This window comes from Pygocentrus nattereri, chromosome 28, assembly GCF_015220715.1.
Source record: "Pygocentrus nattereri isolate fPygNat1 chromosome 28, fPygNat1.pri, whole genome shotgun sequence".
NCBI classification, from domain to species: domain Eukaryota; kingdom Metazoa; phylum Chordata; class Actinopteri; order Characiformes; family Serrasalmidae; genus Pygocentrus; species Pygocentrus nattereri.
The window spans coordinates 22,041,789-22,182,300 of record NC_051238.1 but is presented as its reverse complement, the minus strand read 5'-3'; the positions used below and the strand labels follow the sequence as shown (position 1 = coordinate 22,182,300).

The 140,512-nt window shown below is 40.4% G+C and overlaps 7 protein-coding genes, 1 long non-coding RNA gene and 1 pseudogene across 10 annotated transcripts; 5 read left to right on the top strand and 4 right to left on the bottom strand.

Annotated features, from left to right (window-relative positions):
• Positions 1 to 2,178: 2,178 nt before the first annotated feature.
• On the bottom strand, positions 2,179 to 6,614 carry LOC108430332 (isotocin-neurophysin IT 1-like). Its single transcript, XM_017702761.2, has 4 exons — positions 6,489 to 6,614; positions 6,239 to 6,360; positions 4,522 to 4,726; positions 2,179 to 2,534 (listed from the first exon to the last, which is right to left on the bottom strand). Exons 2-4 carry the CDS (start codon positions 6,356 to 6,358, stop codon positions 2,398 to 2,400), a joined length of 462 nt encoding a protein of 153 aa, XP_017558250.1. The 5' UTR covers positions 6,359 to 6,360; positions 6,489 to 6,614; the 3' UTR covers positions 2,179 to 2,397.
• Positions 6,615 to 9,118: 2,504 nt separating this feature from the next.
• Positions 9,119 to 15,645, top strand: znf366 (zinc finger protein 366). 2 transcript variants are annotated; one of them, XM_017702763.2, is made up of 5 exons: positions 9,119 to 9,218; positions 10,976 to 12,174; positions 12,435 to 12,626; positions 13,703 to 13,877; positions 14,814 to 15,645. In XM_017702763.2, the coding sequence occupies exons 2-5, from the start codon at positions 11,116 to 11,118 to the stop codon at positions 15,260 to 15,262; spliced, it is 1,875 nt and encodes a 624-aa protein (XP_017558252.1). In that variant the 5' UTR covers positions 9,119 to 9,218; positions 10,976 to 11,115; the 3' UTR covers positions 15,263 to 15,645. The 2 variants fall into 2 exon arrangements, with proteins under 2 accessions (XP_017558252.1, XP_017558253.1); XM_017702764.2 differs by lacking the exon at positions 9,119 to 9,218 and adding an exon at positions 9,267 to 9,375.
• LOC108430335 lies at positions 10,359 to 11,334 on the bottom strand. The gene is made up of 2 exons (XR_001858076.2): positions 11,221 to 11,334; positions 10,359 to 11,004 (listed from the first exon to the last, which is right to left on the bottom strand). It is a non-coding gene; the product is annotated as an uncharacterized LOC108430335 (long non-coding RNA).
• Positions 15,646 to 22,183: 6,538 nt separating the features above from the next.
• mrps27 (mitochondrial ribosomal protein S27) lies at positions 22,184 to 31,541 on the top strand. Its single transcript, XM_017702724.2, has 11 exons — positions 22,184 to 22,339; positions 22,700 to 22,777; positions 24,969 to 25,039; positions 25,853 to 25,911; positions 26,004 to 26,118; positions 26,260 to 26,338; positions 26,481 to 26,596; positions 28,023 to 28,125; positions 28,427 to 28,569; positions 29,004 to 29,159; positions 31,124 to 31,541. The coding sequence occupies exons 1-11, from the start codon at positions 22,264 to 22,266 to the stop codon at positions 31,361 to 31,363; spliced, it is 1,236 nt and encodes a 411-aa protein (XP_017558213.2). The 5' UTR covers positions 22,184 to 22,263; the 3' UTR covers positions 31,364 to 31,541.
• Positions 31,542 to 39,874: 8,333 nt separating this feature from the next.
• On the top strand, positions 39,875 to 44,121 carry ptger4a (prostaglandin E receptor 4 (subtype EP4) a). Its single transcript, XM_017702725.2, has 2 exons — positions 39,875 to 40,876; positions 43,164 to 44,121. The coding sequence occupies exons 1-2, from the start codon at positions 40,103 to 40,105 to the stop codon at positions 43,734 to 43,736; spliced, it is 1,347 nt and encodes a 448-aa protein (XP_017558214.1). The 5' UTR covers positions 39,875 to 40,102; the 3' UTR covers positions 43,737 to 44,121.
• Positions 44,122 to 53,042: 8,921 nt separating this feature from the next.
• On the top strand, positions 53,043 to 88,507 carry loxhd1b (lipoxygenase homology domains 1b). The gene is made up of 41 exons (XM_037535635.1): positions 53,043 to 53,745; positions 54,239 to 54,353; positions 56,329 to 56,409; positions 56,525 to 56,709; positions 56,837 to 56,935; positions 57,757 to 57,905; positions 58,744 to 58,867; positions 59,811 to 60,061; positions 60,291 to 60,426; positions 60,558 to 60,718; positions 60,828 to 60,914; positions 61,003 to 61,138; positions 61,960 to 62,114; positions 62,197 to 62,357; positions 62,458 to 62,534; positions 64,586 to 64,782; positions 64,886 to 65,078; positions 65,177 to 65,337; positions 67,035 to 67,356; positions 69,073 to 69,224; positions 71,842 to 71,975; positions 72,056 to 72,201; positions 72,926 to 73,030; positions 73,128 to 73,256; positions 73,810 to 73,974; positions 74,610 to 74,791; positions 74,938 to 75,054; positions 75,419 to 75,581; positions 77,073 to 77,227; positions 77,688 to 77,897; positions 78,006 to 78,132; positions 79,146 to 79,354; positions 79,668 to 79,853; positions 80,060 to 80,187; positions 82,123 to 82,240; positions 82,466 to 82,643; positions 85,685 to 85,870; positions 86,173 to 86,343; positions 86,501 to 86,639; positions 86,887 to 87,039; positions 87,858 to 88,507. Exons 1-41 carry the CDS (start codon positions 53,043 to 53,045, stop codon positions 88,336 to 88,338), a joined length of 7,227 nt encoding a protein of 2,408 aa, XP_037391532.1. The 3' UTR covers positions 88,339 to 88,507.
• Positions 88,508 to 88,620: 113 nt separating this feature from the next.
• rnf165b (ring finger protein 165b) lies at positions 88,621 to 108,230 on the bottom strand. 2 transcript variants are annotated; one of them, XM_017702765.2, is made up of 8 exons: positions 107,926 to 108,230; positions 101,553 to 101,862; positions 98,783 to 98,917; positions 97,901 to 98,030; positions 97,494 to 97,598; positions 97,123 to 97,218; positions 95,219 to 95,322; positions 88,621 to 93,107 (listed from the first exon to the last, which is right to left on the bottom strand). In XM_017702765.2, the coding sequence occupies exons 1-8, from the start codon at positions 107,984 to 107,986 to the stop codon at positions 92,990 to 92,992; spliced, it is 1,059 nt and encodes a 352-aa protein (XP_017558254.1). In that variant the 5' UTR covers positions 107,987 to 108,230; the 3' UTR covers positions 88,621 to 92,989. The 2 variants fall into 2 exon arrangements, with proteins under 2 accessions (XP_017558254.1, XP_037391703.1); XM_037535806.1 differs by having other exon boundaries at positions 98,783 to 98,914; positions 107,926 to 108,228.
• Positions 108,231 to 121,897: 13,667 nt separating this feature from the next.
• Positions 121,898 to 138,294, top strand: ppp2r2aa (protein phosphatase 2, regulatory subunit B, alpha a). The gene is made up of 10 exons (XM_017702766.2): positions 121,898 to 122,171; positions 125,647 to 125,721; positions 128,187 to 128,284; positions 130,437 to 130,602; positions 131,031 to 131,143; positions 131,660 to 131,837; positions 132,003 to 132,167; positions 132,347 to 132,516; positions 133,634 to 133,725; positions 136,680 to 138,294. Exons 1-10 carry the CDS (start codon positions 122,165 to 122,167, stop codon positions 136,957 to 136,959), a joined length of 1,344 nt encoding a protein of 447 aa, XP_017558255.1. The 5' UTR covers positions 121,898 to 122,164; the 3' UTR covers positions 136,960 to 138,294.
• On the bottom strand, positions 126,302 to 126,470 carry LOC119262751 (annotated as a pseudogene).
• Positions 138,295 to 140,512: the final 2,218 nt, after the last annotated feature.

The following is a 140,512-nucleotide window of genomic DNA, read 5'->3' as shown; positions in this document are numbered from 1 at the left end:
AAATTGCTGCAGATTAAGTGCATCAGGAAACCATTTTGATTTATAAATGTAAATAAGTCCACTCATCTCCAAATTATCGATTTGTTTTGTTCTCTGTGTTGCTGTGTGATCAACAGTCTGTGAGTCAGTCTTCAGTGTTAAAGGTCGGTGAATTAGCAGTTATGCTTTAACTCCAGTTCTGCTGTGGAGCTGCAGCAGCTCTGCATCTGTGAGATCATTCAGGCCTGATTCTCAACCCAAACAGAGCCACAGGCACTGATGAGGATTTTGAGGCTAAAGTGTTGCTGAAGTTTATTAAAGACTCCACCACCCAAACAGTACCTGCTCTGAGGGTCCATGGGGGTATTCAGCACTGAAGAATGAGGTTAAAGGGGGTAACAAAGTATCAGAGAAACAGATGGAGTATAGTCTGTAACTGTAGGACTACAAAGTGCACCAATGAATGATTGACTTTGCCATTAGCCTAAATTTTTGCTGGATATTACGCCTTTGGGTGTGTAAGTTGGATTGTTGGTTACACTTTTAGTTGATCTTCTTGTATATTTGCAGCTTTTCAATCACGTGCTTCTTTCTGGCACAGGATTAAATGCAGTGTCTTGTTCACACTATCAGTTGGGCTTGTTTGGTGTGTCGGGTGGAGGTTCACAAACATTCTCACAATTGCGCTTTGAAAGTAGCTAAAAAGTAGCACACTACTTTTCAAAAAGTAGCTACTACTCTTTCTGGAAAAGTAGCTAAATTGTACCTAGCTACAAATTTTGAGAAAGCAGCTACAAAGTAGCTAACTAGTACTTTTTCAGTAGCGATCCCAACCCTGACACAGTATGGACACAGTATGTCATTGATGCACTGCTCTTGTGAAACATCACAAGCTATTGGACTGTTAATGGCACCCCCTTGTGGAGAATCTTCAACCTGCTAAATGTGAAAGAGTGAACGATGAGTATACGTGAATGTGTGAGTGAGTGTGAAAATGAATGAGTGCATTAGCGAGTGACTGAGTTTGTGAGGGAGTGAGTGCATGAGTGGGTGAATGAATCAAAGCGAGAGTGCATAACTGAGTGAGTAAGAGTGCAAGAGTAAGTGAGTGAGCAAGCGCGGGAGTTAAAAGCCAGGTCAAAGATCGAAAAAGTGCTTCAAAAAAGATCTGAATAGGTTTCTTGTGTTTGTGTAGGTATGGAGCTCTAAGGAACATTACCAGGATCCTTATCTTCTAGTTCTGTATGCTTTTAAGCTTTCTCAGCTCTGTGATGAAACAGTAAATAGTCACAACAAAAAATATCCCCGCCAAAAGATGCCAAAGATATATACATATAAGAAGCATTCAGAAACGCGGTCAGCTACCTTCTGAAGGTCTTTGGAAACCTATATTATTAGCAGCTGGTAGAAATACATTGCAACCAGGCATCTCCATCAACAATAGAGTATTTCACTGAGGGAATTCGTATACCAACAGTTGCTATATCAACGTCAGTAGTAATTACTGTTAGGCCAAGGCCATGAATCTGTGCTCCTTCATACTGATGTTTGTGCTCATTTGGACTCTGGACTATTATCTGCTGTTCCATAGCCTTATCAGAAACAAGACATAGATGGACAGGTTTAGCTTCAGCTATTGGCTGATTGGCTAGTAGAGCAAAAAAAACCTGCTGAGAGAGTCCCTTGCTGTCTTCAGACGCAAAGTAAAGACTAGTCTCGTCGATAAGCATTTAAAAGAGCTCTAATTTTGCAAAAGTCTGCAATCACTGTGTATTGTGTGTGTATCTCGATATCAACACTGACTCCTGTTTCAGGCAGTGTCTTAGCTCAGGGCTATATTTGGACACTAGTGTAAGGATAGACAAGAAAGCACTTCTGTAAGCCACTCTGGATAAGAGTGTTTGCTAAAAGCTGTAAATGTAAATGAGAAATGTTTCTGAAATGCCTCTAAAAACGAATCCATGTCACTGCCTACCTTTAGGATTAATTGCACGACTCAACACAAGAAGAACAAGAGATAACATTCGATAGTGTTCAGCAGATTAAGCATGAAAGGGCCGACTTCATCAATTAGATTGTGGTTCTGACGTGTACAACCTGCTTATTGTTTTACAACCACGAGATCAAAATGACATCATATCAACGCGAGTAGAAACAAGGATAAAACCAGATACTGTGGACACAAAAATGACAATATGACTCCTTCGCTACATTTATTGTCGACACATATTCCGAGAGCAAGCTAGCAGTCAGTGCCTTAAGGTTTAGGATACATTTTATGTATAAATGTTTGTACATAAAATACATCCCAGCTACATTTGATACAAAGTCATTTCAAAGGGGGAGTGCATTATATTGTCTACCAGTGCTCCAGTAATACAAAGACCACACCAATCAGATCCAGTGTTCCTCATAGGCTCACTGGTGGTTTCTGCTGGCTGGGTGCTGTCTGGCCAGGTGCAGGAGCTTCATCAGCACTTCTCCTCCAAGACCCTCATTACTCTCTGAATCAGCTTCATCTTCAGTCATACACAACTGATCAGCGCTACAACCCTCTGTGGAACAATATTAGAAGAGACACAATAATTTTCACCATGTTTTGATTTTTGTACACGTAAACGTCTTTAAAGAGGTATTTCGGTGAAAACTAAATGCCTTTTTTTACACCTTATGTACGTCTTATGTAAAGGGTACCTACATAGGGGCTTCATAACACATACATACGTAAGCACTGACTAACATATTTTTAAAGCAATGTATGAGCATTTATGAACAGGTCATGTGAGTAACCAGGATATTTCATGAAGTAAATGGCATATGTGACCTTAAACTAAAGTGATGGGCATATGGCGCAGTTAAAACACTGTTATGCAGCATCATAACCAAGTAATGGAACTTAATAGCCAGAGGCCTGGTTCGAAGTCTGTTAATGATTTTTTATGAGTTAAAGTGCAAAAGTATTGAATTGCTGCAGACATGAACAGCTAACTCTGTTCTTCATGTCTGCGACCACACAAGCCTCCTTAACAGAACGTGTTCATCACAATATCTTAAAACAATAATTCTTATTAGAACTCCTCTAACTCCAAGTTAGAAACTCTAGTACATTTATAAACAAGAAATGTACTTTTGTGCTCAATTAAGAATGCGAAAGGATTTTGCTGGAGTAATATTACACTAAAGGTATTTCTAATTTCTCTTGAGGGCAGGTGTTTTATATGGGAATGTCTATATTTATGCAAGAAAATAAATATGAAAATGATCACTTAAAATATGACTGATATACCGCAAGTTGTTCTTAACTAGGCCTCTAAATTAAAAGTTCCATTGCTGGGGAGTGGTGCTTCATAACTTTGTTATAAACATAACAAGTCTGTGGCACTTTAGTTTAAAGCCTCTTATATGCCTACAATGTCATTTACTTCTTAAAAGATAATGTCAGCTGTGATAATGGCACAAGCTGTTCATAAATGCTCAAGCACTGATTTATATAAACGTTGTGTTTATTCGTGTGTTTTGAAGTCCCTGTTTAAGCAGCATTCTGATAAAGTGTTATCTAATTTCCCCCCTTTCTCCAAATATAATCAGACAAGACATGGTTTAGAAAAGTGGTTGGTTAGTGTAGTGGTTAACACCTCTGCCTTCTACGCTGTAGACTGGGGTTCAATCCCCGACCAGGGCAAGCACCCTACACTTTACCAATAAGGGTCCTTGGGCAAGACTCCTAACACCACCTTGGCCTACATGTGTAAAATGATCAAATTGTAAGTCGCTCTGGATAAGAGCGTCAGCCAAATGCCGTAAATGTAAATGTAGAAAAGAGCTTCCACAGGTTTGCGCTGAAGACTAATGATGCCAACAACTGCAGGCCTACATCCTCGCAACACTGCTTCAAATCTCACTGAGTTGTTGCCAAGTTATGTGTTACGTATGTGTAACTTGGCAACATGTGTATGTGTAATTCTGCAACTTCCCCCTGGGATCAATAAAGGAATCTGAATCTGAATGAATGTGGTTATGTGTACTGTGACGCAACTGCTATGTTTACCTACACTCTTAAGAAAGACGATGGCTCAAGGGTTCTTTGCATTATGAAATTCTTCTGTTAAAAGCTTGACATCGTATCAATAGAACCTTTTTAGGAGCTATATAGAACCATTTTCAAAAACGTTCTACCTAGAACTATATACAACTCATTCTCCATCAATCTGAAGAACAATTTCACCATCCATAGAACCATTTGAGCATGCAATTGGTTCTCTGAGTGTTCAAGGTCATGCATAAAACTACGGTCTTCACTAAAGAGCCCTTGAAGAACCATCTTTTTTTAAGAGTGTAGGTAAACATAGCAGGTGTGTCACAGCACATTCAGAAACTCCAGCCTATAAAACAGTGCTTCAAGTGATCACTGGACAACTCACACATTTTGTACAAGCATATCAATGTGCTTGACGAATCAGAGCACAGTTTCTAAGAAGTTGTAAAATGAAATTGTCCTTATCTCAGTGACTAACACGGCTAAGTGTACAAACTCACACTGACCTGTGTTGCAGCAGATTCCCGGTGCAGCGCAGCGGCCTCCCTCAGATCCACACACTCTTCCTCCGCTCTCACACGGGCTGGGTAGGTAGTTCTCCTCCATGCAGCCCGCTGCCTCTGGAGAGCCCACATAGCAGCCCAGTCCAGCAGCGCAGCAAATACTGGGGCCAAAGCAGCGGCCCCTGTCTCCAGGACCACACGCCATGCACTGCAGGAGAAAGAAGATGTTACACCAAAGGATCACACTGAATAAAGAAAGGCACTTAATTTATTCGCAGGAGTAACACACATAACATTACAGGCACTTGGCAGACGCTCTTATCCAGAGCGACTTACAATTTGATCATTTTACACAGGAAGACCAAGGTGGTGTTAGGAGTCTTGCCCAAGGACTTATTATAACATCAACACAATTGTTGAACAATTTAAATCATCTCTTTTTTAGTGTAGATGTATTTTAAAAACAAGACAAAGAAACAGATTCACAGATGATAAACGGGGTCAAATGGTCATGTAAATGGATGCTAGAAGGGAACTATGCTAATAAACGTATGTATAAATATAAGAATTAGGATATGTTGTTTTATGTGTTGTTGCTGAGGTCTAAGATACTAGTTTAGTCAGTAGTTCCAAGCAGTTCAGCTGCAAAAGCGTGTGACATTTCAAGTAACATTTTTAAACAGCAATTTTAATCATGTTCTTCCCTCATTTAGGAAGGACGGCGAGAAATGAAGACATGCACTGCAATACACAACAGGAAAAATATTTAATTCACTTTTAATACTCAGTGATTGTAGAAGCCAATAGTTACAGAAAATGTTATTATATTTTATAAAAAATAAACAGCTTCTTTGGAACAAAGGCATGGATGTCCAACATTTGGTTCTCTAAAGAATCTTTTCTTTTTAACAAGGAATTCCACCAATTTTTCACATTTACTGCCTAATTAAACAGTTACGATATGAAGAAAGTCATTTAAAGTAGCTTGATGTGAAATGCTTTGCTCTAGAGATACTTACCATGTCACAGTTGTTCACTGTGGAACCAGATGTCCACAGTCTACAAAGCCTCTAAAAGCTCCCTCACAGAAAGTTACTGTATGAAATGGATATAAATGCACTGCATGGTGTCTGATTAATTGTTTTATAATAGTTTGGACATAAATGTTTGGCTTAAAATATTTTTAATACATTAAAGGTGAAGTGGTACATACATGGTGTAAGACAAAGTAGTTTCCAAAGAAAAGGTACTTGATCAGATTTACTATTGCTTTACCACTACTTTACATATGTAATGCTATTTTATCATCATTACATATAAAAACTCAGAAGGCATGTTTACTAGTCAGACAGTAAGATAAATGGCTATATTTGTGTTGAGTACACTGTGATCCCTGGTTCCTATCACCTCCACTGTAAAGCAAGACAAGTCAGTAAGTTTATCTATAATGAACCATTTCACACCAAACCTCTGAAACACTGATCTGATCTCAGTGATCAAATTATGTAAACATTTTGAGAAAAAAAGGAACCTTCAGGTTCTTCTTCAGGTAAAGGTTCCATACCAGTTAATGTTGTTTCTCTTTTTTTTCTGATAACTCTACATCCAAACCAAGAACCATCTAGGAACCTGTATTTTAAGACTGAAAGCTCTTCAGATCTTCATGTGTTGTTCTGATGGTACCACACTCACACATTTAAGGTGAGATATGTTATCATACCTTGCGGGATGGTGTGTCCATTAGCGATCTCTTGCCACCTATTGGGCAGTTGGAGATATAGCAGGCAGAGGCGATAGAAAGAAGGCACAGCAGAGAGACGTACAGTGTGTTCCCAGACATAGCTGCAGGAATAAGAGGAAAGATGTTATATCAAATGGCAACAATATGTTATCGTCCTACACTTAAACTGAAGAATGAAAACATAATGCATCAAATTTGATGACACCGCCAGGCAGACTGAGTTACTTACTGCTTGATGAGGTTCTGATGCTGGCAGTTGAGCAAAGGGAGAAAACGCGAAGATGTTTTAGGAGTTGAGAGCCAAAGATGGCCTTTTTATACTCACCTGATGAGCGAAGCGAGTGCCACGGCTTCACCTCTACCGCTTAAGTCTAATGACTCAACCTTAATCAGTCCAGTTAATGATAGCATCTGATTAGGTCAATGATTCTGTAGCCACTCGGCCTAAGGTCTTGGAAAGGGTCACTACAGACCTGCGTGCGTGATCGTGCATCTGTCACCAGAGTGGAACAGAGAGAAGATGAGAGAAGAACAGTTAGTCAAACGAAAAACAGCTTTCGTGCATTTACACACTTCCTTTGCCCTTTTTGCGTTATGCACCAAAATGAACTGCTGGCTATTTTCATCTCTGTGCATGAGGCTTGAGGAGGCAGATGGTCATCAAAGATCAACACAGTCACTGTGATCATCGTTTTCATTTATGTTCAGGGCTGTTTTAAGGAATATTTGGGGGCCCAAAACATCTTAAATCATATATCATATGATATCATATGACATCATACTTTGGGGGCAACCACATTTGGCAAGCAAGAATGAAGAAGAATGAACTTCATCCATGTTGATCAGGAAAAATGTAATACAAACTATTGTAAATACAATAACACAATGTTTAGTGGAAACAGAATCAAACAACTACACTGAAATGTGAAAATGGCAAACACAAATACAACAACATTACAATCTAAGATTGAGTGGCAGTTTTAGTGTTTATGATCTTTTGGAAACAAAGTTATAATGGGCTTATAAAACATTTGACAATAAGAAGAACGACAAAAGATACAAACAATATTAAATACATATGAATGCCTGAAAATTTCAGCACCTCTTGAAGTTCAGGGCCCAAAGCAACTGCTCATGGTAAGAAACAGCCCTATTTGCAGTTGAAATGTGGGTGCACTTGCAAATTGTTATTAACGTTTTCACCTATTAAGTTAACATGTCTTATATATGCACATGAACTAACTTAAAACGTGTATATTTTTACCTATTAAACCCCGTCACAAGCAACACGAACACACGTGTACATGCTTTTTCCATTTCTCCAGTGTCAAATTGAAATGACCCGCAGTTGGGTCAGCAGGTTAACTGTTGTAATAAGCCTTATAACATGAAGTGATGATCATCTTGGTAATTGGTCTTCAGCCAACAATGACATTTGCTCAATTAACGTCTTCCGGCTTAATAACATACCAAGTTAAAAGGGGGTATTTTTGTACTTTAGGCTGACTTAAGATCACATTTTCCCAGATATGAGCTCACATGTATAGAGGGAAATTGCTCTCTACCAACACTGTATTACAGAATAGAAGCTTGCAGTTTACCTTTAGTACTTTGTTTCTTTCACATGGCCTCCAGCATCAGGTTTTGCTTACCCTCCATGTGTTGAATCTACTGATCTATTCATCACACATTGATGTTGTACTGAAAAAGATATCTAAACAAGTGAACTCATCTTAAATGTAGTCAATATACAGTCATATGAAAAAGTTTGAAGACCCTCAGTCAGATGACATATTTTGTTATTTTTTGAGTGAAAATACATTAAAACACCCTCTACAGAGAATATATTCATATATGACATTTTCTGCACATTTGAATGCAATTTATTTTTTTTCTGAGTTTAATATAACTAGACAAAACATATAACAAACACAATATAAAATATACAATATTAAAAAACATTTTTTTGTCAATATGTTAAATTCAGAAGTGTAAAAAGTGTTTTATGAAAGTTTTATGAACATTATAAGATTATTTCATCATATTTCTAGACATTGTTTACTCACTTTGTCATTTTATCTAGTGAAATTCTATTTTATTCTTTTGGCAGATACTTTTGCCTGTTAAGCTGTAAAGTGTCAGGCAATAGAATAAAACAATTTTACTAGATGAAGCAACTTAAAACAAGTAAAAATGTCCAGGCGTTAGTCTTATGATATTCTAACAACACTCAAAAAATGTCTTATTGAAATTTGAAATATTGACTAGATTTAAGATGTTGTCATTTCCAGAGATCTTTTTTTTGCTAATTCGCCCTGCGATGGATTGGCAACCTGTCCAGGGTGTATCCTGCCTTCCGCCTGATGACCGCTGGAATAGGCTCCAGCTCCCCCCTGTGACCCTGAGGGAGAAGCGGCTTAGAAAATGTGTGTATTTTTTGCAGCCTACAGCAAAAAGTCACATATTACATGCTAATATTGCACTAAAGACAAAGAGAAACTTTCACCAAGGTGTATTCGGTGAAACTCTGAAAGTTTCCCCACTTCCATCCAAACAGGCAAAGCTGAAAGAGGAATTGGGCATGAACACGGTCTACGAGTGGTTCTTCCTTTTAGAGGCCAATGCCTGCTCTAAAGCTTGTCCCCATGAAACTCCACTACTAAATCTATACATCTTTACATTCAGCCTTTCACAATGAATACATTTAGCTTTTTTTTCTTATCCACACAACTGCACAAGTTTGAAGAGGAATGGAGATGTCTATCTAGTGTTTCCTTATTTTTCGGCAGGAAGGCACAGGCTTGTTGACTTCCTCTCCCCTCCCTTCCTTCCTTCTCTCCGAAGGTACTCATCTGAAAAATGGGAACAAAGTGATTGTTCCTGTTCTCTTTCTTAAGTCACTTCAAATGCTGTCTGCTGGGCTGGAGGCTCATTGTCCAGAGTGCAGGGCAAGCGTCAGGTAAGTGCCCGGGGGCCGCTAGCTCCATGCTAACACACACTCACATGCTGGGCAGGGGCAGGGTAGTCTCTAATCAAGGGCACTGAGCGAGGAGGAGCCTCTCTTTATTATCTGAATACATCAGGGACAGGGAGCCGGGCAGACTGTGGCCACTGAAGTGAGTAGTGTTTTTACAGGTGCCGGTTAGGGCTGACCGAGGTGGTCGCGTCTTCAACAATCACTGTCTTGCAACTGTCTTATCTCACTGATTGTTTCTGTCTTGCTAAGATGTTGCAGGGTGAGCATTTCTGCAAGGTCTAGAACTCTCATTGCTAAGTTTGACAGTGTTTGTTGGTTATGCAGTCTGTACGCATGATAAGAATTTATGCTCTCATGGAACATGTGCAAACGTTTTACAGATGCCAGTGTAGCCATTTATTTATGGGCAGTAAGTATTTTTTTGTTCAACAAACACTAACATTAGAATAAATGCTAAATAAAATTCTGATTTTATGTGTCTTGGCTCATCAGTTCCAAAGCTCTCCTCTCGCACATCTAGCATTTACAGTTACCACCCAACAGCTGCTTCAGAATATGAATCCTTCTATAAATGAAATCAAGTGCTGCTGATGAAATATTACAAGTCCATGAAAAAGTTAGAGGGCAGTAAGAAGTAAGGAATCAAACTTTGTTCTGATTAGACTATCAACGTCTTACTGTATTTACATTTATTTGTATGTATTCTAATGTTATATGGTGTTTTTTACCGGCATAAACACCTACTGCCCAGATAAACAGATCTAAATCGTCTTCTTGCCTGCCTAAGACTTCTTTGCAAACTATATTTTTTATGATTTACTAAATTTGACAAAGTTTGTCTTTGTACTTTCATTTTAGTATAACATCTAATATTTTGTGCTCTTTTTGTCAGGCACTCAATGTTATGCATTAAAATTGGGTGCAATTCATGTGACGTTAAAACGACAAATATATTTAGCATTTTCACAATGTCATTAAAAAAACCTAATGCTCCATTACCACTCTAACAATTTCTGTTATCATTTTCATAATAAGCACAAACTTATGCAACGAATGGAATCTGTGGCTGGAATATTCTTCATATGCTTCAAATTTTCTGCTGAGCTGAGCCCATTTTTAAAAAAAAAAACTATCTTTAGTATTAATGTCATTCAACCAAGTAGAAAAGAGCTGTTCAAGGTGATACTTCCTTTATTATCTGATGAGGTTTGGGGGAAATTCTCACCTTAACAGTAGCAATACTGACAGACACATGAAAAACCCAAACAATTAACATGTGGTGAAAGAAGAACTGCTTAAGTTCCTGTGTTTCTTTTTTTGTTCAGTCTTCCTCATTCACTTTCCCGCTGTTTAGCAAGGTCAGCTGCAGGCAAACAATGACATACTGCTGGTCACTGGCACCTATCAAACAGTTTCGCATTTCACCTGAAAAAAAGATGATAAAGTATTGTCATGTAGGACAAGAGAGAAAAGAGAAGTGCTCGCAGTACCGAAGTGAAAGACAAGTCCGGTAAAGCTACATGAAGAAGCGAAAAATGAGAGGGAGAGAGGTTTGTCTATGTGAGTGCACTTCCCGTTTAAGCATGGATGATGAGTACTGATCCTTTCTTTCTTCTGTCTGGAGAACTTGAGAAAGTAATGTGGTATTCTGCTCTATTGTCGTAGACTGAACTCCAGGCATATTAGCAGGAAAGTGTCTGTGTCTTCCTGAAATAAGTCGTTGTTGTTTGTATCCCCAGGCAAGTGATGGACAAATCCACAATTAATGCTGAAAGAAAGAACCCACAAGACAAAAATTTGAGGACTTGTTCTGACCCATAACCACAACCTTTCCTCCCTGAGAGGTTTTTAAATCAGCAATCCCAAACACGCTTTCAAAATGGACCCCAACGACTACAAACCCAAGAGGACAGATGATTCCAGAACTGTTGACCTCTCCCATCTTCCCTATCCAATTGTTCAACCCATCCCATCCCGCCCTCACCTGCACAAGTACATCCCAGAGATGATCGATCTAAACAGGCTTCAGTTCCATCGCGTCCTGGGCAGATATGATACTGTGCACGTCAAGCAGGAGACGATCAAGCCCATGCCAGTATGGCCACCCTCCCCACTTTTACTGCACCCTCCGCCTCCTCCCCCTCCATACTTCCCACCTCTCCATCCGAGCTTGGTACCTTTCCCTTTCGCCATGCCCGGCCCAGTCATGCATCTTTCTCCCAATCACTTCTACCAGAGTGAGGCACTGAGATATCGCAGAAGGAGCCAAGAGGGCTCCAAAGCTTCTTCTGCTGAGAAGTTGGGCCTGAACGTCCACGTGGACGACAGCTACTATGTGGATGTGGGGGGTGACCAGAAGCGCTGGAAGTGCCGGATGTGCGAGAAGTCCTATACCTCCAAGTATAATCTGGTGACACACATCCTGGGCCACAGTGGCATCAAGCCGCATGGCTGTGGCCTCTGTGGCAAGCTCTTCAAGCAGCTGAGCCACCTGCACACACACATGCTGACTCACCAGGGAGCCCGGCCCCACAAATGCCAGGTGTGCCACAAGGCCTTCACCCAGACCAGCCACCTAAAGCGGCACATGATGCAGCACAGCGACGTCAAGCCCTACAGCTGTGGCATCTGTGGCCGGGGCTTTGCCTATCCCAGCGAGCTGCGGGCCCATGAGCTCAAGCACGAGAGGGGCCAGGAGAACGTTTGCGTGGAGTGCGGTTTGGACTTCCCTACGCTGGCCCAGCTGAAACGGCATCTAACAGCACACCGGGGCCCAGTCCAGTATGACTGTAGTGAGTGTGGGAAGACCTTCCAGTACCCCAGCCAGCTGCAGAACCACATGATGAAGCATAAGGACATCCGGCCATACATCTGCAGTGAATGTGGCATGGAGTTTGTCCAGTCGCACCATCTCAAGCAGCACACCCTCACCCACAAGGTAAGGTGGAAGATAAGGCTGAGTACAATTTTCATTTAGTGGTAGTTGCAGAGTACGGCAAACATATGTGATACCATTGGTCCCGGAGTATCCCCAGCTTGCACTTGTTAACAGGTTCCTAGCTTTAGCATCTGATGCAACAAATCAACTGAAAGTGATACCATGGGAAAGACACTAAATTGGGCAGGAATGCCTCTGGACCAGGGTTCAAAACAACTGTATTAAGCCGTGTACTGACTAGACATCTTCATGCCTTTCAGGGAGTGAAGGAGCACAAGTGTCGCATCTGTGGACGTGAGTTCACCCTTCTGGCCAACATGAAACGCCACGTTCTGATCCACACCAACATCCGAGCCTACCAGTGCCACCTGTGCTACAAAAGCTTTGTGCAGAAGCAGACGCTCAAGGCTCACATGATCGTCCACTCTGACATCAAGCCATACAAATGCAAGGTGCACTGCCAACGTGATTTACATTACAATAACCCAGCCTAAATCTAAGTGGGGAATTATTATGCAAAGCTGATTCTTGTTACTTGGGGAATGAGGAGAATTTGAAAAGGCTCAGGTCAGATAAATGTTCTTTCCAAACCAGGCTGGATCAGGACAGGTTTCAGATGAGTAGTCAGCACTATGAACAGTGTAATTTAATACCACCACGTAAGTGTTGAGAATCGGATCAACTTCAGTTTTGATCTGATTCTTATCATCTCGAGTCTTAATTCAATCATTTGAAAACAAATGGACATGCACATGTACTGTACTTTGTACGTGTACTGTATTTACAGAGCTGCACGATTCTAGAGAGATATGTCCTAAAACACACAAAGACGTTTTTTGGGGTGCCTGTTGTTTTGAAATTGCTTGTGACCTTGGGCTGAGATGGGCGGCTTGAAGCGATGACCAGATAGCTGCGTTTTTTGGCAGCCGCGCGTCTCTTCGTCCATAGGAAGGATATTGCCGCGCAAACTGCCCCTGTAACAATGGCTCTCTCGTCCCCCGAGAAAAGGCCTGCAAATAGATTTCATCTCGCTTTCTCTTGTGCTTGGGAGCACTTCCTGTTTTCTCACGGTCCTTTTGGACAGTTTACAGTCCCTCTCTCCTCCTGAAGGAAAGGCCCACCCTAATAAAAAAAAAAGAATGCAGAGGAAGGACAGCGCAGGAGTGCCCTTCCCAGCCAGCCTCTGGCTCTGTCTGCTGGCCTCTTCCTCTTGTTTCTCGGCTCACTCATTCATGATTACTCTCACCTCTGAGCGCGTTCAGCAGCAGCTAAATTTATGGCAGTGTTTTCTCTGCATTTCCTTGAAAGTGATTTAAGTGTGGAATGCGAGCAAAGGGGACAGCAGTGCTAAATTTGAGGTTCCTTCATAGCTCTCGCCTAAAAAAACCTATACAGCCTTAAACCTACAAACATACACAGAAGAAGCAGAATTGAATGTTTTTGCTATTATGTTTTATGTAGCGTACATGTCACCCTTGTCTATTAGTGTTGATTTGATGTAGCCTGAATTGTTCTGTTCTCTTTTCAGCTGTGTGGAAAGGAGTTCAACAGAATGCATAATCTGATGGGCCACATGCACTTGCACTCTGACAGCAAACCATTCAAGTGCCTGTACTGCCCGAGCAAGTTCACTCTGAAAGGGAATCTGACCCGACACATGAAGGTCAAACACGGCATCATGGATCGAGGCCTAGACGCCCGAGGTATGAAGCATCACCAGCCAACACTGAGTTTAAAGTGATAGTTTGACAAACAGTCAAATTATATGCATTAGCTTACATGGTTTCTGACACTGTATTATACTGTCACCATGCTGTGATCTATAAAAAGGGCTGATGTATGTAGCATAGCTCAGAACACTATCTTGTCCATTTCTGTAAATATCAGTATGTTTGGGGGCTAATGTAGCTGGCAAATGGAAATGGAAGCTAGCAATCAATTCAGCATGGTACAAACTGCAATCATCGTTTAATCATCAAACGCTTTTCTCAATTGAGTTGCTCAGTAATCTCACAAAGGCTTGCTTATGTGGTTTGAGACAAGTGACTTGATGATGTAAACAAGCCATTTGTACGATGCTAAATTGATAGCTATAAGGTACCATTACTTGCCTACATTAGCCTTGTAGCTATAGTGCAAAACTGCTCTATTCCATTTCAATGTTTATTCAACCAATAAAATAAAAAATAATAAAACTTTAAACGTGAATAAAACAATAAATAAAGAACAATAAAACAGAAATGTAAGGTCAGCTTTGGATTATACTGCACGGTATTCCAAGTTGCAAGTGCATAGTGAATAAAACTGGATATGCCAAGCTCATTAAAAATAACTAGGATTTTTTTGCTAAGCACCACTATTTAAATTTAGCATGTGAGTAATAAACGGTGGCAGTGAGGGTCACCCAAATAAACAAAAATCCAATGTCTATCACGTCACACAGATGAAGAGGGCCGTCCAACCAGCATAATGCACACAGTGATGAGTGTTACAGTTGCCTCTCATAATGTTCAAATGCTAAACTTAAAGGGGAAAATTGCCTAAATTAGATTTTTAGCTGAACAACCTTCTTAAAACCTTTAAGAATAATCAAATGAAGCCCTTGCTGATGTGTTTCCTCTGTTCTCTTATGGCTAAAGTATTCAGGCGGCGGGGGCGCTTGTGCCTGTCAGCACCCTTGCGACTCCTGTCCCGCTTCAGCCAGGACGAGCCCTTCGACCTGTCCCAGAAGACCCGGCCTCAGCTGCGCCTCTCTCAGTCTGACGGTGAGAGCGTGAGGGGGGGCAGCTCCAGCCGGGAGGAGGACGAGGATAGTCTGTACAGGATGAGCCAGTACAGCCCTGACCGTTACCAGCCTGAGCTGGGGGGAGCCCTGGAGGCCAGAGAGGCAGACGACGAAGATGAGGAGGAGGAGGAGGACATGACGGTCCATGTCGATGAAGAGGATAACAGTAACGAGAAGCAGTTCTATGTGCGCAAGGAGGAGTTCCAGTGCATACGTTACAGCCACAGTCAGCAAGGCTCACTTTCAGATGGAGAGCTTTACACTGCCAGATCGTACCGGCACAGAGAATTAAGCTGTGAATGATTCTGCTCAACTTCTTGTAAACCGTCTCATGGGGAAAAAATATAAATATATAAATAAATGCAAAAATTCTGTGAAATAGATTTTGGTTTTCAGCGGTATTGTAGCATAAACAAATGTGCTAATAAAACTGTATATTTTTTAAAAGAAATTAATATAAATTTCTTCAATTGTTTACTCAATACATAATCTCTAACAATGTGCATGCATGACTCAGCCTACTGTACATTTTGAGAGGAGGTGATTTAGTTTTGATAGAGAATGTGATTACAGATCAATGTTTTTATTTCTTGTACTGACAGCGTGATAACAGTTTAATATTTGTCTTTTTCTTGGTTTTTTTTCAATGCTTGAGAAATAACATGTAAATAAATGGCATAACAGTTTGTCTTGTGATTTTATTTTTCTGTGAAATCCTGATCTGTATTTATAAAATAATAAATGTGTTTTTAATACATTACGAATGTTTGTGTGGCTATTTTGTTCACTTTTGTGACCTATCCCATTTGTGCAAATGCATGATACAACAAAAAGGCCTTCCCGCCTGCCTTATAAACCATCGACGTATCAAACTTCTAATGTATTTTTATACTGCTAAATTAAGGACAGTTTTACTCTGAACGAATGTGTTTGTGAATTTATCTTACAGGAAACAGAACAGTGTTGACCAAAATTCAGACACAACTTCCATTTCACAATCAAGCTGAGGTGCACAATTTAGTAAGCCTCAATAGAAGTGACAAATATACAGTATTTCACAAAAATGAGTGCACCCCTCACATTTCTCCAAATATTTGATTCTATCTTTTCATGGGACGACACTACAGAACAGAAACTCGGATATAACTTTAAGTAGTCAGTGTGCAGCTTGTATAGCAGTGCAGATTTGCTGTCCTATGAAAAGAACTCAACACACAGCCATTCATATCTAAATACCTGGCAACACAAGTGAATACACCTTACAATAAACATGTCCAAATTGTGCTCAATTGTGCCCAATTGTGTCGTCCCTGCCCCCCACACCTCGGTGTCATGTGACTTGTTAGAGTTATAAGGTTCCAGGTGTGAATGGGGAGGAGGGCTGTTAAATTTGGTGTTTTGGGTACAATTCACTCATACTGGCCACTGGATACTCAACATGGCACCTCATAGCAAAGCCCGCAAACAGTTTACTGAAGACAAGCAGTCCAAGAACATGGATTACTGGAACCATGTCCTGTGGTCTGACGTGACAAAGATAAACTTATTTGGCTCAGATGGTGTCCAGCATGTGTGGCGGCGCCCTGGTAAGGAGTACCAAGACAACTGTCTCTTGCCTACAGTCAAGCAAGGTGGTGGTAGCATCATGGTCTAGGGCAGCATGAGTGCTGCCAGCACTGGGAAGCTGCAGTTTATTGAGGGAAACATAAGTTCCAACATGTACTGTGACGTTCTGAAGCAGAGCACGATCCTCTCCCTTCGGAAGCTGCGCTGCATGGCAGTTTTCCAACACGATAACGACCCCAAACACACCTCCAAGATGACAACTGCCTTGCTGAAGGTAAAGGTGATGGACTGGCTAAATATGTCTCAGACCTAAACCCAACCGAGCACCTGTGGGGCATCCTCAAGCGGAAGGAGGAGGAGCACAAGGTGTCCAGCAGCAACCTGTGCAGCTCTGGTGAATTCCATGCCCAGGAGGGTTAAAGCAGTGCTAGATAATAATGGTGGTCACACAAAATATTGACACTTTGAGCACTTTTGATATGTTTTGACATGAGCAATTTGGACATGTTCACTGTGAGGTGGACTCACTTGCCAGCTATTTAGACATTAATGGCTGTGTGTTGAGTTCTTCTCAGAGGACAGTAAATCTGCTCTGCTATACAAGCTGCACACTGACTACTTTAAGTTATATCCATGTTTCATTGTTTCATTTCTATAGTGTTATTAATTAAAGTTATAATAAAATATTTGAAGAAATGTGAGGGGTGTATGCACTTTTGTGACATACTGTATGCTATTCAAGTTCAATTTGATTTGGGCTATTTTGAGCACATTCATCTAGAATATTAAAAAAAGATGAAAGGATTCTTTCTCAGTCTGAATCTTTATGCATCCGGCTAGTACTCTTCTTTGAAAAGGACTGAATTTCCCGGCAAAGGAAAGGAAGTAGAGGAGAATACTGCATACAACCTGATCAAACGAGCCTTGTCTGGACTCTGTGGGGGTTCCAGGCCAAATGCCCCCACCTTCATTTTTATACTATGATGTATTTGTCATTGTTTATGACTACTGATGCTTTTTTTGGCAAAAAGAAAAAAACCTCAGTGTTTCTTGACAATATATGTTAGCAATCACAGCTTAAGTCACCATTCATTTCATTGGGCTAAATAAAAATCTATGGTGATTTAATATGAAATGACAAATTATTTTTAAAAATCTCACTTTTTTATATTAATGAGAATGAGAATGTGTCTTTCTCAGCTACAAAGCTGAGAAAAGCTACAGTATTTGATCTCACCATTTATTGGCTCCACGTTCACTAACAGTTACTGATTGATACATCTTAAAGGTATATTTCAGAGTATTTTAATCTAATCTCCACATACACTATACAGCCAAAAGTATGTGGACACATGGCTTTTGCACCTATGAGAGCTTGCTGAACATCCCACTCCAAAACCATGAGCATTATTATGTAGTTGGCCCCCCTTGTTGCAGTTTTACCGGCCTCCACTTTTCAGGTGAGGCTTTTCACAAGGTATTGCTGTGTGTCTGGGGAATTTGTGCCCATTCAGTCAAAAATGTGTGAGTTCAGGCACTTAAACGTGGACAAGACAGCTTGGCTTGCAGTACATCCTAAAAGTATTCAGTAGGGTAGAAGTCAGGCCACTATAGTTCCATAACACCAAACTCATAAAAACATGTCTTAATGGACCTCGCTTTGTGTACAGAGATACAGTCATGCTGGAACAGGAAAGGGCCTTCCTCAAACGGTCACAACAAAGTTAGACATATAATTGTCTGAAATGTCTTTGTACACTGTAGCATTAACATAAGCCTTCACTTGAAGGCCCAAACCCTGAAAAATAGGCCCCGACCATTATCCCTCCTCTACCAAACTTTACTGTTGACATTATGCATTAAAATAGGTAGTGTTCTCTTACCATTCACAAAACCTAGATTTGTCTATCACACTGCCAGATAGTGAAGCATGATTCATCACTCCAGAGAACACATTTTCACTGCTCCAGAGGCTAGCGGCTTTACACCCCTGCAACCAATGCTTGACATTGCATGCAACTGCTTGCCCATAGAAACCCATTTCATGAAGCTCCCGAAACCAAGCTCTTGTGCCGATGTTGCTTGCAGGGGCAGTTTGGAACTCAATTTGGTAGTAAGTGACGCGACAGAGGATTGAACAGAGGTGATTTTTTTTACGTGTTATTTACTTTAGCACTTGCCGTGCCTGCTCTGTGAGTTTGCATGGTTTACCTCTATGTGGCTAAGCTGTTGTTGCTCTGAGAAGCTTTCATTTCACAATAGTACTTACAGTTGACCGGGGCAGATCTAGCAGGGCAGGATTTTAATGAACTGACATGTGGCAAAGGCAGTATCCTCGAAAAATGTTTTAAACTGTTTAAATTGTTTAAATTGACTTAAAAATGTTTTTTAAAAGATCTTCAGTATGAAGCATTCTACTGCCAATGTTTGTCTATGGAGAGTGCATGGCTATGTGCACAATTTTATACACCTGTCAGTTACAACAGAAGTCAATGGGCAGGTGCTTCAGCAGGTTTTCTGCTCTTCTACTAAATACAAAGAACTACATTAATGATTGTCTGTATAATCGCCTGTATACTAGAGATATGACAGGAAGAGATCAGGTTAAAATTCTGGAGTATTCCTTTAAGATTGCTAGCTGAATAAAAAGCTTACAGTCAGTGTTCCAGACAGGGGTAAAGGGAAATTACACAAATTTTCCAAAATTTCAGCATAATTCAGCTGTTGAGAAATAATGTTATTCAAAGTGGTTTGATGTGAAATGGTTAATTGGAAAGAAAAGGGATCGAGATGCCAACAACATAAATATAACTATATAAATATATCTGTTATTTTTACTATACAAACCACCAGCTTTCTGTGCTTTTATATGTATATACAAAAATATATGTTAATAATGGTAACATAATAGTTTTCTTTTGGGTGTTTTTTTTTTCATTATAACGACCCGTACGTATCTCTCCAACATGAGTGGATTTGAAAAATATGTTTTAGACCAAAAGCTTATCTTAAAACTATTGCAAAATGTCTCAGGCATCAGGAAATGTAATAATAACCATCTTATGGGAGATAGCTTTCATATGCATTCATTTGGAGTCTGGTTCTTATTACAGCTGTGAACATTTCTGACTCAAAGCTTCTCTAGATTGATGTATTTCATCCCCAATTTCACATTTACATCTAAACATTTAATCAGACAATCTCCTTTAAACCTAGTCCAGGACCATAGAGCACTATGAATAGATTCCTAGCGAAAGGAAAATATAGTCCAGCACTTAGGCTTAAAGAAATCGAGCACTAGAGTTTTTTCTACCACTTTTTCAAGAGATTATCTCACAAGCTTTGTTCAGTGACATCTTAAGCCTCCCAAATCAAAAGTGTACTTTTTGTGTCTGTCTGAGTTTCAATCCGTGCACCTCTCTGGGTGTTGGTCCTGATGAAACTATGAACACGAAGAGGAAGTTCTCATATCCTCATCCTCTCTTCTCTTCACCTCAGTGTTTCAATCCCAAGACCAATGGGAAGCACGCAGTGGTGCAGAATCAGGTACTGCGACTGCGGTCTGCTGAAGTGAAACCTCTGGATGAGTCAGGACAAAGGAGAGTCTGTAACATAACTGACCTGTTGATGAGAAAGGTGCACCGTGGTGAAAAATATGACCACTGTTTCTTTTTCTCCTACAGGTTCCACTTCTGCTATATACAGGACGGAGTGTACAGCGGAGGCTGCACAGATTTGCAAAAGACATGAAATAGTGACAATGGCATATTATTGAATGTTCTTACGGCGCAGATACTGTGCTCTGCATGACTGAGGCCTGTAAGGGCTCTGAGACGAGGATGTTTTTAAAGACAGTTGATTCTAGTCTCATAATTTCGATACACAGACCCTTCCGCCCACTCAGTTAAAGTAAATTGTTACGGTTCCTTTCCTTTCTGCCATTTGTAGAATCAATTTGTTCTACGAAAAGGATGTTTTGGCCAAATGTCAGCACACACCGTCATCAGAACCCTTCAAACCCTTTTGTCTTCGTCCTGACTCACTGTATTTCCTGCATTACTGCAACTACAGAATTTAATTCAGACAACTATAACATTTCTTTTGGCTGGTGAGGCACAAACATGTAGTTTTTTTTCCCGTCAAACAAAACAGAAAACTTTTTTTTAACAAAACACCTCAACAATTATGGATAGACAGCACACTCTCAGAAAAGAAGGCACGAAACTGTCACCCCTCTTGTCCCTAAAGGGCACATCTCAGCACCTTTAGTCAGGGATCATAATTAAATAATCCATTTAAATGATATTTTCAAAGTTGGATTGACTTTTTACTTTATTGGTCTGTTTTAAAACACTAAGTTATGTCTAATATGTACTTATCACCTTGGAAAAACTTATTTAAGGTTCACAGCTGAACCTTAAAACCACTGTTGGACCTTTGAGGGTCCATTTACATTGTTTGTACCTTAATGAATGAAAAATGTACCTGCACAGAACCTTCTAACAGAATACCTCATTGCATTAGGAAACAAAAAGTCAAACCAAAAGTGGCATGTATTTTAAACAGCCTATTTCAAGACCATCCTTCCTTTTGTTTCTTTCGAACGGTGGCTGGTAGAGGTGGGTGAAAAGGAAAAAAGGGAATATTGCGATACTTCGAAATTTTCATGACACACAATATGTCACAATATTTATTTTTTCAGACATCTGATCTGTTGGAACTGAGAAAAAAGAACCGGTAGTGCAACATTTTAAAGAGTACTCTCAGAAAATGTGAATACAATGGTATTCTTTCACTATTTCACATATTGTGTTGCACTAAATCCAGTTAAAGAGGACTAATTTTTATTATTTCTTTATAATAAAACGTACAGTTGGTCGTTCTACAAGTAGTGATGACAGCGTGATATGCTCAGAAAAGCATATTGCATTGCACAGTACATAATTTATCATAATAATGCTATTTATTGACATATTGCTCTGGCCCAGGGGCTGGAGTGTTTGAGATTGTTATCGTTTTCGCTGTATCTTTTCAGTCTTCTGCTCCTAAAATAGCTCCAAATGTTGACGCTATGCTTGCCACCACCACGTCAGTATCACTGCAGCGCTGAGAATGATTCACCACCCAAATAGGTCATGGCTACAACTTAGTAAAGCGTGATCTTAATGTGTGGCCCCGACAGTAAGCCTTATCTCATTCTCACGCTTGGCCATGACAATCATCTCATTCCCACACCTTACTAAGTCGTGGCCACACATTAGGCCAGGAGCACTATTTTTATTTATACAGGAGGTCATCATCAGGGCTCCGTATACCTGCTCTGTGGTGGTCCAATGGGGGTCCTGATCATTGAAGAACGGGGTAACAAAGTATCAGAGGAGCAGATGGACTACAGTCTGTAGCTGTAGAACTACAAAGTGCACCTATAGAGTAAGTGGAGCTGATAAGATGGACAATGAGTGTAGAAACAAAGAGGTGGCCGTGAGGTTTTGGAAGCGTGCTAATGGCACCCCCTACTGGCAGCCGTTAGTGTTACACCTTTAGACTAAACTGGAAAGAAAAAACAAATGGAAAGTCCTTTTAAATGGCACAAAAAAATGACCTGAGATTACTAGTGCCTCGTTACCTGGTGTGGTCACAGACTCCATATTATGGTGAAAGATGAGACGAGCACAGAGAAGCTGCCGTGGTTTCATGCTGCCACCCCCCCACGCAGTGGGGAATGGTAGGACCCAAGCATGGCGGCTTCCATACTGCAGCGCTTTCTCCTGCCTGTCAGGACTGCGACCAAATGTGCAGCCTCGACCTTTACTGGTGGGTTTTACTCGATTGTCTTATTCATTGTATTAGGATAGCGGTTGATACTGTCCTGTTGGACTGCGCCCATTCTCTCTGGGTCCGTCAGACAGCAGAGCGTTCTCTGGGAGCCGAGCTGGCTAACCTGCTGTGCTGTAAGGTTATTAGACAACCGAGCGAGACACTTAACGCCATCAGGTGAAAGAACGAGTTATGAAAGTCTCTGAACGCTTAATTAAGTTCATTTTAGCCTGTTGGTCCACAAATCAGTCTTTTGTCTGTTATCAGTACACTTGCACGTGTCCATAGTCAAAGCATGGGCATGTCCAGTGACTTGTGTCTATGGAGCTCCATCAGACCCATTATGTCATGTTTCAGCCAGAAGATGCCTACTTTCAGCAGCATACACAAACCCCAAAGTGTGGGAACAAAGAGAAGGCGATCCCCAAAGCCTGGGTAAGTGGCCTTTCAGGTTTCAAAGCGTTAATTGACACCAACCAATCACAAGATTAAAACCACCTTCTTGTTTTTACAATTGTCCATGTCATCATTACCATATACACTCACCAGCCACTTCATTAGGTACCTTGCTAGTAAAACGCTGGACCCCCTTTTGCCTTCAGAACTGTCTTAATTCTTCATGGCACACTTTCAACAAGGTGTTGGAAACGTTCCTCAGAGATTTTGTTTGGTTATTTGAGTTGCTGTTGCCTTTCTATCATCTGGAACCAGTCTGCCCATTCTCCTCTGACCTCTCACATCAACAAGGCATTTTCGGCAACACAACTGACCGCTCACTGGATATTTCCTCTTTTTCGGACCGTTCTCTGTAAACCCTAGAGATGGTTGTGTGTGAAAATCCCAGTAGATCAGCAGTTTCTGAAATACTCAGACCAGCCCGTCTGGCACCAACAACCACGCCACGTTCAAAGCCACTTAAACTTCAGCAAGTTGCCTTGACCACCTCTACATGCCTAAATGCATTGAGTTGAGGAGAATGGGCAGACTGGTTCCAGATGATAGAAATGCAGCAGTAACTCAAATAACCAAACAAAATCTCTGAGGAACGTTTCCAACACCTAAGGCAGTTCTGAAGGAAAAAGGGGGCGCAGCCTTTTACTAGCAAGGTGTACCTAATAAAGTGGTCGGTGAGTGTAGGTGCACTTTGTAGTTCGACAATTACAGACGGCAGTCTATCTGTTGCTCTACATACTTTGTTAAACACTGTATCCACTCACTTTCCACTCTGTTAGACAAGGTGTTGGGCCACCTTGTAGATGTAAAGTGAGAGACAGTAGCTGCTCTGTTGCTGCGCAGTTTATGCAAGTCATCCTCTAGTCCTTCTTCAATGTTCACGGGATGCTGCTCACAGGACACTGTTGGCTGGATATTTTTGCTTGGTAGACTATGTAGTCCGGCAGTGACACGCCTTTAGAACTGCTGTGTCTGATCCACTCAGACCAGCGTAACACACGCTAACACACCACCACCACATCAGTATCACTGCAGTGCTGAGAATGATCCACCACCCAAATAATACCTGCTCTGTGGCAGTCCTGTGGGGGTCCTGCCAATTGAAGAGCAGGGTAAAAGGGAGCTAACAAAGTACGCAGAGAAGCAGCCTATAGTTGTAGGATTACAATGTGCACATTTATGGTAAGAGGAGCTGATAAAATGCGCAACAAACATTCATTACTGCAGTAAAACAAAGAGGTGGTTTTTCTGTTATAGGCGATGGGTGTATTATGTGACAGTTTTCAGCAGGGGGCAGTGTTGATTATGCTATCTCTAGCTAATGTTCTGCCTTGTTCTTCTCTGCACTGTCTGAAAAAATGTACTGTACAAGTACATTTTAGTTCTCCAAGGTATAAACAATGTAAATGTACCCTCAAAGGTACTGTATTATCCATTAGGTCCAAGTTCAAATAGTGAGGTTTAAAGGTACATTCTTTTTCTCAGAGGAAAAGTTGATCATTTTTACCTTTTCATAACACATTTTTTTAAAAAATAGAAAAATAAAATAAAAGGCCTGAAGTCACAACAGAGAATGTATTTTAGGGTTCCAGATGATTTTAAAGTTTCATACAGTCAAAATACAGATTTTGGGGGAAAAAAAATGAATTAAAGGTACGTCTTAGTTTTTACTATTAGATTCACTTTTAACATGATGCATAAAGACTGGGTAAAAAAAAAGTCTTAGGGTGTATTAAACTAATTCGATGCAGTCATCCAACTAAAACTATCCAACCGACAGTGGTCCTGTGGTCAGAAACTCATCATTGATGAAGGGCTAAGGGTTGGCAGAACCTATGAAGTTAAACGCCCTGAAAAGACTGTTCAGTGGTCTTTCGATATCGAAGTGAATATCCATGTTTGAGTTTCTGCTGATCTTTTGAATAAAAAAGACAGTCATCCACACCATATTCACGTGTGATGTTGCACAGTAAAAATGTTATTGTTTGCTAGATTTTGGTCTTACAGATTATTGAATTTGATCTTAAATATTATGCAGCAACTGTAGGCATGTCAATAAGGGCACTTTATGATTTAATTGCTGTTCAAGTGGTTCTATATGCAATCCAGTCTGTTGCTCATATTTTGTGTATTTTTCCATTTCTTTCTTTTTTTTTCTTTGCTTTTTTTTCAGCCGAACTGGCTTCTCTAATGGACAGGTCTTATGAGAGAAAGTTTCCAGTCAGCTCCCTCACTATATCTCGGGTGAGAAAGCACCATTATGCACATACATTATAGTTTATCTTGTGTATATTTTATATAATCTGTTTGTCTGCATTTACTGAAAAGCCATAAGATAAAAATCACCTCCTTGTTTCTGCATTCATTGCCCATTTTATCATCGCCACTTTGCACTTGGTAGCTCTACAGCTACTCTGTAGTCCGTGTGTTGCTCTGCATACTTTGTTAGGTCCCTGAGGTGATTAGTTTTTAAAGTCCAGCAGTGACACTACGAATGGTCCATCAACCAGTGTCCTATGCGCAGCATACTGTGACCACTAATGAAGGACGAGAAGAATACAACAGATGAGCTATTGTCTCTGACTTTAAATCTACAAGGTGCACCAACAAGGTAGGTGTGTCAGTAGAGTGGACAGTAAATGGACACTGTGTTTAAAAACTCCAGCAGCACTGCTGTGTCTGATCCACTCGTACCAGCTCAACACACACTAACACACCACCACCATATCGATGTCACTGTAGTGCTGAGAATGATCTACCACTCAAATAGTACCTGTTCTGTGCTGGTCCTCTGTTGGTTCTGACCTTTGAAGAACAGGGTAAAAGAGGGCGACCAAAGTATGCAGAGAAACAGACTATAGTCTTTCATTGTAGAGCTACAAGGTGCTCCTATGACAAGTGGAGCTGATAAGATGGGCAATGAGCGTAGAAACAAGGTTTTAATGTTCTGGCTTTTTCGATATACTTCTTGTCTTTGCAAATTTTAGAAAATTGAGGACATTAAAGTATACATGTCGGCTCCATTGTACTGAGTAACATCTGTGCCTTTTTTTTTAGTTTGTAGACAATATATCCTCAAGTGAGGAAGTTGATCAAGCTGAATACTATCTATATAAGTAAGTGCAACCCACTAGCCTCAACATTCAAAAGATCTGCAGTGTGAAAGGTGGAAAGTAACATAACTGTAAAAATTCACCTCACAACTTAGGTTTCGCCACAGTCCAAACTGCTGGTACCTCCGGGATTGGACAGTCCACAGCTGGTTTAGGCAGTGCCTTAAATATGGAGCCAGAGATAAGGCCCTGTACACTCTCAAGAACAAGGTAGGGTTTTGTAAGAAGACAATATCTACCACGTTTTCCACACAAAACAAAAGTGATCAGTAAACACTGCATTTTTAAGACCAGCGTCTTAGAGGACTGTTACGCCACAAAAGCTGATATTGATTTGATCCCCATGTTTAGGTACAGTTTGGGATGTTCCCAGATGAGTTCACCTTTAATCTTCTGATTGACTCTTATCTAAAAGATGGAGACTACAAGGGTGAGTGCCTTAAGAAGAAAGTGATAACTGGAAACTGATCATTTGAACTCCGTTATTGCTGTCTCATCTGTCTGATAGATGTCTTGCCAATAACAATAACAGTCTGTATAATTGACTGTTTGGACTGTTTTTGTTATCACAGGAGCCTGCTCGGTTGTTGAAGAGGTGATGCTCCAGGAAGCTTTTGACCAGCCCACAACACAGATCTTATCACTTCATGCCCTGGGCAAATACTTGGCAATCAAGCCTGACCTCAGTGTATGTATCCCCAGTGCCATCATCTTAAACTTAGAATATCTGATGGACTTTTGTTGATTTGAGATGAAAAGAACGTGGAATTGTTGCCTGTTAGGAAGCTTCATCTGGAGAACATGTTATGGGAGAGAATTTTCCGTGCATTTGGGAGGGGTCTAGTTTTAGGGCTTTTGTCTTGCAACATGGCTGGGTCCTAGGACTTTTCTAGAACATAATATATTTCAGACTTGGTTATCCTTCAGGAAGTTCTCCTGAAAGAGTACATAATCTACATTAATCTTTTCATTTGCTTCAGTTGATTCATATTGTTTATGTGGTTATTTTAATATTTTCAGCATTACGTCTTACGTTAAAGATGTATTATGTGGGTTTTTTTTTTTTTTTTATCTACAGAAGTAGCTTTGAGTCAAAAACATGCTGAAATGTGGTGGTCCGTGCGCTGCTGCAGGTCACCCTTTTAAGCCTAAAACTATAATCTAGAAGTCAGAGGTGTCAGGTCAGTTTTTTTGGACTATAATACAGATCTTTTTACGTACTAACATCACACACAGAGGCTCAAAAAGAAGGTCTGACTTAATCTTTAGATCTCAAATGTAAAGTTAACATTATACTGATATGATGATAGTAGTAGATAACTCACTTATACCCTCAGCAGACGTGCTCACAGTCTTCATGTTCGCTCAAGAAAAGGGTCTGAAGCACAACTGATGTTACAAAATGTTCTTATGCACTTTGCATGCTATTAAACATCTCTACCAGAGAGGTCTTCAAATCCCTGAATCTTACATAGGGAAGCTTTTTTTCAGGCTGCTTGTGTTACTATGCCTTTAAGAGTGATATGTAAGTAAGTAATCTTTGTTATGATTGGCTAAACAGTGTGTGAAGTGAAATGAGGGACAGCATATTTTTACAACAGTTTCAAAGCCAATAACTTCCAATAACAATCCTTATCTCTTTGATGTGGTCGGCCAGGTTCTTGAACGAGTGGTCATGGTTGTGACTGTTCAAAACAGGCCATTTGTGCAGCTTAGTTTCTGTATCTTGCCAAATACATTTTTAAACTTATATATTTACTATATACTTAGTGGAGTACAGGGGTGTCCAGTCTTACCCGCAAGTGGCCGGTGTGGTTGCAGGTTTTCATTCCAAATATGCAGCTTTGGCACACAGGATCAACTGTGTGAAGACGAGGCCGCTTGATTAAACAAGTAGAGTCAGGTGTGCCCCTGCTTGTTCGGAATGAAAGCCTGCAGCCACACCGACCTTTTGCGGATAATATTGGACACCCCTGACACAGTACATCAAATTTTTTTTAAAAATCTGGTTAAAAAAAAATCAGTTTTCCTTCAAGTCTTAGAGGTTGCTGTCAAAGTAAGGTGTAAAATTTATGTTAATTGCTAAGACCTGGGAAATTATTTTCTATGTGCAGTGGCAGGAGGAGAGGAACATGGGAGCAGCTCTTATGCTGGCTGGACTGAAGCAGGAGAACTCAGCTGGCCTTAGTGCTCAGTTACTAGGTCATGCCCTCATTGGTGTGTACAGTGTGCCAGTAAAAGTAATGCATCTTAAATCTTTAACATCTTTAATACTTGAATGTTTAGTTACAGATATAAAATCCATACATAAAGGACTTTGTAAAAGAGTATAAGGCATATGCAGCTTGCTCACTCTTAAACCATATAACACTTAATGAACACTTACATAACTACATGTAAATATATGAATAAACCACTACAACAACTATTAGATTCATTTAAGCTATTTATTTGCAAGAATTATGTTTTCACTTATGTCATCTTCATTGCAAAACATGATTTATGACTCCTTTCTCAGGTAAGGTGGAGATTGCCAGAGGAATACATGCTGTGTTTCACCAGATGCCCTTAATCTGGACTCCAGGCTACCTTGGCCGATCCCTAGCTGTTATGGAGAGAGTGTGCTCTGATGCCGGAGATTTGAAGCTATCCAAGGAAGTTGTGAGTATTCAGTAAGATAACGCACAACATCGCTCAAATTATGTTTTGACTCAATATGTAATACACTCGCTCGCCTTGCCTGAGGGGATGGTTTTGAGAGAGACCACACGGTGTCCTTTTGAATTATGTCATCACAAACTGAAAATTCCACAGGCGAAGGTCATTTTGAACTCAGGAATTGTGCTCTGATTAGAAAGACAGAATTTAAGAAAGTCAGGAAAGCCATGGAGTTCTGCAGCTGTTTCAGCTTAGGACAAAGACACAAACAAATCTGACCGTATTGAATAGACTAAAGCAATTGTACATTAAAAATCAAATATGCAGTGAATTTGAAGACATTTGTGGCATTTTCACAGCACATTAGCAGGTTTAGTCTAAAATTTGAGGCTGATTATGCACTTATTTTGCCATCTTTGTTTTTCTGTGTTTTTCAGCTCAATTACATGCAGAAAGTACTGCAGGAGCTTTCCTCCACTCCTGCCTCTAAAACAGAAGAAGAGAACAACACAGAAAATGAGGCTGGTGACAGCGTAGATGAGGAATATGAGCTTGAAAGAGCTAAACTACCTCAATACACAGCTAAGTTCAAGGTTGGTCTTTGTGCTGTTTCATGAGGCCTCCCACACCTTCACCAACACGTATTCCAACCAGTCGTTTCATTTAGCGCACCTCTTTTTTCACACTTATTGTCCATTTTATCAGCTCCGCATACAATATAAGTGCACTTTGTAGTTCTACATTTACAGACTGTAGTCCATCTGTTGCTCTACATACTTTGTTGGCCCCCCTTCACCCCATTCCTTAATGGTTAGAAGCCAACAGGGCCACCATAGAACAGGTATTATATGGTTATGGATCATTCTCAGCATTGCAGTGATACTGACGTGGTGATGGTGTGTTAGTGTTTGTTGTCCTGGTTCGAGTGGATCAGACTCAGCAGTGCTGCTGGAGTTTTTAAGCACCTCAGTGTCACTGCTGGACTGAGAACCACCAAGCAAATTAATCCATTTTTGCCTGCCACCAACACACAAAAACATGCATATTGACATCTTGTATATCCATGGATGCTAAACAGGCAAACTGGGATTTGACTCATCACTTTATGGGTTTAGGCCACATATTTAAAAAAAAAAATAAAATTCCAACTCTTCCTAAATGCTTGGACATCTGATGTATCAGGATAAAAAAAAAAACAGAAAGCAAGAACCAATCAAATTCTCCAATTGGGTGGGTGAGAGATTTCCTTATGCGATTTTGTGTTTAGTCTGGGGAATTCTGCTGCACACTTAGAGTAAATATTTTCACTGCAAAGCATGTACTAAAACAATAAGTCATGAGATTGCCACATATTAAAGTGATGTTATTATTGGTTAGGATGTTACTATGTACCTAAAATACCCTTACACGCACTGTGACAAAATCACTGTAACTCATGGCCTCTTGTGGCTTACTGGTTTTATAAAACGGAAAACATGTATGATAAAATACACAATTTTCCCAACAATAACTTATTATTATTCCATCAAGAATGAGTAGCTGAATGTGTAGCTTACCAATAACACTGCAACAATGGCAATTTAGCATTAATACCTTATATTTGTGATTTTCAGTCTTCTATTGGCACCAAGCTAATTGTGTTGTTTCCAATTTCTCATGCTGGAGCTGAATCTCAAATGCTTTCCTACTCCCTATGTACTGCACTATGTAGAATTAATATACTGGTTCCTGCACCAAAACTGTGCATAATGTCTAACAAATAGTCATTTGGGATTCAACCACATGTACACAGTTCCAGATTGTGCATATAGTGTAGTATTTGGGTGTAGAAGCCAGAATTGCTTCTTTCATTGGGCATTATTTAGGGAGTAGGGAGCCATTTAGGGAGATTCAGCCTGGATTTAATGCTAAACCCAGGATCTCACTAAAACAGGCATTTGAGATTGTAGAACTTTCAACTGACACATTCACTTTTTTATATTCCAGTTTGATAGTGACTCATATATTAAGCACTGTGATATAAAATATCAAAGCCTTTGATGTTAATGGAAGAGTTTAGCTAATGGTGGAGGCTGTGAACTATTTTTAGCCAGTTTGCTAGCTGACTAGTTCTACTTAAGAAAATAAGTTGTCAGTCTCATGGTACAAAACCAGCTCCTTACTTGATTGTTGGGCCATGTGAGCAGCATTACAATCAAAGATTAGACCATTAGCTTCACAATGTTTTTTGTGACACAATTATTAGCCTGTCAGATTTTAGGACCAGAACTATTAATTTTAAAATTGTTCATTTAAAATCACCTGGTAACACTTTGTTAGCCCCCCTTTGACCTGATGAAGCTTTACGCTTATGATCATTCTCTCAAGCAACTCCATGAGGACCCACGAGTTGCTTAAGAGCGTATTTTTTCAAGTTAGTGTTGCTTCCAAACTTTTGGCCTGTAGTGCATGTTTTGAATATAAGCATAAGTGACTTGGTCTGATTGTGGTTGAACCAACAAGAAGCTCCCGACCTTCTTACTAGCTCTGTTCAACCACTTTGTTGTCTGGTGGGCAGGAGCTGAGCGAGCAGCTGCAGGCGCAAGGGAAGGTGGACTCTGGCAGCCTGGAGGCTCTCCTGTCCCGCCTGGTGCAGGAGAAGCTGAGGATCAGCGAGGAGTCAGAAGTGGCCCAGTACCAAAAGAGGGTGCAAGAATGGGAGGCTGAGCGGCGGCAGCTGGTCCAGAGAGAGAAGGAGATGAGAGAAAAAGCTCAACAGGAGCGTCTGGCCAGGCAAGCGGCCAGAGCAGCCCGATAACACACCCAACACGGGCAAGGCTACAGGCAGCCGAGAAGTGCTATTGTCTTTTCTGTTTATTGTGTTAGGTTGAGTGGACGGAATTTGAGATCATGTATTCTTTTTTCTCTTTTTTTCCCCCCTCAAACCCTGTAAGTCTGTGCAGTATAAATAAACCACGAACATTTGTCAACTCTCATATTTAGTCTGCGTCCATTCATGCTGTTTATGATATGCCAGAGATTCTGTGAGCTCAGAAACCAAGAGCGAAACAAACAAATTTAGCTTATATTTAGCCCAGGTCATTGTACTGTATGATGTTAAAACTGTTAAAGTTATAACAGAGTAGTGGTTAAGTTGACTTCATTATAGGAGGGAGGAATTAGTGCAGAATGCCTTTGTTTAGTCTTAAGGATTATGCAACACTTTATCTATACATTTCCAAACAAATACAGCGGGGAGTTGCGCTGTAGTTGTTTCCTTTAGTGTTCAGGAGGATTTTATAGAAATGGCGAGATCTTATCTGTCTCACTCCCTTTCTTGCGTATTCATAAGCGCCCACGTGTGCCTGTAGCATCTCATCACACAACACAAAACATATTCTCCTTCTATTCCGTAGTTGTGAATGTAGCCACATTTTTGTGGTTCTTGATAAAGGCAAAAAAAGAATCATTGATTAGCGAGATTGTTTTTAGGGTCTTATCTGCTGAGAGCACAGAATGTGGTCTTGCAGTGGTATTTTCCTTTGTTGCTGCAGGAGGTATTATCAGCTTGCCTTGTTGCAAAGAATGCCAATATGGATAAATATTGAAATGTTTTTTTTTTTGTGTCAAATGGAAATAACAAGGTTTACATGCCTGCTAATGGAAAGTGGTTCCCTATACTGGCATTCCTATTCCTGTGCTAAATATAATGGCAAAAATATCATCTAATATTTTGTGTTGACTTGAACAATATGTGAAGTCACTGACCATTCTTTCTTTATTTAATGTGTTCTAAATAGCCAGTAAATACCACTTACTGGTTTTTCAGGACATGTTTGTGAGATGTATGACATACTCACTGGCCACTTTATTAGGTACAGCTGTTCAATTGCTTGTTAACCCAAATAGCTAATCAGCCAATCACACGGCTGCAACTCAATGCATGTAGAGGTGGTCAAGACAACTTGCTGAAGTGCAGACCGAGCATCAGAACGGGGAAGAAAGGGGATTTAAGGGACTTTGAACGTGGCGTGGTTGTTGGTGTCAGACGGGCTGGTCTGAGTATTTCAGAAACTGCTGATCTACTGGGATTTTCACGCACAACCATCTCTAGGGTTTACAGAGAACGGTCAGAAAAAGAGGAAATATCCAGTGAGCGGTCAGTTGTGTGGACGAAAATGCCTTGTTGATGTGAGAGGTCAGAGGAGAATGGGCAGACTGGTTCCAGATGATAGAAAGGCAACAGGAACTCAAATAACCAAACAAAATCTCTGAGGAACGTTTCCAACACCTTGTTGAAAGTCTGCCACGAAGAATTAAGGCAGTTCTGAAGGCAAAAGTGGGTCCAACCTTTTACTAGCAAGGTACCTAATAAAGTGGCCGGTGAGTGTACATTTACTGCTTTTTGGTGAAACAGTAATCAGCATTAGCTCTTGAGTGAACTAAAGAAGTACAAATTGAGTTTCCAGAGCATTTACCACTTACACCAATCAGCCATGACATTAAAACCTATAAGCTCTACTTAACATATAGGTGCACTTAGCAGTTCAGAGATTACAGACTGTAGTCCATCTGTTGGTCTACACACACTGGTAGCTGCCTTTCACTCTGTTCTTTAATGGTAAGGACGCCAACAGGACCACCACAGATCAGGTATGATTAGGGTGGTGGATCATTCTCAGCACTACAGTAACACTGGTGGCGGTGTGTTAGTGTGTGTTGCGCTGGTATGAGTGGATCAGACACAGCAGTGCTGCTAGAGTTTCTAACCATTTAAGAACAGGGTAAAAAAGGACTAATAAAGTATGCAGAGAAACAGAGGAAACAGTGTATGATTTAATTGTACATACCTGCAAAATACTATGATACCAAAGCTACCAGGCTGTCTTTCTGAGAAGAAAAGGCCATAAAATAAGAACACTACATGTTTGGATAATGTGTGGGTGTTCGGTTTAGTCTTCGATTCAGGGTCTTCGATTTAGATTCCTGGGCACAGTCACTTATTGTCCTTGGCTTATAGGGACTTTTTGCTGGAAAACCATGATGATAAAGTAAAGAAAAAACAGGGAAATTGGCAGTCATGTTTTTAGGAGGAGGAAGAGGAGGAGTGATGGAGGCCAATTAGTGGACTGTTGGAAAGCATTTCCCAAGTAATCAGATTTATCATGTAATGGTCTATCAAATTTGATGTTCTGCATATGCCACAGGAAGTGGTTTCATGTAACATCTCACAATATGTGGGCTTTCTGCAGCTGACAGGTTCTAAATGAATCAGGAACATTATGAGCCTTTTCATCCACTAATCATATTATGATGCAAGGCCAGTGTGTTTTAAACTGATTATCATATTTGGTGTCACTGACATGGTATTTCCAACATGCTATATTTGGCTTTTAAATGCCTGAAACACTTCATTATGCGTATTCCAATGCGTAACATGAGACTTGGTGTAATGCAAGACTATAAGATGAAATATGACAGAAAGACCGTTACTTATTTTTGAAAAACTGTTTTTATTTAATTTCTGGCTTTTTTCTACCATATATCAGTATAAATTTTACAGGGTCTACAGACTCAACAAATGTGCTCATTAGAAAAGATTAATTGCTATGGTGTTTCTTTTCCTACTTCCACTCTTGCTGATCATAAACACTGGAGCGTATTGTCCTGATGGCCAAGAATGTTGAGTCTGGCTGTTAGCTCTGGCCATTTAGAGACCGTTTCCTATTCCTATTCAGTGGTGACTCACTGTCAGATATCCTTCCTAGTCAGAGACTCTGTATAAAGGAATAGCAAATTTCCTCCTTACCCCCAAATGTAATGTGGTGTCTGAAGTGTGCTGTCTGATTTGCACTGGGACATTAGCTTTACAAGACTAATATAGCTGGCAATTATTAGAAGTTTACACTCACTGGCCACTTTATTAGGTACAGTAGTAAAAGGTTCGACCCCCTTTTGCCTTCAGAACTGCCTTAATTCTCCTTGGCACACTTTCAACAAGGTGTTGGAAACGTTCCTCAGAGATTCTGGTTGGTTATTTGAGCTCCTGTTGCCTTTCTATCATCTGGAACCAGTCTGCCCATTCTCCTCTGATCTCTCACATCAACAAGGCATTTTCGTCCAAATCAAATCAAATTTATTTGTAGCGCTTTTTACAACGGATGTTGTCACAAAGCAGCTTTACAGAATTTCAGAAAAGACAAAGTTTTAACAGGACTGTAAGAATGTACAAAACCCCCCCAGTGGGCAAGCCAGGGGCAACAGTGGCAAGGAAAAAGGCAGTCTAAGGCAGGTGGTCTGAAGTGGGTAGCAGTAGGGCTCGGCAGTAGGTCGTCCTTCAGTGTCCGGCTGGACATATGGGTGATTGTATCCTCTGAAAGAAAGCAGGGAGATGGAATTAGTTTTATTCTATCCGTTTGTACATAAACAGGGAATGTAAACATTTACAGAGTGTGGCTAACGACTCTGGCAGATCTGACTATGACAGCTTAGCTAAAAGGAGAGAACCAGAAGGACACACAGACACGGCAGCACTCTGAAACAGTTAGGCATCCCTCCGCTCCACCGTCCACAAACCTGAGTGACCGCGTGCGAGCAGCGGGACGACAGCACCAGCATCTCAGTTTACTATAATTCCCTGTGTCCATGGACCCCTGGATCTGCTGCCTTTATCTAAGGGGGAACATTACCTACCAAAAGCTAAACTGAACAAGTGAGTTTTCAGCCTAGTCTTAAAGATTGAGACTGTGTCTGAGTCCCGAACAGTTTCTGGGAGATCATTCCAGAGTTTGGGGGCTTTATAAGAAAAAGCTCTTCCCCCAGCTGAAACCTTCTGAATTCTGGGGACTATTAATAAACCAGCACTCTGTGATCCGAGTGGTCGTGATGGCTCATAATGAGAAACAAGGTCTTGTAAGTACTCGGGAGCAAGACCATGTAGGGCTTTATAAGTCAATAAAAGGATTTTATAATCAATACGGAATTTAATAGGCAGCCAATGAAGTGATGATAGCACTGGACTAATATGCTCAAATTTTCTAGTTTTAGTGAGGACCCTGGCTGCGGCGTTTTGGACTAGTTGGAGTTTGTTTAAATTCCACACAACTGACAGCTCACTGGATATTTCCTCTTTTTCTGACCGTTCTCTGTAAACCCTAGAGATGGTTGTGGGTGAAAATCCCAGTAGATCAGCAGTTTCTGAAATACTCAGACCAGCCCGTCTGGCACCAACAACCACGCCACGTTCAAAGTCACTTAAATCCCCTTTCTTCCCCGTTCTGATGCTCGGTCTGCACTTCAGCAAGTCGTCTTGACCACCTCTACATGCCTAAATGCATTGAGTTGCCGCCATGTGATTGGCTGATTAGCTATTTGTGTCAACAAGTAATTGAACAGGTGTACCTAATAAAGTGGCCGGTGAGTGTATAAATGGGTTTATGGGGACTTGGCATTTGCGTAATTTTTCTGATGCGGAATTCATTTTTTCTGATGCTGAAAAATGTCTTTCACTTAATAGTCGTTTTGACTAGAAATAAAATAAATAAAAGACTTTTCCACATAAAAAGACATAAAAACGTTTGTTCATTTTTTTCAGCTTATATGTCTGGCGGGTGGCTGAGACTTGGCTATGTAATGATTCTGATGATTCACCCTGTTCTGCCAAGCAGATCTATGCTGTCCATGGGCCACCATTTATTGCTATATGTGTCTGAATGAAAGTGGATTATGGGCCATCACTAAGTTAGATTAAATTTGTTACCTAGGACAGAATGACAGCCACTGATTTGCTTCAATATCTGACTGTCTTTACAATTTGGGATGTCATTTTTTGACATATCCCCATACGTAAGCTAACACTCAGCATATTGCAGGGAAGTTTAAAGGTCAGCACAGCACCTAGCTTTGAAGTGCATTATACACTGATTAATCATAACCTTAAATCCATCTTATTTCTTTAGTCATGGTCCTTTATAACCGGTTCACGTACCGTATAGGCCGTATATAATCTACAATTACACACTGTAGTCCGTCTGTTCGTCTGCGTACTTTGTTATCCCTCTTTCACCCAGTTCTGGCTGTCAGGACCCCTCACAGGACCACCACAGAGCAGGTATTATTTTAATGGTGGATCATTCTCAGCACTGCAGTGACCCCAAAGTGGTGGTGTATTAGTGTGTGATGGTTCGAGTGGATCAGACACAGCGGTGCAGCTGGAGTTTTTAAACACCTCAGTGTCACTGCTGGACTGAGAATAGTCCACCAACCAAAAACATCCAGCCAACAGCGTCCTGTGACCACTGATGAAGTACTAGAAAATGACTTGCATAAACTGGGCAGCAACAGATGAGCAAAGTGGACCATCAAGGTAGGCGTGTCTAATAGAGTGGACAGTGATTGGACACAGTGTTTAAAAACTCCAGCAGCACTGCTGTGCCTGATTCACTTGTAGCAGCGCAACACACACTAACACACCACCACCATGTCAATGCTACTGCAGTGCTGAGAATGACCCACCATCCAAATAAAACCTGCTCTGTAGTGGTCCTGTGAGAGCCCTGACCATTACAGAACAGGGTGAAAGGCAGCTATCAGCATACGCAGAGAATCAGATAAAGTTCATTCTGTAATTGTATCTACCTATTACCTTTGGTCAGTGCAGTTGAAGAGATGGACAGTGAGTGTAGAAACGAGGAGATTAAATGTTATGGCTGATCAGTGTAAACATATTTCCCGTATTATAATCTCAAGGAACATCACAGGATGAAAGGTTGGAATGGGAACGATTATTTTGCGCTCAGCGCAACAGCCAACAAATGTGTCTCCACATGTTGGTAACTATAAAGGCATAATTGTGCCCCAGTCTAGGTAGCTCTTATGTTTATAAATAGAACAGCCTTCGGCGGAACAGAAAAACCAGAATGATAAACTGAAACCTCGCTTACCTTTCATGATGGAGCTTTGCTCGCTGTCAGAAGTGGCATTACCCAAAGCAATATCTCCTTCTGAAAGAGCTGAAAGGGCTGCATAATTGTGGTTTTTGGAGATTTCTGATTTCGTTCCGTATATTCCTACATATTCCTCAGACGTTTATATAACACACCATCTAAACAAGGGTAACTGTCTTTGGCTTTCAGACAATTATCCTTTTAGCTGCGGCAGTTTCAGAACTATACATGCATGCCCCTGTACGGGCAGGTTTATGAAGCCCTTGTCCCCTCTTTACCTTTCTTACATAATTGAGGGTTGACATAACAGGAACACACAAAGCCACACACTCAGCAGTTGCTTTGACGAACATACTTCAGTAATTGAACACTTCACTGGGCGGGCATTCAGGCCTATGCATGCTGCACCATGTCGCACTACTGCGGTATTTTCTTTGGATTTATTTATATCGACTCAATAGCTGTTTTTTTTAAAAGGAGAAGAATGGTTTTGCATTGAATGGTCTGACTGTAAAGAACTTGCTGTCAAGGTTCTTTACACTGGCACTTGCTGGTTCCTTTAGAGAGGCTTGTGTCCTTCGTAGTGGTGCTATTTGTGTCACTCAATTCAAGTTTATCTTGGAGATCTTTGACGTGTCTGTCAAAGCCGCTGCCTTTTCTGAATGCGCATGCACTTAAATCTCCAGAGTCGTCCGAATTCTCCCAGCGCTCTTTTGTGCTCAGTCAACTTAAATGTTTTGTTACTAAGCGAAAATAAGTTAACAGTTCCTCTACGCTGAGCAATGTACAACAACTGAGAACTAGTGCACAGTTTCTATTTATTTGCCATGTTTAGCATATTGGAAAACTGTTTTTCCCCCTAAATATGTTCAATTCAGTAGATAAACTGTAATTGAGCATTAAAATGTGCAGAAGTGTGTTTTTGTAGAGAATGTGAAAATTAACAAAATATTTAGGAGGAGAAGTAAGCGCTCCTTTCCTTATTTAGAAATGAGCTGTTTTAGAAAGGAGTTACTGAGTTGCTATTTAAATAATGACTAACAAAAAAAGGGAGCATAAACAAAAAAAAAACACAGAACAAAAATTCTCAAGTAATGATTTCACCACACTGTAAAAATAAAAATCCTCAAAGAAGTTACCAGGCTGTCCTAAATTTTTGAGTACACTGAACATTAAATATTAAGTCAAAAGAGTTTGTTTTTGTTCATTTACTACTGAAAATTCTATGAATGCAAAATTTGAGCTAACTTTGGAACTTTAAAATAGCACTTTTTTAAAGTGTATACAACCGCAGAGGAATTCTACACATCCAGCATCAGAATATAAAATTAGGTTTGTTGCTCATTTTGAGATATTTTTGTAATCCCTTTGCTAAAGTCTGAAAGTGAGTGGCATGAAAAACAGCGTCGTGTTTTTAAATTAAACACTAAAGAGGACTTAATGCACTCCGACTGATAGATTTGTTTCCTCGCACATTTATCTAAGCACTATTACTTGAGAAAACTTCATATAAAAACTGCAAAAAATACAACTTGCAGTTCCAACTTACATATACTATATCCCAATGCCATACCTCTAATCCCAGCTCATATATCTTATATCCTAGTGTCCCACTTCTAATCCCGGCTCACGCATGCTATATCTCAATGTCCTACCTCTGATCCCAACTTACACATTCTATGTCCCAGTGTTCCACCTGATCCCAACTTATCCTATATCTCAATGTCCTACCTCTGATCCCAACTTACACATTCTATGTCCCAGTGTTCCACCTGATCCCAACTTATCCTATATCTCAATGTCCTACCTCTGATCCCAACTTACACATTCTATGTCCCAGTGTTCCACCTGATCCCAACTTATCCTATATCTCAATGTCCTACCTCTGATCCCAACTCATACATCCTATGTCCCAGTGTTCCACCTGATCCCAACTTATCCTATATCTCAATGTCCCACCTCTGATCCCAACTCACACATCCTATATCCTAATGTCCCACCTCTGACCCTGTCTTGCACATCCTATATCCCAGTGTCCCACCTCTGATCCCAGCTTGCACGTCCTATATCCCAACAACACAGATGTCAAGCCTTCTCCTCTGTAAAAGTGTGAAACAGGTTTTTGAGCCCCCAGTGTAATGGAACAAACTACAGAAGTTCCTCCCCACCCTGGTCATTTAAGCTCATCTGTAGTGCAGCCCTCTGGTCAGTTAATTTAAGTTTTCCCCCATTTAAACTAATCCACTTTCCTCGTGGTCATCCCCGCCCCTCCATCCCTGACTCGACGCATTTGTTTCAATAACGAGTCACGAAAGCAGAGGCGGGGCGAGATTTTCAGCGCGAGTGTCCTGCGCACCCAAAACGACCCCCACAGTCACGACGAGCGGAAGGCTGTATGCTGCCTCAGAGAATAACTTTAGTGTCGTCTCACTATGAGCCCCCCCACCCAGCTCGGTCCCCCCTGCAGGACGTGCTCTTCCTCCGCGCGTAAAAGTTGGAGACGTTTGGCGAACCCGACAGCGCGGCGTGAACGCGCCTGATGGTGCTTCGTTCCCCAGCTTCACGAAGCCAAGCGAACTAAAAGGCCGCCCTGAACTCACATCCACGCCAGAATGAACAGCAACAGCACCGCGGTGCTGCGGCGCATGGAGCCCACCATCCCGGTGGTCATGTTTATCTTCGGCGTGCTGAGCAACGTCATCGCCATCGTGGTGCTGTGCAAGTCTCGGCGCGAGCAGAAGGAGAGCGCCTTCTACACGTTAGTGTGCGGCCTGGCCCTCACTGACCTGTTGGGTACCGTGCTGGCCAGTCCCGTGACCATCGTGACGTACGTGAAGGGCGCGTGGCCGGCCGGGGACGAGCTGTGCCAGTACTTCGGCTTCGTGCTGCTCTTCTTCTCGCTGGCCGGCCTCAGCATCATCTGCGCTATGTCTGTGGAGCGGTACGCGGCCATCAACCACGCGTACTTCTACAACCAGTGCGTGGACCGGCGGCTCGCGGCGCTCACGCTGCTCGCCATCTACGCATCCAACGCGCTCTTCTGCGCGCTGCCCAGCGTGGGCTTCGGCGAGGTGAAGATGCAGTACCCGCAGACGTGGTGCTTCATCGACTGGAGGACGAACGTGAGCAGCCACGCGGCCTTCTCCTACATGTACGCGGGCGTCAGCTCCGTGCTGGTGCTCTGCACCGTCGTCTGCAACGTGCTGGTGTGCGGCGCGCTCGTGGCCATGCACCGCAGACTCGTGCGCAGGACCTCGCTGGGCACGGACCAAGGCAGAGCTGCTGAGCTGGGGGGCAGGAGGAGGCTGGCTGGGGCAGAAATCCAGATGGTCATTCTGCTCATCGCCACTTCTGCCGTGGTGCTCATCTGCTCCATCCCGCTGGTCGTAAGTGTCGAGGCTCATCACAGTTTAAGGCAGTTCTTCAGTGGTTCTCCAGTAAAGGGAATGGTTCTGTTTAGAACTGAGTTCTGTGTAGAACTATTGCACGCTTAAAATGATTCTTTGCAGGTGAAATGGTTCTTCAGATTGATGGAGAAGGTGTTGAAAGTGGTTCACCAAAAAGAGTCAAGCGTTTAACAGTAGCAGAACATTTTTTGGTGCTATAGAGGACCACAGTCAAAACAGTTCTATATAGATCCACATACAACACATTCTAAATCAATCTGAAGAACCATTTCACCAAGCAGAGAACCATTTAAGCATGCCAGTGGATCTTTGAGTGTTCATGCTTCTGAATAGAACCGCTGTGTTTACTGAAGAACTCTTGAAGAACCATCTTTTTAAGAGTGCATAATAATACAAATAATAAAAGAATGTGCAATACAGGAGAAACGCCTACCTTGTACTTAGAGGTGGGTGGGAATGTGCATAGCTCAGTTGGTGAGATGTAAACAGAGGTGTTCAGGGTAGATGTGAAATGGTTCACTGTAAAGAAACTTAGCAACTGGCCTTTCTTTACAGTGGTGGTGAGAGGAACAGGGGTTGTGATGTCTACAACACTAACCAGTGATCCTTAACCTCAAAACTATCATAAAGCAAGGTCTTAGGTGTCAGGCCCCCTTATAGAAAAGTCAGACGAATTTTACATGTGAATAAAACACGTTTTTTCTGCACATTTCACATGTTAAATGTACATTATTGCGAATAAGAGATCATGTGAAATGTGGAAAAACGTGTTTTTGCACACTTCCTATGTGAAATGTATGTGAATTTTCTGTGAGGGCTGTGTATTAGTAACTACTGGCTTTCTGTGAGCCATTAAACAGCCCTCTGTTTATTGCTCTCACCTCCAACAGGGCATTTCACATGAAACCAGTGTAATCAGTGGAACTCCTCTTTAAAGTAAATGGACACTTTATGAGGTTCAGCTGCCTTACAGGTTTACTACATACAGGTTTACTACATAGATGTACAGTTACAGACTGTAGCCTGTCATGCACAGTTTGTCAGCCAGCCACAATTTGTAGCCAGTAATGTGCAGTTTGTCTGCCGAATTTATGATATATTAATCATACATCACTTTCTGACCACAGGATTGCAGTTCAGTAATCAGATATCACTGGGGTGGTGGACAGAACAGCAACAATGACACGATAGTGCCATGGTAGTGCATGTTGCACAAGTGTATCAGGTTTTTACATGTCACTGTTAGGGGGGGAGTAGCCCACCCCCCGAAGCCAGAGTGGTTCTGTTGTTAGAAACTGAACTGACCACTGGTGAAGAGCGAGAAGATGGCTAACACAAACTGCACATAGCAACAGGTGGTCTAACATCAACCACATGTAGAAGTACAAGCAGCAAGCAAAGAACAACTTAGTATAAGAGAGAAAATACTAAAGCTCAAGAATGAGAGTTGAGGAAATATAAGAGCAAAATAAAGTAAATCCCCAAAGAAGGGGAGTGAATTACTACAGTGGAACTGAGGAAAATTGGTACCACATTCCTCACAGATTTACTCCAGAATAAGTGAAAGCAGTGCTATTTGAAAAGTTGGAAAATTTGTCAAATATGAATAGAATTGGACCTTTTCAGTATATTACTAATTACTAGTAATATTAATAATAATAATAATAATAATATATTACTAGTAATACGTTGCTTTGGAGGGCAGAGGGAATCACAGAATTAGATGAGCAACAGAAACACAATCTTGACAATCTGGAAGTGCGTCACAGGGTTCCCATCCTTTCCTGCACTGGAGTTTTTTATGTGGTGCTGATATGACCCTCAAAGGCTCTTATCATAAAATAAAAGTTATTTCAGATGTAAGATGTTTAGATGAGGCACGTAACCGAACATGAGCTGTTCCAGTTGTAGACTTCTTAATGGGTCTAACTGGACTTGGTTAGCAAGGCTTCAGTAGTGCTGCAGAAAATGAGAATAAAAGCTAAGATCAGTGGCCTTTCCAGGGAATAATAATAAGTATGTTGGCACACTCCGGAGAGAGTTGATTAGGTAAAACATGAATGAACAAATGCTGCAAAAATGCTACTAAACTGGGGGAAACTTTTTTCAGCATTTTTTAAAGCTCTTTAAAATCCAAGCCTTTTTACCACCTCAGAAAATAAACCAAACTATTCATGAAATGTTCATAGTTTTTTTCAAACGATGATGGTTTTATTGCACTTCTATCCATGCTGCGCCTACAATTCTTCAATATCTCCCCCCACAGGTACAAGTGTTTGTCAACCAAATGTATAAGGTTCCGGTGGAGAAAAGGTTGGAGAAAAACCCAGATCTTCTGGCCGTCAGGTTTGCTTCAACCAACCCTATATTAGATCCTTGGATCTACATCCTACTGAGGAAAGCAGTGCTCCAGAAACTAATAGAAAACATCAAGTGCCTGTTCTGCAAGATTGGCGCTCGGGGACAGCAGAGACCAGGCAACTTTCACTGTGTGGAGGGCCAGCAAGTGTCCTCAATCATGTCCAGAGAGTCTCCGTCACTTGTGTCTCGTGATCTTAGGGAGGTAACGAGCACCTCCCAGACTCTTCTCTATCTCCCTGAATCCAACGAGATGTACCTAGGCACATGTCATTCAAGCCAGTGTGGCTCCTGCCCTTCTGTAGGACGCTCCTCTAAAGACCTCAGTTCAGAGTCCTCCAACAGGAACAGTCTGAACAGTGAAGCAGCAACGTGCCTGAGCTTTAGCGCCATGAACAATGCTGACCAGGATTCTTCCTCTAAGGAGCAGCCTCTTCAAGTGACTTTAACCATTGTGACCTTCCAGGAGAAAAGCATTTAGTGCCGTAGTCGATGTTTGAGCCAAACTCAAACCAGTTTTCCTCTGACCATGAACACAGTTGATCAGCCAAGACACTTCTGCTTGTTCAGTTTTGCTCTGGAGGTAGGAGGCTGAAGTAGCTAACACGTGATGTTTATACCTGACCATTAAGCACTATGCAAAATGCATTCCTAAATCTTCTCGCACTTGAGTCAAACTCTGTCTTTCTTAAACGCACTCTTAAAAAAGATGGTTCTACAAGGGTTCTTTGGTAAAGAAAATGTTTCTATATAGCACTATGAACACAACATTTGCATGGTTAAAAGGTTATTTGCTTCATGAAATGGTTCTTCATATTGATGACAAATGTGCTGTAGGTGGTTCTTTACAGAAAAGGGGTTCTACATAGCACCAAAAAATGGTTCTGCAAGTCTTATGATGTCAAGCATGTAACAATAGAAGAACCCTATATAGAACACTTTTCAAAATGTTCTATGTAGACCTATCTACAGCACATTGTAACAATAGCAGGACACTTTTTGGTGCTCTATGTAAACCATTTTAAAAAGATTCTGTATATAACCATTAACAGCACATTCTCTGTCAATCTGAGGAACTCTTGTGATGCAAAGAACATTTTAGTCATGCAAATGGTGCTTTTGAGTGTTCATGGTGCTATATAGAACTGTTTTATTAACTAAAGAACCCTTGAAGAACCATCTTTTTTAAGAGTGCAAGGTTAAACAGGCTTGTTTGTGTGATCTCTGGCATGTATAACATAAATTGTAGACGTTATCCTTGTCCACTTCAACACTAACATTCTGCCTTTGTTTCTAATACTCAGTTCCCAGGTCTAGGCTCCGATCCAGCCACTCTGTAAAACTGTTTTGTGACAATTATGAGTGTAAAAAGCTATAAAAATCTATTCAAATAGAAATGAACTCAAGTTGAGTCTAAATAATTTACTTCATGTGGTAACAAGCAACAAGTAACACTTCACAGGAACAAAATTTTTTGATCAGTCCACTTTATTCCATCTCGCAAACACTTTAAATCAACTTCCTTTCTGCTTTTTAAAGTGGATGGTTATCTTCTGACCATTTTAACAGCTAACAGTATGTCATACAGTGTCAGAAATCACAAAAGTCTGTTTGAGCTTAGGCCTCTTTAATAAATAAAAACACAATTTGAGGCAAGTATGATGGTTTACAATTAAGTACACTATTAATGTACTTACAATTAAGTACATTGTGCTAAACTAGAGGCCACAAGCTTCCACTGCTTGCATTATTTAAAAAAAATCAATTCATGATCATGTTAGTCTCAAATGATATCAAATATCAAATGATAGTCTCAAATCTCCGGTGCAAAACTAAAGCAAACTTTAGACACCAAACATGTCTTGGCTGATTGACTGCATTTGCAGTGAGGGGACAAATCTGAAAAATACATTTTTAGCCAAACCATCGCTCTGAAATTCTTAACCCTTAAATGCATGCACTGTAAAACTTTTACATGTAAAAAATTTTGAGTTCATTTTTGAGTTCATTGAATTCCAAATAATAGGGAAACAAATCTAAAACACAAGTTCTTCTGTTAAGTTCAGGTGTCAAGTTCATCAGGCTACTTAATCTTTAGTTAAAAAGTTGCATAATTTCTTCAGTGTTTCCAAAATGCCATAAAAGTGTAAGTATAGAACTACCAAACATGTTGTTGACAGTAACAAAATAATACAATCGTTTTGTTGTATGTTGAAGCTTTTGTTTGTTACTTGTTTGTTAGAAGATTGGGAGTAAATGAGGTCATGGGTTGATAGTGACTCGAGGTATGCATTTAAGGGTTAAGCCCACTTTTGTTTTTCAGAAAATGCTTTTGTACCATTGTGCCACTAATAGTAGCTGTGAAATTTCTTTTTATTCACCTCTGTGTTATGTGAAGTTCTGATCCACGCCACTTGCAGTATCATTAGCCTACAAGGATTTCTTTTAAAGTTCTGCTGTATGATTCAGGGCTGCACCTAAGCTTGTTTGTGGATACGGATGAACTTGTTTATGACTGCATTATAACTTTGTAGAACCTATTTTGCACCTATTTTGCTAGCCTCATAAGAAGCCTAGCAGTAGCATTTCTCAAAGGATATTTAGGAGCGGTCAGGTCAGGTTCATCGAAGGCTACACTAAAAACCTCCCCAAACAAGCCACATATGATATACAGTGAAGATGTTTATTTTTCCAGCAGGGTTCAAACGGGTCACATCACGATCAACAGCAAACCACGCAGGAAATAACCTAGCAGAAAATGTTTTCCTTTAAAAGTTGGAGTGGCAGCTTTTGAGAACGTCCCGCTTCCCAATGAACTGTTATCTTTTCGGGTGAATAAATAAATGTGTTCTGCAATCTGACCTGAATTTGATGTATTTAAGCCTCAACAAGCATTTCGATGGCTGGACAAACAGGCAGCATACCTTCTGAAAATCGAAACGTGAGAAACACAAACCTGAACGCTTCATGAAAGACCAGAGGAGCACATTATGTGCAAATGTGTAAATACATATTGTGGACATTTTTAAATCTGAATTATATTCTACAGTGAAATTTTGCAAACTTATAGGTATACCTCTCGTGAACATTAATAGCACAGTTTTGTCTATCATGGACCAGTCATATTGTATGTTAAAGAAGAATAGAAGTTTATTGTCCAAGGCTGGAAATTTTTCTTTGTGAAACTGTAAAAACATGCGCACTCACACACACACACACACACACACACACACACAGATAAACACAAAAGGCAAGTGAAACAGTAGTTTCCCATTTCATTCAGTCTTGTTCTAACATTGCCAACTTTATTGAACTCTGCCTTCAAAACCATACAACAAATAAAGATTGGCCTACACAAGGGGAAGTGGACAACTGACCTTTTTTGTAGGCTTTTTTGGCCGTCCTACTGTTTTGTATAGCATAGCAGTCAAACTCTGAGCAACCATGAAACCCCAGTGACATGGATTTTAAGTGTAAACTAGCGTAATTAAGCAGCTTAAATGAATCCCATGACATGGCCAGGTTTTGCTAGACCGCTGTCATGGTATTTTAGATGGTCACTAGGGTGTGACCAGGCAGTTGCTAGGTATAATTTAGTATTCCACGTAGTTGCTAGGGTGTCGCTTTTTGGTTTCTATGGTATCTGTGGTGGTTGCTAGGATATTGCTAGGTGATTACCATGGTATCTCATGGTTTCTAGGTGGTTGCTAGTGTACTATGTCTGATATGAGATATATTCAAACTGTTCATTTTATTATTCCTATTGGAAAAATCTGACTTTGAGCGGTTGCTATGCAGACCAAACATTGTGATATGGGGACAAGTTAGTGGACAAATATTCAGCAGAATAAAAAGAACACAAATGAGGGAAAATATAAATATGATAACAATAGTAGTCACCAAAAATCACTGTTACTGAGCAAACATTTAAAATATCTTATATCTGCACCAAATATCAGAATTAGAAAATATTTAAGGTTATATATACAATGAAATATATATTGTCTAAGATGTGTTGAAAGGCTTTAACAACTTTGAAGCACTTATGGAGGTAACAGATAGGAAAACTTGCTCTAAATGTATGTTTATATCTGAACAATATTACCAAAGTTGAACAAATTTAACACTGTATGTAGTCTTAAAGGGGGACACTATATGTAGTTCTGTTTCATTAAAAAAAATCTTTTTTACATAAAGCCCTAGTGACGCACTAAGGTCTGCGAGCCTGTCAGTTCTTATGATTGTACACCCATCAACATTAATATGTGTCATTATTTATTTATTTACATTAAATTGCCCAGAGATTTTGGCCCAAGCTGAGATAACAAGAGAGAATGACACACACACACCGTTGCTGTGATTGAATTTGAGAATGAACAGATGGTGCTACTGATCCTTTCCAGTTGGATAGCCAGTCAGGCTGACTGACACATGCAGAGACACATGATGATATCCAGAGCTTCAGGCGAGGAATCTGTCAACCTCTATGGCCTACTAATTCTAAAGCAAACATTCTTAAGATTCAGGATGCGGACATAACGTTTGGACTTCTGGAACCGTGTTGGCTAAGGCTGGTTCCCATGCTTAAGATACTTTGATCGTTATTTACAAGTGTTATACCAAAGTAAATATGCAGCATTGTACCAAAGCAAACATGAATCCCATTCCTTCCCAGTCCCAAACCTTCTCACCAACTTAGATCAAGCTCAAAAAGTTAAACTACCACAATACTGACTACACCACAATGTACAATTACTACTATTATTAGAGATCAGCGGTAGGTGTACACAGTTTATGTTACACTTTGTTTATTGTTTTGTGCCATTGTAGAAAATCTACTATATATCATTTACAAAAAGCTCATTGAGCAACACAGATGCTGGAGTAATGTTCTCCAAATGGCATTTCTTTTTATGAATAGGAAAGATGCAATGCAAAATCTGCATTGCAAAACAATGAAAGTTGTTCCATAAAAGATCATTTAAAGCTTTTTGACTATAGAAATTCCATCCCCTGCTTCTTTATAACGTTAATTTAGAATCTGTTTAGCACTTGGTGGTACTGTGGATGATGGCTCTGCATCGAGAACTGGAACAGTTGCAGTTCAAATCCCGTTGGGACTTCACGGGATGTTGACTTAATACCGAATGCTTGCAGTCCAGTGTTTCTGCTCTCTGCCTGACCAGTGTTATTTGGGCCCTTGAGCAAAGCACTTAAACCCCAGTTACTCCTTGGGTGCTACATTGTGGTGCACCACCTCCATATCATTGTGTCACTGGGTAAAGGGAATGTTCAATGGCCCCTAATAAAAATTAAGGCCCAAATTGTATGATCCAAATCAACATCAAATGTCTCATATCGTTGTTGTTGGAAGAAAACCTCAAATCTCCAAAATGGTAACTTTACAGGAAAAGGAAAAAAAACCTACTTTACTTTTAATGTAAGTCAGTGGAACCAGACTTCTTTGCAAATCACTGGGAGCTGTTACAAACAGTGTAAAGAGCAACATGCATTTTCAAATTATGTCAAAACCTGACATAATCAAAACCTGAAAATTGTATTGCACTGCTCTGTGTTTAACTCTGTTCCTTTTCTCTGGTTATCAACAGTGACTTTTTTGTCTCTAGCAGTATCTGAGCTCAGGACTGTATTTTTCTCTAACCTATTGGTAACTAGCAAAGATACTGTCTCTAGATAGACAAAGAACTTCTTGTAAGTCACTCTGGATAAGAGCGTCTGCTAAATGCTGTAAATGTAAAATGTAAATATAAAAAATAACAAAAACGGAGATACAAGATTTTCTTCCGACATCAGCAATATGCTTTCTCAGTATTATTGTGTCTATATGTCGAATGGACAGTATCTTATTTTAAATCTACAGTGAAATGTGTTATGTACATAGACTTAATTTACACTAATGAAACAAGAGAAAAATAATTTAATGGAACAGTTAAAATTGACAATGTCTCATTTACCCCAAACAGAGTTGATTGCTCAAGACATATGCAGTGTCTGAAGTTTGTACTGGAGCCAGTGAGTCACCCAGAATCTTGCATGCAAAACTTTGGGCAACCCTGGCCAAATTTCATATGTTTGTTGATTTATGAAGTGAGAAGAAGTAAACTTGCTTCTGCAGCAAACTATTTTTAAAGTGATATAAAATACAGTTCTAAAATGATAATGTTCTTCTGCAAATGTTAATGCACAGTTAGTTTAAATGTATTCATTTAAAACCCTATTAAATTTATTGTGCAAATGTTTAGACACCCTTCATTAACTAATTAGGCCTGGTTAGGAAGAGCAGCAATTGTCATTAGGAATTGTCAGTGACAGTTTCCGAGTGTAATGACTTCTGACTCTTCAACATTATGATAACACACAAAAACCATGGGCTCCTTTAAGCAGCTGGCTGACGATCTGAACTTGAAACTTCAAATAGAAAAAAAAATCAAAAACATAGAAACAAAATAACTGTGCATTAACACTAACACTTACACAGATACAAAATTAACTGTGTAAATAGACTTTTTCCCTGAACCACTGAAGTAACTGCTGGGAGAGGCAAGGGAGGCAATTGCACGTGGGCCCATGGTGCAGGGGAGCCCACAGTGAGTGTGCTCCATAAAATTTTTATTGGGCCCCTCATATAGATGCTATATGCATCCATGACTCACACAAAGATCAAATTTCCTAATAACACACAATATTTCACCATTTAGCATCCAACAACATTACACAGACAGTCCTGACATCCATTAATCTCCCTCATATTCATAATGCATCTCGTCTAGTGTAGAGAGTTGAGAGGAACACCATTAAAAAATAAAGAGTAAAAGAGCAAATTGCTTTGTCATTCTTTGTTAACCGTAAGCAGTTTTTGTATCAGGGCCTATTTATTATTTTTTCTTTTTTCAGATCATTGTTACGCCACAGCGCAGCCATCCCGTTTTCATTTGTGACTGATGTAATGGCTGTCTAGTTTTCCAATCTGAAAAAAAAATGATGGTTTTGATCTCACGCTTTAATGTTGCCTCCAAGTTTTACATTTGCCAACGTCATTGTTATCCCTTGAAATGGTATCAGCTAAATGGATTAAGCCACTTAGCCGCCAAAATAGAACTGGAAAGGTCTGATGACCTGTGTTAGAACATTAGACCTGATTTAATTGGGCAAAACCATTTGATAAATTTGCAGGAAGATGGATTTCTAAATGAATTGTTATAATCTGACAGTGGTCAACCGTTCTGGCGGAGGATGAATGGACAGTCTTTATTGATCTTTTCCTTTTTATAAGGGTTTTATTTCCAAAGAGTCAGTACAGAAACAGAAATAAAAGGGAAACACAGTAATTCCATTCCAGCTTTGGAAGTATAACATGTTTAAAACAGCAAGCCATGCATGCACTGATTAGGTTGCTGTGGTCTTTGAGTCTTAAAGGAAACAAAATGACAAAAGAAAATATAAATAGCTTGTTGTAATAGTGAAAAAAAATGGGATATTACAACATTCTTGCGAAATGAAGCAAATGCAAAATTTCAGTACTGTAATTATTTCCAAGTAACATAAATCCTGGAGTAATTTAAGCATAATGACAAACAACATACATATTGATGCTGCATAATTATATTTCACTATAAGTCTGGAATGATTGTATCCCGTCCTGCTACGGTTTTTTTTCATGGTATCCAGCTGAGCCTCCGTAATTGTTCTCCTGATGCTCAGTGTTTATTTGCAAAGTCTTTTCATTATCATCTTTTATGTGAGGGAGGACATTGCTGTTTAGATTATTATCCTCTTGGATTTGTATAGAAAATAAGCACATGCGACAATGGAAAATGTGTTACCTAACAAGCACGCACACATCTCCTTCAAGCTGAAGATTAGTGCTATCAGTGTTCACGTTAAGTTTGCAGAATGTACATGCTGCTCTTAAGGATACAACATTAATTATGACCTAAGTGAAAGAATTCAGTGCATGAACAACATCTCATGAACACGAACATTGAAGCTTCTGAGTTTCTGTGGTTCAGTTCAGTGACTGCTGACCCAGACTTCTAAGGCTGTGTGTGTCTTTCATTGCTAAAGAAAGCCTAGAAATAATATCTTGCCATTAGTTAAATTATCCCACAGCTTAAAGATAGAGTTCCACCGTTTCTTCAGAGGTTCTGCTTAACTGTGTGATTAAGATGCAACAAAGTCATGAATGGTTTGATACCAAATGCTCCATTTTAGGCAAATTTACCAAGTCAAAATCACTGTGGTGACAGGAAACAGGCATCTGAGTCACATGAAATGGTTGCAGAAATGTTGCCTGATGCCTGAGGTATTGTTTTATGATAGTTTTCAGATAAATATGTCTTGTTTTAAATCCATCTGTGGTGGAGAGGTACATACAGGGTGTTGTAAGGAATAATAGGCCCCAAGGTAACCTTTTTTTTTTTTTAGAAGTACTTATATTTTAAATTTTAAAATGATCAACATTACATACATGTAGTTTCACTGTTTAGGTTGAGTTGGGCTTAAATAAAATTGCTTTGTTTGTGTTGTAAACCCTTTGCAACCCTTTCACATCACAACTTGCCACCACTTCACATCAAACCTTTTCGTATAACTTTCGTACACCTTAATGATTGAATCATGCAGAAATTCAGTGGAATTCTCCATTAAGCTTTAAGCTCTAATTACATTATATTTGTTATTCAGATAATTGATAGTAGAAGCAATTTGCATAGATTTGAGTGCTGTCTTTATTTATCTAAGTGTGCACTCTTTGAAATGGATTACACTGAAGTTTTACAGATTTGTATTAGCGCCTATTAGTCTTTTACAGTAAATGTGCTACATGGTGTGATCCAACATGGTTAATAAGGAAGGTTATGGTCAGATATAATGAATGCACACATTCTTATATACACCATTAGAACCTAAAAATTATGCCAGACCCTTTTTATTAATACAGAAAAGCAGCAGTGCTGAGATGGAGTCCTTGTTTCCTGAACTTTTACTGGTGAATGTCTCCACCATCTGGTGGAATATGAGAATATAACTATTAACTATCAACTATAACTACCACAATACAAACACAGTCTGCTCTAATAAGTTTTTGTTGCGCTTTATTTTGATAGTCTCCAGCAGATTGAGATCTACAGGTGCTCAAATGATTAACCTTCTGGTAAAACCTTTTCTACATCATTAAGGGTTTGGCCTGGGATTAGGTTTTGGATACATGTCAGGTTTAGGTTTAGATTTATTTGTTAGATGTACTAGAATCTCTTACATTCCACTTACAGTTTAGTTAAAAGTGATAGATATTTACTTGCATTTTAGTGAAAAACAAGCTGATAATTTACAAAGCATCTAGAGTGGATTCTCAAAATACACTGTCACCCATTTTCCCCCCAACATCTTCAACTAGAGCTGCAAAAGTAGCCTATTTTTAATGTGTTTGTGATGTCTATAAATGTGCTTGCCCTGTTGATGTGAACATATGTGGTTCTCCCTGCCAATCATTTTGAGGAAACTCCCCTTTAAAAGTAAACACCATCCCTCTCACAGTGAGCGCCTGCATGACTGAGAGGTGGTAAATTTTAATGAGCCCCAGTGACTTTGCTGTTTAGGACAAGGGAAGGCCCTGATGTGACAGCTCTGTTGTACCCAGGGGCCCTTGCGCTGTCTCCAATGACTTGTCCAGCTGGCAGGTCTCCCTAGCATCACAGGTCAGCCTGGGTGTCCTTCACCCGGACACGCAGCCATCAGTTAAAGTTACAAGTTAGTAAATAAATTAAAGATGCCCTCAAAAGGGAAAAAAACGCGACAGGACGACGAAACCGAAGAGGAAGATGCGGACGCAGAGGAGAGGCAATCAAAGTCCAGAAGGAAAGGCAAGAGCGGCGGTACAGATTCTAGAAAGAAGCAGAGCGCAAAGGAGGCTGACACAGACAGTGATGTTCCTGATGTGAAGAAAACCAAGAAAAAGGGTGAATCTGACAAAACCAGCAAACAGAAAAGAAAGAAAGCAAAGAAGAAGGATGAAGTGGAGGACGAGGCGGTGAGCACCAGCGAGGCCACAAGTGAGGATGAACACAACAACAACAGACCAAAAGCCAAGCCAAAGACAAAAAGTACAGAGAAGCTTCCTGATGTTGTTCAAGTGACCGAGGTCAGCACAAAGGGCTCAAAGAAGAAATCGCCTGTGAAAGGCAACCAAGAAGGTGTGATGGGAGCAAAAGACAAGAAGTCCAAAGACGAAGGCAAGAAGCAGAAGAAGGCTGAAAAAGAGGAGCAAGAAGAAGATGATGATTCTCAAAAGAAAAAGAAAGAGAAGAAGGCCAAGAAAGGGTCCACAGATAGTGACGACGAGGGCAAGAAAGGCAAGGGCAAGAAAAAGAAAACAAAAAACGTTGACTATGTCCAGATCTATGAGAATGAGTTAAGGAACTATGAGCCAGAAAAGGTGGAGAACTATGAAGATGAATACCATAAGAAGAAAGGTAATGGAGTCCAACCTCTGCTGTTTTTCTTTAGCTCCTTCACTCAACCCTTCATTCACTCTGGAGTAATTTATCCATTCAAATGTCAGGGCCATGTCATGTATTGGCAATTACAGTGTCTTCTCGATGGTTTCCCTTTCTGATTCTGATTTAGTTCCTTCAAATCGTTTTTTCACAGTTTTCTTTGTCGTTTAGACATATTAGAAATTCTAATTCTTTCAGCCTTGCCATTCGGGTACAGATCATAGACTTGTTCTCATGTTATGCATGATGACACAGTGCTTATCCGCTCTCTTCTACAGCCTCTTTCGGCTGTGCTCTGTGAAAGTGATCTGAACCTGCTTAGCATAGCCATATGCCACTTTCCTATGGAATCTGCTCCTAAATTATTCACATGGGCTCTTCCTGGGACATCCTCCATTTGAAACAGCTGATACTTAACACCAAAAATAACTTTCTCTAAAACTTTCTCTGTCGACACATACTCCCACAGTGTATGAGGTGGTCACCGTCACTGGAGACGTAAGTGGGGCGGGCACAGACGCTAATGTCTTTATCACTCTATTTGGCGAATATGGCATTACTCCCAAGTTGCACCTTGCCAGCAAGTGAGTCCATATATGGTATTGTATTGAAAAGCATAACCATCAATGTTTATCCATAGAGCTGTTCAGACATGACCGTGGCTTAAAGCAATAGTTTAGCTAAATTTTGATATACACAGATTTTCCCCTCACTTCAAATGTAGTTAATATTGGGCTACAAGGCTAATGTACCATGCAATGGACAAGTAATGGGAGTGTATAACCCACCAATGTTATACATTAGCACTGTGCAAACTGGATCTCTAACTGGATCCCCATGCATCCCTTAAGCTGGTGTTAAGGAATTTATAATCAAGGTAAAAAGCGCAAACAAAATTCAGACTGAAGATTTTGAAACGTTGTGACACACTTACGTCTACTTGTATGGAAAACAGTATGTCATACACTGTAAGAAAGGATAATTCGGCAAGTGAAATCAGCTTAGATTTAATCAATATATCGATTTTTCTCATTTTGAAGTTTGAAGAATATTACAAGATTATTTAACTTATGTTTTGTTGTTTTTTTACTTGTCACTTTATCTGGAGAAACTTTTTCGTCTGGCAAACAATGTGGCTTATTTCAGTTTTACATTAAAGAATAAGACGCTTTCTTTAGACAAAATGCCTCAAGGCAAGTTAAATATGTTATAATGTTCTCACAACAATATTGACTAGATGTAAGACGTTTTCACCAGCCAAGATATAATCTTTCTTAATTGTACAAAGTTAGAAGGCATGCAAGTAGGTCTGTGTGAGATTATGTAACAACACCACACTGTTTACATTTACAGCATTTGGCAGACGCTCTTATCCAAAGCGACTTACAATTTGGTCATTTTACACAGGTAGGCGAAGGTGGTGTTAGGAGTCTTGCCCAAGGACTCTTATTGGTATAGTGTAGGGTGATTGCCCAGGTGGGGATTGAACCCCAGTCTACAGCCTGGAAGGCAGAGATGTTAACCACTACACTAACCAATTGCTGTTTGAAGCTAGCACGTGAAAATTTAGGGAAGTGGTTTACAGGATGCTAACTGGTGGGTACAAGCATCCATTATTTGTTTACATTAGCCTTGCAGCACCAATGCGAAACTACTCATGTCTTGGCTGATTGACTACCCTTGTTGCAAGAGGAAAGCTGTGTCAATTAAAACTATTGTTTTAGGTTTGAAATGGTTTTATGTCATTATTAAGACTTGCCAGTGATTTTGACAATAACTGTGTAGCTGCTAAAAAAATTAACACTACCTTTGTTTTTCTCCAACCCTGCAGCACTGACAAGAGGTATTTGCCTGCTACTCATCAACACATAAAACTGGCTTTGTGCTGTGATGTTTATTTCCTGGGCACATGATATTCTAGTTCTGGTTTATTTATGTGACACTGTTTTTCATAAAGAGCAACCATCAGAAAGATTATTCAGATTTCCCTGCTGCCAAGACATTAGGTGTAGGAAAAGTAATACAAGCTTAATTAACAAGTTTGATTATTTAGATTATTCTGCTGAGTATATACATACAATAATTGAAGAAAGATGACTAAAAGCCTCAATCAAAACTTTGTAAAAAGCCAAGGAAATGCCACAAGTAAATGGGCATGATGCATTAACAAGTGCCTCTTGATAAAGGGCTAGAATATTCATGAGCTGTACATTAATATGATGTGTGAATCTAGCTATTTCATCTGATTAGAAATGTATAGTATGGAGCTGGGCTTTCTTTTCTTTAGATTTACAAGAAAATGACTCGACTATTTTTCCCAAATACACATCATTCATGTTTAGAATATACTGTAGAATAGGTTAGAAGGATGTTTTGAGAAGATCAATTATGGATCTACTGAAAACATTTGTACATTTGTGTGTTTTTATTTTCATTATTGTAAAATAGACCCTATTTTTTTTAAATAAGGTCGTACAATAAAAATGATAAAATAGTCCCTTTTCTCTTAAGAGTTCCAAAAACCAGATATTGTCTCAACTTATGTCATTTTGCTTACAGAAATCGTACTGCTTTTGAAAAAGGGAAAACGGACGTCTTCCGTATAAAAACTCACAACATTGGACATTTAAAAAAGATTAGGTATGGTAAAATAAACCTTCATACGGATCAGTTGTTTTGTAAATTCCAGACACGATATGCATCATGAATGTGAGGCCAAATAATTCAAAAAAGAGTTTTTTGTGTTTATTCTAAGGATTGAGCATGATAATACTGGCTTAAATGCTAGCTGGTTCTTGGACCGTGTGGTGGTGACAGACATGAACAGACCTCATCTACGCTTCTACTTTGCCTGCAACAACTGGCTCAGCAAAAAGGAAAGCGATGGGCTTTTTGTGCGGGACCTGCTAGGTTCTTTGGACCCCTCAGATATGCCAAAATGTGTGTTATGCTTACTATAACTGTTACTGCATTTAATATAAATCTAGGAAAGCAGCTCTAATCCTATTTGAAAGCAACTACACTGTATTGTAATCACAATCCTTTTATCTTTTCAATTGTTTTTTAGATAATAAGTATGTTGTGAGTGTATTCACCGCAGATGTCAAGGGCAGCGGTACAGATGCTGATGTGTTCATTAATATCTTTGGAGAAAATGGAGATACAGGTAAGCAGCATGTCCACTACTACTACTACTCATTCAGTCCTCCCTGGATCTCATAGCCTTTTTTGGTATAGTTGCAGGCTGAAATGCCTGATTTTGCAGGAACTTTGTATTTGTGGCAACATTTGCACTTTGTTTATTTAAGGGAGAACACAATAAAACTAGAAACCTGATGATTGGGTGCTTAATATATTTTTCAACTCATTCTGAATGTAGGTTAACTAGTTGCTGATAAAAATAAGGGAGAAACAAATTAAGTAGGCCTTTGAGAAACAAGTACATACAGAGATTGTAACGGGGAGCGAGGAGGCGGACGCATATGCGGAGATAAGCGAGATGGGCAAATCCAAAATCAGGGTAGAGACAGTCCAGGGTCATAGAGCCAGCATGGATAGACCGGGGGGGTTCGGGGGGTCATGACATAAACCAGAATACAACAGAACAAAGCAAACTGAACACAGCATATAACAGTAAAAATCAAACAAAGACCAGCCCTAGACTAATGAAAACACAGGGCTTAAATACAGGAGGGCTAACGATGGCTCACGAGACACAGGTAGATACACAGGTGAGAATAACCAGGGCAGGAGTCACCAAAACAAGGGGCCGGACTAGGAAACCAAAACAAATATTGCAAGGGTTGGTTGAATTTGAGACCATAAACTCCTGTAAGGACTTATTATATCTAAAATAACACGATTAGTACTCCATTCCTGCTTTACACTCAGAACTGCAAAACTGACATAATGGTTTCATAGATCTTTTTGAGTAATTCACAGTAGTTACTGAAAAATAGCCACGCTTTTTTATTATGTTTTCCAAAGGTGAAAGGAGACTAGATAGTGACAAAAACAATTTTGAGAGGGGAACAGAGGACAAGTTCACCATCGAAGCACCAAATCTTGGAAGAATAAGGAAGATCACGATAGGCCACAACAACAAAGGCTCCTCTGCTGGATGGTTTGTTGAAAAGGTGTGAGATCGGTTATTATTTTCATAGGAAAAATGGAGCTAGGGATAATTCAACTGTTGTTTATTGTGTCAAATGATTTCAAACCAATTGTCAGCATGACAATATTGAATTCATTTTATAAGAAAAATCTGCTAGCAGTGTTCCACCTCTTTGGTTTTCCTTCACACATATGTTCTCAAACCTGTTAGAATATTCACAGACTGAAGAATGACACCCACGAATAAGAGTGTCATTACTAGTCATTACCAAACTACAAGCAAGCTTAACATTTGCTTAACAAGCTCTACAACGGACCCCAAACTCCATAATTTAACAAGTATGAACGTGACCAAAAATTGGCAGCTCTAGGAAAGTCACTGCTCCATTAAATAACTCCATGAGATTTTGCCATATCTGGCAAATGATGTGTTTCAGTCTTTGAACGTTGGCCACAGCATCTGTGTCACTCAAAGCGCTTTGGGATGAGGTCATTCTCCCAGGCCGTAGTCACCTAATCTACGTTGAAAGGAAACACCACGCTACTTTAACGGATTGTTTTTCCAATTCATGAGACCCACTACCGGGAGATTCGCACATAGATTGCATACATTAACACCATGTTTTCCAAACATACATCCCATGTTTGTAGGTGACTGTTAGCACAGGTAGTTTACATTCAGACAAACTGTGTTTGAGCTGAAATTAAAGTAGTTGTCTTTTATCTTTCACTAAATTCATTCCTGGCTATGTCTAAATGGTCTGGCCTATAAACAGAACAAGAAATTCTTTATACTCATTACTACTAAAGCTTTTGTTTTGTGCATTTCCATGTCACATTTTTAATCTACTTTCAATTTAGGTGATAGTAGATGACCTAGGAAACAAGGCCATGTATGAGTTCCCTATAAATCGTTGGTTTGCCATAGATGAGGACGATGGAAAGATTCAGAGGGACGTTTTAGTGGGAGGAAGTCAACCCACAGGTGAGTGACCAAGCAAGTTCACAAACGCAGTGAAAATACAAAAAAATGTTGTGGGTTTTCTGTCCGAATGTCAAGTCAGCCTGTTTTGTAAAGGTTTTGTTGAATAATTCTGGAATAAAAGGAATTTTATTCTGGAAATAAAAGAAAATTTAAAAACTACACACTGTTCATTGACAGTAAAGACCTCCAAGTCACTGTTTTAACCCTTCAGTATGGTTTCAGAAATAATCCAAGTCATTTGTATAAAAAAGGTCAGTATCACACAACAGTATTTACTGTAGGGCAGTGTTTTGTAAGGCTACATGACCCCTACAGTATCCCTTCATGACACCTGACACAAACCAACATAAACATTTACATATTTGTCCTAAAGTTTGCATTTGCCAGGTGTCCCTTTTGTCATGACACTTTCTGAGGTGAAATGAGAGACTGTCTGGGTTTGTCACATTGTCAGGCTGGATGAACTAAATTGAGCATTTTCTGTGGCCCTTAGCAAAAGTGAGTTCTATCATTTCGAAGACTTAGGTCACAACAGCATTATGTCACTGTAACAAACACTACCGAGTCAGTCGTTTTAATCTGCTATGTCATTTCACCAAAAAAAGGTTTCATGACACATCCCAATGTCTGCAAAAATCAACTGACATTGTTGTGTGGACTTTAAAACTAACAAAAGCAGCCAATATGAGACACAATACCCTTTGGAATAAGCCTTATAGGTAGGTTTACGTCAACTGTCACGAGAAGCTGATATAAGTATCATGTAGCTCGATGAACACTGGCCTACAGTAAAGACTGATGGTGTTTATCCAGGTTACTCGGTCAAACAGTCATGCTCTGTTTCACACCACACTTTCTTTGTGTTATAGATTTTTTCAGGGGATTGAGACCTGTCTCAAGTTTAAGAGAATCTGATTGCAATGCCTGTAACCCTATCTTGCAGGCATTGTTTACAACATACAGGTGGTGACAGGGAACATCAGGGGAGCTGGTACCAACTCCAAAATCCACATGATCATGCATGGCTCCAAAGGCTTAAAGAACAGTGGAAAGATCTTCTTAGAGGGAGGAAAATTTGAACGCGGGCTCACAGACATCTTTAATATAGAGATCGCGGCTCTCCTGAGCCCTCTCAGTCGTGTCACTATTGGCCATGACAATGGAGGGGTTAATGCAGGGTGGTACTGTGATAAGGTGAGACATTCTGTCTTTCCCTCTTCATGAGAAGGACGATATTTAGTGTGACGAGCTTAATTTTGAAGCTAAATCCATATTAATTCCACTTCTGTTGTTAACAAGAGTTTTTCTCACCAACTAGTGGCTTTGTGTCCTTATTGTCATTGCCTTCATGGTTTCTTATTCCATGGGTCTGATATAGGATTCACTGTGCAGAGCACTAATGATCATGCCTGTTTTGCTTCAGGTAGTAGTCTCCTGCCCCTTCACTGGCATTGAGCAGACCTTTCCTTGTTCAAAGTGGCTGGATGAGCAAGAGGGAGATGGACTGGTTGAGAGAGAGTTGTATGAGATGGTTTCACTGCGACAGAAAAGACAGAAAAGTGAGTAATCTTGATGCTCAAACTTAAATTAAACTATATGCAATAATTTAACCTAGATGGACAGTTCCTCTGAGAGTCTGGTTCATGCCTCACCTGAACTGGGGCTGAGATGATGTTCTCCTGTTCCTCAGAACATCCATGGTCTCTGTGGATATGGACGTCTGATCTTTCCGGAGCAGGCACAGATGCCTCTGTCCTTCTTCAGATCTATGGAGAAAAGGGCAAGTCTGATGAGATGAGGCTGGACAACAAAACAGACAATTTTGAGCAGGGTCAGCTTGATAAGTTCATGGTAATTACAGTGTTTTAGAAGCACAAATCTTTGTCATTTCACAAATAGGAGACACGCATCATTTCTGTTCATTTCCAGCGGTGGATTCAGTTTTTATTAATGCCTCCAGATCGAACTTCCTGATCTTGGAAAGCTGACAAAACTGAGAGTTTGGCATGAGAAGAGACATCCGTTTGCAGGCTGGCATCTAAGCCATGTAAGAAAATGTGGAGTTTATTTTTTGCATTTCTTTTTCATGATTGTGTTTCTGGCATGTGATTAAACATTGGTTTATGTCTCCAAAGGTGACACTGATGAAGACGTTGACAAAGGAGAAATTCAAATTTCCTTGTGAGCGTTGGCTAGATACAAATGAAGATGACAACGAAGTTGTCAGGGAGCTTCCTGCCATGGGGGATCTTATCCAAGAGCCATTGACAGGCAAGATGCCCAAATGTTTTTTAAAGGAGCTACTTTGCAAATGTAGCTGATCAGTCAACTGATCTCAAACATTTATAGATATCAGTATATCCTACAGTATTGGGTACAAACGTCCATTGTTTGTTAAGGTGTTTTCACATGCAGTTTTAACTTTTTAAGTTACTCTAACACAGTTCTGTTAAGGTGAACCTGAATGAGAAAGACCGGTAACCAGACAGGGGAAAACACAGGACTTAAATACATAAGGGTAACGAGGGACAGGTGCAAACACAGGTGGAGACAATCAGGGGTGGGGTCATGAAACGAGGGGGCAGGACTAGAAATCCAAAACAAATGCACATGGAAGATCAAAACAAAGGGGCACATGGAGTAGTGGGAGTAGTCAACCGTGACACATAATTGTATACAAGTGATAAGACACTTATGGCAATGCTTACAGAGGTTTTATTTCTGGTATGAAATTTAACTGAATAGTTTGGAATATTGGAATATTGTACAAGTGAACTGCTTTCACAATCAGACTTCAAAAGGAAACACAAATGAACTGTCCTGAGGCCACCTTGGGAGCTGGTTTGTGGGCCTATACAGAAGGGTCTGCATTTGTTTGACATGCACAGGGAAAAAAATGTCCAAACACCCTCAGTTAAATAGCTCAATTATTTCACTGCCATGAGAACATAAAGTAAGTGCCATTTAGTCAAAAAGCATTTGTGCTACCAATCCAATATTAATATTATATATTATATTAAAAATAATATATAAAAATATTTTAAATATTCTTTTAAAAATTGCGGACAACAAATTTGATTATTGTGTTGCAGTCATAAAGTATCGAGTTACAGTCTACACTGGAACTGTCAGTGGAAGTGGGACCGATGCCTCAGTCTTCCTTTGCCTGATTGGTGATTTAGGAGACTCGGGTGACCGCACCTTAATCAACTGCAAGAACAATGTCAACAAGTTTGAGAAGGGCAATGTAAGTAGCACTATTAATCTGAACATCTGGGAAAGGCTCTGCATTCATACGTTTAAGATTTTGTATCTGTGATCATCCACAGGCTGATGAGTTCATAATTGAAGCCGTGTCCATTGGGCAGGTGCGCAGAGTACGGATTGGCCATGATGGGCGAGGAGGAGGTTGTGGTTGGTTTCTAGATAAAGTGGTAGTCAGGGAGGAAGGGCAGACTGAATCTCAAGCTGTAGAATTCCCATGTAACAGGTCAGTAGTGCATTTTTTGTTATAGCGATATCATTATTTGTAAGGCGTGAAGGAATTTAATTTCAGTTTCTCACAATACAGTCTCCCTTTATCAATTCAGATGGCTTGACCGTAATGAGGACGATGGCCAGATTGTTCGGGAGTTAGTTCCATTGGCTGATGGACAGAGACTCTTTAGTAAGTGTCTGTCCTAGTGCTTCTGTTCCATTCTGTTAAATGTTACATGTTGTTTTTGGCCTGGTTTTATGGCCATGGATGAAGCCTAGTCTATGATCGAATTGTAACAGCAATATTGACTGATCATTGAAAAGCCTTTTAAGTCTAGTATTAAACTTAGTCTGGGCCCAGGAAAACAAATCTCATGCCCTGTTAACATTTGGTGTTAAATCTGTCTCAAGTGATCTTATCATAGGTGGACAGTGAGATGTATGCATACTTATGACTATTTTCTATGTCAGTCTTTTGCATTTAAGGTTGTCCTTCAGCGCTGTCAAACATACATCAAGATGTATTAGCATTAACACCACAAAATGCTATGTGTGTCCCTGCCCACCTTGAAAGGTGGTTTTGATCGTAACGTGTCTCTGAGGCATACACTATATTTCCAAAATTATTCACTCACCCATCCAAATCATTGAATTCAGGTGTTCCAATCATTTCCATGGCCACAGGTGTATAAAGCCGAGCCCCTAGGCCTGCAGACTGCTTCTACAGACATTAGTAAAAGAATGGGTCGCTCTCAGGAGCTCAGGGAATTCCAGCGTGGTACTGGAATTCCCACGTGGTACGTGGTGATTGGACGCCACCTGTGCTACAAATCCAGTCGTGAAATTTCCTCACTACTAAATATTCCACAGTGAACTGTCAGTGGGATTGTCAGTGTCAAAGTGGAAGTGATTGGGAACGACAGCAATTCAGCCACAAAATGGTCGGCCACTTAAAATGACAGAGCAGGGTCAGTGGATGCCGAGGAGCATAGTGCGCAGAGGTCACAAACCTTCTGCAGAGTCAATCACTACAGACCTCCAAACTTCATGTGGCCTTCAAAAGAGCTCAAGAACAGTGTAGAGAGCTTCATGGAATGGGTTTCCATGGCCGAGCAGCTGCATCCAAGTCTTACATCACCAAGTGCAATGCAAAGCGTGGAATGCAGTGGTGTAAAGCGCCGCCACTGGACTCTAGAGCAGTGGAGACGTGTTCTCTGGAGTGACCAATCACGCTTCTCCATCTGGAAATCCAATTGACAAGTCTGGGTTTGGCGGTAGCCAGGAGACGGGTACTTGTCTGACTGCATTGTTGAGTTTGGTGTTGATGAACTTGACTGGCCTGCACAGAGTCCTAACCTCAACCTAATAGAACACCTTTGGGATAAATTAGAGCGGAGACTGTGAGCCAGGCCTTCTTCTTCATCAGCGTCTGACTTCACAAATGCGCTTCTGGAAGGATGGTCAAAAATTCCCATAAACATAGTCCTAACCCTTGTAGAAAGCCTTCCCAGAAGAGTTGAAGCTGTTATAGCTGCAAAGGGTGGGCCAACATCGTATTAAACCCTATGGACTAAGAATGGAATCTCACTCAATGTTATATGCCTGTGAAGGCAGATAAGCGAATACTTTTGGCAATATAGTGTACTTTACAACCTTCACACCTGTACTTAGTATTGTCCAATTATGTTCAGATCATCCATGTTACTGCCAAGTGTTAACTGGGACTTAGGGTCAGCTTACCAGACAAGGATTAAGTCTAGTCCTGGACAATATATTCCTTCTGATGGAGAATCACCACTTAACATGCTGTGTAACCCAGGACTAGGCTTACTCTGTGTCTGGGAAACTGACACTAAGTGGGTAAGTTTAAAATAATATTATGCACTGATCAAAATGATGTAAGGAAGAGTGCCAGGGTCCCTAACTGTCACTAAGGAAGGTGATAATAAATAAACCGATCTAAGTGGTTCTTTAATAGAGTCTCTTTCAAGCACTGCTGTGTTAAATGGGCATGTGGCAGTGGATTACTAATCATAAGAGCAGACATGGACAGTGTGCCAGGGCCTTCCTATGGTACCGATGGTACTGCCTTAGAACTACACTGAAAATAGACATACACTGAGTGAAAATGAAGCAAAAGATTAATAATAGGAAATTTTTACATGGTTTAAGAAATCAAAATGATATTACCATTGCAACAGATGAAATTTGCTTATCAGCTCTGAAAGTTTTGTTTTTCAGATGTCAGCTATCATATCGCAGTGAAGACCGGCAACATCAGCGGTGGCAGCTCCGATTCCAGGGTCTTTGTGAAGCTTTATGGGGAGAAGGGTGACACCAGCAGAATGATGCTGGTCGTCTCTGACAATAACCTGGGGAACTACTTTGAAACAGGGCGGGTGGACATCTTCACCGTTAACACATTAGACATTGGACAAGTGCGTATCTTTTAGTGGCAGTGCGACTGCTTGACAATACCAATATAAGAGCGACCTATTTTTTAATCATTCATTAAACAGTGACTCGTTTTACTGAACCCAGATCAACCGTCTGATGATTGGCCACACTAACGAAGGGATGAGAGCAGGCTGGTTTCTGGACAGTGTGCAAATCATGGTCCCCAACCATGGCAAACACTACATGTTCCCCAGTCATCGCTGGCTCTCTGAAGATGAGGCTGATGGCAAAACCGAAGTGGAGATCTACCCAAGTGAAATACTGGATGTAGAAGAATGTACTCACTTACTTTGTGTAATATGTGATGTCTCTGGACCATGTTGTATTTGTTTATTCTTTAAGAATAACCAGAACTGTGTTACTTGTTTTTCCCAGTAAAAAATTATGAGATTACCGTGGTGACAGGAGATGTTTGGGCTGCAGGAACCAATGCCAATGTTTTCATTCAAATATATGGAGACCAAGGAAAGACAGAATTCATAACTTTGATAAGCAGGTCAAATAGCTTTGAAAGAGGAACTACTGATATATTCAAGGTAAGAACTAATATTTTATGACAGTACTAGCCAGTGATTCCTTTGTACTGTATTTGGCTTTGTTTTACAATTACCTTTAAATATTGTACAATGCTTCTTGATGATGATGATGATGATGAAGCCTTTATTGTCACATAGTCACCAAAGTAACCAGCGGAATTTTGATCAAACCGTCCGAGCACATACAATATGACAAGGGGGGGAGACAAGACAGGAAGACAGGAATAATGGAAAACTACAGAGAAAACGGAATACATTGGGTGAGGGAGGAGACCAACCCTAGGAAACTCCTAAGGAAACTCAGTCTGGGAACAGAGAGAAAAAAACACCTCAGCATTAGCACACAGTTCCACACACAGAGTCCATGACTTGCAACGGAGATGGGGCGGGTGGGTGCAGACAAACCCAGCACAATAAGCGGCCATCCGGATCTGCAACCATTAATCCTGCGCTGATCAACAGACCCGTCATACTATACCGGGGGGGGGGTAAAAGCGGCGAAGGCGTTGGGAAGGGGGAGGGGTAGGAGGGAAGGAGGGAGGGGAGGGGGGGGGTGGGAGAGAAGGGGCCTGAAGAAGGCGCCCTGCTTGGCATCCCAGTCCAGGTGTCTCAGTTCGCAGGGTGGTATGGCGATAACACAGCAAAATTGCCATGGAGACAAACGGATGAGGTCTGAGGTGACAATTGTCTAGGCTAAAGTGACTGAAACAAATGAGCACATACTTAAAAGTGGAGAACTGAAGAGATAATTTAACGTATTGAAAAACTGCAGATTCTATGATCATTGTCCAAAATGACATTAGTGGTGATGGGAATAGAAGCTCTTTCAGTCTGCTTTTGAATTTACTGGGATAAAAATAGTAAAGTACTGATACTAAAGACCCTATTAACAGCAAAGCAAAATATCTTGATATTTCTATAAAATTTAAAGGGGAATGAGGCTCCTGGAGCCTATCCCAGCGGTCATCGGGCAGAAGGCAGGATACACCCTGGACAGGTCAACAGTCCATCAGAGGGCAGACAGACACAATCACTCACACACCCAGGGGCAATGTAGCATGTCCAATTGGCCTGACTGCATGTCTTTGGACTGTGGGAGGAAACCCAGAGAACCCAGAGGAAACCCACGCAGACACGGGGAGAACATGCAAACTCCACACGGCCAGGGAACAGAACCCAGGCCCTCCTCGCTGTGAGGCAACAGCGCTACCCACCACGCCACCGTGCCACCTTTATTCGCAACCATTTCATGCAATAGCTTTCTGTCAGGGAGTTTATAGGTTACATGTTAATGATTCAATCATGCAGTAATTTGGAAAATGGTAGAATTCCCCTTCAATGAATTATGAAAACCAGATCAAACCACAGGATTTTGGTGCTAGCTGCTGCGTACTCAGTGAAACTTTTTTCCTCCCATCTCACTTTGACTGGAGATTGTCTATTTTGTCCATGTTTAGCTTATTTAGTTTATGTGTAGTCAGACTTTGTTCAGTCTATTTTCTCTGCTACAAACCTATTATTCCTAATAACCACTCTACCAGTGCAAATGACTGTAATTACTTTTCACACATACACAGATAATAATAGAAAATGCCATCTATACTGTCTGGATTATTAACCCACTGTGAAATGAATCATTATCCTTTGATAATGAAGTGCAAACCTTGAGATGCTTTTTGCCTTTTTTTTTATAACAGACTGAGGCTAAAGATGTGGGGCAGATCTTCAAGATCCGCATTGGCCACGATGGATCAGGAATTGGCGCTGGGTGGTATTTGGACAAGGTAGACATAAAGTACCTGGTCATGGCCATGGTAAAGAAAGAGAAGAAGGAGGATAAGAAGAAAAACAAGAAGAAGAAAAAGAAGGAGGAAGATGAGGATGAGGAGGGAGGCGATGAAGTGATGCAGGAGGTAGTGAAGACACTTTCCTTCCCCTGCGATCGCTGGCTGGCTGAGGATGAGGAGGATGGGGAACTGGTTGTGGAGCTTCTGCCTGAGGACAGCGAGGAGCTGGAGGGTAAAGAAAAGTATTACAGCCTTTTATTTATCTGTCCAGCCATTTATCCACTTTAGCCCAACTTCCACCTTTTCAATTTTATCTTGTCTTCTCAACAATGTATTAATCAGCAACTACTAATATACCAAACGGACCAAAAAGTAATTTGTTACTGTACTTAAGTAGTTTTTTCATGTATCTGTACTTTACTTAAGTTTTTCCATTCTGGGCGACTTTTTACTTTCACTCCACTGCATTTCATATCTGACTTTTTACTCCACTACATTTTGAGAAATCTGTTGTTCCTTTTCTTTTTTTGTGTAAAAAAACGTAATATGTCAAAACAAAAGAAGCGCAAAGCCAGAGCACCAATCAGGGCACAGCAGTCACTTTGTTCTGAGCTTGTTTTGACCTGTTGGTCATACCGACCCAGTGCAGCACGCGGTTCAACGTCAGCGCAGCAGCGTAAAACTTTGGGAGCACATGCGTCACCTAAATGATGAACTAACCTAACTTTGTGTAAATAGAGCACAATATAGAAATATGTCCACATATGCAGTCGTGACTGGCGCGTTTCTTTTTTTCTGAATTCATACGAACACTTTCATTTTATAGTAAATTAGTTTGGGTTAGTTTGTGTTTATGAACAGACGCCTACAGATCAACACAGTAAAGGAAAACTTATTTGTGATCCTGAGTTTAAAGCCAGTTTTTATTCAACTTGTAACTAATTTACAAAGTAATCTTAAACTGAAACTTTGCTTGTGTGTAAAAAGTGATTTCAGAGCCACTCGGTTCTCCCTGATGGAAACTGTTTACCTTCAGTGTTTTGTGCTTATGATCATTTTAATAGACGTCAGCGTCACTAATTAATGACGCTCTATTAAAAGACTGGTTTACCAAGAGAGACGCTGGAGGACTTTCACCTGAAATGAGTTCATGAAGCCAGTCTTGTTATAAAAATGATAACAGGACATCAGAGCCAGAATTACTCTTTTAGTACTTTTATTTTGATACTTAAGTACATTTGAAGGCAAATACTTTTGTACTTTTATTCAAGTGGAGTTCTAGAGTAAGGACTTCTACTTTTACTGGAGTAATATTTTACCTTGGGTGTCTCTACTTTAACTCAAGTACATGATTTGTGTACTTCGTCCACCTCTGTAACTAAGACTGCTGTTTCAGCGAGATACTTTTCTGAGACAAACATCTGCACGTTGTTAGCAACTAATAGTACTGAATATCGTGAAACGTGTTGGTGTTAACAACAGTTTATAAAATCTCACTTAACTAACCAACTAGGTTAACTCTCTTATAGCAGCTTCACTCAGACTCTGCACAGGAAGACAGAAACACAAACACATTGAGTTCATAAGCTTGGGAGGTGATAAAACAATAAGAAAAGTGTCTTTCTTTGGCGTTTTAGTTATGCAGCATTAGGCCTATTCCAGAATGAACAGTGGCTTAAGCTACTTAAATCATCTTTAGCCTGTTGTCTTATTCAGCTGTGAGAGTATTTCAGTAGGACTATCAGCTGTGTCACACAGCACGACCGTACAGGCGCGAGTGTTGATAACCTTTTAAAGTTTAAAGAACCTCTGCATAATGTGAAGGTTGTGTACCAGTTAAACGTCCACTGGAGCTGAACACCCAAGCCAGAACCCTTTAGGAGACTGTGTTTTTAAGAGTGCAGCCAATTCGTGGAGGCAAATGACTTTTCACTGTTTCCTCTCTAAGAGAACACGTACGAGGTGAGTGTGTTCACGGGGAACATGCTGGGTGCTGGAACAGACGCCCATGTTTACATCAACATCTACGGAGAGAAAGGCGACACTGGGGAGCGCCCCCTGAAGAAATCCAACAATGTCAACAAATTTGAGCGCGGCCAGGTGAGTGGGACTCAGATTACGTGATGCCCTTAATGTTGGCTATAGCTGACTCGGAGATGAGTTGCAATCACTATGAGACTGACCTCTAATCAACAGGAAGAGACCGGGGAACCTGATCAAGTCCCTCCTGTTATTCAAAGTAGATGTTCTGGTATACTCTTACTCATCTGTTAATGTGAGACGATCAATAATTGATGTCACGCATTAAACATGGTCTCTGAATCAGGTCTCTTCCGCACTTCTAATCTGACAGCCATTTGTGAAGTTGTCAAGGCATGCAGACAGCAACATACACTCACTGGCCACTTTATTAGGTACACTGTTCACTTGCTTATTAACCCAAATAGTTAATCAGCCAATCACATGGCTGCAACTCAATGCATTTAGGCATGTAGAGGTGGTCAAGAGAACTTGCTGAAGTGCAGACCGAGCATCAGAATGGGGAAGAAAGGGGATTTAAGTGACTTTGAACGTGGCGTGGTTGTTGGTGCCAGACGGGCTGGTCTGAGTATTTCAGAAACTGCTGATCTACTGGGATTTTCACGCTCAACCATCTCTAGGGTTTACAGAGAACGGTCCGAAAAAGAGGAAACATCCAGTGAGCGGCGGTTGTGTGGACGAAAATGTCTTGTTGGACTGGTTCCAGATGATAGGAAGACAACAGGAACTCAAATAACCAACCAAAATCTCTGAGGAATGTTTCCAACACCTTGTTGAAAGTGATGTTGAAGAATTAAGGCAGTTCTGACGGCAAAAGGGGGTCCAGCCTTTTCCTAGAAAGTACCTAATAAAGTGGCTGGCGAGTGTATGTTGAAAGCAGCGGTTCCTCGAATACCTTAGCGTTTTCCTTGCTCTAACACTCAACTCAGGAAAAGCTTTATTACCTGATTAATTGGATCAGGTGTGTTTGAACAAGGAGAACACTACAATGGCTGGGTGTCTCCAGGAGCCCAGCTGTAGATCACTGGTTCACAGTTTGTACTGACTGATTAATAAATGATTAACCACAATCTCAATGAATACCTCTGATCCCAATGACTAATTGGAAACTTGCCTCATTAAAATGCTAATTTTAACCATCCTTTTCTGATCTCTGTTACAGTAAGAAAGAGATTGCTTGGCATCCTTATGCATTTTTGCCACACAGTGTTTTTTCATTTCAGTTTAATTTCATTTGTTTTTAATTAAGTATTATACAGTCTTTCTAGTTTGTTTGCTTTCCAGTAAAGTATTTTTCACTTCTTGTAAGTCGCTCTGGATAAGAGCGTCTGCTAAATGCTGTAAATGTAAATGTGAATGTATTTTGGATTTGAAAGTCTAAACAGGGTATAATATGGCCTAAAGTATGTGGACACCTGACCGTCACATTTAGGAGTTTGTTGAACACCGTCCCCCACACAATCTTCACTGCTATAACAGTCTCCACTCTTCAGGGAAGGCTTTTCACAAGAATTTGGAGTGTGCCTGTTGTAATTAAGTCAGGCACTGTTGTTGGATTAACATCCTGGCTGGCAATCTGCATTCAGTTTTATCCCAGAGATATTCAGTGAGGTACCGGTCAGGAGCTCCTCTACACCAAACTTGTCAAACCATGTCTTTATGAACCTTGCTTTATGCAGTGGTCATGCTGGAACATGAATGGGCCTTCCCCAAATGCTCAGCAAAAAGTTGGCTACATATTCTTGTCTAAAATCTTTTTGTATACTGTAGCATTAACATTTCCCTACACTGTAACGAAGAGGCCAACCCCACCCCTGAAATAACAGCCCTAGACCATTATCCCTCCACTAACAAAATTTTCCTGTTGGCACTATGCATTTCGATAGGTAGCATTCTTCTAGGATCTTCCACACCCAAATTCATCCATCAGACTGCATGATTCATCATTCCAGAGAATATGTTTCCACTGCTCCAGAGTCCAGTGGCGACATGCTTTACACCACTGCAGTAGATGTCTTAGGCTTGTGTGCAGCTACTCGGCCATGCAAGCTCATTTCATGAAGCAAATGATGCACAGTTCTTGTGCTAATGTTGCTTCCAAAGGTAGTTTGGAATTCTGTAGTGAGCAATGCAACAGAGGATGGGCGGTTTCTACGTGCTTCAGCACTCGGTAGCCCCACTCTGTGAGTTTGCATGGTCTACTTCTTCATGACTGAGCTGTTGTTGCCTCTAGACACTTCCATTTCACAGTAACAGCACTTACAGATGACTGGGGCAGATCTAGCAGTGCATGGATTTCATGAAATGACTTGTGGCAAAGGTGGCATCCTGTGATAGTGTAACATTTGAAGTCATTACACTACCAGTCATTACACTACCAGTGTTAACCTATGGAGATTGTGTGGCTATGTGCTTAATGTTATACATTTGTTAGCAATGGATGTAGCTGAAACATCAGAACTCAATATTTAGGATTTGTGTCCACATACTTCTGGCCATATAGTGTGTGGCCTTGTTCTGTTAAGCTCATTTTATTGTTTAGCTTTTTTTAAAAGGTGAATGAAATGTAAAAAAATGATCAATATTAGATTACTAAATAATTAATTATGCAGTTACTAATTATAATTCTAATGGCATCATGATCCAACTAAACGACTCAGTTGCTTATGTGCTGCAGGAAGACGTGTTCTCCATAACAGCAGTTGAACTGGGGCCTTTGAAGAAGCTACGGATCCGCCACGACAACAGCCACTCCCACTCTGCCTGGTTCTTGGACCGAGTTGAGATTGTAGACACCAAGGACGACACCACGTGAGTGAAAGACAAAATGGTTACAGTTGCTTTCGACACAGTAGGACCTATGTAGGCATTCACATTGAATCTCAATGCAGGTACTACTTCCCATGTAACCGCTGGCTGGCTATAGATGAAGATGATGGGCAGATTGCCAGAGAGCTGGTGCCTGTGGATGAGGCTTTCATGAAGAAGGATGAGGATGAAGAGGACTCAGGAGCTACTTTAGGGCTCGAGCAGAAAGGTGAAGAAAATGTTTATGATGCATTGTATGATCAGTGGAGCCAATTATGGCAAATTCTGTGTTAACTATTCATAATATTATTGTATTTAAAGGGACATTTCAACCTAAAGCTAGAGTTAATGTGTTATGTGTCATGTTATGCTGTATTTTTAAGCACAGCATTATATCCCTCGGCCTCGTTGGTTTGACAGACTTCACAATTTTAAATTGTTTGCATGTTTTCATTCATCAGTGTTCTGTCACTACAATAATCAGCATGCATTATGCAAATAAACCATACAACTATTGCAAATCCCTGCGGTGCTCAAACCGTCTTGAATTTTGACTTTGCCACTAAACTACAGGCTAAATACAACCAAGCTAGCATTAGTCAGAAATCATCAGAAATGGGGTTTCCTAGGCTATAATATATTATAATTTATATAAATATAAAATACATTTTATATGTTATATTTTATGGGGTTAGAGTAGCGTCCGACAGACAAAATCAAAGGTCCTCTCTGTCCACCACTGGCCCATGGACCACGCTTTGGGAAGCCTTGCTCTAGAGACTGCTGTGGCAGTATTGTAAGATGGGAATATGCACGTTTGCAGCATATGTTACAATGGTTAATTGTTTTTCTCTTTGGCCAGAGTGTTCCTTTAAAAAACTGCACACTATTAGAGGGGGTGATTTTTCAGGGGAATGTGTAATGTCTCACAAATGTACATCACTCTTCTGCAGCCATGTCAACAACATACACGCTGAGGATAAAAACTGGGGAGAAGAAATATGCTGGAACCGATGCCAATGTTTTTGCCATTCTTTATGGAGAGTACGATGACACAGGTTAAAATTCACAATTCAGTGCTCAGACTTCATCATTTCGATTGTAAATGATTGCCACTTTTTTGACGTACTGCCTGCTCTTTTGTGAATGCTGTAGGAATAATTAACCTGAAGGCCTGCAAATCTCACAAGAATAAGTTTGAGCAGGGAATGATTGACGAGTTCACTGTGGAGGCCGTTGATCTGGGAGACCTTCAGAAGCTCAGAATTGGGCATGACAACTCAGGTAGGCCTTGGCAGCACTAAACCTGAAAAAAATAAATGGAAGATGTTGAATTTCAAGGAGATTTCGTGAAAGCGAAGGTTCAATAAATGCTGAACTGAGACACGGTGACAGGGACGACTGAATGAGGCTTTGTGCCAACAGGATGCAGTCGGCTGCTTCTAAAAGCTGCTAGCAAAGACAACCTGTCAAGTATCAAGTTGCCTGGCAACCTTACAGGAACTTGGTCCCGCTATTCATGTTTGATTAGTTGTCGATGGAGCTCTTAAAGGGTCCATTTAGAGCCTCTCTTTGTCAAGCATTAAACTGTCTGCAAAGAAAGGAAGCAAATCGCTCTGTTATCGCTCAAACCCAGGTGTAATACAGACAGGTTCATTTACTGCTAGAAAGTCTCGCCAGACAGTGATTGAGAGATTTTCTTTTTGTTTACCAGCCTCCTGAGCAGCACGTCATGCAGTACAAATGATTTTAATGCACATTAAATTATGACATGTTGCCAAAACAATCTTAATGTAAACAATGAGTAAAAATACTATTCACCCTGCTTCTCATTCAGGGGGGTCATCTGGATGGTTCTTGGATTGGGTGGAGATTGATGCACCTTCCCAAGGCCAGAAACTACGTTTCCCCTGTGGCCGCTGGCTAGATAAGGGGGAAGATGATGGGGCGATTGTAAGAGACTTGTACCCAGCTGAACTGCAGACTGAGCTCTACACTCCATGTAAGGAATGATCCATCTTAAATTGTGCATGCAGTTCTCTGTATCAGTGATGTAACTATTTAGTGGAAACATGAATACCCCTCACATGAAAATTTCCTTCAGTGAATATTAAAATTCTTAACCAATTTGGTTGCTCTAATATACGCTAAAGGTTGACCTATATAATTTAATTATTGTGTGCCAACTGTGCACACACAGCTTATAAAGTCTCCATGGAAAAGCACTGTCAATAAAACATAACGCTCTAGAGAGCCTAAGATCATTGGGCTGAGGAGCAGTGGAACTGCATTCTCTGGAACGAAGGAGCTTCATCCAATACCTCTGAGATGAGCTAGACTGGCATTTGTGGTTCAGAACTGATCATTCAACATCAGTACCTGACCTCACTAATCCACCTGTGGCTGACTGCAATCAAATCCTCACAGCAATGCTGCAATCTAGTGTAAAGCCTTCCCAGAAGAGTAGAGGTGTTACTGCAGCAAAGGGGGGACAAATTCCCTATTAACAACCTTGGATTCAGAAGAACAGGGGTCTACAAACCTTTGAACCTACAGTGTTTAATGGAAAAGACATTGTAAAAAAAAAGAAGAAAAGATGTTGTGTGTCAACATTCAGTTTCTCCTTCCCATCTGCAGTTGTGCCATATGAGATCAAAGTCTTCACCAGCGATATCTTTGGAGCAGGGACAGATGCAGACATCTTTATTGTTCTTTATGGACAGAAAGGACTCTGCACTCTTCAGAAGTATCTTTGTGTGAATAAGCGAGAAAGACGCATGTACTTTGAGAGAGCAGCAGAGGACATGTTCATTGTGGAGGTACAGTACACTAAATTTGCTGCCAGTCATTTTGTCTTTTGTCTATCAATGGGATTTTACAAAGACGTATAACTCTTAACACTGGAAAATGTAATCATGCAAATTCACTGATGTTTTTGACAAAGCAATACTCTGTGAATTTGTAGCTGGAGGATGTAGGTGACATAATTGAGAAGATTCGCATTGGGCACGACAACAGTGGCACAAACCCCGGGTGGCATCTAGACCGAGTGGAAATAAGAAGACTTTTAAGGAAAGGAAAGGTAACAAAGGGTCTTGGATACAAAGGGTACTCAGAGGATTTATTTCTAAAAATAGATGCCAGCAGTATTGAATTCAACTGAATTTGCCATTGTCTCAGACTGTGTGGCTGGTCTTCACAAAAGTGAATATATTCAAACAAACATACATATAAGGTATATTGTTGCTGTTGGACAAAAACCTTGTATCTCTAAAATGGTTACTTTACAGGAAAAATAAAAAAATAGCATTCTTAACTTGTAATGGAAGTCAATGTAAAAAGATCACAAGGGCCTCACAAAGTGGCCAGGGAGTGTACGTACAATAATAAACTGGTGGAAATTTAGCAAGATTGGGACCTGTACAGAAGATTATATTCCTGTTTAGGGCTCAGAGACTACCGTCTTTCCATGTGAGCGGTGGCTGGCTAAGTCTGAGGATGATAGTGAAACGGTGAGAGAGCTGGTGCCCTCAGACATTATCACAGAGAAGCTCCTGAGAGACGGCACACTGAAGACCATGGAGACAGAGGTGGATGATGCGCTGGAGAGTATGTCCTCCTTTCCTGATAACATACAAAGAGGGATATACACTCACCAGCCACTTTATTAGGTACTAGTAAAAGGTCGGACCCCCTTTTTCCTTCAGAACTGTCTTAATTCTTTGTGGCACACTTTCAACAAGGTGTTGGAAACGTTCCTCAGAGATTTTGGTTGGTTATTTGAGTTCCTGTTGCCTTTCTATCATCTGGAACCAGTCTGCCCATTCTCCTCTGACCTCTCACATCAACAAGGCATTTTCGTCCACACAACTGACCGCTCACTGGATATTTCCTCTTTTTCGGACCGTTCTCTGTAAACCCTAGAGATGGTTGTGTGTGAAAATCCCAGTAGATCAGCAGTTTCTGAAATACTCAGACCAGCCCGTCTGGCTCCAACAACCACGCCACGTTCAAAGTCACTTAAATCCCCTTTCTTCCCCGTTCTGATGCTCGGTCTGCACTTCAGCAAGTTGTCTTGACCACCTCTACATGCCTAAATGCACTGAGTTGCAACCATGTGATTGGCTGATTAGCTATTTGCGTTAACAAACAATTGAACCTAATAAAGTGGCAGGTGAGTGTAGTGTATACACCTCATGTCAAAAATTTGGGGACACTGCTATTTCAAAATGTTTTCCTTGTTAGTTTGTGACAACTTCACATATTAATTAAAAAGTTGTTTAGGTCTTTCCATTTTCAAAAACTACAAAATTAAAGGAACAGCTGATAAACTGTTAGCTTTGTGATGTTAGCTTTCAGTTGTATAAACCACCTTTGGGCCAAAAGAGATTCAATATGTGCTTTTAACAGTAGTTTGAAATATAAATCTGTGGAATTATTGTTTGGTAAGATCTACTCTTTAAACCAGGAATAACACAAACATACTGCTGAATATGCCCAAAATAATAGCAGACACTCATACGTGTAAATGTTTGGGCACCCCTTGTCAAATTACAGTGTGTGTTGAAGTCAAAATAAGCGATACATCCTCTGCAGAGAACATACATATGCACAGTTTAATGCACACTTACTGTTAAATTCCTGAATTTAATACATTGGAAACAAATAAAACATAAAATGTGATCTGTGCAAGGGTTATGGCACATGTTGTACTTTCAGTTGTATTTTTCTAATTAATTAAATTGTTAAAATTATGCAGAAAAAAACAATATTTACATTTGTTCATGTTTTAGCCTTTTTCCCCCAAACAGAAAAACAAACGTATTTTGTGATAACACCTTTTTATAGTAATGGAAAACAAACAAGGTGAATGAAGACAAGCTGTGCTTGATTAATTGTTGTGCATTAGCTGTTTTGAAGTCATAGACACAATGATATGAAGTAGATCTTTGTTGCTAAATTGAGTGCTGAATAGTGTTGGTAGTTGAGTTTATAGTAGAATTAAAACTGAGGAAAATGTTTGTGGTTTGAAGTGTAATGGAATGAAATGAAATGGAATGAAAAATAAGTACTTTTTCCTTTTTTTCTGCCATTCCTCAGCTCACACCTATAAGGTATCTGTGAGAACAGGTGATATGTATGGAGCAGGTACAGATGCCAATGTGTTCCTAACCATCTATGGAGACCTTGGAGACACAGGAGAACGCAAACTCAGCAAATCAGAGAGCAGCAAAAATAAGTTTGAGCGAGGAGCAGTATGTATGGACTAAAACTATCCTTAAACTTACTTACAATAGTAATTCCAGTTATAGGGATATTTATGTGGCCTTTTTTTTTGTGAATCCAACACTTAGTCACTTAAATCCCCAAACATATGCAGAAATGTCAAATGTAGGCAAAACATTAAGTCCCTGTGTTGAAAAAACCTTTGAGCTGAAAGTACTCGGCTCAAATGTTTACATAATTTGCAGATAGATAAAATATACATTTACATTACAAATATACATGCATTTCAGCATACACACTTTTGACAATACCTGTGCTAATGTTATATTCTTTGTCCATGTGGAAACTATGTACATATTTAAATTAAATCAATTTTATCACTTTTTTCGGTGCAGGAGTGTGAAATCCTGTTTATATACTGCATCAGTTTATTTACTCGTTCACCTGTTGCACGTCAGTTACTTACTGATTTCCAACCTTTGATTGCAGGTTGATAAGTTCAGCATTGAAGCTGTGGACCTGGGCCAGATCTTTAAGATCAAAGTTCGGCATGATAATTCCCTGCTGGGTGCAGATTGGTACTTGGACCAGGTTGAAATTGTGGATGTGGACACAGATGAGGTCTACATGTTCTTATGTGAGAGGTGGCTGTCAAAAAAGAAAGAAGATAAACGTATTGAGAGAACATTTTTCGTCAAGGTGATTTAAGTTTAAGTTGCTTCCTCCAAGTCCACTTTGCGTTCTCTTCATTTTAGAAATGCCGTCTTTATCCGAACAATCTATCTGAGGTGTTTGCCATTTTCTCAGGGGTATGAAGGTGAAAGGAACCCTCAGAACTCAAAGAAAAACATGCAGAGCGCCAAACCGAGCCTAGACAGCAACATGAACAAAAAGAAAAAGAAGAAAAAAGCAGTGGCTGTGGAGGAGGGTCCAGGTAACCTTTGCATAATCATATGAAAATCATCTTTAAAATATAACCCCATTTCCAAAAAAGGTGGGATGCTGCGCAGAATGTAAATAAAAATATTACGCAGTGACATGCAAATGTTTTAAACTCTATATTTAATTGAAAATGGTACAAAGACAACTTATCAAGTGTTGAAACTGAGAAACTTTATGGATTTTTAAAAAATTAATGCTCATTTTCATTTGATGCAAGCAATGCGTTTTAAAAGAAAGTGGAACGGGGCATGTTTACCACTGTGTTGCATCACCTCTTCTTTTAACAACACTCTGGGAAATGAGGAGATCAATTGCTGCAGTTTTGAAAGTGAAATGTTTTCCTGTTCTTGCTTGATATAGAACTTTCACCAGGTTCTTTAGTACTTTACATTGAGAGACGTTGTCATAGAATTGCTGCCTGTGTAGGTGAATTCCCCCACATCTTTACTTCTGAAAGACCTTTTATACCCAAACATGTTACTGACCTGTTGCCAGTTAACCTTATCAGTTGTGAGATGTTCCACCAGGTGTTTTATCTTTAGCACTACACAAATTTCCCAGTCTATTGTTGCCCCTGTCCCACTATTTTTGAAACATGTTGTTGGCATCAAATTCAAAATGGGGTTTAAATGAATTCTCCAATGTATTCTGTGTCTATTTACTATTTTTTACATTTATTTACATTTTTGGAGATGGGGTTTTGGTTACTTTGCTCTCGAACCAAAATGCTTCCGGCATTCCGATTTGAAACACTGCTCACTTTACCATCAATGACCTGTAGCATTTTATTTTGATGGATCACTGTGGCTGTTTTGCGGAATTTCATCTTGTCTCTAAGGGATATTCATCTACTCCCTTTCCTAACCTAAACACTCTTGATAATCAACTGAATTTCACCAAATAGTGTGTTAACAATTTGACTATCTGTAGATAAGCAGGTGGAATCATCAAAAAAGTGTGACCCTGTTTTCCACTGTATTTTAATGATGTGATTCTTTTCCACAGTGATCCCATACCACTTCACAGTGTCAACAGGGGCGGACCGTGATGCCAGTACCACCAGTCGAGTTTATGTAATCATAATGGGCCCAAATGATCTTGAAACAGACCGGCTCTGGCTCGACCTTCAAGAAGGAAAGAAATGTTTTGCAGCAGAAACTATGGAGAATTTTGAATGCTATGGTTTGGACGTAGGAGAAATTAAGAGGGTGGAGGTAAGATTGATTTATCATTAATGGCCATTCAGATAAACACACACATACACATTATCTAAGTCGCTTATCCTTCTGAGGGAGGGGTGTACTGGAGCCTATCACAGCGGTCATTAGGCGACCCTGGGCAGGTCGCTCGTCCATCACAGGGCCTTTCAGATACAATGAATTAAAGTTACAAATATCTAATTTCTTTTAAAAAGCTGCAACCTGTACTTGATTAGAGAGTGAATTACAAATGGTTATTGCAAACAAACTTTTTTTTTTTTTTAACATGTTTTCTTTGGAATCATGTTGCCAATTTTTCCTTTTGCAGTTAGGCCATAATGGAGTTACTCCAGAGAGCTGCTGGCTTGTAGATGAGCTGTCTGTGGCAGTGCCTACCAAAGGCATCAAGTACATATTCCAGTGCAAGAGTTGGCTTGCCAAGGATAGGGGAGATGGCCTGACAGCAAGAGTGTTCAACGTACTTGATGCCACCACTATCAGTATCATTCAAAAGGTTAGTATGAATTCTTCATAGGAAACAGCATGTCACTCTGCCTTTTTACTATATTAATGTAATGTTATACATAACTGTGACTGAGATGTACTGTTATCAGAGTCTTTGATCAAACATGCATCCATCTCCAGTTGACTTCTGATGTTTGAAGATTGTATCATCCAGATGTACATCCAAATACAGATATTTTGCCTTGCTGTCTATAGGTCATCTATCAGATTACTGTTGTTACGGGAGACACCCAATACGCGGGGACAGACACCAACATATTCATAACAGTGTTTGGGGCCAACGGAAGTACGGAGGAGATCCTGCTACCAAAGAATGGGGACAGGTGACACATACTGCTTTTTTCATTAACAAATGCAGTGAGTTACTTAGAAAGATTCAGCGTAATAACAGAATTGTGTATATATAGGATGCGTTCAGATGGATGACCAATTAAAGGATAAATCTAAATAAAGCCTGAGTATAGAAACATAATAAGTGAAGATGGTTCCAGGCAGGTGTATTGCATGATACATTTAAGCAATTAACATCCTACCATGCTCTGTGGCATGTATTATAATAATGAGCAGGACCGGTTCCCCTTGATTTTGGATGAAAATGGCAATAGGAAAACATCTAAGTGACTTTGAAAGAAGATTCATTACTGGAGCACAGATGGCAGTCACAAAGACTGCTCAACTGGCTAGTGTTTCAATAACAACAGTAACTAAAGTGACACCTGCATTTGTATCTACAGGAAAGGCAGCAGTAAATGGGTTGGAAATTATGGTTGAAAGCACACCTTTAGTAAAAGTGATGCTCATCCGTTAGTGCTTTAAGTAAGGACAAACAGAAGAACAACTGAGAATCTCAAAGCAGGACTGCGTCAGCAAGAACACCCAGAACTACATAGAGAGGGATATTATAGTAGGGTTGCAGTGTATAAACCCCTCATTACAAAGATGAATGCACATTTAATAGTTCAGTGGTGTGAAAACCACAGAGATGTGAAAAAATGATCAGGTCACCTTATACTCCACAAGTGGGCGAGTGCCTGTCCAGCATACACCAAAAGCACTATACAGGCCTTAAAGCTTGACCCCTACAGCAAGGTGGCCCAGTGGCTCTGTTGTGCTGTGGGGAATTTTGTTGTCATAATTTGGTCCGCTTGTGCTCTTAGATAGAAGGGTCACTGAAAATCAGTACAAGTTGGTGTTCTGATAATCTTTATCCTGTGATGAAATACTTCTATCCTGACAGGAGTGGTCTCTGTTATCATGACATTGCCCCAGTTTAGTGGTCACTGAATAGTTTGATGTGTATAAATATGATATGTATAAATATGATTTCTAAATTGTCTGAAGTCTGAACTCGATTGGGAGATTTTGGATTGACTTGTTTGACAGCATTGTAGACTACCATAATCAAAACAATTTATAACCAACTGAGGGAATATCTTTTTTGAAGAATAGGGTTCCCAGTTCTGGAGATTTGTAGAATATATGCTGAGGTGCACTTGTAGTGGCCCAACACCTTACACCTTACTCGTACAAGAGTTACTCAGTCAAACAAGTAGCTAAACGTGACCAACATCAAAAATAAAACAAATGTTTTTTATATCTGGAAAACATGACATGAACCATCATTTATGTATATATAAATATATATATCACAAATATGCAAAGTTGCATGCAGAAGTTGGGGCATTCTGGTCCAATTACATGTTTTGTTGATTTTCTATGTAAAAGTACCGAGAACACGCATCTTAACAGTCATCTTGTGCAAAGTTATGGCAGAATTTTATATAAATATATATATATATATATATATATATATATGTGTGTGTGTGTGTGTGTATGTATGTGTGTGTGGGTGTGTGTGTGTGTGTGTGTGTGTGTGTGTGTGTGTGTGTGTGTGTTGATAAGTTCAACATTGAAGCTGTGGACCTGGGCCAGATCTTTAAGATCAAAGTTCGCCATGATAATTCCATGCTGGGTGCAGATTGGTACTTGGACCAGGTCAAAATTGTGGATGTGGACACAGAGGAGGTTTATATTCAATATAATTCAGAAAATGTCTCCAACAATTTACAGAACATGCCTTAAATTATGTTCACCTAAAAATCAATAATGTGTCATTTGACCAGGAGTCTACTAACTTGCATATAAGCATGTATACATATATATATATATATATATATATATATATATATAGATTATAAGAAGAGTAGATGTTTGATCAGATCCATCCTTTGCTATTCACTCATTATAGTTTGTCCTAGGTTTGAGAGAGATCAGGAGGACACATTCAACTTGGAGATTGATGATATTGCTCCCCTTAAAAAGTTAAGAATTCGCATTGATGGGACGGGAAGTCGGCCTGATTGGTTCCTTGACAAGGTTAGTTGAAACAGCTTGCTCTCATTCGTGAGTCCAGAGAACCTTCCGTTCATATCTCTGATAGCAGTTACACAGAAGCTGGTAGTGTTCCATTTGGTCCTAAATGTCAGAACATTGAGTTACGGCTGGAGACAGTAATCTGGTTGAAGATGGATGATGATAAACAGTGTTTGGGGTTTGTGTTGCATTGTTGTCAATGTCTTCTTGTCCTGTTACATGACCTAGATTATCATGCGGAACCTGAGCACAGAGGAGGTGTCAGTTTTCACCTACGAGAACTGGCTGTCCAAAACGAAAGGGCCCAAGAGGACTAAAGTGTGTGAGCTCCCCGCAGTGGAGGATGACGAGGAGATGGTGGAGAAAACCACCTACATCATTCAAGTTAAAACCAGTGACATCTCTGGTAGGTCAGACACAGCAGAGGCAAACAGATCATTACATGACACTGTTTGTTATAATAAAATACAATATAGGGGTTCATTATTTAAGTGGATTGTAATGAAGCAGATTGACATTGTTAGGTGTGAGATTTTTAAAGAATTGGGATTGTTTTATTTGTCAAATTGTAAAGCTGTTTACATCTTATACATATGTTTTAGCAAGAATTGTGAAAATGTGTAAAAGCACCCTAAAAATAATATAATACTCCCCTAAAAATAATATCATAATAATGCCATGTGTTTCAAGCGTTTAAATTACCTTTGCTACTTTTTTCAGGTAGATCTAAATGTCTAAAGATGATCCTTGAGACTAAATCTCATGCCCTGTTAACATTTGGTGTTAAACCTGTCGCAAGTGATCTTATCATAGGTGGACAGTGACATGTATGCATACTTGTGACCGGATTGCTTGACTGGAGAAAGAGTGTCAATATTTTCTATGTCAGTCTCTTGCATTTGTTGTCAGACAAAAATGCGCAGTGAGTCTTTGTTCATGCCAATGTTACGAACATTTGGATCACTTGGATGGCTAATGCAACTTGTAAACAAACTGGGGAAAAAAACAAAAAACAAGCTTGGCAGCTGCTTTTGTCTCTTCAGTGATGCTGATATATATATATAGATTATAAGAAGAGTAGATGTTTGATCAGATCCATCCTTTGCTATTCACTCATTATAGTTTGTCCTAGGTTTGAGAGAGATCAGGAGGACACATTCAACTTGGAGTTTTTTTTACCTCTTCTTTCAGCTAAACTCCTTGGTTAAGTGTGCAGTATGTTTCAGTTCATTGTCTTGCTGCATTATAAACTTCCACTCAATGAGTGTGGAGCCATGTGTTTGGACATGGGAGGATGGTTTTTGTGTACACTTCAGAATTCATTCAGCTGCTACAATCACCCATTACATCATCAATAAAGATCAGATTTAGTGATGTGCTGAGGATCTTTCTCCACTCTTTTCCTTTCCCATCACTCTGATAAAGATTAATCTCTACCTCATCTGCCCACAAAACTTTGCTTCAAAACTCTTCTGACTCATCTTAAAACTTTGTCATGAGTTCCAGCCTGGCCCTTTTCTTATTAGTGCTGATGAGAGTTTTGCATCTTGTAGTGTATGTACCTCCTCTTGAAGGTTTCTGTGAATGGCGAATACGGTCACTTTCAACCTTGGGATGCCCAGTTCTGCAACTGATGTTTGCTTTAATCTGATCAAAACTGCTTGCTTTCCCATCATAGATGTTAATCAGTGCTCTAGTCTTCATTTCATTTTGTACCTTTTACATCACAACAAGACGCTTAATGCAAACTCCAATAACCACAACCACATTCACAGCTCTTTTATGTCTTTTACAGAAAGCTAGAAATCAGAATCTGTAATTCGTGATAGTAATTACGTTGATTGTTGTGTAATGGCATATTTACAACAAATGACTTTTTTCCTGTATAGTTTATGTTATTTGGTAACCTTGAACCCAGAAATGGAAACCAGAGGTGGATGAACTACACAAATCATGTACTTGAGTTAAAGTAGAGACACCCAAGGTAAAATATTACTCCAGTAAAAGTAGAAGTCCTAACTCTAGACCTCCACTTGAGTAAAAGAACAAAAGTATTTACCTTCAAATGTACTTAAGTATCCAAAGTAAAAGTACTAAAAGAGTAATTCTGGCTCTGATGTCCTGTTATCATTTTTATAACAAGACTGGCTTCATGAACTCATTTCAGGTGAAAGTCCTCCAGCGTCTCTCTTGGTAAACCAGTCTTTTAATAGAACGTCATTAATTAGTGACGCTGACGTCTATTAAAATGATCATAAGCACAAAACACTGAAGGTAAACAGTTTCCATCAGGGAGAACCGAGTGGCTCTGAAATCACTTTTTACACACAAGCAAAGTTTCAGTTTAAGATTACTTTGTAAATTAGTTACAAGTTGAATAAAAACTGGCTTTAAACTCAGGATCACAAATAAGTTTTCCTTTACTGTGTTGATCTGTAGGCGTCTGTTCATAAACATAAACTAACCCAAACTAATTTACTATAAAATGAAAGTGTTTGTATGAATTCAGAAAAAAAAGAAACACGCCAGTCACGACTGCATATGTGGACATATTTCTATATTGTGCTCTATTTACACAAAGTTAGGTTAGTTCATCATTTAGGTCGACGCATGTGCTCCCAAAGTTTTATGCTGCTGCGCTGATGTTGAACCGCGTGCTGCACTGGGTCGGTATGACCAACAGGTCAAAACCAGCTCAGAACAAAGTGACCGCTGTGCCCTGATTGGTGCTCTGGCTTTGCGCTTCTTTCGTTTTGACATGTTACGTTTTTATACACAGAGAAACCAAAAGGAACGACAGATTTCTCAAAATGTAGGAGGAAAAAGTCGGATATTAGACTCTGAAATGTAGTGGAGTGAAAGGAAAAAGTCGCCCAGAATGAAAAAACTTAAGTAAAGTACAGATACACGAAAAAACTACTTAAGTACAGTAACGAATTACATTTACTCAGTTACTGTCCACCACTGATGGAAAGTACCAGTCAGTGCATCAGTCTAATGCTCATCATTTTATCTGGAATACAAATGTATGAAAATACAGCAAAAATAACAACACATTTCATCTAATTGTCCCGTTTTATTGCTCCTCACTGTACGTTTCATACCAACGAAGATATTTTGATGTAGATGAAGCTTGCAAGTATTAGCAAATACAATTTAAACAACCCTGGTCAAATTAATTTAGTTGATTTTCTATGAGAAATTAGGTTAGTACATCCTTTACAGGAAAGAAATTAAAATATGGCAATTTACTGCAAATATTACAGCACAATTACTATTTATTGCATTGTTTAACATATTGGAAAAAAAATAACACATAACATATTAAATGTGCCATAATCTTTGTACATACCACATTTTATGTTTGATTCACATAAAGAAATCCAAAATGTACCGATGCAGTTTGGTTTCCATTTCGCACGTCTGTTTTCACATATGGCTTTACAGGTGCAGGCACAGATGCTAACGTGTTCCTGATTGTGTTTGGGGAGAACGGGGACACTGGCACTTTAGCACTGAAGGAGAGCAGCAACAGGAACAAATTCGAGCGCAACCAGATGGACGTGTTCCGCTTTAGCGACATCCTCAGCCTGGGAGAGCTTTCCAAGATCAGAGTGTGGCACGATAATACAGGTGAGTGAGAAACTAAGCAACGTATTCACTCATGCTGGGTCATTTTCAGTGGTCGACTGCTTCTAACATAAAACTTCTCCAGTATGAATAAGCTTGATTTATCCCTTTAAACTGCAGACATATTAATCAGCAAAAGCCATAAATATAATATAATAATATATGACAGCTGTTGTGATTTGTAAGTTATGAGAGACAGGAACTGAAGTCTAGGCCTCCATACAGGCCTGAGTTAATACAGTTAATATTGCCAAAAGCAGTATGGACGGAAAACAAAAAGCTTCATTTGCTCCTCTTGCTTTCAGGCCCTGCTCCTGGCTGGCATTTAGAAAGTGTTGATGTAAAAGATGAGCTCATGAACCAAACCTTTCGCTTCCCTTGTGACCGTTGGCTGGCCAAAAACGAGGATGATGGTCAGATTATGCGGGAGCTGGCATGTGCCAACAACGACATCCTGGACCTCAGTGACAAGACAAGTGAGAGACAGGCTTCAGTTTTAAAGCTTTACACTCGTGTTTATGTGCAGTTTGTGGTCGCTGCATCAACGTGCTGCAGTAATATCCACTGCCGAGAGTGCATATTTGCCAATGGAGGCATATATACACTATATTCACATTTTTACTTTCTTGTCAGAATATGAAATCGACATTACAACAGCCAACTCTGAAGACGCAGAGACCAAGGAGAATGTCTGGATAGTGCTTGAGGGGAAAAGAGCACGTTCAAAGGAGTTTATGATGGAGAACTCTTCAAAGAAAAAGAGATTCTTGCGGTATGAACTTGCAGAGCTAGCCTAGCCTAGAGGACATTAAAAATCCTGCGACTGATGTTTTATTTATTTCTGAATATAGTGTATTCCGTTTCTGCTCTCCTCATTCTGCTCTTTTGGGCCTTCTGAAAGGCATGTAGATAACGAGTAAAAAAATGTTAAAAAGATGCAATTACAATGTTTTTATCCAGAATATCTTGAAATTGGCATTTTTTTGTAAAATAGTCTTTGTCTTTCTATGCCAATTTAGGGGGGCAACCGACTCTTTTGAGTTCTCCTCCAAAACTCTGGGAGAGATTGTTGGTATCTCTTTGGGCCACATAACTAAAGATAAAAAAGTGAAGAATGAGGCTCATTGGCATGTTCAGGAGGTGGTGGTGACAGAAAAAGAGCTTCAGAACAAGTAAGTTAATTTTAATACCTTGTAATGAGGGTCAGAGTCATTTCAGAGAGTTTTCCCTCTGTTAACACTATTACCAAATGCTAATACTTTAAGCAACACTCACCGGCCACTTTATTAGCAACTCAGTGCATTTAGGCATGTAGAGGTGGTCAAGACAACTTGCTGAAGTGCAGACCGAGCATCAGAACGGGGAAGAAAGGGGATTTAAGTGACTTTGAACGTGGCGTGGTTGTTGGTGCCAGACGGGCTGGTCTGAGTATTTCAGAAACTGCTGATCTACTGGGATTTTCACACACAACCATCTCTAGGGTTTATCTCATCTCTAGTTGAATCAGGTGATCAGGTGTGTTTAATTAGGCAGAAGTCTAAACTCTTCAGTGCTGTGTCCCTCCAGGAGTCTGACAGCTAGGATTGCCACCTGTCCAGGATTTCCCTGGATTGTCCAGGTTTTTGATTGTGTATCTAGGAAAAAACACAAAATGCTCAGGAAACCACACATTTTCCTATGTTAGTACTTCTGTTTTATCTAGTTAGACCATTAAAAGGCAAATAATGTGTTTGGTGTGTCGTTCAGATTACCCTCAGTGAAGGGACAGTTGCTCTGGAAAGGTACACTGATGGTGAAATGTTTAAGCCATAGGCAGCACTGCAACACAGCAACTGAGAAGATTAAGTTCTATAGCTGAACTACAGTCTAGCTTAGTCATATTGAGTACCGCTACCTGTCCACTGAATTCAAGCCACTAATAGACTGCCCAGGAATTTTAGTGTTGAGATACTGACAGCCCATCTTGTGTGGTTCCCTCTCTCCTCTACAGGTATGTTTTCCACTGTGATGCCCGCATTCCTCTCACTGCAAAGAAGGACGAGTTCACGACCTTTGAGTGCACCAAGTCCATCGAGAGCTTTGCCAGTAAAGTCCGCAGCTTGGTGCCTGTCAAATATGAGATCATCGTCATCACCGGTGACGTGAAGGGAGCTGGCACAGATGCCAACGTCTCCATCACCATATACGGGGTCAACGGAGACTCAGGGAAGCGTGCACTGAAGCAGAAATTCAGAAACCTGTTTGAGAGAGGTCGTACTGACCGCTTTGTTCTAGAGATGCTGGACCTGGGTGACCTCCTGCGAGTGAAAGTGGAGCATGACAACAGTAGCCAATCCCCCGGGTGGTTCCTAGAGTGCGTAGAGATCACAAACACTGCCAACTGGGTAACCACTATCTTCGTCTGTGGAAAGTGGCTGGACAAGACGAAAGCAGATGGGAAAATTGAAAGGGTCTTGTACCCCAAATACTGACACTCGTACCCTTTTTGGCAGATTTTTCATTTTTATTTATTTATGACTTTATTTAGATCAGTACTTTTGTTTATTTTCAGTTTGAAGCATGAATGAGCTGTATTTGTACTTCTTTTTTTAACAGCAGTGAAGGCCAATGTTTCAGAGAAAGCAAAACAGCTTGCATCTAAATAATGTTAAGACCCATTTTGAAGCATTTTAAACATTTTATTTGAAAAACACATACAAAAAGGTCATATACAAGACAAGAAATTAAAAAAGAAAGAACAGTTTGGGTTAAGCTATGCAACTTTTTGCATCATTAGTAATAAATACAGTACAAAATCCACCAAAAGTGAATCTAAGTGTTTTTTTTTCTTTTTTTTTTACGCAATATACACTTAATCTAGTTATCGTACATGATGATCATCGAGCTATTGCTTAAATATTGTCAATACATATTTTTTCCTACTTGACTATAAAATATTAATGTCAGAAAACATTGCGCAGTAACAGCAACAGCAGTGTCTTATACAAAGATAGCCACTTCCCTTTCACTGGCAGGTTATTCAATATTTTTTTTTTTCCTTTTTTTTTAACGTCAGCAGCAGAAAAAACATCAGAAAGATTTATGGTAAAATATTTTAACATATCTATCCATTCTCATACGTATATTAAAACCTGAGAAAGACATGCATTATAGAGCTTGTGCTTTAGGATCTACTGTTCATTCTGTTTTGCGAAACATAATACTATTGCTGTATGTCCAAAATCTGCTAGGGCGGTGGAGCAAAGAATAAAGACTTTAAGGCTGGTGAGGCAAATCATAGGACACGGCATGTCTTCACTCGAATCGTTTTTGTCTGCAAATAAATAGGGAGTCCCAAGTATTAACGCAACCAAGAAAGAACGCCTGTCTAATGGTCTGTGTCAGCGTCCCATGTGGCACAGACGCAATGAAGCAGGAGAGTGGTTTGCTGTCTCCGTCTGAATTTCATCCTTAAATGAATCTACCGGGTTGTAGTGTTTCGAAGTTGCACCTTTAAAGAAAATCAGTGGTGGAAGTTCACTGCAAAATATACTCCCCTAGAGAAAGGTCCAATAACGACTTGTTTGGTTTCGTCCATGTCTTCACATTAAAGTATCAAAAGAAAAAACAATGGCCATCTTAAATGTACTACAATTAGCGATAGATACATCTTCAGACAGTCGTTTAGCTCCAGACCCTGTTACGAAGTAACGAAAAACGGTTTTAAAAAAACGGGAGTGACTTAAAGTAAAGTCATGTGGTAATCACAAACATTAGCGTCAATTGATGCGAGCGGTCTCAGTGTAATATGAATCCGGCTAATGTAAAGCATCAGGATGACTCAAGGCTAATCACAGTACATCTCACTCTGCACTAAGCTGTGTTGTAATACAACCTTTTTTTAAAATGCCAGATCACTAACCAAGTTTGAAGAATCAAAGTAAAGAGAGCATGGTGCACATTTTTCCAAATGCCAGTGAGAGGGTAGCCAAGCTGAGAGTGCAAAATAGGAGATACATGCAAAACATTTCCAGTCTAAAGCGGTTTTGTCTACTAGATCACAGCTGAAGAATTCTTTGAAATTGCATTAATGGAATGTAACCAAATCCACAGCACCACACACTAACACATTTCAGCACACCCTTTTTGATTTTTTTTTTTCTCGTTTTGTCTCTTTTTCTCCTTTTAAAGTACAAATGCATGCAAAGCACTCCCATTAAAGTATGCACAATGAGGTATTTATACACGTTATGTCTATGTAAATAAATAAACAGATTAAATCGGCAAACTAAATCAAAACTTAAATACGCACCCATAGTAGCTAAAGTTAGTCATAAATTATGATTGTTAAATACTTAAGGCATTTTTTGACGCACAACATCCTGTGTAAACTATAGAATGCTGGACACAGGACGTGAGAGGAAAAAAAAGATAAAAAGATTGCTCCGTACCCTCTGAAGTAAAAACGGACACTGATGCCACAGAAGGAAGCTCAACGGACATAACACTGCTCACACATAGAAAAAAAGGCTAGCAAGGATCAGCGACACTAAACTCTCACTGTGACGATCATAACAGTAATGCCAATTTGTGGTGAAAGTGAAAGCAAAACAAAAAAGGTATGAAAGCCTGTTTCTGCCAAGTAGGAGGAAAAAAATCCTCCTTTTATCTCCTTTGACTAAATTTGTAAATATTTTGCAGAAAGTTCTCAAAGGGCTTGATTTATGTTATTTAGTTATTTTCTGATATTTTGAAATAATATGTTAACAGTTCTCAAATTGTCGACTTCTGTCGAAATCCTTTCCAAGGGTCTCTGGGCTAGCTGAGCATTTTTGCTCGATTATGGGTTGAGGTGGTTAGAGGGGTGCTATTATTGCACATGCTATTATTGGTTCATCATTGTCCTCCCCTGGTGGTGTACGATGATGTAACTAAAACTCAGATGTTTTAGACGCAGGCAAAAATAGTTTTTATGAAGGATTATGAAGAAACAAGAATTGTGTCCTTTACATGTAAAATTAGATGACAAATCACGCAAAACAGAGCCATAAAGTAACGAGGAAAAAAAAGTCAACTTTAATTTCAGGTTGACTTTAAATCTCAGGAAAAAAAAGTATTTTGGGATAGGTCATTACACTGATAATAAATCAAGATTGTGAGAAAATAAGTAATTATTTTGAGCAAATGAATCAAAATGTTGAAGGAATAAGGCATTCTTTCAAGGTAAGTCAAACTGTTAACATTACTGCTGCCAGTAATGTTCCTCTACCTGGCGGAAACAGGCCTCTGTAAAAAAGTTCTCCACTTCTTTCCTGCACAGTTCAGCACAATGCTCAAAGTGGACACCTGGGAAAGTTGGCAAACGACAGAAGCAAGCATGTGTCAGTCACTGCATTATGGCATTTCAGTGCATTGTTGTCGTCAGAAATGCTACCGAGCCATAAAGTCACATACATTTAAGCGTGAGGGTTCAAAGAATGCTGTGCATGTGATATAAGTGGAGCTAAATGGTCAATGTCAGGCTACGCTACTGCTTTTTCTATTTTTTGGATGGAGTATACCGCAGTGTACAACGTTTTTAGCACTAGTCAAAGAGACAGGTCACTGAGTGCAAATGCATAAGCAAGGGACAAGAGAAAAAATCACAATCACATCGAAGTCAGGCAACCTCATAATATAGTGCATTTACAAAAATAACAGCTAGCTACATTAAGACAACAATAAATATTATTCCAGCATTGCAGCTACTTATTTGAAATGGTGAGAAGCTGAACCAGCCCCACAGCTAGGTTGGCATAATCATTAATAGAAGGAAAACAAAAATAAGAAAGAGGAAGAAGAACAAAACAGGAAGAATGAAAACAATCAACTCAAAAATACAGCTTAGAAAAGTTATGTTTGGTATCTATAAAACAATGGCTTTTCTCCCTTTTCGTCTCCTCCAGAAATGGCAGCAACAGGTTTCATGCACAATATGACGTTAGAGCTGCTTTCTTAGCTGAGTAACTCTACATATACTGTACGTTCAAGCGATACCACACACTTACATTGCTAATGGAAACACTGAGAAGTAGGCTGTTGCTATTAGAATGTGTGCTTGTCCTACAGGCATTAAGGTATACATCTCACTCTTTGTTACGTCAGTGACAAGTTGAGAACACAGTGTCTTCAGAATTAGTAAGATATCTCTCATGCACGAACCATCCGTCCTATCCGGTATGTTCCCGAAGAAGAAAAACAAAAAAACAATAAAAAACAAAACAAAAAAAAAAAAAAAACAAATTAAAAGCCCCGGCCACTCACAGAACATGCATTTTGAAGATACTTTTCTAAGCATGGAGATTTTTCACAAGCACAAATACATACTGTCACAGCTTAAGTCAAGCCTGGCCTCGCTGTCACCATGATTACAGAAAGTACATTAAGCATCACTTCTGATAATTACAGTTAAGGATTGTTTGTTAGTATCATTTCATACAGTTGGATTCCTTGACTTGAACAAGATCATCCTTACATGTTGCTTACTTGGATTTCATTTGAAATCCACTTCACCTCCCAATCTACTCATTATATTTCACAATACCATAACGTACCATCCCCTTTCGTGGACCGTTCCCATGTAGTGCTCATTCTGAATACTTTGAGTTGATCGACTGCACTCCCTGCAGTACATCTGAGATACACGACTGACTACTTCTAACGTTTGGAAATTTAGAGGCTCTCGTAATGTTTACGTCGTAATGCAATATCAACTCTAATATTGTGAGGGAGGAGAAAGCTTAGGTTATCTGCAGTCGAGATCATCCAGGAGCTGCGCTTACTGTCCTAAATACACAGAAAGGTGCATGCAGGGGACCTTGACAGGATCTCATCGACAGACTCAGCAAAAGCCCACTGAAGTCCCACTGAAAGCTGCCTTGGACGCTCGCACAGATCTGAACATTCCTTCTCCATGAATCATCCCGCTCCTTTCAGGTTTTCACTCACGTTGTGGTTTGTCTTTAATCCTACCTGCTTCACGTCTTCGGTTGGCTCAGAAGGCAAGGTCAAAGGTGAGAGGTGATGGAGAGACAGACATTTGGCAAAGTACCCAAGAAGGGATAGGGAGAAAGGGCAGGGTTTTCACCGGCGCTACAGAAGACATCAGCTGTCCGGAGTCAGCTGCGTCTCAATGTCCACCCTGCAAATGGGACACTTCTTATTGGTCGCGAGCCACTGGTCCACACAAGCCTGATGGAAGAGGTGCATGCAGGGTAATCTCCTGACGGGGGGAGAAATACATTCGGTTAAATCATCCAGCTGAAGCACAGAGAGAAGCAATTATGCATCAATGTAGAGAAAATAAATAGGGATGTCCTGATCTGATCTGAAAGACAGATAGTGGAGCAGATTAAGGCATATTTTTATAGTATGCATTAGCCACAGTAGACCCTATGCAATTCTGAGCATCTATTATAGGGACATACCAAGATTTTTTTTTTAATATTTGCAAATATGCTGTCACGTTGATTTATGATAACTTTGAGGTTGTTATGAAGCGCATGTTTACAGTCCATCAGGGCACTGTATGGCAAAATAGAGCCCAAAGACTTTTCACTGTTACCAGCATTACATATAAAAGCTCAGAAGAGTCACTGGTTGTTTTGGATAGTAAATAAAGTGATAGATATCACAACCCCTGGTTCCTATCAACACTACTGTAAAGAAATCAGAGTCAAGGAGTTCCTCTATAATAACCCTTTCACATCAAAACACCCTGAAAGGCTGTTGTTTACATTTCATTGCCTAAATTACAGAGGAATTGGCAAAAGGGTGTAAATGTCTGCAGTAAATACCTTTCTTAAAGCAAAAAAAGAAAACAGCCCAACAGCCACTTTTTAATATCTGGAGTGGTCCTGGTTCAACTGCCCTTCATCGGTAGAAAATTTTTACGTACAGATAACCTACACTCACCGGCCACTTTATTAGGTACAGTTTCAGTTGCTTGTTAACATCAGAACGGGGAAGAAAGGGGATTTCAGTTACTTTGAATGCGGCGTGGTTGTTGGTGCCAGACGGGCTGGTCTGAGTATTTCAGAAACTGCTGATCTACTGGGATTTTCACGCACAACCATCTCTAGGGTTTACAGAGAACGGTCCGAAAAAGAGGAAATATCCAGTGAGCGGTCAGTTGTGTGGACGAAAAATGCCTTGTTGATGTGAGAGGTCAGAGGAGAATGGGCAGACTGGTTCCAGATGATAGAAAGGCAGCAGGAACTCAAATAATCAACCAAAATCTCTGAGGAACGTTTCCAACACCTTGTTGAAAGTGTGCCATGAAGAATTAAGGCAGTTCTGAAGGCAAAAGGGGGTCCAACCTTTTACTGTGTACCTAATAATGTGGCAGGTGAGTGTAACTGTACAGCTATTACAAGCTGTTATATAATTAGCTGTAGTAGAGCATTCAAATCCAAGAGAAAGGGCTAAGCCACTTTGTACATGAAATATGAAACTACCACCATAAAACAGTACACAAAACACATGATATGTATCACTTTTAAGCAGGTGGGCCTACGATTTATGTCTTGTAGGGCCAAAGTGTAGTGTTTACGGTGGAATGAGGGCCAAAAACATAAAATAACATATAAAAGGTTCAAATCCAATTTTTAAAAATGTATTTTTAGAACATTACACTATATTTTGTTACTAAAATACATCCATACAGGCCATACTTTGGGCAGTCCTGGTTAGAAATACATGCCATGACACATATACTGTACCATTTTACAATAAGAGTTTATTAATGTTTTGAAGAAGTAGTTTATTAATGGTTATTAATTAGGTCATAAACACCTTAAAACGAGCAAGTGATCTGTTATATCTGATGAATATCTGTATAAGCTTACATGTATAATGCTGACTGATGGAGAAGACAATACAAGATAATTAACCAACAAGATCTGATGTTAAAAGTATAGATTAAGGTTTGGAAAGCAACATGTTACTGTTGTCCTTTTTATTTATGTATCGTAAATAATGGTTTTATGGTGTTTATGACCTATTTAAAAACGACAAATACATTTCTAACCTTTCATAAATCCTTTATAAGGGTAGTCTTGTTGTAAAGTGGTACCATGCATACCATGACAAAGTGATTTCACAGTAGCATTTTATTGTATTTGGTATTTTATTGGCAGAAGAGGTAGTTGACATAGCACTAGCAGCCGTAGTTCCCACAAAAATCCAAATACTGGCTCGGCACTTGGTACTGGCAGATACTCAATGTTAAAATGCCTAGATTGGGATCAGGGGCAAAACAGCTGATCAGGACATCCTCAGCAATAAATATACACATCCAAGCTGCTTAGTGAAAGATATCAAGTTGTTAACTACCTCACATCCTCTCCATCCTCAAGCATCGACAGACATATTGTACACTTCTCGTCTGTGTCCAGCTCATCCTCGTCCATCCCTATTTTCAGCTCCAGTGGTCTTCTCTATAGCGAGAGTACAGGATAAAAGTTATACACAGAGGCACTTCAGTGGAATCAAACAAAGAATGTTATGGGATATGCACAGGAACGCTGGAACAACCGAAATAATAACAATATGAAAACAATATGTAACCAACGCTGAATAAATTCCTTGTGAAAGTAAGTTTAATTCAAATACGAACTGTTTAAAAAATATCCCTGTAGAAAGAACAGATCCTCTGACCAATAATCCACCACTAAGAAGGAAAGAATTCCTCATATCCAATCCAATAAATATAAAGATGATGAAAACTATACTAAAGGAAAAATATCCTCATTGAGAGGAGCCAGCTGAGGTGGTTCGGGCATCTGATTCGGCTGCCCCCTGAACACCTCCCGGTAGGGGTGTACCAGGCACGGCCTACCGGGATAAGACCCCGGGGTCGTCCTAGGACCTCCCGCTGGAGGGATTACATCTCCAAGTTGGCCTGGGAGCTGCTTGGGGTCCCTGGCAATGAGCTGGAGGAAGTTACGGGTGACATCTGGGATTCTCTGCTCTCCCAACTGCTACCGAGACCCTATCTTGATTAAGCGGTTAACGACGACGACAATGTTGTTGATGATCCTCAATGTTGATTCTCCATTAATATTTTACAGATTACCAAAACATCAAAGACATACTAGTTAGAAATGCTGCTATCTACAGACCACTTATAATTACGGTCCTAAAATTTGATTGGCTGAGCGGCGTTGTAAAATACACGATATACGCACGCCTATGAGCGCATCACAACTGAATTCTGTAGTACTGCGCCATGTGATGAAAACCCTTTGTGGTGTTAATGGAATAATCTTTGACTCTCATGCTGCTTTCTGTTTAAACCGAGGAGCAGACAACTTATTTTCTCAACTAGAACAATGCTGGTCAGCTAGCTAAAAGGGTAAAAGATAACAAACATGCTAAGAAACGTCATCAAACATATAACAGGTTTGAATGAAAGTACTCACAATTCACAGAAAAACAGCAATATAAAAGACTAAAGAATGTCACATGAATACACGAAGCTTACATACTTAAAATGCCCATGTTTCAATCAGAGGCAGCATCAAACCCAGGCTGAACCTCAAACCGATCTGTATTTCCTAAATAGTGTGCAAGGCTGAATCCCAAATGACTGTTGTTTTAGCTATATATTGCACTGCTGGATGCAGGAGCCAGTATTTAAATTCCTTCATAGTGCACTATGTAGGGAGCAGGGAGTTATTTGAGATTCAGTCCAGCATTTGAAGAGTGATATAAGACTTTATATATCACCAAAAAGTAATAATAAAGTGAAAGTTATTGACAGTCTATGTTATGATATGTTCATTATTATACAACAAAAAGTTAGCAGGTTCAGTGCTGTTGGTGAGCTTGTGATTGAAGTAAGAAGCATACAACATCATTTTGAATGCAAACCTGTAGAATGTGTAAAGAAACTTCTCAAACGACAAAATCAGAAGGATTTGAAACACTCCAGCTGCCTACTGAAAGGTCTTGGAATGGTCTTAAAATAAGCGTCACTTGGTTTGACACTTTGCTTCCTAACATAATGAACTATGTCTGGCACAAGTGTCCAAATACCTTCTGGTGTCACTGTATATGTTTAGATTTTTTTTCCATTTGTTTTCTGTATTCTTCAGATTCTTGCATATATAATGACAAAGTAATGTTTTCCTGAAATACTTTAACAAACATTAGTGTAGAAAACAAATATAAAGGTCACCCCTCAAGTTTACTCTTTTTGTATACTGTACATATACGTTTAATTCAGCTGAGCTCACCTTTTTGTACTTATGAGGGAATGTAAACCTCTCAATGGTGGTTTGCACAGCCCCTCGGTTCACATTACCGAGCCTGTCTTCCAGCTGTAAAAGCTCCTGTAATCAAAAACACATGCATTCATATTGGCTCTCTTGAAAGTGTTCTTCTTTTATACAAGAAGGCTTATAGAAGAAAGTTTAAAATAACCATCTACAAAAAGCTGAAGCGTTGGCCTATTAGCCATATTTTGTCAACAGTTTCTGAAAAGCACGGCCTTTTATTGAAGGTTGTGTTTTGTAAATTAGTTGATCCATTAATAAGTACCTCTCCTGGCTGAATTAAGAAATGTTTAGTGAGAGAAGAGCCGAGTCAGGATGGTATCTGACAGTACCTCGTAGCTTTCTCGCACAGCGGTGGCATGGCGAGAGGGATTGAGGCCTTGCAGGGTCAACAGATGTAACTGGGGATACGGGTAGTTTCTGATCTCATGGACAACCTGTAAAAAACGGCACCATTAGATAATCTGAATCTGGATTATTTCTAATGTAATTCAGTTGCTGTGAGATTAGAATAAACATTTCTATGAGCCTGATCTCATAATCTGTTCCACAGATTTAGATTCATTCTAACATTAGAGACTGTGGGGATTATTTACCAAAAAAAATGCAAATCTGCTAAAGCCATCACAGTAGTGGTACCATTTCCTACTCAGTTTGCATATTTTCTTCTCAATACGACCTGAATGGTCCTCACTTAATGTTACTAGCTTCATTTATAAAACAGATCTAAGAGGCATACCACTTGTGCTGAGGATGCATTCCTGGGGAAATGGTGCAGCCTGGGAGAGGCCAGGTAGTGCTGATAGTGCTGAGGGAGCTGAGGGACGTGGTACTGTGGGTGAGGCAGTCCAGGGTCCACACTCAAATCCCTGAGAAGAGAGTTACAATCGTTCATGTAAAGAAATTCTCTTCTTTCATTCAAATATCCTCTGAAACTTACATGGAAACAATTGCTAAGCAAATGGTAATAGAAAAGGACGAAACAATTCTGTTTTGAGGGCCCATGTCATGGAAAACCCTTGTTTTCCTTGCTTTTTAGAAATAAAAGAGTGCATAGACACTATCAGAGTTTCAAAACATATAATTCCATGCAATCCATACAGTCCATGTAAGAATACTTAAGCTGACAATTTTGAATTCATTATTTTTGTGATGTCACAAAAACCAACAGCTGTTTAGCCTACTGCCGTTTAGCTCTGCCCATTCACACTGCAGTGTTTCAGCCTGGACTGCATTTTGAATGAGGCACAATATATCATATCCAATCAGAGCAGTAATCATTTACATATATCAATCGTAAAGGCACACAGAATATTTCATTCTAAGGGAGGTTGGAAAAATGTAAATGTCATGGGCTATTTAATACAGTAGTAACATAGTAAGTGCTAATAGTTGCGCTAAACGTAGTCATTAACAATCATTCATGAGAAATGGGCTTTTGTTTCTAGCAGTATCTGAGCTCAGGAGATACATTCTCTAGAGAGACAAGCACTTTTTGTAAGTCATTCTGGATAAGAGCGTCATGTAAATGAGGAACAGTACTTCACTAAAATGACACGGTGGTGACAAAGAGACAAAATTAAGCCATTTTCCAGAAAAAAATAGCAGAATATGTAATTACCAATCTGTTCCTTCAGCAAGGTAGCGTGGCTGCTGTGGGACAGGTGGAGGAGGAGGGACATGGATAGAAGGGGCGTATTCATAGGGGGGGCGCAGCGTCTGGGGATGGTGGGGCGTTCTCTCTTGGGCATGTCTGCTTAAAAGAACCAATTCCAGCATAATTCAGTTGTTAAGATGTATCCAAAGAGTGGTTTGATGTGAAATGTGAAATATTGTTGTGAAATTTATTGACTCTAAGATTACTTTGCAGTGGTCCTGATAGGAACCAGGGGTTACACTGTCTAGAAAGCCATCTTTAAGGACTATCTTTCCTGAAAACAACTTGCATGTATCTTTCTGCCTGCATGTAGAACCCCAATTCCAAAAAAATCGGGACGCTCTGTAAAATGTAAATAGATGTAAATAAAAACAGAATGCAATGATCTGCAAATCTCACAGATTTTATTCACAGTAGAGCACAGAACACATATAAGATGTTAAAAGTGGGACATTTGACTATTTTATGAAAAACATGAACTCTTTTAGAAAATAATGGCAGCAAAAGTTGGGACAGGGCCATGTCTACCATTGTGTAGCATTCCTGCTTCTTTTAGGAATTCTGTAAAGGTCTGGGAAGTGAGAAGACCAGTTGCTGTAGTTTTGGGAGAGGAATGTTGTTCCATTCTTGTCTGATGTAGGATTATAGCTGCTCAACAGTCCTGGGTCTTCTTTGTCGGATTGTTCATTTCATGATGCGCCAAATGTTTTCTATTGGTGCAAGGTCACATTTAGAGAGTACTGCTGTGTAAAACTCGATCAGAAGCTAGCAAGTGTCAAATGAGTCCACAACATCACCACAAATGTCTTTCAAATTTTGATTCATCTGTCCACAGAACAGTTTTCCATTTTGCCTCAGGGCATTTTAAACAAACTTTGGCCCAGAGAACATGGCAGCGTTTCTGGATCCTGTTTATATATGGCTTCTTCTTCGCATGATGCAGCTTAACCTTGCATTTGTGGATTGAATGGCGAACTGTGTTTATAATGATTTCTGGAAGCGTTCCTGAGCCCATGCAGTGATTTTCAGATCAGAGTCATGCCTGCTGTTAATACAGCACCGTCTGAGGGCCCGAAGATCATGAGCATCCAATACTGACCATTGGTCTCGTCCCTGGCGTACCGGGATTTCTCCAGATTCTCTGAATCTTTTGACGATATTTGTACTGTAAATGGTGGGATATCTAAAGTCTTCACAATTTTATGTTAAGGAACATCTTTAGACAGTTTTTCAGATTGGCGAACCCCTGCCCATCTTTGCTTCTGAGAGACTCTGCTTCTCTAAAATGTTCTTTCTATACCCAGTCATGTGAGTTAGCTGCAAACTGCTCCTTCAGTTGCTTTTTTTTTCTGGTACCACTTACTTTTCCAGTCTCTTGTTGCCCTGTCCCCACTTTTCTGAGATGCATTGTTGCCATCAAGCTCTAAATGAGATGATGTTTTTCATGGAATGGTAAAATGTCTCATTTTTAACATCTGATATGTGTTAAATGTTCTATTGTGAATAAAATCTGCAAATCATTGTGTTCTGTTTTTATTTGCGTTTTACGCAGCGTACCAGCTTTTTTGGAAAAGGGGTTGTATGTTAAAATTACTTTTTAGGCCAAGACCTTACTTCAAAACTATTGTAAAACAATGTCATCATATATCATATTTACATATTTACATTAAACACTTTTATAGGCATTGAACAATTTTGACATTTGGTTCCATTGCTGTGAACAATTCTAACTCAGTATGTTTTTTTCTAGAACAGCATGTTTCACATGAAACCATCTGAATGACTTGGTTTACTTTGGACTTTGGAAAATTTATAAGAGAAAGGAAAACTTAAAATTCTTAACTTAAATGTATTTAAATGTAACTTAAATGCACGATTATATGTGAGATAGTATGTGCAATGCAAATAAACACAGAAAGCAGTCATTTGTAAATCCACTTTCACCTGTATTTAAATAAAAACAATGCAAAAACAAGATATTTACCGTTTTATCTTATCAGCTTCACTGGTTTTTGTAAATGTACATTAATTCTGAAATTGATGCCTGCAACACGTAGCGACTTTGACTGGGAATCTTAAACAGGGGACGGCATGAGCTCAGCTTGTCAGTAAACAGCCTTCATTACTACATTCACAATAACAGCCAGAATGCAGAAGAGAATGAAGAGCTCATCTAAAACAGACTGATGCATAGTCACCTTTCCAGATTGTTTATAGAAATAATGTACATCATGTACTCCGAGCCATCCAGGATCATCTTTATTGTTACCAGCATAGTGTAATGAGTGTATATTAACAAAACACACATACAAAAAGCTCATGAATTTTAATAAAGGTAAAACAGGAACTACTAATCACTGCTTTCTGTTTGCATTAGCACTTCAAATACTGTCACAACTGATTTGGAACTGGGGTTTGTAGGTTAATGTTACAACATGCCATTTCTGTTGGTCCACTGATCATGAAATCTTCACACTACGAAAAAGGCTGGTGGAATTCTCAAATGGTGTGGAATAAAAGACCCAGAGGCAGGAGTATCCCCTACACATTTTAGTGTTTGCCATGCTTCCAACACAGCTGATCTGAGTGGTAAGTTATGCAACAAGCCTTTCCTGAATTGAAGTGGATGTGTCACAGCAGGAAAACACAAAAATGTGCAGGACAGGGGACCAGGGACGGAAAGCCATGCATTAAAACAATACATCTGAATGTTAACAAGGTACCATGATCATACCTGGGCTGTGGAAGGATCCTCCTGTGCTGTGCCTCCAGGATCTGCTGCTGGATGAGGTATTGCTGGTGTAAAGCCTGAGGTAGGAAAGGGGGGCCTTGGATGTCCTGGAACTGCGGCGCTGGCATGTGGCTGAGGGGCGGATGGAGCGGGGCGGCTGGCTGGTGCGTCGGGGCGAGGTGCGGGTTCATCCCCGTCTGAGATTGTCCTGGATGGGGCATTGGGAAGTCAACAGGGATCTGGGCCTGGGGGCTTACGTGGAAATGCCGGCAAGAGGTAGCATGGCTATGCTGATGCCTGTTAAACTGAGATCCTGCAAGAACAACGATACCACATGAAATAACATCGGGCACAGAAAGGCTGGTCTTTAGGTGAATGTTTGAGCCCTGTTTCGGATGTCACCTGGACTAAGTTTGCAGAGTTTCTTTTTAACTAAAATCCATGAATATGGTAATGGGTGTAATGAAGAATGCAGGGTGAGGCAGAGTGCTTTGTGTAGACTTTACTGGCTTGAAATACTACCAGGCCATCTCGGTGTTAGTTGGCAGCAGTGCATGTGGTTTGCTTTAGGTTCTCAATGTCGCTTCTCACCTCCCAGCAGCTGACACTTGGACAGATGTGAGTGAGTGACTATTATTTACTGACTATTCCAAGCAGCTAGCCGAGCCTCTCAGAGGGAGTTCCTTGGCCAGCTGATGGAGTCCACACCTGCTGCTGCTTCAAGTGCTCTGCTAAATCTATGGCTTTGGCTCAGACTGATTCATCAAGTCTTCATGAGGTGGCTCCAACAGTTGCAGTGAAAAAAGCATGCAGTAAAACGTCGTAGTAAAATGTTACTGCAAAAATAATTACAATAAAGGAAGAAATAAAAATAAGGCTGTCCCAGAAAACGTGTATGATGGAATACTGGCATGCTTTAAAGGGGAATTCCACCAATTATTCACATTTTCTGCATAATTCAGTGGAAGACATGTACACAGTCATTAGGAGTGGTTTGATATGAAATGGTTCTTTGTAGTGAAAATTACAGGTTTTGATTTATTTAGAGGTGGTGACAGGAACCAGGGGTCATTATGGGGGGGGGGGGGTTTACCTGGGGACGGTCTCGTCTTATAATGCCCTGCATATAACACTCTGCAGTTTAAAAAAGTTTATATTTTAGGCTAAAAATCTTCAGTCTTCTGTCTCAAAACTACCATAATAAAGCCCTGCAGGCATTCATTCAAACTATTTTCGGTAATGTAGCTTTCAGTGGCATTAACAGCTTCGTATTTCTGGTTCCCATCACCGCCACTGTGAATAATTCTGGCTAAATAAGTTTCTCCAGAGTGGAGCATTTCACACCAAACCACTCTGAATGAACTTTGTTTGCATCTTGAGTTTCATTTAGCAGAAATGTTGAGGAAAAAAAAATCAATGCAATTTCCCTTTAAGTAATTAATAACAAATAAAAAGTAAAACTGTGAACAGTTGTGTCCCGGTCATGTGAAGGTGTGCTGAAACACAAAGTGGTGATCTGAAAAAGACACTAAATTAGCAAATAATGACGAGAATCAGCACAGAGCTGCGTAAGCAAGAATGAAACCTAATGTGCAGCTTCTTAACATTTCCGGATGAAGATGTAAAAATAAAAAGGTGAATCCAATGTGGATAAACACGTCTACACAGGAGAAATGCATGAACCTCAAAAGGCATTGGCAGAGTAATAAGCAAGCTATGGCTCATATCTTTTGTTTTCCCCCCACTTTGGGAGCTTCTTGTGCACTCCCAGTCCATCTCCTGCATACTTCAGAAAAAAGCAGGGACTTCACAAGGGTTCCCCACCCGGTCCAGTTTTATTCTGCTACAGCTCCCAGTATACATGTGTCATGTAATCTGGAGCTGCAAGGCAGTAATTAGACATTTCAAACTAGAAAACCTTGGACTGGCTTGGTGTACCAAGCACTAGATTACAAACCTCTGGGCTATAGAAACAAAACAAAGGCCTATATAGTACTACAAAGAAAGGTATTAATTCTCCCTTTTATTAGTGAAAAAGCATGGCATACCAGTTTGGGAGCAAAATCAGCAGAAAAATCCAGACCAGACATTGGAGGAGGGGGAAAAAGTCTGATACAGTCCTGTAACAAATCTATCCTAAAATTTCGGAGTATTGCTTCTGGTGTTTATGTAGCCTGAGCATGACAAACTACTTGATGATCATGTAGGTGTAAAATTAGTTCATTTTAAACATCCGAGTGGTATTAGCTGACATTCAAGGATTCAATATCTGTATTGAAAAAGAAAAAGTGGTATTGAGCAGTGTCTACTTAAACAAAACAAAAAAAACAAACACCCTCACACTGGACATCAAACTGCAGCGAAGGTGGTGACGTGGAATTCTGATCATAAACCACATCCTAGACGTCTGAAACACTTTAACTTTGGCATTTCCTTTTCAACGCATATCCAAGTCTAGTCTGGACCAGTTCATGATTATTATGTTAGAAACATAACGCAGCCAGTAATATGAACCTTTACAGAAGAAGACGTCATAAATCCTGTTTCTTTTTTTTTTTTTTTCCTAAGGATGCACTGATATGGGAATTGTGGGGTAACGCAGACAGGCAAAGTATTTCATGTACTCATCTTTCATCTTTTGATGCATGAACATTTATAAAACATGGGACTAGATCCAGCTCAGCTCAGCACCCCAGCGTCGCCCAAATTCTGGAGTACAACAAACCCGTCGTCAAACTTGTCAAATCTAAACATCTGTCTGATGCATTTTTTTTTTTTCCTGCCGGCACGATTCCAATATCACTGTGCATCCCTATTTTTCTTTTTCAGTTAAAGCTCCAGAACAAAATGGCTTAAGACAGTGAAATAAAATGGTGAACCCAATGTAGGTGAATAATTCTACACAAAATGAGAAATGTGTGTAATCGTCGTAAAGCAAAATGTGATCAGAAGCTGTGGCCTGTGTGTTTTATCTCCCCTGTTCAGGGTGGCTTGTGTGTACACTTCTGGTGAACCTCCTGTTTGACCTGTACATTCACAGGCATGAAGGCCCAACTACATAAATTGTGAATCCAGGAGGACAAAAAATTAAGCGAAGGCATTATGAGCAAAAGACACTGAAATTATGTTTAATATAATGTGCAATGAATTCCACCCAGTGCCAGAATGTCTTCCAAGTGTTAGTGGGAAAAAGAATAAATCACAGAGATGGAATGCTTGGATACCTCCACACACCACAGAATAGGGACGTCTACATTGCATTAGGATCATTTACTGGGAGAAGACTTAAAGGTGCAGTTCAATATTTTCATAGCCAATAACACTTGAAAGTTATTAGGAATATCCAATTTAACAAAAAATAAAAAAATAGTAATTACAGTTCAGTAAATGGAGAGGCAGTACTAAATTCTGCCCTAATGCCTTTGAAAACACAAGAACAATAAAGAACCCAAAAGTCAAGGGGGTAATCATACTGCACCTTCAAGTGCCTAAATAATCAACATAAATGACCACAAACTCATAGAAGGCCTCATGATGAAAAAGCAAGGAAATCAATCTATCTTTGTCACAGCAGGAGGGAGGAGGTGGGGGGAAGACAATAAATGGAAATCAGCAAGAAGCACACTGGAGGTTAGGAAAAATACTATATTCTTTATTGAAAAATATTAGTATAGGTGGATCTGTGTCATAATAATAATTCCATGCAACAAATAAAACAACATTGACCAAAGGCAAGGCCCACCATGCTCCGTACAGGGTTAACAGAACAAAAGCAGCATCCAATGAGCAGATGTGTTGGCTACAGCACATTACAGTACAGCAGGGTACATCTTTTCTACAGAAAGATTACATTGGAGTCTAATCAATGTAGAATAAAATAATATGAATAATGTGATTCATGCATTGAAATCTATTACCAGAACAAAAGGTAGAGAAACCACAACCAAACAATAGACATTTCCACTCTAATAGAGGATATCTGTAGCAGTGCAGGAAATAAACATCCCTGTGAAATGGATAGCATTTTGGGATTTGTTAGTGCAGAGATTGGGCCAGGTGCCTCATTAATTTGAGTGATTTTATACTGGTAGCTATGGAAGCCTTCAAGCTACATTCAAAGCCATGTGGTCTGTGTGACCAACACAGGCGCAGTGCAACAAACCTGCGTGGGCTTTTGTCTTACGTCTAGCATTTCCCCACTGATTAAAGACTTTTGATGCGACCTGCGTCCAAAACACAGCATTTTTAATATGCCCAATTGGGGGGAAAACAATGAAGCCCACACACAAAGGAGGAGTACAATGCACCTTTGCGTGTTGGAAAGGGATTGTGCGTTATATTATTATATTTTTTTTTTTCTGAAATTGGTTCAAGAACATTTAACAGCAAAATGCATCCACTTTACAGGAATTTACACATGTTGACTACCAAGGCTGGATGGGAGGTACATGAGTCACTTCTCTAATGCTACTGTATATGGGTTAACTATGGCAACTTAACAGAGAAAGACAAACCTTATTCTAAACGTGTTAGCTTTTTTTTTTTAGTCTTTAACATAAGGGAGTACAGTCTTGGGTGCTTAAATACCAATGTCGTCTTCTGATGGAAAGAGGAAATGAAGAAGGGGATCACAAAACAGCTAAATGCAGAGAACAGGCAGAGGCCACACCACACAGCAGCAGATGATCATTAGCTACACAATGGAGGGGGGACGACAAAGATCTGATAATGCAGAATGTAGAGCCAGCCTCGATACTATGAGACAGGAAATAAGAACAGAAATAAAAGCACAATGAAATCGTTGATGCCACTCCATGGAAATCAGTGCCACGCTAGCTTTAGTTAACTGGCTGGCTAGTCAGCCGGGCAGCTAGTAGGACGTTGTGAGCAAGCTAAAGCAGTTAGCGAGCTGGCTAGGTAGCTCCAGCTGGCGGAAATTCTCGCCCGTGTGTGACTGAGAGCCGCGGTCAAATGGTGGATCCGTAAAAGCATCAATACACACTCACCGGCCACTTTATTAGCTACACCCTGCTAGTAAAAAGGCTGGACCCCCTTTCGCCTTCAGACCTGCCTTAATTCTTCGTGGCACACTATCAACAAGGTGTTGGAAACGTTCCTCACAGATTTTGGTTGGTTATTTGAGTTCCTGCTGCCTTTCTAGTTATCAGCTGGACCCAGTCTGCCCATTCTCCTCTGACCTCTCATATCAACAAGGCATTTTGGTCCACACAACTGACCGCTCACTGGATATTTCCTCTTTTTCGGACCGTTCTCTGTAAACCCTAGAGATGGTTGTGCGTGAAAATCCCAGCAGATCAGCAGTTTCTGAAATACTCAGACCAGCCCGTCTGGCACCAACAACCACGCCACGTTCAAAGCCCCTTAAATCCCCTTTCTTCCCCGTTCTGGTGCTCGGTCTGCACTTCAGCAAGTTGTCTTGACCACCTCTACATGCCTAAATGCGTTGAGTTGCGGCCATTTGATTGGCTGATTAGCTATTTGTGTTAAGCAACTGAACAGGTGTGCCTAATAAAGTGGCCGGTGAGTGTATACTTAGCAGGCCCCAGGCAGTTGCCGGTATCGCTACACGTTCCCAAGAAATAGGACAATTTTGGAAACAGCTGTTAAGATCGCCCCTCATAACGTTACAAACTAAGCGGCTAGCGGATTACCTAGCTACGCGCTAGCTAAACAAACAGCGCCAGAATAAGGAATAAAACATTCACACCGCGGCCGCATCGGTCAGAAACAGGCACAAATGTCGACTCTGTGGACCTTTACCGCTCTACAGATGGCGGTTCACGTTTGTCGGCTTTTACAAACGAGCACAAGAGGCAAGCCAGCGCGCAAGTCCGCCAAATGGCTACTGTTTAGGCCTTCGATAGGCATTAGCAACGGTAGCTAAGCTAACCTACCCTAACCATCTTAGTCGCGCACGGATTAATATTCCGCAGTAATTTGGAGGCCACGAAGCTCGGAGTTAACACCACGGTTGAGATTCAAAGTGCTCCCAGTCGGTCATCGTTAAGTCAGTTCGCCAGTTGATTAAGACTCGACCGTAAAACGTTTGCTAGCTGGCTGGCTAACAGATTAGCTTGCCCTCAAAAACAGAAATCAGTCATGCAAACGGGGTTTTTTCTCAAACCCTCCCTGGCCGTTTAGCTTTGCTTGCTAGCAAGAAGAGGGCAAACCACAATCAGTCTGTTTACCACTTTGGCAACACGACCTGAATCGCAACATTACCGCCAAGGTCGATTTGGTTTGGCTGGTGAAAGTGGTCGTGCCTGGCTGGTTATGTTAGCAAGCAAGGGCTACGTTTTCTGACGACTCCGTAGATAAACATTACTCGTTCAAGACAAGCAAATGGAATAAATACCTCTATTTCGTACAGAGCCGAAAACTGGAAGAACCAGGTATCCAACGTGCACTAACACCATGTTTGAGCTCTTCGTATCGTTTAACAGTCTTTAAATAGATGGCTCAAAATACTCTCCACTACCAAAAAAAAAAAAAAGAAAGAAATATCTAACGTTACATTCAGGCGGACCGTGCAGTCGCCTTGAGGACAAAGAGAGAGAGAGCGGCGGACTGCTGTATGATGAGCACAAAGCTCTGACATGAGGATGTCGCCGCTGTCAGCCACCGCTGGGGGCGCTGCCGGACGTAAAACAGACGCCTCCGCTCTTTAGAGCGCTCCCACGTTTTCAGGCGTAACATGAGACTAACACGAGGAAAGGCCAAATTCTCACGCCGAGGTCCATTTGATCAGTGGTGAGTTAAGGTAGAGACGACCTAGATAAAATATTAGTCCAGTAAAAGAAGTTCCTCCCTTTAGACCTCCGCTTGGGTAAACATACAAAAGTATTTGGCTTCAAATGTGCTTGAGTATGGAACTTGGAATGTTACCTCACTGGAGGGGAAGTAGCCTGAGTTGGTGCGCGAGGTTGAGAGATACCGGCTAGATGTAGTCGGGCTCACCTCAACACACAGCTTGGGCTCTGGGTCCAATCTCCTTGAGAGGGCTGGACTTTATTCTTTTGTGGGGTTGCCCATGGTGAGAGGCGACGGGCAGGTGTGGGCTTTCTCATAGCCCCTCGACTCGGCGCCTGTATGCTGGGGTTTTCTCCGGTGGACGAGGGTAGCTTCCCGACGCCTTCGGGTTGGGGAACGGGTCCTGACTGCTGTCTGTGCTTATGCACCGAACAGCAGTTTAGAGTCCTTGGGAAGGACGCTTGAAAGTCCTCCTCCTGGAGACTATTGTTCTACTGGGGGACTTCAACGCTCACGTGGGCAATGACAGTGTGACCTGGAGGGGTGCGATTGGCAGGAATGGCCTCTCTGATCTGAACCCGAGTGGTGTTCAGTTTTTGGACTTATGTGCAAACCACAGTTTGTCCATCACAAACACCATGTTTGAACACAAGGATGTCCATAAGTGCACATGGCACCAGGACACCCTAGGCCGCAGTTCAATGATTGACTTTGTAGTCGTGTCATCTGACTTGCGGCCATGTGTTTTGGACACTCGGGTAAAGAGAGGAGCTGAGCTGTCAACTGATCACTACCTGGTGGTGAGTTGGATCAGGTGGTGGGGGAAGATGCCGGTCAGATCGGGCAAACCCAAACGTATAGCGAGGATTTGCTGGGAACGTCTGGCAGAAGAACCTGTCAGATTGATCTTCAACTCACACCTACATCAGAACTTCGACCAGATATCGGGGAGGTGGGGGACATTGACTCAGAATGGGCCATGTTCCGCTCCTCCATTGTTGAAGCGGCTAACTGTAGCTGTGGCCGCAAGGTAGTTGGTACCTGTTGGGGCGGTAATCCTCAAACCCGGTGGTGGATACCCCAGGTGAGAGATGCCGTCAAGCTGAATAAGGAGTCCTATCGGGCATGGTTTGCCTGTGGGACACCAGAGGCAGCTGACTGGTATCGACAGGCCAAGCGATCTGCGGCTTCAGTCATCGCCAAGGCAAAAACCCGGGTGTGGGAGGAGTTTGGTGAGGACTTGGAAAGTGACTTTGTCAGCTCTGAAAAGATTCTGGCAAACCGTCAGGCGACTCAGAAGGGGAAAGCAGTGTGCCACTAGCACTGTCTATAGTGGCGATGGTGTGCTGTTGACTTTGACTGAAGACATCATTGGGCGGTGGAAGGAATACTTTGAGGACCTTCTCAATCCCACCGACACGTTCTACAGTGAGGAGGCAGAGTCCGGGGACACAGGAGTAAGCTTGTCCATTACTGAGGCCGAAGTCGCTAAGGTAGTTAAAAAGCTCCTTGGTGGCAGGGCTCCAGGGGTGAATGAGATCCGTCCCACATTCCTCAAGGATTTGGATGTTGTGGGGCTGTCTTGGCTGACACACCTTTTCAACATTGCGTGGACATTGGGGGCGGTGCCATTGGATTGGCAGACTGGGGTGGAGGTGCCTCTTTTTTAAAAAAGGGGGACTGGAGGGTGTGTTCCAACTACAGGGGAATCACACTCCTCAGTCTCCCTGGTAAGGTCTATGTAGGGGTACTGGAGAAGTGGATCTGGGGAAGGCATTCGACTGTGTTTCCCGGGGTATTCTGTGGGAGGTGCTTCGGGAGTACAGGGTACATGGCTCTTTGCTACGAGCCATTCAGGCCCTGTACAAACAAAGCAGGAGCTTGGTTCACATGGCCGGCAGTAAGTCAGACTCGTTCCCAGTGAGAGTTGGACTCTGTCAGGGCTGCCCTTTGTGACCGATTCTATTCATAATTTTTATGGATAGAATTTCTAGGCACAGTCAGGGGATGGAGGGTGTCCGGTTTGGTGACCTCAAGGTCACATCACTGCTGTTTGCAGATGACGTGGTCCTACTGGGGACATCAGGCCGCGAACTTCAGCTTTCGCTGGATCGGTTTGCAGCTGAGTGTGAAGCGGCCGGGATGAGAATCAGTACCTCTAAATCTGAGACCATGGTTCTCAGGCGGAACAGGGTGGAGAGCCCTCTCTGGGTCGGGGATAAGCTCTTGCCTCAAGTGGAGGAGTTTAAGTATATCGGGGTCTTGTTCAAGAGTGATGGTACAAGGGAGCGGGAGATTGACAGGTGGATTGGTGCTGGGTCAGCAGTGATGCGGGCTCTTTACAGTGTGGCAAAAAAGTATTTAGTCAGCCACTGATTGTGCACGTTCTCCTACTTAGAAAGATAAGAGAGGTCTAATTTTCATCATAGGTACACTTCAACTATGAGAGACGATATGAGAAAAAAAATCAATTTTTAAAGAATTTATTTGTAAATTATGGTGGGAAATAAGTATTTGGTCAATAACAAAAGTTCAACTCAATACTTTGTAACATAACCTTTGTTGGCAATGACAGAGGTCAAATGTTTCCTGCAAGTCTTCCCCAGGTTTGCACACACTTGTATTTTGGCCCATTCCTCCTGCAGATCTCCTCTAGTGCAGTGATGTTTTGGGGCTGTCGCTGGGCAACACAGACTTTCAACTCCCTCCACAAATTATCTATGGGGTTGAGGTCTGGAGACTGGCTAGGCCACTCCAGGACCTTGAAATGCTTGTTATGGAGCCACTCCTTCATTGCCTGAGCGGTGTGTTTGGGATCATTGTCATGCTGGAAGACCCAGCCTTCCATCTTCAATGCTCTCACTGATGGAAGGAAGTTTTGACTTAAAATCTCACAATACATGGCCCTGTTCATTCTTCCCTTAACACGGATCAGTCATCCTGTCCCCTTGGCAGAAAAACAGCTCCAAAGCATGATGTTTCCACCCCCATGCTTCACAGTAGGTATGGATGCAACTCAGCATTCTTCTTCCTCCAAACACGATGAGTTGAGTTTTCACCAAAAAGTTCTATTTTGATTTCATCTGACCACATGATATTCTCCCCATCCTCTTCTGGATCATCCATGCTCTCTGGCAAACTTCAGACAGACCTGGACATGTACTGGCTTAAGCAGGGGGACACGCCTGGCACTGCAGGATTTGAGTCCCTCTCGGCGTAGTGTGTTACTGAGGATAGCCTTTGTTACTTTGGTCCCAGATCATTGCAGGCCATTCATTAGGTCCCTCTGTGTAGTTCTGGGATTTTTGTTCACCGTTCTCATGATCATTTTGACCCCATGGGTTGAGATCTTGCGTGGGGCCCTAGATCGAGGGAGATTATCAATGGTCTTCCATTTTCTTACAATTGCTCCCACAGTTGATTTATTCACACCAACCTGCTTGCCTATTGTAGATTCACTCTTCCCAGCCTGGGGCAGGTCTACAATTTTCTTCCTGGTGTCCTTCGACAGCTCTTTGGTCTTGGCCATGGTTGAGTTTGGAGTCTGACTGTTTGAGGCTGTGGACAGGTGTCTTTTATACAGATAACGAGGTCACACAGGTGCCATTAATACAGGTAATGAGTGGAGGACAGAAGAGCTTCTTAAATGAGAAGTTACAGGTCTGTGAGAGCCAGAGATCTTGCTTGTTTGTGGGTGACCAAATACTTATTTCCCACCATAATTTACAAATAAATTCTTTAAAAATCCTACAATGTCATTTCCTGGATTTTTTTCTCATTTTGTCTCTCATAGTTGAAGTGTACCTATGATGAAAATTACAGACCTCTCTCATCTTTCTAAGTAGGAGAACTTGCACAATCAGTAGCTGACTAAATACTTTTTTGCCCCACTGTACTGGTCTGTTGTGGTAAAGAAAGAGCTGAGCCACAAGGCAAAGCTCTCAATTTACCGGTCGATCTACGTTCCCACCCTCACCTGTGGTCAGGAGCTTTGGGTAACAACCGAAAGAATAAGATCGCGAATACAAGCGGCCGAAATGAGTTTCCTCCGCAGGGTGTCTGGACTCTTCCTTAGAGATAGGGTGAGAAGTTCGGTCATCTGGGAGGGACTCGGAGTAGAGACGCTGCTTCTTTACGTCGAGAGGAACCAGTTGAGGTGGTTCGGGCATCTGGTTAGGATGCCTCCTGGACGCCTCCCTCGTGAGGCATATTTCTATATTGTGGTCTATTTACACAAAGTTAGGTTAGTTAATCTTTTATGTTGAACAAACTCTCCCAAAATGTTACGCTCCTGCGCTGACGTTGAACCGTGTGCTGCACTGGGTCGGTATGACTAACAGGTCAAAACCAGCTCTAAACAAAGTGAGCGCTGTGCCCTGATTGGTGCTCTGGCTTTACGCTTCTTTCATTTTGAAATATTATATTTTTATACACACAGAAACCAAAAGGAACGACAGATTTCTCAAAATGTAGTGGAGGAGAAAGTCAGATATTAGACTATGAAATGTAGTGGAGTGAAAGTAAAAAGTCGCCCAATAATGGAAAAGCTTCAGCAAAATACAGATACACAAAAAAACTACTTAAGTACAGTAACAAATTACATTTACTCAGTTACTGTCCACCCCTGCATTTTATAAGTGAAGCAAAGGCAAAAACATTTTTGAAACACAAATGTAAAATGGTTGTGAAAGTTTCCAGTCATCGAGGTCATTTAATTTATTGTCCCAACTGTCAAGCCTTGATTTATTATGCCTGGGTTTATGGTACAGTCTATCCCTGTAGACATGTAGACATTTCACCACTCATCCTCAGAGCTTCATTTCTAATGACTTCATTAGAAACCTTGGGGAATGTTCCTATCATTCATTTGATCTGAAAAAAAGCCCTTAAAATGACTGGGGAAGTATTAAGATCAAACCTCATGTCCCCTTAACTCAATTTATCTAGCTAAGATACCGAAGTTTCTGAATAAGCCAATCTTTGAGACATAAACATAGTCACTCAGCATGGTTTGATGTGACATGTTTCATTGTAGAGAAACTTATCACCTTGGATTTCTTTACAGTGGTTGTGATAGGTACCAGAGGTCACAATGTCTTTGACACAAATAGATGCAAGTATTTACTGTCCAAAACAACCTGTGAACTTACCTGTGTCTTCTGAGTTTTTGATGATGGTAAAACAGTAAAAAAAAATATGTGTGCTTTAGGGACTATTTTTTAATGCCCTGCAAATAGCTTGTTAACACAAATAGCTAATCAGCCAATCATATGGCTGCAACTCAATGCATTTAGGCATGTAGTGGTGGTCAAGACAACTTGCTGAAGTGCAGACCGAGCATCAGAACGGGGAAGAAATGGGATTTAAGTGACTTTGAACGTGGTGTGGTTGTTGGTGCCAGACGGGCTGGTCTGAGTATTTCAGAAACTGCTGATCTACTGGGATTTTCACGCACAACCATCTCTAGGGTTTACAGAGAACGGTCAGAAAAAGAGGAAATATCCAGTGAGCGGTCAGTTGTGTGGACCAAAATGCCTTGTTGATGTGAGAGGTCAGAGGAGAATGGGCAGACTGGTTCCAGATGATAGAAAGGCAACAGGAACTCAAATAACCAACCAGAATCTCTGAGGAACGTTTCCAACACCTTGTTGAAGTGTGCCACAAAGAATTAAGGCAGTTCTGAAGGCAACCTAATAAAGTGGCCTGTGAGTGTACATTAAAATGCATTTTACTGGTGTAGAACAGTGTATCATGCAACTTTTTTAACCATTTTCTGTATTAGCTTTCTATGAGGTTTTTCTGTGAGGTGCCCGGATGAACCTTGGTGGTCAGGTGCAGGCTTCAAACCTGTAGCTGCTTTGGGGCAGTCATGGGCTGGAGGTTAGGGAACCAGCCTCGTGACCGGAAGGTCGCCGGTTGAATCCCCAGAGCCGACAGCACATGACTGAGGTGTCCTTGAGCAAGACACCTAACCCCCAACTGCTCCCTGGGCGCTGTGGCTTGGGCTGCCCACCGCCCCGGGCAGGTGTGCTCACGGCCCCCTAGTGTGTTTGTGCTCACTAGAGTGTATGTGGTGTTTCACTTCATGGATGGGTTAAATGCAGAGGTGAAATTTTCCCGTTGTGGGACTAATAAGGGTCTCTTAATCTTTTAGCCTTTAAGTGTTTGAGACATCTGGTTCCCATTACCACCACTGTAAACGATTCTGACTCTGTAAGTTTCTCTAGAATAGAAAATTTCACATCAAACCACTGTGTGTATTTACATGTTGATGACCAAATCATGCAGAAGTTGTAATTCCCTGTTCTAAAGACCACCACAGCAAAACGTTCCTAAGCCTTAGTGGATTAAAGGGGAACTCCACAGATTTTTCAAACTGTCTGCATTACTAAATGATTGATGTTAACAATGGTGCTTGTAGAAAAACTTAACGTTCATTAAAGTGGTGGCGATGGGAACCAGATGTCACAATATCTGCAAAGCAAATTTAGCCATTTTATTTAATATACAAAATGAGCAGTGAACCTACACGTCTTCTTACTTTCTGTATATAATGTTTATAATGATAAAATAGTGGTAAATCTGAAAAAGAAAATTGGCTTGACTATTTTGCAACACCCTGAATCTGAAGGTTTATTCCTGTTTTTCATTTTAGATCAAAGGCCTAAAACTATTATGAAACTGTGTCAGGCATCACGTAATGTATTCATAACTATTTCATGTGATAACTTTCTGCATGGACAGAAGCAGTAAACGCTTTAGACATCTGGTTCCCATCACCACTTCTGTGAACAACTTTGACTCCATCAGTTTGTCTGGAACGGGGCACTTCACATCAAACCACTCTGAATGACTTTGTTAACCATTCAGTTATGCACAGATAAAAAAAAAGAGGAATGGGGTGCTTAGCTTATTGTTTAATTCTTTTTTGGCTCTCATTAAAAACGTCCCTCCAAGAGTAAAAGATAAGTAAAACCATCCTGGAAGGTCTTTGTGGAAACTCCACTGTATTTAGTATGTGCACTGAATCTTTGTTGTATTCCCCTTTTTTCACATAGTCAGGAGTTTTCAACAGCACAATAAGCTTCTCTAGTTAATCAAATGTACTTTTGAGCAATCATGCAATCAATTTCTTTTTCAGGGAAAAGTCCTCACGTCATGTTCTGTTGGTTTTCCACTTTTACGCCAATTACAAATACAATCTTTAAGACTCAAAGACACTGTTGATCCAGCCAGGGTTCCTGAGAATAAGGACAATAAAGCATTTTTTTTGTTTCTTATATTGTATGTGCAAATTTCTTTAGGTAAACTATATGAACTATAACGTGTTGTTCTGATAAGGAAATTATATAGGCTATTTGGTGTCTGTTCCCCAGTGGTGTCTGCAGAGAGTGACTGGGTGACAGTAGGACAAAAAGAACAAGTAGAAGCTGACTTTATAAGGCTATCTGGTTTCACTAATTTGTCAGTTTATATCGTATGACCCACTATAGCCACCTGTATTATTATTGTTGGTTTGTCTTGGTGTCTAAGCTCTCTACAGAGATGTAACTGTACCAGCCAGTATGCATGAGTCACTGGTTTCAGTCCAAGGTCATTATTGATTCCCAGTATGCAGAGGTATTATTTTCAGTTTTCTCAGCCAAAGTAATGTTGCATCCCAAATGTGTGCCTGCAAGCTCTATTCAGTGCAATGGAGAGCCAGTATTGCCCATTGTGTATGATACAAACCCCTAGTTGAAAAACCCTACATGAAAGTTACAGTCAAAAGAGGAATGGATAATAAAAGTATGAAAGAGCCAAATTGAAAACGAGCATTTGGATAACAGTGAAACAATTAACTGGACATCTGTCTGTTAGGTGAGTTAAAGGCTATTTTAGAGAAGAAGGATGGTGAATGGAAAAATCCCACGTTGGAGTCATATCAGTCAGCTTTGCAGCAGTCAGCAAGCTTTGCTTGTCTGAGGGATAAAAGAAATTGTTAAGCATGCTTGGTTTTGACAGTCCTTAAGAAAAGATCCATATGAAGGTCATAGTGCAAAGGGGCATTCATTTTATTGAATGTTTTTATTTTAACATTAAGAAATTATATTTTATGTAATACAGAGGTAATATTTTCTGCTGCCTGCCTGATGTTAAGACAGTATAACCCCTAGAATGAGACAGTAAAATCTGTGCCAGTTCCAGTTATAATTGTGGTACAGTCATACAGTCGCAAGTTTGAATACGTCGAGTCGCATGGCATGTTGTGATTTTCTTACTGAAATAAATAAACACATCCTTTGTAATCAATAAACTTCAATATGACATTTTTTCCTGCTAAGTTTAGCACACATTTCTATTCATTTGTAAAATTGAACACATTAAATAACAGAATACTTTTGCCATAATCTTTGGAAATGCCACATTTGTATGTTTTTTTTTTCCTCAATATGTTAAATTTAGCAAATAAGCAGTAATTGTGCCTTAAATTGTGCCCACATTTTTTTTTGTAGAGGATGTGTACTTAAGACCCATGCAATTTGACTAAGGGCACCCATACTTTAGAATAGATCTGTGCAAACCCAATTCCAAAAAAATGGGACAGTGCATGAAATGCAGATGAAGAAAAGTTGTGATTTATGAATCCACTTTGACCTGTTTTTGAACAAGAACAATGCAAAGACAAGATTTGCCATTTTTATCTCATAGACGCCATTATTTTCATAAATACACACTTTCTGAGACAGGAGCCATTTAAGACATGGAACATTGAGAAATGTTCAAGAAACATTCTAAATAAATAGGTGGTGTAAGCTTGGACATAAAATGAGGAGTCCCTTATGAACAAGAATGAGCAAAAAAATCCAAAAGTTTAAAAATAATGTTCCTCAGCAAGTGATTGCTTGAATTTGAGGTATTTCACCCTCTAAAGCACATGTGTCAGACTCTGGTCCTCATGGGCCAAAATACTGCTTGAGAGCACTGCTTCATTAAAGACACCTGATTCAGCTCATCAGGTAATTAACAAGGCCTTCATGAACTGAATTCAAAGAAAAAATCACCAACCGGATTGTTACCAGTGTGAAGTTCAAAAGCAAGAGTCTTTCATAGACTGGGGAGGTATATTGCATAACTGCAAAAGCACCATTAATGCTAAACACATTTTGGAGCAACAAAAACAGACAAGAACTTGTCTGAAAGGCAGCATATTTTTCAGGGATGTTCATGCTTATTTCAAAAGACAACACCAAGAAACATTTTGCAGAGTACAGCAACATGGCTGCGTCATCAGAGAGTGCAAGTGCTAACCTGGCATATCTGCAGTCAAGAACTGTCTCCCATCAAAAATTTGTGCAAAATGCAATAACAAAGGCCCTGTAGGGCTGCACAGCTGAAGACATGTATAACAGAAGAATGGCAAAAAAATTCTACTTTCAGAACTGGACCAGTTGGTGTCTTCAGTCCCCAAACGATTATTATATGAAGTTAAAGGAAAGGTGATGTAACACAGCAGTAAACATGCTGCTGTCCCAACTTTTTTGGAACATGTTGCAGGCATGAAATTTGGAATGAATAAATATTTAAAAGAAACGATGAAGTTCATAAAGCAAAACATACAATCAATTTAATAGAAGTCTGAGTTTATTAAACTCTGCTTTCTGTTTTTTGAGCTGGGTTTGTATTTTATATATGATGAGTTCTGTCATTATAGCCACCCTTGACAAAGATGGATAAGATGGGCCTTTGTGGTCATTAGCTCAATCTCACAGTAATTTAGTCTAAGCAAACATCTTTATCAAAAATCTAAAACCACATTGGCACCTCTAGAAATTCTTTTGAAAAAAAAAATGAATTGAAATGTCACTATTTATATTTCACTTATAATCCATGAGTTTTACAGGTGTATAAGCAGACAGAGACCAAATTCCCTCAATTCACAAATGAAATCAAACAAAATGTGTTCACTAGACACTACTGGAACTTTGACCAGAACTAGGGCCTCAGATGAAGGGCCTCAGTGCTTTTTGGCAACAAACACTCAAGGTGGGTTTTGGCATAAAAAGAAGGATGGTAATACAGAAAATAGTGTCATCCTCGTTGTTAAGTAAGAGGATCTGGAGGTTGCTTTGTTTTTCCTCCAAAGGCTCTGAGATGTTAGGATACCTGACATCATGGACTCAGGAGTATAAGGAGATTTTATATGAAAATTGTGTCTCTGCCAAAAGGCCAAAACAATAAATCTTCTTTATTGCTCTGTATTCTTCAATCATCAAGCACTGTAGGAGAAAACTCACTGCTGTCATGTTGGAAAAGGGCCACAGCACAAAGCACCAAATGCAGGGGTGTCAACTGTTGTACTCGTTGGTTATAAATGATTTATTTATTTTAAAGTAAATGCAGTCAATTAAAGTTACATTTTCTCATTTTTTCTGTGTAATTGAACTAATTAAGCACAAATAATTATTTTAAAACATTTTTAAGGGTGGGAAATATAGAAAAGGTAGAAAATCACAATACTTCAGGACATTTTCATGATACACAAATATGTAACACAATATTTATAAGATTTGATAAGATGTGACAGACCAAAAAAACAGTACTGCTACATTTAAAATACGATCAAAAATACAGTAATTATAGTGTTGTAATTCATTGTTTTACACATTGTGTTGCACTACATCCAATTAAGCAAGACCAGTTATGCTGTCAATGTAATGGTCAGTGCTGTTTAATTCACAAGATGCTCAGAAAAGTGTATTGTGACATAATTTATCACAATAACAACAAAGACATTATCATATCATCCACCCTTACTTTTATTTCATCTTTATAGCTGGGATCAGTTATTATGGAGCTGACTGTACATGTCAAGTACTGAATTCACTGTATTGTAAATAGCGCTTTATTTATAGTATAACTGGTAACATTTTGGTTTTGACAACTTGCTACCCAGTCTGTTACTAATATTTATGGATTTATGTCTGGCATTATGTCTGTGGGGGAGTTTAATCATTAAAGAGAGTTCTTGGAGACAGAGGTGGCAGGAAAATGTAAGACTAAATATATCATTTATTATATAATTTTAAAAATAGATAAAATCTCTCTACTAGTAGGTTGCAGCATCTTTCTCTGTCCTCTACATTGTGTGAGGAATAGTAAGGCGTGTATCTAGTTTAACTCAAAGATATCACTGAGATATCATTCAGATTCTCAAACCACATCACATCATCACAGAGCGACAACGGCAGCCTACTTTTGTTTATCTAATTTGCAGAGAACTTAAACACATGTCTTGACATGTCTACACTTGTCGTACATCGACACTTATATTCACTAGAAACTGAACAAATTTCTCCTCCAAGAACAGGCCAACCTTCAGAGTTTTCATTAACCAGCAGTGACAGGCTAGAACAACCCAGCTAATGAACAGTTTCTACCTGTGGTGGACAGTAATTGAGTAAATGTAATTAGTTACTGTACTTAAGTAGTAGTAAGTTTTTCCATTCTGGGCGACTTTTTACTTTCACTCCACTACATTTCAGAGTCTAATATCTGACTTTTTCCTCCGCTACATTTTGAGAAATCTGTCGTTCCTTTTGGTTTCTGTGTGTATAAAAACGTAACATGTCAAAACAAAAGAAGCACAAAGCCAGAACACCAATCAGGGCCCAGCGGTCACTTTGTTCTGAACTTGTTTTGACCTGTTGGTCAGACCGACCCAGTGCAGCACGCGGTTCAACGTCAGTGCAGCAGCGTAAAACTTTTGGAGCACATGCGTCACCTAAATGATGAACTAACCTAACTTTGTGTAAATAGAGCACAATATAGAAATATGTCCACATATGCAGTCGTGACTGGTGTGTTTCTTTTTTTCTGAATTCATACAAACACTTTCATTTTATAGTAAATTAGTTTGGGTTAGTTTATGTTTATGAACAGACGCCTACAGATCAACACAGTAAAGGAAAACTTATTTGTGATCCTGAGTTTAAAGCCAGTTTTTATTCAACTTGTAACTAATTTACAAAGTAATCTGAAACTGAAACTTTGCTTGTGTGTAAAAAGTGATTTCAGAGCCACTCGGTTCTCCCTGATGGAAACTGTTTACCTTCAGTGTTTTGTGCTTCTGATCATTTTAATAGACGTCAGCGTCACTAATTAATGACGTTCTATTAAAAGACTGGTTTACCAAGAGAGACGCTGGAGGATTTTCACCTGAAATGAGTTCATGAAGCAAGTCTTGTTATAAAAATGATAACAGGACAAGATCAGAGCCAGAATTACTCTTTTAGTACTTTTACTTTATACTTAAGTACATTTGAAGGCAAATACTTTAGTACTTTTACTCAAGTTGAGGTCTAGAGTAAGGACTTCTACTTTTACTGGACTAATATTTTACCTTGGGTATCTCTACTTTAACTCAAGTACATGATTTGTGTACTTTGTCCACCTCTGCCTGTTACAAAAATGATAACAGGACATCAGAGCCATAATTACTCTTTTAGTACTTTTACTTTTATATTTGTATCTGTTTATAAACTAATGTTTTAAAACAGAACCATTTAATGAAAAGCCTGGCAATAAGATGGGGTGTGTGGAGTCAGTACAAGTTAGAAAATATAATTTCAGTGGATTATTATTATGGTTCATGTTCCCTGACTAAAGGTGCAGAGATGTACCCCTGAGGGTCCCACCCCAGTGACGAGAAGGGTACTTCCCCAGTGACAGTGTTGTACCTTTTTTTCTGAGAGTGTATCATCTCTGCTATGGACAATAACACCTTAACCCTAAGCCACTTTAAAGAACTATAGCACAGAGTCACTCAAGTCACTTTTAATGTTTACTGTCTCTCTGTCTTGTGTGTATTGTGTCTATATTTTGTGTATAATTTCTCTAGATTTTATGTAAATGTAATATATTTCTTATATATATATATATATTACTTAGTTACTTTCTGTAGAGTGATTATTATTATATATTTTTTAGCCCTAAGCCAGTGGCAGCCTATTGCCATTAAGAGTGATTAATTTGCTGATTTACCCTATAATCCTATAATAATAATAAACGAGACATTTCCATTTGGTGTATTCGCCACCATTTAATAATACTGGACATAGCCGCTGTTTTCAGCCACACACACCTCAACAGTCAGGCAATGAATTTAAATCATATTATTCTTCATTAAATAGATTAAATAACTGGAAAAATGCTAGATGCTAAATGCAAGATGCTAAATGCTAGAATGCTATGCTTATTGTTCTAATCTGTCATTGTATGGCTCTGCACCTTTGTACTCTGTGTGTGTGTGTGTGTGTATATATATATATATATATATATATATATATATATATATATATATATATATATATATATATATTTTTTTTTTTATATTAATGTATTTAGTTTTTTCTTGTAAGCATATTTTACACCCCCTAGCTAGTAACTTGTAGTTATGAAAGCCTCGACAAGAGTTTGTATCTTGGTATGTTGTTCTGTATCAAAAAGTTCTAAAAAAAAAATAAAAAAAAAACAAAAAAAAAAACAACTCAACAGTCAGGCCATGTCCTTCTCAAGGCACAGAAGGACTTTTACTTTGAAATGTACATTCGACGTGACTGGAAGTCCGTGCTGCTGCTGCTGTGTCTACTTTTCGCCTGAGTAGAGATGGTTCACAGCTTCTCTAGTGTAGAGAAGACACCATTAACCAAGCCTTTAGTTGTTCCCTGTCGTATTTAGAGCCCACTGTCTTGCTTAGTAGTCTTTCTGGACGTACAACGACCAGTCGTTCTGCAGAGGAAGACCGTCATCTTTCCAAAACTCGAGAGGGCCCGGGCTCGGCTCGGGGAACATCCGTTCCTGTCATGGAAGGTACGACAGGCGGACGGAGCGGATGCGAGGAAGAAGCCTTGATTCTGTGCATGATAAGAGATCAAATTCAGCTGGAGTGCCGAGGCAGTTTCCTCGTAGCCTCTCAGTGTCTGCGCGCCGAGTCTTGGCGACGAGGTCTGCGCCTCGGCTACAGGAGCCGGATCTCTCGTCTTATTATACAGGGCACGTTTAAAGTATTCGAGCTGATTAGGAGAGAACGCGTTATTAGACGGCTGTTCGTGGTATGTCTTACCTAGTAATTTCCTCAGAGACATATGTAGCTTCCTTAATGAGTCTGGACACGTTGTAACGTTGTGATGTCTGTAAGCTCGCTGTAGAGAGGCGTTGTTATTCTTCCCTGTGTTGCGCAATAACTTAGACTTTTTACATTTATTTTACTGCGTTTTACTGTTTTTGATCATCACCGTGTTGCACTGGTTCTTGCAAAAGCACTGAATTGACTATCAGCAGGCTGTCAGCAGAGGCAGAGTAGCCTACAACCTCACTCAAGTAAAACTACCGTTGCGTTGTAAAAAGTATGTGAAGAGCTTTGCATCGAGATTATCACCTCAGATAGAGTTCAGGACAGAGTAACTTTCAGAACTGCAGTAAAACGTCTTGGGGCATCCACCGTCTATCAGCACAGAAACGGAAGTTTGTTATAGTTAGTATACACCGGCCACTTTATTAGGTACACCTGTTCAGTTGCTTAACACAGATAGCTAATCAGCCAATCACATGGCCATAGCTCAGTGCATTTAGGTATGTAGAGGTGGTCAAGACAGCTTGCTGAAGTGCAGACCGAGCATCAGAACGGAGAAGAAAGGGGATTTAAGTGACTCTGAACGTGGCGTGGTTGTTGGTGCCAGACGGGCTGGTCTGAGTATTTCAGAAACTGCTGATCTGCTGGGATTTTCACACACAACCATCTCTAGGGTTTACAGAGAACGGTCCGAAAAAGAGGAAATATCCAGTGAGCGGTCAGTTGTGTGGACGAAAATGCCTTGTTGATGTGAGAGGTCAGAGGAGAATGGGCAGACTGGTTCCAGATGATAGAAAGGCAACAGGAACTCAAATAACCAATCAAAATCTCTGAGGAACGTTTCCAACACCTTGTTGAAAGTCTGCCACGAAGAATTAAGGCAGGTCTGAAGGCAAAAGGGGGTCCAGCCTTTTGCTAGCAAGGTGTACCTAATAAAGTGGCCAGTGAGTGTATATGTAAGCAGATGTATCTTGAAAAGACACATTGAAAATTTGATTTGACTGCATGTAACTGAGTAAGTAACTAGTTACTGCCAGCCTGCCAAGCACAGGTCTTTTGATTTTCCTGTTAAGATTTACCTGATGGTGACAGGCTACATGGAATTTTCTTGTGTTATGGTATGGATGGTATTTGCAGAAGAAGTATGGGGTGAAATGCGTAGAGTACATAGAGTGAAAGGTCGTGTTCGCAGAGTTCAGAAAAATGTGTATTTCCTACTTATTACAAGGAGGTCATGCACTGTTACTGTAAATCATGTCACAAAATTACAACAGACGAAATAAGAACAGGCTTACAACACGTCCAAGAGCCGATTGCGAAATTGCTGTTTGTTGTGTCTTTCAGATGTTTAGAAGCCCAACATTAGTAATGGTAGAAACAAGCCAAAAGCAATCTTGAATGTTTTGATTGATTGATCATGAACAGGACTCATTCCAGTCAAAATTACTTGCCCTTCTCTTGCTTCTGCGTAGAGTAATATGGATTACAGGAATCTTATTCCTGTGTACCATTGATGACAACAGCTGAGAATTAAAGCTTTACAATGAGAATATTTGCACTTTTTATCAGTACTATTGGAATGTTTATGTGGATGAGAGACACGTTTCATTTTTTTAGGGCAGATTCTCAACAACTGTTGAATAATGTGAATAAAAAGGCTAAACATAGTAGAAGATATTTTTCCATATCCATAAATCTGCACGTTGTGCTCATGAAGGGGTCTATTTTGTGCACAGACCTAAGAATGTAATGTCTGGGACTGAAACCGAAAATGCTGTCACCATTAGCCTCTGTGATGTCAGGTCACATGCAAGACCTGGATTTTGAAGCCTGGAATCAGATCAGACCAGTTGATTCAGTTTGATTGAACAGCTTAAACAGTTCACTAAAGCTAGGCGTACACTGTGTGATTTTAGCCCGTTTTTAAGCCCGATTTGGTCGGAGCCAAATTTCAGCATTGGGCCAGATTTCAGCTTTATTGGCCGTCATTTGCCGTGCAGATTGAGAGAGGTAAAGATGCACGATCAGCTGGCCAAACGAGCTCCGATTGAGCAGTCGCATGTTCGGATGGATTTCTGACACGTCAGAATTTTTGTCCGTTTGTCTCGCAGTGTGAGCAGCCTTACAAACCGATTTCTCAAAGTCGCACCCAAAAGCACTTCTTCTAAGTCGCTCTGGATAAGAGTGACTGCTAAAAGCTGTAAATGTAAAAAAACTGCACACAATCACATCCACCATTCCTACACGGAGACAGAAAGACATTTGCGGCACCAGCATCCGTGTATGCCGACTTTGCTCCGTTTGACTGAGTTGAATTGCGAGGTATAAATAAATACAGTGTTTTTTTGTCTTTGTGGAGCTGTCTGTAGACCGTCTGTTCTTCAGCTTCAGTGCACAGTGTGGTACAAGTTAGCAAAGCTGGTGTAGCGGTTTGCCAATGGCTGAATCTGGCTTCTGCACCAAAATAGAGCACTGTTTGTCCATATGGAACTGTGCACACATGGCTGAACCTCAGAAGGCTATTTATTAGACATGTGAAGCACTTTCTGGGTGCAGGAGCAACTATGTGGAGCACTATGTAGGGAGCAGGGAGCCTTTTGAGATTCAGCTAGTGGTTCGATTAGGACATCGGAGGTGCAGCGTGTTTTGAGTGAAACAGCTTTATTGTGGACAGAGCTGACTGTAGGGGCTTCGTTTCACATGCTGTGTGAGCACCCATATCTCATCACGTCAGTCGGACTTGGTGTTTTCTTACGGTGTGAGCACATAAATCGCAGGCTTTGGCCGCACACAAGGGGCGATTCAAACGAACAGTGTGAGCGGTCACCAAAGAACAAGATTTCTAAAATCGCACAGTGTATGCCTGGATTAAGAGCATCATTTCCCATTACTTAGACCTTTGGTCTCCATGGTCACCAGCACCTCCTGGATCTGAAAGTTCAGTTCTGACCCAGCCCTCATTATTCAGTTGATCAGGGTCTTCTGATGAGATTTATTAGTTGCCTCAGATCTAGAAGAGTACAGTTTGGGCAAAGCTCTGCAGGTAGGTAGATCTTGAGTAAAAGAGTTCTGACCACTGATCTAGACCTCAAATGAATGTTACTGGCTGCACAGATACACATCCATAATAAACTCTTGTGACTGGGTGAATTGCTAAGCTGAAATATGGTCCTCATGTTGGACTTACAGTCTTAATCTTCTTTTGATTTCCAGGAGATGGGGGCAGTGAGATCAAGCAGTGGTGTCTTTCTCAGGTTAAAGGAGCCATTGATGATGATGTGACAGAAGGTAAGACAAATAGTGTTGTGTTCAACGTCTCATTGCTGGGACCTCGAGTGAGTGACACACATGGATCTGCAGAATCTTCTGTTTATTTTAAGAGGATATGTACACATTGCAGCAAGAGCTGAGTATGCTCTGAAACCTCATGACCACACGCTTTGCATACATTTGCAAAGTGCACAGACCTCTTATACAGTATTATGTTTGAATCCTCTTTGGGTTTGGAACGGTTGTAAAGTTGGTGCGCCTCAGATCATGCCAGGGTTACTTATCTGTTGTGTGATTAGCGGACATCGTTAAACACCCCGTTGACAGTTTAGGGACACCTAGATTTTTGTTGAGTGATACTTTTTTAATCCCACAAACGGGGAAATTCCACCTCTGCATTTAACCCATCCGTGAAGTGGAACACTAGTGAATACAAGTGAGCACACTTGCCCGGGGCGGTGGGCACCCGGGGAGCAGTTGGGGGTTAGGTGCCTTGCTCAAGGACACCTCAGTCATGGACTGTCGGCACTGGGGATTGAACCGGCAACCTTCCGGTCACAGGGCCAGTTCCCTAACCTGTAGCCTACAACGGCCCCCAAGGAGGTGCACCGTGCCCAGAGGTACTGCAATTCCAGGTTGATACGTAGAGCGGACGGAGCAAGCTCCCTGTTCTAAAAATCAATTTAATATGCATACAGAGGGCGTATCAGATATTAAACTGATACCAGATACTACACTTGATCTTAGCCAAAAGGCTGAGAAGCGCAAAAACGATGTTTCAAGATGTTTTCGATAAATTAGCATATTTCTCTGATATTGTTCAATATGTTATATTGAACAACACTGAAACATCAACTGACAAAAGTCCTATCTTGGGTATAGTGCCATTTCCTGAACCTTGTTCAGAAGACTTTTTAATATGTTTTAACAATGGTTTGGAAAAGGAAACTGTTCTGTTATAATAGATAAAATAGGTAAACCCTACTCTTCAGACCATAAAGAGAGTTTGATGAACATGAAGATGAATGACTTCTTAGTCAAGTGTATTTATAGAGAACAATTAAAACTAGAGATGTTGCCCAAGGTGCTGCGCAATCCAATAAAAAAACAGTGGTGGACAGTAACTGAGTAAATGTAATTAGTTACTGTACTTAAGTAGTTTTTTTCATGTATCTGTACTTTACTTAAGTTTTTCCATTTTGGGCGACTTTTAATTAGTTTAATATCTGACTTTCTCCTCTGCTACATTTTGAGAAATCTGTCGTTCCTTTTGGTTTCTCTGTGTATAAAAACGTAACATGTCAAAACGAAAGAAGCGCAAAGCCAGAGCACCAATCAGGGCACAGCGGTCACTTTGTTCTGAGCTTGTTTTGACCTGTTGGTCAGACCGACCCAGTGCAGCACATGGTTCAACATCAGCGCAGCAGCATAAAACTTTGGGAGCACATGCGTCACCTAAATGATGAACTAACCTAACTTTGTGTAAATAGAGCACAATATAGAAATATGTCCACATATGCAGTCGTGACTGGCGCGTTTCTTTTTTTCTGAATTTATAAAAACACTTTCATTTTATAGTAAATTAGTTTGGGTTAGTTTGTGTTTATAAACAGAGGCCTACAGATCAACACAGTAAAGGAAAACTTATTTGTGATCCTGAGTTTAAAGCCAGTTTTTATTCAACTTGTAACTAATTTTTAATTTTAATAGACGTCAGCGTCACTAATTAATGACGTTCTATTAAAAGACTGGTTTACCAAGAGAGACGCTGGAGGACTTTCCCCTAAAATGAGTTCATGAAGCGAGTCTTGTTATAAAAATGATAACAGGACATCAGAGCCACAATTACTCTTTTAGTACTATACTAATACTTTGGTACTTTTACTCAAGTGGAGTTCTAGAGTAAGGACTTCTACTTTTACTGGAGTAATATTTTACCTTGGGTATCTCTACTTTAACTCAAGTACATGATTTGTGTACTTCGTCCAGCTCTGATAAAAAAGAATAATAGTAAATTACAGTAAACCTATAGAATAGAAATTAATAAGAAGGCAAATTGTCTACACTTCCTGAAAGACAGTGTTTGTTGCCTAAAGGTTGGTGAATTGAGGCTGTGTCTCATGCAACATAATTGTATGTATTTTTTATATCTTCTCCATTAGATAAGCACATCATGGCACTACCCAGAACCATGGAGCTGCCAACTCAACCCTCAGAACAGAGACAGAGCAGGACATTGTTCTGCCTAGATAGGGTGGAGGATGAGGGGTGTGGTTGGATTTTTATGTTGTGGACTAGACGGCGGTATTTGCAGATGTCCTTTTTTTTTTTTTTAAAGAAAGACTGCGTACATGCTGCTTTTTTTTTGCTTTCAGTGGTTTCCAACTCCATACATAGTACTGTACATTTTGTGCACTCGTCTAGACCATATTCTCCCCTCCTTGGTAATAATACAGTGTGAACTTGCATGTATGTGTTTACAGCTGACATTATCTCTGCGGTGGAGTTCAATCATTCAGGAGAGCTTTTGGCTACAGGAGATCGAGGTGGCCGGATAGTCATCTTTCAACAAGAACAAGAGGTAAGAGGTATAATTTACATCAACACCTAGTGACTTTGTCATATCTAGAAAAAGATGAAATGCTTTTGTTACAGCACTGTGTCATAGGCATTATACAGTAGCAAAAAGTGCATCAGTCACTTAGAGGTCTGCACAAGCATGAAACTGAAGCCTGAACCTGGCACGTATCCATGACTTAGAGACTTGACCTGACCAGGCCCAAAAGGAACGGCTAAAATTAAAACCTAAACCTGACTCAAACTCGCATTGCTGTGGAACAGCTGCATCCACGTTAAGTTCTGCTGAAGAGACAACGTGCCAGTCCTCCTGCTTTAAAGTACAGGGTGGGCCATTTATATGGATACACTTAAATAAAATGGGATTGGTTGGTGACATTAACTTCCTGTTTGACACATCAAACTTATTGAGAATTTCACAAGAAAAACAACGGTGTGCTTGGTTTTAACGTAACTTTATTCTTTCATAAGTTATTTACATGTTTCAGACCACTTATAAAATGTGTTCAAAGTGCTGCCCATTGTGTTGGATCGTCAATGCAGCCCTCTTCTCCCACTCTTCACACACTGATAGCAACACAGCAGAAGAAATGCCAGCACAGGCTTCCAGTATCCGTAGTTTCAGGTGCTGCGCATCTCGTATCTTCACAGCATAGACAATTGCCTTCAGATGATCCCAAAGATAAAAGTCTAAGGGGGTCAGATCGGGAGACCTTGGGGGCCATTCAACTGGCCCACAATGACCAATCCACTTTCCATGGAACTGTTAATCTAGGAATGCTCGGACCTGACACCCATAATGTGGTGGTGCGCCATCTTGCTGGAAAAACTCAGGGAACGTGCCAGCTTCCAAAGTGGATTGGTCGTCGTGGGCCAGTTGAATGGCCCCCAAGGCTGTGAAGATACGAGATGTGCAGCACCTGAAACTACGGATACTGGAAGCCTGTGCTGGCATTTCTTCTGCGGTGTTGCTCTCAGTGTGTGAAGAGTGGGAGAAGAGGGCTGCGTTGACGATCCAACACAATGGGCAGCACTTTGAACACATTTTATAAGTGGTCAGAAACTTGTAAATAACTCATGAAAGAATAAAGTTACGTTAAAACCAAGCACACCACTGTTTTTCTTGTGAAATTCTCAATAAGTTTGACGTGTCACACGACCCTCTTCCCATTGAAAAAACTAAAGTAGGATCCAAAATGGCCGACTTCAAAATGGCCACCATGGTCACCACCCATCTTGAGAAGCCCCCCCCCCTGTACTATCACTAGCTCTAGTGCTTCATCCATGGTCCTGGAGATCTGCCTAAGTGTTAAAATCTAGTTCTAACCACAATCTGCCCCACTTGCTCCAGCTAATAAACTTCTGAGGTTCTTGATGTGTTGGATCAGATGGATTAGTGATGGAAGTTGCAGCTAAACTCTTCAAAAAAAAAAAAAAAAGGAAATCTCCACAGAGAGGGTTGGTGACAACACGACATGACCAGCAAGCTTTTTTTTATGGAGTTGGAGAAATAAAACACTGTGGTGCAAAACCTGAAATAATGATTGAAAGTCAGAGGTGTTGGTTCTGATTTTGCAGGAGTTTTTTGGAGCATATCACACTGTCTTTATGTTTTAACCTCACACACCCAGGCTTAAAGAAAGTCCAGTTGGATGTTTAGGTCTCCAATGCAAAATCCATATTATGCAAATGAAGACATCCGCTTGGGGAAGGGGTCCAAAGCACAACCCACATTACAAAATGTTCTTCCACATGTTGCGTGGGATTAGAAATTTCTACAAGAGAGGTCTCCAAATCCCCAAGTCCTGCATAGTGTAGATTTAAAACAAATGCAATTTGGTAATTTTACTTTTAATTTTCTCCATAGTGAACAGGTAGAAAGGGAGGGAACATGTGTGAAACTGTGCAAAATTCATGTAGCTATATTCTTTTAAATAATAACAAATTTACTTCATAAAAAAACAGATTACAAAACAAACTGAGCTGACTCAAGTCTGATGTTGTATGTGAAATATTACCCCCAAAATCCTCTACACCTTCCTCTGAACCTGGGGGGGGGGCGACTATTACCACCCCTACTGATTGGGTAGTGCTTGTGCAAGCTATGTGGTTGGTGAGTGGTTTTACACCTGTGGCTTTCATCTCGTTTTCTTCAGAGTAAAACCCTGGCACATTCTCGAGGAGAGTACAACGTCTACAGCACCTTCCAGAGTCATGAACCAGAGTTCGATTATCTGAAGAGTCTGGAAATTGAGGAGAAGATTAACAAGATCCGCTGGCTCCCTCAGAAAAATGCTGCTCACTTTCTGCTGTCAACAAATGGTGTGTACATGGCCAAAATAGTGACACTGCAGACTTGATCAGTGTTCTTCTGTGTGATATACTTTTCGTTCAAGGTTTCGATATAAAACCAAGGATCACCAAACCAGTTGGAGATCTACCTCGCTAGACAGTTTAGGTCTGGTCCTAATCACCCACATCTGCTCCAGACCATCATATAGGGCCATTATGAGCTGGAAGATAGGAATATAGATCTTCGTCAGAATGTTTGGTGACCAGTGTATGAAACCTTGGATGTGCATTAAAGTTCTTCAAGGGAAAGCAAATCGTTAAATGTATGCTTTGTCCTGAGAATTGAGTAACTGCTAGTCATGCAGAAGGGCAATAGAATAGTGTAGGTTTAGTAATTATGTCATGTTTTTTTTTTTCCTAATTACTCTAATGAAATATTTATGTACTCACATGTACAGATAAAACCATAAAGCTTTGGAAAATCAGTGAACGAGACAAGAGACCAGAGGGCTACAACCTTAAAGAAGAGGATGGGCGATACAAGGATCCTACATCTGTTACTACACTACGGGTGTGTTTGCTGGCATAGTCGCCTGTTCACTCTCCTTTCCTGCCATCATTCTCAACAGTATAGACTTTTTTATGCATTGATCTTGACCAGTTTAACGCCCCTGCAAACTGTGTGATGTCTGCAGCCTCACAAATTTAGTTCCAACTGTACAAGATGATTGCAATAAACTTTTGGCACAGTTCTGTGGCAGTATTGTGTGTACTGCTATGCAAGAGAATGTTGACATGAAAGGTCCTGAGGAAAAAGTCTACAGCAGGTCAGCAGGTTCATGATGTGTTTTAAAACTGCAAAATTGAGCTTAGATTTTGTTCTTACTAAAAAACATGCACTTAATATGATAACTGCAGAAAATCAATTTCTCGGTTCAGGCCATATGGAAAAAATATAAGAAAAAGCAGTAATCGGTATCAAATTTAAGATATCTGTGTTTGAATGAGCTACTTGTGTATCTTTGAATAGTATGAAGTAAAGTTTTGAATGTAAATGTGTATTTGTGACGCAGTTTGTCTTACACAGGTTCCAGTGTTCCAGCCCATGGATCTGATGGTGGAGGCCAGCCCTCGGCGGGTCTACGCCAATGCACACACTTATCACATCAACTCTATTTCAGTTAACAGCGATAATGAGACCTACCTGTCTGCAGATGACCTACGAATCAACCTGTGGCATCTCGACTTTACAGACCGTAGCTTCAGTATCCTTCCTTTGTGTGTGTTTATGTGCAGGATCTTAACCTTGTTCAGGCGTCGCATGCAGATCAGCCCAAACTAAAACTGACCCATTCTTGACCAGCTAGTAGAAGGTGCCGCCATCCATTTCTCTTTCTGTATTCAGCCCTTTAACCACTGGTTTCTCTCAGACATTGTGGACATCAAGCCAACTAACATGGAAGAGCTGACTGAAGTAATCACAGCCTCAGAGTTTCACCCTCTGCAGTGTAACACCTTTGTCTACGGCAGCAGCAAGGGCTCTGTGCGCCTGTGTGACATGAGAGCGGCCGCGCTGTGTGATCAGCACTCAAAACGTAAGAGTCACTTCATGCTTGGGCACAGAGCTGAAAGCCCAGGCTTTTAACAGGCTAGTTCTCAGTCTTAAAGCAATAGTTTGGCAAAAAAAATCAAATTAGCACTATTCTCCCCTTATCCCCTAGCCTTTTGGTATTGTTCAAAGTATACGTCATATTCATGTCCTCTCTGTCCCCAGTGTTTGAGGAGCCCGAGGACCCTAGTGCCCGTTCTTTCTTTTCTGAAATCATCTCCTCTGTCTCGGATGTCAAGTTCAGCCACAGTGGCCGCTACATGATGACCCGTGACTACTTAACGATCAAGATCTGGGACCTCAACATGGAGAGCCAACCTGTGGAGACTTATCAGGTGTGTCAGCATGACTTTAGTTTTGGCTTAAGTATCAAGGTTTACTGAAAGGTTTTCAAGTCTTAATGCTAAATCAGTCTTACAAAGATAAAAATGTTAGATACAGGTTGGAACTAAATTCGACAGGAAAGTAGATCTTCAGGAGGAGGGTTAGTAAGCCTTTTTTTCTTTTAGCAAAAGCTTGATTTACCAACAAGATCATTGGGGACGCCCATTAGTAATTTAACATTTGCATAAAGAGATTGCTATTGAGTCAAGTAAAGCGAAGTTAAATGAAAATGGGTGTTGAGAGTTATGGTGTGGATGATGCCTTAAGGTGAAGGAGATTGTTGTCTGATATCATTTTATCACCACAAGGGGGTGCTAGGGTGCTGTGTCTTAGAAGTCGAGAGGTTTTCTGTTCCCTTGTTGCTTGAGTGATTTTTATGATGCTTGCACAATGTTTACAGCAGGTTTTTTATATGTGTAGGTTACTTTACTTTTCTGTACACCATTTATATCTGTGAGACTGGAATGTGTCCGGAAGGTCGCCGGTTTGATCTCCATGATCAAAGTACATGATTGAATTGTCCTTGAGCAACGCACCTAACCCCCCCAACTGCTCCCTGGGCGCTGCGGATAGGGCTGCCCACTACTGCAGGCACTGCTCAATAGTTTAAGTGATACTTATTAGTCCCACAAACTGGGAAATTTCACCTCCTCATTTAACTCATCCATGAAGCGTTCGCAAACTAGTGAGCACACTTGCCCAGAGCGGTGGGCAGCCTATCCATGGCGCCTGAGGAGCAGTTGGGAGTTAGGTGCCTTGCTCAAGGACACCTGGGGATCGAACCGGCAACCTTCTGGTCACAGGGCCAGTTCCCTAACCTCCAGCCCACGACTGCCCCAATAGTATGTATGTGGTGTTTCACTTCATGGGTGGATTAAATGCAGAGGTGAAATTTCCCCGTTGTGGGACTAATAAGGGTCACTTAATCTTAATCTAATCTGATAACATGCCAGTTTTTAGTTTATTAAAGGATGTAAATGTTTTAAGACCAAAAAGCATCACATTATGAGCAGGCTACAAGCAATTCCTCTGACTAGATTTTGATGGTGATATTTTTAATATTCCTAGGTCCATGAGTACCTCAGGAGTAAGCTGTGTTCTCTCTATGAGAATGACTGCATCTTTGATAAATTTGAATGCTGCTGGAGCCACGATGACAGGTAAGACACAATGCACAGGAAAGGCATAGAATTGGAAATTGGCTCACATTCTGTGGTGTAATCTGACATCTCTGATATTCTGTTATTACAAATCAAGAACTAAGCAAGCTCAAATCAGAGTAACAGAGCACTGATACATGCCCAAAGAGGTCATAACCACCTTATTTTTTACGTCACCATTCAACGTGTCCTTTATTATTGTTTTAGATATGTCAAGGAATGTGTGCTTACTTGTTTATCATTACCATTGTTCTTGTTTTAGTTACTGCATTTAACCTTATTTTAAAATCCAGTTTTGTTTTACAAGCATCTTAGGAGAGGAGACTGCTAATGAGTTAACAGGCTAATCTAATAATAATAATAGCCTTTTTTACCTTTATGATTTCCTGTAAAACAGCAAAATACGAAGAAAATGAATTTACTTTGTCATTTGTCAAAAGTTTGTGTAGGCTCAAGCCATGTAGTACAGAAAAAACCCACCACTGTAAGCTCGATACTAACACACAGTAGAAAGTCTGATTTACATGCTGTGTGTTCATAGTGAGTATATTATAAAGGATGAGATGTCATGCTCCATGTTTTATTTAATGCAGATTCAGATCCCAGCACTGTGGGAAATCCTCACTCTTGATCCAAATGTGGGTGCCACAAAGAGTTCCTTCAGCAATGCTATAGAACAGTGGTTCCCATCTCAGTCCAGTCCCGGGTCCACATTTTCGCCAGCCCAACTTGCAACACAGGAGTGAAGGAAAAATTTTGACTCCCTGAGTGGGCTCCCTGAAAACTGGCTTGAGAACAAATGCCATGGAAGAAACATTTTTTTGATTCACAGAAAGATCAAAAAGAGGTTTATGAGTGTCAAAAACCTTCACAGAATGTAAACATTCTCTGCCCTTTTAATGGTTCTTCCTAGGTGCCTTTACATCATGTGGAGATTCTTTAAACCTTTGAAAGGTTCTGCACTTTTGCACATCTCTTACATAAATTGTTCTCTAAAGAGCCATCCATTGAAAGGTTCTTTAAGGAACAAAAAGTGGTTCTTCTATACGTTATGGCACAGAGTCCTTTCTGGCACCTTTATTTTTAAGATTGCTGGTTGGGACTTTACCATCCTACTGCCTCAGTTAGCATTGCTCAGTTGGCAGCTCTCTTAGTACACCTTAGTACAGGTTAGGCAGCAAAATAACTAATTTCCCTTGTAGGTGCATCAGTGAAGTTTAGCTTGTTCAAACACGGGTTGTCAACTAATATTATTATTTGAAACTTACTAAGACAGTAGACACAGTAGGACACTATGCAACACATGCATTTAAAAATACAGCAGGATACAGTTTGTTCATAAAATGAAATAAGGTTTTTCAGTGTGGTCAAAATACTGTTTGATGCCCGTCATAGCTCAAAGCAGCAGTGGCAGCTTGATCTATAGCATCCATTGTACAGGCCTTTTGTCTGCTTTGCACAAAGTGTTGAAGAATACATTGGCAGAATTGCGAAAGCCGAAGCCCAGATATGGCCCGTTAACTCATATTTGCTGAAATTGGAAGAGAAAGTGCTGATATACTGTGGTGAAATCCAGAAGAGTGCCACCGGCTACACGTCAGAGCCTCACTATCAAAAAAAGAGCCTTTATCTCTCACAGACAGGATAATTTCCCTTCTGCAATCAGAGAAGCATATGTGTGCTACCACGTACACAGTCTTGCAGGGGTGTTGGCAAATGTGACGCACCATGAGACTCGCCATGAGAGTAGCGTCCACCTCCTCAAGTGGAACAGAATAAAAGCTCGATATTTATTTTATTTAAGTCCATTTGCATTGCCAGTCCCAATTACTGTTAAACCGTAAGACGAAAAACATGACGGTGGATAAATCGTGAGTTTGCCTTTTGTGCTAGTCGTCAGTATAATTTACCCTTCTTAAACTCAGGCTACCCTTTTAACTACCTGTCTGAGTACGAAGCACAAAGTAACGAATCCCTTCTGACCCGTAGTGGAGCATGACTGTGAAGGCAGTATATCTAACAGTGCTCATTACACCTGCCTTGCTCTGTAACCTGGCTTGGTAATGGTCCTTCAGGGGGAGTGTTGCTCTAGCCTACTCTTCAAAATTAATGAACAGGAATAAAGTGTGTTTCCTAACTGAGCAAGCCATTTAGACCTTTCATTTGATATGAGCCTGTCATGTAGAGCTGTGCTACCATCCTCAGCTTTCTCTTAATATAGCAACAGCTCATTATCCCAAGTTAATTTTAAGGGATTTACTTGTTTTTTTGTTGGCAGAGATAAGACCATAACTTGACTTAAGCAAAGTTGTGAAATTATAACAAGGAATTACATCATTGCCAGAGGAAACATGTCATTACTGTTTTTTTTTTTTCCTTTCGTGAATTGATTGCCTTTTTGTGGTCTGTGTTATTGCACGCTTGTGAGTGGAGTACAGTATTATTTGCTTACCATTATTGGACATACTGCAATTTTATCTTATCTGATGAAATGAGAGTAACTGAGCAGGGAAATACATAGAGAGAAATGTTATACGGTGTAATTAAAGTTATATTATCGTACTACAATTGGTTTTATATAAAATGTTGATAATGGTATTGTAATGGTAAATGGTTAAAAATAGTAATTTTCTCCTTACAAATCCCTGCATGTATTAAAAAAAGCCCAAAACCTTATCTCAGAACTAGTGTAAAGCAACGTCTCGGGCATCCCTCAGTGTGTTTTTTTTTTTTTTTTGGTCAGGTAACTTAGAGATGTTAAACTCGTAGGATGTCCGATTCCTTTCATCACTACTGCGAACCGTTCTGACTCTGCAGTGGCATATTTCACATCAAACCACCCCGACTGATGTTTATATTGTAACGCTCAAATTATGGAGACAAAAACGTTGGAATTTCCTTTTCACGCATTTTCATTTGTGTTTCTCATCCTGTTCTCTCCATCTCCTCCACAGTGAGGTCATGACCGGCTCCTATAACAACTTCTTCCGCATGTTTGGCCGTGATGGCCAGGCTGGAGTGACCCTGGAGGCCTCGTGGGAGAGCAGCTCGCCCCGCTGCCCGCTGCGGCCATGGAGGGTGTGTGCAGGGAGCAGGCGCAAGGAGGACGAGATCGGGGTGGACTGCCTGGACTTCAGCAGGAAGATTCTCCATACTAGCTGGCACCCTCAGGATGGCATAATCGCAATGGCAACCGTTAATAACCTTTATATATTTCAGGAGAAACTGAACTAGGACTTTTATGGCTTTGTCTCTAGTTCTGGATCCAGGGGTTCGGCCTAAGTGGCTACCATCAGATATCCACTTCTGGTCAGGAGCTAGGACTGTTTACACGTTTTGCAGTCAACTCACTGTCTTACCATTTACCCTTTGTAGCGCCTTGGAGAAGATGCTTGCTTTAAAAAAATGCTCTGCTACAAGAAAACTGTCTGTGTGCATTTGGTTATGCATTTTAAATGGTTATAGTGGTCGATTTATTACTTGCTTAACTCTTGTTTGTTGGCCTGTTTTTGTGCTTAGTTTTTGATGCATCCCATTTAAGGTTCTCATCCAAAGACTACTCTGCGCTTAAAAAACTAAGTTAAAGTGCCATGTTAGAATTATTTGATTTTTCTCATATATAAATACCTACCTACCACAAACTTACTTTTCCAGATCCTAAACAAATATTAATCTTTTGGACTTCATGGAGTGAATGGACTTGAATCTGTTGGACCTACAATGTAAAACAAAACTGCTTTCATTTATCATGTAGCCACCAATTTCAGTTAGTTTTGATCAACTCTATATACCATGTCATATTGAACTCGAAGTTAGTGTATTAAACAGAAATCCAGCTCTGTGACACAACCCCCTGGACCCCACTTATCTTCTTTTTGTTACGATTCTCTTAGTTCCCCTTATCAGTTCACGGTTTTTAGCTCAGGCAGCCTTACATGGCAGGGAGCAGCCCTCCTCAGGCTCAGTCCAGTACTTGGCACAAGTCTATAAATGCAGTTATCTTTATGTGTGGCCTGTAAGTGGCCGTTTTGTCCTCATAATGCTGATAATGTCCTTACTGGGCAGAACTAACAGTGGCATTAAGTTGTCCAATACTGTACACTTTTGTGACTTGTATCAGTCTTTGTTTTTTTATTATTTTTACAGGGACAAAGGAGTTGATATTGCCTAGCCTTGTGTGTGTACAATTGTACGTCTTACAATGTTCTCTATTATTTGAGTGTATTGTTAATAATTTTATTTGCAGCTTTTTTTAACACAGTGGTTCCTATAAAGGTAAAGAAAGAATGACAGTTATTTTTTTATGAAATTACACATTTGAAATGTCTTTCTCAGGGTATTTTAATGTAGTCGTGTCACTGACTGGGAGTCGTTGACTGCAGGGTCTCTGTGTTTTAAGCTGACTCTGTTGAAGTAAGCAGACTGAAACGGACAGGAATAGAGTTGGCTTCTAGTTGTACAATGAAAATTAGGGCTACTTGCCGTAAGTACTTAACAGCAGTAGTGTCCCATGTCACTCCTATAGTTGTAAAACCCTAGTGTGAAATAAAAGTTACTTTAAAATTTTTACGAACACTTGCTTTTGTATTGCAAACAGCTGAGGACGTGTAGACAGACTGGGACAATTATATGCATGACGCCCAATAACAGTAATAATGTTTGTGCCACATTATTAAAGTTGTTGAACAATAAATGAGGCATCCAGAAATGGATCTATGCCAGTTTTGTCCTCAGGGAGATAAATGATGCCGTGGCTGCTTTGAAGCCATTTCCAACTCCTCAAAAAGCGGTTTCTTTCCATTTAATGGATTACCTGATAAACAGAGTTATTTTGGTTAGAGGGGTCAAGGTTAGTGTTAAGTTAGCTATGGAAATATCTCACAAAGACGATGCGTAGAGGGTTATAACCATCACGTTAATATGACGGCACATGCAGTTTCATGTGCATTTCAAGATTTTGCTTCAGTGAAATAAAACTACAAAACAGAGTGTCATTAACCAATAATGGCTGGTTGAAATAAAACCCGAGCATCATTTTTTGGACTGGAAAAGTGCTGCGTAATTCATGGAATTGTCTGCCATAGTTCTTCATGAGACCAAATGTCCTCCAGATGATGGATACAGTAGCATTCTGACTACACATGCAGCCTGATTATCCGACTAATAGCTCAATCGGAATAGAACACGTCCATGTAAACACCTCGGTTGGAATACAATTTCTATCCGATTGAACAAGGTGGGTAAACCTCTCAATAACCAGTTAAATATTCAAATAATAGCCACGTAAACGCCTGAATCCGATTACATTCCCTATCGGAAGGTGTAAGAGCATTTTGCGCATGCGCAGTGCGTAGTGCGTCACAGCGAAAGGTTTATAACGGGTCTGTGGAGGAGGCGAGGTTTATACTCTGAGCTTTAAAAGACGGCGGTGGGATGGACGTCCAGCGTGTCTCAGAGCGCGACGTCTTCCTTTATAAGTGCATGTGAAGGACGTTTTTCTGAGTCTGACGTCAGTTTAAAGCCATTAAAAACACAAGCACTGCTCACTGCTGCTCATCTCACTCTGACTGGACCTCACGTGATGTTCACTGTCATGGTAACATTCACTCTCAGCGCTGCTCCACGCATGCGCGTCATTCTGCATCGGATTACTTGTAGTGGGCACGTAAATTAAGATTTTCATCAGATTGTTGAGTAGAGTGAGAATGAACACCTCAATCTGAACCTGTAATCCGATTGTATTCAATCTTTGCATGTAAACCTAGCCATTGTGAGGACCGTTATTTTTCCAAAATGTTTAGTCTTCATTAGAAAAAGGAAAAAAGCTGATTAAATCCTTTTGGTTGGTGAGGCTAAACGCCCAGGACCCACTGGTGAGACACATTGTTCACTGCTGTGACCTGAGAATAACTAAGTCAGGTTGCATTGATTGTAATGTAGTTAGTGATTTTAAGGAGTTCTGGGTGGTGTTAGGTTGAAGCGTTGCCACAGCGTTATTTGGGCAAGAAGGCGAGGGATTTGTAGCCCTTAAACTCGCTGCACTGCCTGAATTACACAGCGAAAACGGAAGATTTTTGCGATTTGACGTTGTGAGCGTCTCCACTGAACGTGTAAGCTAAGCGCCGCTGCAGAGAAGCTTCGGTCTCGACGGTGAATCAATGAATCGTTTTGGGCTCATTCACATGTCCGACTGAATCGAGCTTTCCATGATTCAATCAAATCCATGTAATATTACTCTTCTATAGTCTTCTAATAAAATCTGAATGTTTTTTTTCGCTGTTTAACCTCATAAATGCACACATTTGCAGTATACCGCATCAGTGCATTGTTCTCTCCCTCTCTCTGTTCTGAGTCTGTTGTGTGCGTTGAGTCTGACGCCCGACTCGCTCGCTGAAAGGGGAATCCCACCGAATTTCACATTTTACATTTACAATGAAAATCAGGGCTTCTCGCCGTAAGCGCTTAACAGCAGTAGTGTCCCATGTCACTCTTATAGCTGTAAAATCCTAGTGTGAAATAAAAGTTACTTCAAAATTTTTACGAACACTTGCTTTTGTATTGCAGCTGAGGACGTGTAGACAGACCGGGACAATTACATGCATGACGCCCAATAACAGTAATAACCTTCGTGCCACATTAATTAAAGTTGTTGAACAATAAATGAGGCATCCAGAAATTGATCTATGCCAGTTCTGTCCTCAGGGAGATAAATGATGCCGTGGCTGCTTTGAAGCCATTTCCAACTCTTGTAAAAGCTGTTTCTTTCCCTTTAAATGAATTAAGATGT

Coding starts and splice junctions, on each gene's coding strand:
- LOC108430332 (XM_017702761.2), bottom strand. CDS start 6,358: ATGTCTGGGAACACACTGTACGTCTCTCTGCTGTGCCTTCTTTCTATC. Junction 4,727..6,238: donor TGGACACACCATCCCGCAAG/GTATGATAACAT, acceptor TTTCTCCTGCAG/TGCATGGCGTGTGGTCCTGG. Junction 2,535..4,521: donor GGGAATCTGCTGCAACACAG/GTCAGTGTGAGT, acceptor ATTGTTCCACAG/AGGGTTGTAGCGCTGATCAG.
- znf366 (XM_017702763.2), top strand. CDS start 11,116: ATGGACCCCAACGACTACAAACCCAAGAGGACAGATGATTCCAGAACT. Junction 12,627..13,702: donor TCAAGCCATACAAATGCAAG/GTGCACTGCCAA, acceptor TTCTCTTTTCAG/CTGTGTGGAAAGGAGTTCAA. Junction 13,878..14,813: donor TCGAGGCCTAGACGCCCGAG/GTATGAAGCATC, acceptor TTATGGCTAAAG/TATTCAGGCGGCGGGGGCGC.
- mrps27 (XM_017702724.2), top strand. CDS start 22,264: ATGGCGGCTTCCATACTGCAGCGCTTTCTCCTGCCTGTCAGGACTGCG. Junction 22,340..22,699: donor TGCAGCCTCGACCTTTACTG/GTGGGTTTTACT, acceptor GTCATGTTTCAG/CCAGAAGATGCCTACTTTCA. Junction 25,040..25,852: donor GCTCCCTCACTATATCTCGG/GTGAGAAAGCAC, acceptor CTTTTTTTTTAG/TTTGTAGACAATATATCCTC.
- ptger4a (XM_017702725.2), top strand. CDS start 40,103: ATGAACAGCAACAGCACCGCGGTGCTGCGGCGCATGGAGCCCACCATC. Junction 40,877..43,163: donor TCTGCTCCATCCCGCTGGTC/GTAAGTGTCGAG, acceptor CTCCCCCCACAG/GTACAAGTGTTTGTCAACCA.
- loxhd1b (XM_037535635.1), top strand. CDS start 53,043: ATGCCCTCAAAAGGGAAAAAAACGCGACAGGACGACGAAACCGAAGAG. Junction 65,079..65,176: donor AATACTGGATGTAGAAGAAT/GTACTCACTTAC, acceptor TGTTTTTCCCAG/TAAAAAATTATGAGATTACC. Junction 77,228..77,687: donor ATAAGTTTGAGCGAGGAGCA/GTATGTATGGAC, acceptor CTTTGATTGCAG/GTTGATAAGTTCAGCATTGA.
- rnf165b (XM_017702765.2), bottom strand. CDS start 107,986: ATGGTGTTAGTGCACGTTGGATACCTGGTTCTTCCAGTTTTCGGCTCT. Junction 98,918..101,552: donor AGGATCCTTCCACAGCCCAG/GTATGATCATGG, acceptor GGTTCTTTTAAG/CAGACATGCCCAAGAGAGAA. Junction 93,108..95,218: donor GAGGATGGAGAGGATGTGAG/GTAGTTAACAAC, acceptor TCCCCCCGTCAG/GAGATTACCCTGCATGCACC.
- ppp2r2aa (XM_017702766.2), top strand. Junction 128,285..130,436: donor TCTTTCAACAAGAACAAGAG/GTAAGAGGTATA, acceptor CGTTTTCTTCAG/AGTAAAACCCTGGCACATTC. Junction 131,838..132,002: donor CTTTACAGACCGTAGCTTCA/GTATCCTTCCTT, acceptor GGTTTCTCTCAG/ACATTGTGGACATCAAGCCA.